General features: G+C 35.6%; 2 protein-coding genes across 2 annotated transcripts; one reads left to right on the top strand and one right to left on the bottom strand.

Moving 5' to 3' along the window:
• Positions 1-2,639: 2,639 nt before the first annotated feature.
• NdufA3 (NADH:ubiquinone oxidoreductase subunit A3) lies at positions 2,640-49,644 on the bottom strand. The gene is made up of 4 exons (XM_090398398.1): positions 49,569-49,644; positions 28,498-28,569; positions 14,241-14,318; positions 2,640-2,845 (listed from the first exon to the last, which is right to left on the bottom strand). The coding sequence occupies exons 1-4, from the start codon at positions 49,576-49,578 to the stop codon at positions 2,778-2,780; spliced, it is 228 nt and encodes a 75-aa protein (XP_090254524.1). The 5' UTR covers positions 49,579-49,644; the 3' UTR covers positions 2,640-2,777.
• A 16,398-nt stretch (positions 49,645-66,042) lies between these two features.
• Positions 66,043-113,867, top strand: Alr (Evr1_Alr domain-containing protein Alr). The gene is made up of 3 exons (XM_090398065.1): positions 66,043-66,186; positions 104,230-104,426; positions 113,664-113,867. The coding sequence occupies exons 1-3, from the start codon at positions 66,043-66,045 to the stop codon at positions 113,824-113,826; spliced, it is 504 nt and encodes a 167-aa protein (XP_090254191.1). The 3' UTR covers positions 113,827-113,867.
• The last annotated feature ends 712 nt before the right edge of the window (positions 113,868-114,579 follow it).

Below are 114,579 nucleotides of genomic sequence, written 5' to 3'. Positions count from 1 at the left end.
GTCTGAATATAACATCCTATACTTATTATTTAATAAGATTTTGCCTATTTTTGTTTTCTTTGTCTCAGTAATGCAATTACGTCCTTGTGGTAATTTTCCAGTATACAAGTTTGAATTCCTTTCCATTAATACTCCTGATATTGATCGTTACTCTCTTGAATTCTTCTGATGTTGAGTGCGAGTTTATTCCAGAAGTTATTTACAAAATTATTAGCTTTGTTCCTTTCTTCATGTTTTTCCCAAAACTTTATATATCTGGGATTTGTTTCCTACAATGGAATCATTTAGGCCTCCAACAGAAACCAGTTTTTCCTATTTCCTTAAGTTTCCCTCTCAAATGAATCAACAAATTCCTATATTTGAAACTTCTGTGGGATACAAATGTCTTATAAGATTGTAATTTCCCCATTTGGAAATCTGAGATGGAAATTAACTGAAGTGGAAATTAACTAAGAAAATCAAGGATTTGATTTATGAGATTTATCTTTCTTCAAATATAATCTATTTCTCATTACATGACTTTTCATAGTGTTCAAAACTGAGTTATAACTGGAAAAAAAGGTATAGAATATACATAGCAATTAATTCTTTACCCATACACATTGAAGACTTCTCCTAATTTCCCTGCAAAATCTGGCTCCAGTAGTGATCCCTATATACCACTACTTCGACTCCCTCTGACACTTGAGCAAAACAGAGCTCAACTGGAAGCAATCTCAAACATTACAATTAGGTTTAGTTCAGGCATGTGAAATATCATTTTAAAGATGCATCCTCAAAAAATAACTTTTAAAGGGTGAAACCATCTATGATGAATAATGAAAACATCACTCATGCTACATTCTGGAAGAAATAGGAAAAAGTGAACTTGGTCTTTAATGATCTAAACTGAAACATGGCTTTTGTCTACTTCAATTTTCCAGTAAGTAAAGTTGTGGTATTTTACCAGAAAAAAACGTGCCTACCCCAGTGATGGTTTCTGAGGAGTGTGGGATGCCATATATCACATTATGCCTATGTTAGGCTCATGACCAAATAGTTCCCTCTGAGATTTTATGCCTGTTGATTGAGGATATACAAGGGTAGTCTGAAAAGTTCTCAGCCAAACAATGAAAAAACGGATTTATAATTTAAAAATTATTTTTATTTTTCAACATAATCTCCCTGAAGACACATTTATTCCAGCGATGCTCCAGCACCATTATCCTGTACCTGTAGTGGTTCTCAGTAAGATCTGTAAAATACCCCTCTACAGCTGCAATCACATCTTGATTCGAAGAAAAACACTGACCAGCGAAGAAGAGTTTTAGTTTTGAGAAGAGATAGAAATCAGAGGGAGTCAAATCTGGAGAATAGGGTGGATGTTCCAACAATTTATAGTGCAGATCCCTTAACTGCCAAAACACCTTTGTGGGCAGGTGGACTGTCCTGATGAAAGATGATTTTTCTCTTCTGCAAACCAGGTCTTTTCACACGAATATTTTCATCTAGTCTGGTTTAAAGATCGGAATAATACTCCCCAGTTATTGTTATTGTTTTACCCTTTTCAAGATAATATATACAAAATGCCTTTAGCATCCCAAAACACTGATGCCATGACCTTTCCTGCTGACGGAACCGACTTCATCTTCTTTGGTGCTGAACAACCGGCTTCCGTCCAATGTTTTGACTGCTGTTTGGATTCTAGTGTGTAATGGCGAATCCAAGTCTCATCCATGGTAATAAATCGATGCACAAAATCAGTTTAATTCTTGTTTAAATACTCCTGGCACATTTCAGAGATTTTCATGCGAGTGTGTTTTTGATCTACTGTGAGCAAGTGCAGCACCCATCTTGAGAAAAGCTTTTTCATTTGCAATTCATGCAAAATATATTCTACATTCTTTTGAAATGCCTATAGTCTCAGCAATTTCACGCACTTTGACTCGCCGGTCATCCAATACCATATTGTGCACTTGATCGATGATTTCTGGTGTTGTTACACTTTTTGGATGTCCTTCACGTGGATCTTCTTCAAGGCTGGTACAGCCAGGTTTAAACTTGGCAGTCGATTTCTTAATTGTTGAAAACGAAGGAGAAGAGTGCCCATAAATTTTTATGAACTTCGAATGAATTTCTTTTGGTGTTAAACCTTCTTTTATAAAGAATTTTATAACCGCATGATACTCAATTTTATCCATTTCAAGGGATACAAACACTTTTGCTTCAGACAGCTATATAAAACAAACTATTTGATAGAATGACTTGCAATTTCACATGGATGTTTATGACAGATGTACCAACTTAGAAAATAAAAATCTTGCAGACAATGTTGCCATCTGTGGTCAACGCCAACAGCTTTTCAGACCACCCTCGTATCTAGACCAACCAACATGAAGTTTAGCCAGTATTTGGTTGCTGTGGAGCAATCAGACATTTAAAGAGTTTGGAGCATATACATAATATTGTAACCAATGTTCAGACCATTGTTCATGGCCTGAAAACACAGCTACAATCTTAGCAACAGCTCTTGTTAAATTGCAATTATGCATTCTTCCTCTTGGATATCTCAAGAAGAATGTTTGCAACTATCTTTGGCCCAATAATAAGTAGAATTTTATATTATTATATAAATCAACAGAGAATAAGCATTCAAAAAGTAACATCTAACATCTTTAATAATAGCTGTACAATACATGTTAGTGAATTATTAATTTACAAGTGATAATACAAGGCAGGCCACACTATCAAAATCTACAAGTACTGGTAACAATAATCAGGAGTACTTTCCCGTTGCATCAAGATTCAAAATAATATTTATCCTTAGCTGCAATTTCGGCTGCTACTGGATCATCATCTCTATAAACTGCAAGAAAAATACAGAGCATTAATAAATATGCAGGTTATTAATTCATATTTATTAATTTTGTATAATGCAGGTAGTTCAAAGCTACTATTTATGCTAGAAGAAAATACAGTCAACTCTTGCGATAGTAAACACTGAAACACGGTCATATTCGTTTATTAAAACCAACTCAAGTTATTCCAAAAAACAATGCTTACAGAAAATTCTATACAGACAGGAAATTTTAAAGAAAATTCTCTATCGCAATAGCTATTCTTTGATTACTGAGAGCTGACAATATTTATTTTTGCATTATGGATTAAAAGAGCATTTCAGAGCGTAATAATTTAAGTAACTAACTAAAGTCTCTCCTACATAAAACAGGAACAGATTCTAAACAATGAAAAATATCAAATATATATACTTAAGCTAAGATATTTTTCCCTCCTGTATAACATATTTTCAGAATAAATAATAAATGGAACATTAAGTGAAAGCAAAGAACACTGTATATAACTTTACTGTAGAAATCATTAATAACTTGAAATATGTAAATAACGATGCATTTTGTAGGGTTCAAAAGATCTTCAGAAACTAAACCAAAAAGAAGATATTCATAGTTAAAAAGGCTTTCAATTAAAAGTATGAAAAATTACAACTACATCTGTTTGCTGAAACTGGAGAGAACAGCTATGATGGGTGATGTAGAGACATAGCCAGATGATCTACATAAACTAGAATTACGAAAGCAGTCGCTAATTCAATTTATCAAATTATAATATCATAACATTATAATTTACATTATAATTCATATGCACTTCATGATTCAAAAATTAATAACCATGTTCTAACGTATATATGCATATAAATTTATGTGGAGAGAACATACAAAACGAGAAAAGTATTTTTTTACATAATCCAGAAACCTGCTGTAGATCCAAACAATGAATATTTTCAAAACAAGCCACAAAATTCAACTCTCACCTAAAGACATTTACAAACATCCATAACAATGGCTAGATTCCAACCTGCAACCTTATTGATTGGAGAGCAAATACACTGACCACTCAGCCAACCAGGATAGCAAGATTTAACAAGAATTTTACTTCTCAAAAACTGAGAGTATGACAATCATTCTTATTTAAGTTATGCTAATAAACAACATACTCTCTTTTATACAATATTTCTAATATATATAAAAAAAAAAAAAAAAAAAAAAAAAAATAGCTTTTATGTCACACTTTGTTCTTTTTCTAATGGTTCCTGTGTCTAAGAGATAAAGTGCACTCTGCAAGATATGATTTGCCAACTTGGAGAATTAAATCCAATTCCCTGAACAAAAATGACAGTTATTATTGTTCAAGTTTGATATGTGTGCGTAGAACGGCTTCATAGATCTCTGAACAATCTTGCAAAATTTATAGGAACCAAATGCTTTTTAATGGTTTTTTTTTTTTTTTTTGTAACATAGTGATCATTTTTATGGCACTCCCATTCAGGAAACCTATGGTACATTAATATTAGGTGAGCTGTTGTTTTTTTTTTATCATTATTATTTTACTAATTTATACACATACTGTCAGACCACAGATGCAAGACCCTTGGCTGACAATGTGCCAAGAAGAGTCAATTCATGTTGAAGGAGAGAAAGGAATAAGGCAATGCCCAAATTCATTACAACAAATTATCTGCTTTATATGTAAATTTTCCAACTGTGGTATAAACAAAATAGTTACCACTTTAAAAACTACAATTTTCATAAAAGAAAAGCTAATTTTCCAACGTATTGTAATATCAGTAATAAACACTCATCCCACGAAATGCACTGATTACCCTATTATTGGAATGGATTTGCCTTCTGTAGTGTCGAGGGGTCTTGCATCTGTGGTCACACAGTATATATTATGTTATTTTTTATTTATTTTATATGATCTGGAAACTCTGCTGGAGATTAAACATAAAACTTTTACAAGCCTACCAAGCTTCTAATTAATATTGGAGCAATGGTCTAACACAGTGATGGAGATTCTTATCCCACCTGAAGACAAACATCCATGCCCATGGTGGGATTTGAATCTACAACCTACAGGCTGGAAATAAAGTACGCCAACAAGTCATGGCAACCATTTGGCCAACAAATCATGGTCAGTTAGTCCTAGCATTTCATAGACCTCAATGTCTCACTTCAGCAAACTAACTAGCTTGTCTATGGTAATTAAGATTACATGAGCAAGTAATTCTTTACATATCAGGATAAAACCAGGAACATACTTTGTTTTCAGTCAAAGAAAAAGTCTAGTTTAAATAGAGAGAAGGAAGTGAAACAACTGAATTTCTTCAAGATAAAAAAGAATTTTTTCCCCTTTCAAAGAATGCATTTCATATGGAATGCATATTCACCATCTCTAGTTTCAGTAGTTGCTGATTTTTTACCCAGTATCATCAGAGTGAAATAGCTGTCACTAGCACACAGCATTGAACTAAGTAATTGTGGAAAACAAGTCAAATTGTAACTGAAAACAGAAATAATATGTCCTTATATGGTGCCGTATATGGGTTGGATAACCATTAATTTAGAAAAAGGTTATCAGGTCTTAAAATGATAGTCTCTGAGATCTATAGTAAATTAATGCAACCATACCTGTCAAGATTGGGAGAGTGCTTCATAGCTGATGATTCTAAAATCATTCTCTTAGACTTCTGACTTCTATATGAAGACTTCTGACCCTATATGAAAGCCAGAGCACGGTCTGTCAATCTTCTGACTTACCATACAGATGACTGCAGATGTTAACTGATCTACCAGTCTGACCATAGTAGGCTAAACTGCAGGCAGCACAAGGAACTATACACACTCCAGTATGTTCAACAGGACATGGTTGATCTTCAAGAAAATGCATAAAAACAGCTAGTTGGATGAAAGGTTTGTAAGTGGCATGGAAATTATATTTGCAGACAATTTTAGTTATTTTTTCTGATGCACCCTTAACTCATGGAATGGTTTTGATGTGATCTTGTGTGTTCAGTATAGAAGGGATGGGGGGGGGGACTTGCAGTATTTTATTTTATCCATTTTATATGGGCTGTCACCCACAAGCTAAACAGACAGCTCGGTTTCAAGGGCTGTGTGATTTGAACAAATGGCACTGGCTAAGCGACTAAGTGTTTTGAGGATACTATACTGTGGAGAAGAGTAGTAGTGTGATAGTTTGTGCAAATACCTTCCTGTATAAGGGAGTTTTCTGAAAATGGAGAAAGATAATGAAACATTAAGAAATTGTGTCCCTAGTGTATCTTGAAAGGGAAGCCAACATCCTAAAATAAACTTTGCCATAGAAAAATTGTGAAGTTTATTTTAGACTGTTATGTTGGTTGTTAAGATGTACCAAAAATGTATATAATAACGTGACAGCATCCAGCATTGCTCAAACTTAGCATTGCACTGAATCTACATTCTGATATTCAATTTAATGAACAGGTAGATGGCCACAACTGCATAGAATGACCAATTTTGAGTAATTTCTCATTTCTTGTGTTTAAACTTTTAGTTACCTTTGACCCCTTAAAAATGCAAGTTGTTTCACTTATGAAACTTGTAGGGTTTGTTTTTTATTTTCATTTATCTTAATAAACATGTGGTCCAATTATCGGAATCTTTCTTATGAACTGCTAAACCACAGAAACCTTCACATACAACGTATATAATGTCTAGACGATGAGGAGAAACATCAAAACACATCATCAACAACATAGCATAGCAAACTGATTGTTTAAACATGGCTGTGTTGAGTGCTTGGTTTTCAAAATATTCCATATAGAGAAGTTCCCCAGGTGTGGGGGGGAGAAGAGGGGGAACCCACATCAATCCCATCCATAAGAAATAACTGCATATAATGGTGAATCTGAATAATTCAATTATGTCAAGAGGCAAAATTTGGCTTAATGAGGTCAAGGGTCTCTGTCAAAGATATATTACTGAATAGTGAAATAATATCCAAACAGACCATGATTTATTAATGTTTAATAATATTAATGTTAATAATATATTAATACCATTATTAATAAAAATTAAAAATATATTAATAATATTAATGTTTAAAAGTGGAGAGAGTTTTTAATAGATGAGGGAGAGTTGCCTATAAGAGATTAAAGTGATTTGCATAAATGTTTGGTCAGTTTCTAGGTCGGGGTGTCTACTTGGAAGAAGGGAGCATTAGGTTTGTGAATTTTAGGAACCCCATATAACTGGGATGGTCTGACATGATAGGGTTTAAGCATTATAGTAATATCTTTGGGACAAGATGCAACTTTTTTTAATAATTTATACACTTTTTTCCTTTTAGGAATTTTGTAGGATCTAAATCTATGATCTGATAAGTAGAGAAGTCTTTAAGAATATGATTCGTTTTTCTGCTTGATAACAGTAATAATAACAGTAGTATTTCCCCTTATTTGTATTTGTTACAATAATTTGTTTATTCCTATGTAACTTTTTAAGTGCTGATATTTCTTTAGGCGGAATGTTATCTAATTGGATTCCGTTAGAACATTAGCGACATCCAAATGAATGTTATGAGCCACTATGGAGGTAAGTTCATAGATAGCCACGTTCTATTCTAGTCATAATTTACAAAACTGATACTTTGTTGGAGCAATGGCAAAATTATGCCCACAACTAAGTTCACCAACTGTGCCTTCTTTCTAACATTCTGTTAATGTAAGATGTATATTTCCACGAGAAGAACTCTGCATTCAACATGTCAGCCAATGAATGGAGATTTTTAAATATTATCCTTCATAGCACCCTATAGTCACATTCAGTGAGTGTGATGGGTCATTCACTGCAGGTAGCACTTGTAGCTGACTCCCTATGCTTCCATCTCATTAAGGTATCACTGATTTTTGACCTGGAATGGCCCAATTTGTCAACAATTTGCCAAACAGATAGGTCTGAAACATAGTATGACAATGCCACTTTCAAACTCCATTAATTCCATCTTGCAGCCATTTCACCCAGACAAAATTGCACTGACTTGGGAGAATCATATTCCTCCAATTTATACTGCCTACAAATGTGACTAGTTACATGGTACAATGCAACTTGCCCATGGCTGTCTGTTGACTTCTTTCCAAGCAGTGTATGTTTAAAACCAAATATTTTTTAAGATCAATCATATAAAAATTTGATAAATTTGGAGATATAAGGAAATTCATTGGTGTTCTTTCAAACTTGATAAATCTTTTTTCAGTAAGAGTACAGTCATAAATAAGGAACCTCACAATAAAGTTCACCATTGTCATTTTAATAAAATCTGAAGTATTTTTAATGTGTGAAATATAAAAATGAAGGATTTTATCTACATATGGATTCCCATCATTTCTCAAGTCAGCAAACTTATTATAAAAGGACAAGGATATAAATACATAAAGACATATGAATATATATTCTTGCCCACATGCAGCACTGATAAACTATAGGTCTTGCAACCTTTCTTGTGTGGGTCCTATATTAAAAAAATACTGGTAACAGAACATTAAAAAATATCTGCTGAGACAAAAATCAAAGAGCTATTTTTTCTCACTTCTTTCTCTCTCCAATTAAGAAACTAGCTTCCTTTTGCTACCCAGAATGCAAAATATGCCCTTAGTCTATTTTTAGTGTTTATAGGATAACCTGCTCATAGAATCACTTGCCAAAGACAATCTGGTTGGTCTGCTGAAGCTAGACATGAACATACAGATTAAATATGATTTCAAGAATGTCAGTACTAGATGTCATGGCTTAAACACTAATAGTGAGCAATATCATTAAAAAGTCTAATTTCTTAGCTATATCGATTTCTAAACATCTGAAGGATGAATGAATTTAGGCAGAGAGCCTTTATCTCAGCAGATAACTGTGCCGATCATATATTCATTCTTTTCTCTCTTCTCTCTGACTCCCAAAGCCAACTTCAGCCTCTCATGATAGAGTCGAATTCCCTTACTATCACATTGGGCTCCAAATCAATGTCCATCCCATCAATTAGGGATGTACCAAGGGGGCCCCCAATTTTCTACAACCATGTTATTGATGAGTTTTCTTCGCTCTCTGCCAAGCCATATTGGCTACTCTCTTGACACCATCATCATCTTCAAATTCCTGATATATGTACCCTCAAGGGAGGGTACAGGATATGATAGTACTACATGAAAAATTACATCATTACTAACTCCTTATCTACAATTTTCCTCCAAATCAGTCTGTTACCTGTCAAAACTCCAACATTATCAGTCCACCTATATCTTGGTCTATCTCTCGGTCTTTTTTTCCCTGCCAACCTGGCAGAGAACAGTTGTTTTGCTAATCTTTTCTTCTCATGTTCTGTTCATGTGACCATACCACCTGAGATTAGCTCTGCTAATGCATTCCTGGATGCTGACAATGTCAAGTTCTTTCCTAATATCCTCGTTTTTAATATGATATTGCCATTGATGCCATCTGTTCATGCCCCTAATCTTTCTCAGGACTCATATCTGTGATCTCTAGTCTTTGGTCAAGTGTTTTACTTCTGAACCAGCTCTCAGATCCATAAGTTAAAATTGGCTTGAATACTGTCATGTATATAGCTACTTTAGTGTTTTGGTTAATTTCTCTATTTCTCTCTTATTCCATATAAATTTATTCAGTTGACTTCCTACCATACCAGCTTTGATGATTCTGTTGTCTATTCCATATTTAATTTATCATCTTCAATAAAAATCGTGCCTGGGTAGCTGAAATGTTTTACTTGTTTTATAGTTTCTCCATTCACAATGCAGTTGATATTTTCAATGTTACTACCTATTTTCATTGTCTTTGTAATGCTGACTTTCATAAGAATATCTATTACAACAGTTATTCACTTTAGTCAGGAAATCTTGAAGACTTGTAGTGGATTTATTTAGAAGTATAACATCATCTGCATAAAGCAAAGAGCTGACATTAACATCTCCAATTTTGATATCATGTTTAATACCACTTTTCTTCATAATGTGATCGATATAGATAATGAATAACAGAGGGGATAAAGTACACCATTGTCTGACATGAGATTTAGCATTAAACCACATTCCTGAACTGACTTCAATTCTAACTGCTGACTTACAACTCGAATAAAGACTAAGTATTGCTTGATACAATGCCCCATCGACACCATATAACTGTAGCATTTCAAATAGCTTCTCTCTTGGCACCTTGTCATATGCCTTTTCCAGATCTACAAAACATAAATACAGATATTTGTTATATTCCCATGATTTCTCAGCTATCTGTCATAAAGTGAAAATCTGATCCTGACAGCCTCTATTTAGCCTGAATCCTGTTTGTTCTTCACCAAGCTTCTCTTCCACAATCCACTGTTTCTCAAGTATACTTGCATATATTTTCCCAGGAGCACTGAGTAGAGAAATACCTCTAATTCTCACATTCAGTTTTATTTCCCTTTTTGTATAGGAGTACTATGAGAGCTCTACTCCAATCATCTGGAATTCGTCCCTCTGTCCAGGCATTCTGAACTATGTAGTGCAGCCACTGTAAGACTTTTATACTTCAATACTTGAGCATTTCTGGTCGAATTTTGTCTACTCCTGCTGCCTTTCCACATTTCAGGCTTTTGATCGCTTTTTCTAGTTCAAGTATGGATATGCATTCCTGACTCAGTCAGTGTTTTTTACCACTGTGCTATCATCACTGTTTGTTTCATTTAGCAATTCTTCGAAGTAATTACTCCATACTTCAAGGATATCTTTTTCTCCTGTTTTCATGTCACCCTTATCAACTCTAATTCCTTTTATAGCACTCTTTCCTCCATTTCTGAGCTTATTCAACAACCTCCAGAATATCTTGCCACCTTCTTGATATTTATTTTGTATGTTCTTACCAACGTCCTCCCATGACTTTTGTTTAACCAGTTTTATAAAGTGTTTAGCTTTCTTACATTTGTCACTGTATTCTCTAAGAGCACAAGCTGACTTATTTGCCAGGAACTTTTTTTATATGCTTTCTTCCTTTCTTTCACTGCCTCTTTAACTTCCTGTGTCCACCATGGAGTTCTGATTTTTCTATCCTTACAGACAACCTCACTACATGCCTCTCTTGAATCGATCAGTGTTTTCTTCAGGACTTGCCACTGAATCTGTGAAGTTTGGTTGCTGTTCTCATTTTTTTTTTTATGTTCTCATTCATTTTTTCTTCAATCATGTTTGTGTATTTTAGTCTACAATTTGCATGTGAGAGCTGCTCAACTTTTATTCGCTTTAAAACTTTCTTACATGTTCTTCTTTTCAACATGAAATGCAATTTTATCCTGCTCAAGACTAAATGGTGATCACTTCCAATTTCAAATCCTCTGTACACTCTGGTGTTCTGCACCAGGGAGAAAACATTACTATCAACAATAACATAGTCAATGAGACTTTTCTTATTCCTTGTCTCTTCTCTCTGTGTAAATTTGTGCACATTTTTATGTTGGAGCATTGTGTCAGTAATAACCAGTCCATGTCCTGAGCAGAAATCCAACAGGTATTTGCCATTATTATTAGCTTTGCTCTTTTCTCCAAATTTTCCCAAAATATTTTTGTATGTCTGACAATCATTTCCTACTCTGCTATTTAGATCCCCAACAAAGACCAACTTTTCCTTTTTCATTGTGTCAGTTGCTTTCTCTAAAGCCTCAAAAAATTCCTCCACTTCTACTTTAGTAGAAACTTCTGTGGGACCATAGGCACAAATAAGTCTCATTGTCCAGTTCCCCATTCTGATATCTTCCCACATCATTCTACTTGAGACTGCCTGCCATTCAAGAAGATTAGCCTCGTATTTAGTGGTGAATACTATGGCTACTCCTTTTCCTTGATTGTCATTTACTGAATATAACATTTTGTATTTATTGCTTAGACAGATCTCACCAGTTTTTGCCTTTTTTTGTTTCAGTCACCCCTATTATGTCGATCTGGTACTTATCCAATTCCTCAGCTAGCTCCATTTCTTTGCCATTCAGGCTTCTTATGTTGAAAGTACCGATCTTGAACTCTGATGATGTTGAGTTGGAGTGAGTTTTAGGATTTGTTCCAGAAGCTGACTTTTTGCTGTTTGCCCTGGTTCCCTGGCAAAAACAATGGGGGCCTTGCTTAACCGGGCGATGCCCCAGCCGGCATGAAAGCCGCTCTCTTGACACACCGACTGTTAATGCTATAGCATTCTCTGATGAATTCATACTCACAGCCTCTAATAGAGAAATTTGATAATGGTGCTGAAAAACAATATTAAATTGAAATAACATAAAAGTATAGGACCAATGAGTAAACTGAAATGGTAAAAACAAAGACTCAAATAAATGAGAATGAGAAACGACAATACTTAAAAATATGGATATAAAAATGAAATGGGTAAATAAATTAAAAAGCCAGTGGCATGATAGTGTACTGGTCATTTTGGAGAAATCATCGTAACAGTGCAGAATGTGAAAACTAGCTATGAGCTTGTGATGTGGTCAAAACTTGACTTAACTGTTTAAAATGTAGCCTAACACTTTGATATAAAACGGGAGCTTCACTCCAGTTAAATAAGTTTTGTTATATTCATCTTAATTATATTCTTTATTCTAGAAACATAATGTATCATTACAGAATTTTTTATATACAATATATATTTTTAATGTACTTTTTTATGTCAAAAACTACTTAGTTATTCTATAGATATCTAGGTAGTTCATAAATCATGTGGATAAAGTATGAAATAAAATTTTTATTTCCTACTCTAACTTAAAAATGGCTCAATATTCTACAGAACTGAACTATGTACTTTGATGGTAACATATATACTGACTGGAAAAGCCTGTTGTTCAAATCACACCAAAATATGGTATGAATGTAAATGTAAGACAGCCTGTGAGATTCTTATCAATCACTCTAATCTTAACAATAATGATGGTCTAAAAATCCCAAGCATATAGAAGGCACATATTCTATCCACTTAACCTTTCTCCCCTAAGAGTTAATTATAAATAGGACCATAGGTAATCCAGGATTCTAAATCTAATATAACAATTGTCATGGTAAATTAGGACATCATTTTTACTGTAACACAACTATCTATATGAAAGAATGTTTCTCTGATGTCTTAAACAGAACATAGCTTTGATGTAGTTAATTTATTTTATTCATTTATTTATTGTAATTTTATTTTATTTTCACTAGAGGTCAGGCCAGTAAAATAACTGTTGATCAAATCATTCTCTTCAGCACACTAGGTGAAATGTAATTTAGCTTGTCTCTCTCTCTCTCTGTGTGTATATACAGGGTGTTCGGGATAAATTTGACATATTTATAATTAATTATATTTTTCCGTAAGTTACATGTATTAACACACACTTCTCTTCATTTAAAAGTTTGGACCCTTCTTCATTCATATACAAGATGTCAGAAAGGATGGATAGCTGGAACCCACCTGAATCATGGAAGAGAATAACTTGTATCATGATGATTCGTGCCCGCCATCAAAATAAGGATATTACGACTGCTGCCCAATGCTCCCTGAATACAGTAAAAACAATCAGGCATGAACTAGAGACTTGCAATGGTGACTACGAGGATGTAGCAAGAAGAAAGATCCCTAGCAGACGATCTGATTGCGTTCGTACAGCAGAATTCCTCGCAAATCTGCAGGAACAGGTGTTGAAGAACCCTGGCATTGGAATTCGGGCTTTGTTCGTGGAGTTGCTAACTGTAGTCAAGCCCTGGATAACAAGGGTAGCCAATGGTAGGCCGTATGTATGGCAGCAGGATTCGGCCCCTTGCCACACCTCTGGGAAAAGTCAAAAATGGTTGTCTGAAAATTTCTACGACTTCACCAGTCCAAATGTTTGGCCTCCAAACTCCCCAGACCTTAACCCCATGGATTATTTTGTATGGGGCGCAGTTGAAAAAGACACCAATCGCACTTCCAGTAATACAAAAGCCCAGTTAATGGATAAAATTAAAACAGTTTTTGCGGCCCTTCCCAGGGAGACTGTAGCATCAGTTTGTTCGAGGTTCCGAAGCAGAATTGAAGCTGTGATCGATGCTAATGGTGGTTATTTTGAGTAAATCTTGTTGACAGTATTGTAATTAACTCTGCCTGTAATGTTTTTTTGTCAATTCATTAAATTTAATAGATACAAAGAAGATTTTCTTTTTCCTTACGAAACTGTCAAATTTATCCCGAACACCCTGTATGTGTGCTCCAGATGATCACCTTAATATGAAGTTCAAAACATCAGAAAATTAAAATAATTATTTATAACACAGTTGTAGAATCCATAATTTGTGTAAAATGAATGCTGTTTTCACTAAAGGAAGGACACACACACACACACATATATATATATATATATACACATATAAAACATAATCTTACCAACATAGGTTCGTTTATAGGGATACTTAATCTGAAGCCCATCATTTTTCCAATAGAAATACACACAACCACCCAATCCTAGGAAAAAGAGGCATGCAATTACCAACTGTATAAGTTAATAGCAACTAAATCTTTGGCAAAAACTGTAATAAACCTTTAAATCATTAATAATAACTCAAAATTCATTATTAAAAATCAGCATCGTAGAATGTCATCCACGTGATATTATTGTGCAGAATGTTAGTTACTTAGACCACATTAGAATGATTAATTTCATCTGATAAATGGTCATTTATAAATAACAGGTGCAAAAATTAAATTCTTAAAATGCACGTGTAAAAATGATGTTTGCTTACCTGCAGACTAGTGCAGACTAGTGACAGTAGCCACTAGTCTGCAGACTAGTGGCTACTGTCACTCTTCAAAGTAACCCCCTTGTGCAGCAATGAACATGGTTAGATGATGGCCAATGTTCAAAACATTTCTGAACTTGTCTTTGAGAATGTTTTTAATTACTCTGACCATGACAGCAGATGTCAGAAAATCTGCATCCTTTCAACACATTCTTTGGTTATGGGAACAGCTGAATGATGCAGTGGACTAAGTTTGGTGAATATGGAGGATGGTCTAATTCTGTGATGGATTTTTTTTAGACAAATTTACAGACAGCTATTGCATCATGTGCAATTAGTCAGTGATGGATGATCCAATTATTTAGCTAAAGTTCAGGTCTCTTCTTACCTTTGTAAGAAGAAATCTGAAACTTGCAACCTTGCCAATACTTCTAAATAACAATGCTGGTTCATTGTTTGTCCTTGTTTATTGAATTCAAAATGACTATGCTCTTACAACTGGAAAAACAAACAAGCATTGTCTTGAGCTTTGTTTATGACATTTGTGCCTCCTTTGAACTTGGTAAAGATAATGTTTTCCATTGCAAGCTTTGGTATTTTATTTCAGGGTCATACAGAAAGCACCAAGTTTCATCACTAGTAATAACTATCAAAAATAGCTAACCATGAAAAAGATCAGGACAAAGATCAAGTCACTGCTACTTTTGATCTTCATTTTGATTTCTGCAAAGCTGGTCCTGCAAATTTTGATAAATTTGCAGGACCATCTTTGCAGAAATTTTTCTTATTCTCAAATCATCCATCAAAATATTCCTCATCATTTATCTAAATTTAATTCTTCTGACTAACTGTATATTTAATCATCTTTAACTGCTGCGCTCTTTCATATTTTCGCATGTTCAATGAGTTTGTGGTCGCCTGTTTCTTGATGCTCTCATCTTCCTCTCCCTCTTTAAACCTTTTATGCCACTCAAACATACTTTATGATATTATCACCAAAAACTACTCTTAACAAGTCTAGAATTGATGCTATCTATTCACTCCTCCAATTTTTCCCAAAACTCATCTCTGTGGCTTCTAGTCTTTGATCAACTATTTTTAACCACTTGGATCCATAAGTCAGGATTGGTTTGAACACTGCCTTATGTACTGCAGTTTAGTGGGGGTTTTTTTAGATTCACAGTCAAGATCAATCAGGTCTGCAGGAAATCTTACATAAGGCTCTATCAAATAAATGAAGTATTCAAAAAAAAAGTGAATTAGCTTATTAATTTTTAGTCACTAAATCATGTTGACATTCATCATTACTTATTTTGATCATCTAAACTTGATGTTATAAAAGGTGTTGCAAGCTAGCAAAATCTTCCTTATGTAAAACATTCCTGATAGCAGATAGTAAATTTTGATACTGTACTGTGTTTAGCCTTTGCATAAATACCCAATATAATTTTTAAACAATGTCTTTGGCATTTAGTAAAGGCAAATTCATTTATTTATTTAAAGTTAGCCTTTCATTATTATGAAAGAATAACTTTAATGAATGTAGACAGTAGGAAGATGACAAACAGAAAAAATAGTTGATTACTGAGTCATCCCTGAGTGATCATTTTGAAAGAGCATGTGAGCCAGGTGGGCATAATACAGTGAGTGACATGTGAGAACAGTGAGTAGATGAACTGAATGTTATGAAATAATATTTATAATGTTCTGGATATTATAAAATCACAATGTGAATATGGCACTTGTATTATGAGAAAGTGAGAGTGCCTCCAACCAGACTGTTTAAATTGCAGTACGGGCAGGCAAGATAAGAAGACAAGTTCTCTCACAGAAAGGAAGAATCAAGACAAACATAGCAAATTATCAATCTCTGTCAAGAAATGTCAAGTTATGCATTTTGGGATAAAGAGATTACTAATCATGTATCACTTGATGGTACTGTATTTCAGTAAATAAATGAAGCTAGAGATTTAGGGGTGATGGTAGACAGAGTTAAAGTTTAGAGGGTATATTGCTAAGGTAGCCTGTAAGATTATTTGGCTATTGAAGAACACGTTAACAAGTAGAGATAAGGAAGCTGTTATTCCTCTTTATAAGGTTGCTGTGCTCAAGTCTGGTCCCCTGGGTTTCTTGGGGTATGAGGAAGGCAGTGGAGAGGATTCAGAGGCAAGTGATCAAGATGGCAAGTGGCCTGTTCCCTATGAGAATAGATTGAGGGTGTGTGGATAGCAGAGGTTAGTTGATAGCAGAAAAAGAGGGGATATGATAGAAACATTTAAGTTGCTTAAAGCGTTTTACAGGATAGATGCAGAGAAAATGTTTCAACACTTGGCTAGAGGGACCAGAACAAGGAGTCATCCCTGGAAGTTGAATAAAGGTGTGGTTAGTAGGGACGCGAGGACTAGATTTTTTGCTTGGAGAGTTGTGAATGAGTTGTCAGAGTCGGTTGTGAGTGCTACGTTAGAATGTGTGGATAGTTTAGGTTTCCCACAATGAGCTTCGGACCCTATGGAGGTGCCCACACAATAATTTTTTTTTAATGTAAAATAATACTTTATTATCTGTCAATTAAATTACTTACATATACACAAAAATTCATATAATACACATATTTATATAATGCATACAATTTAATATAATTGCATACAATTTAAGAGATAATACTACAATTTTTCACATGTGGTTCAGTTGAGATTCCGATTTATCTCATACTTTGTTACAGTGCACAAGTCATACAGTACAACAATTCATGTGTTATTAGTAGTAATAACGATTTTAGTAATAGTTTACAATCAATTATAGTTCAGTTACACAGAACAGATTACATGATTATCTATATACAGTATATATTTTTTTTTTTCAGTACAGAATGCTAGGAAAATATCTTATTTAAATTGCATAAATAATGATATTAACAATGTGTTTTACATTTTTTTTCACATACATTTTTACAATGATTCACTTTTTCTTAAATCGATTATAATATTTACTTGTTTCTTTAGGTGGCATTTCTGATTTCTTCCTCGAAGCTTTGCAGAGCTTATCTGAGGAAGATAACAGATAGCTGCGGTTTCGTGGTTTTGTTTCTATACCCATTGCAAGCCAGGTGTTGATTTTACAGTTTGTAGGTACGTGCTTGGAAGACTACTACTGCTTGTGCATGGTTTAATTTTTTTTTACAAGTGGGTTGGATTTGGATATGGTGTGTTTGTGTCCTTGTAAGGGTGTTTTTTAAAGGGGATTTGTTATAGGTTTTGTCTGTGTGTGTGAGAGAAAGAGAGAGAGGAATTTCTCTAGTTTTCATTCTCATTATAATATTTATGTAGCACCTTTTTCAGCTCTCTGTAGGTTCCTAGGTTTCTGTTGTCGAACAGTAGCTTGTTTATCATGTCAGGTATGTAGAAGTTTTGGGTGGCTTTGGTATAGTGATTATTGTACTTATATGTTATGTAGTTTGTTGACTGTGGTCTTGTTATCTGATACGCTGTTCGGGTTACTCTATAGGTTGGACTGAAGTAATGTTTTAACATGACTATGTAGTGGCGTAAGTGTTTCATCTTAAATATTTTGTGTTCTATCCATGCTGCTAGCATAAGTGTCGGTTGTTACCAGAATATCAGTTTTATCATTTTATTTTGCAATCGCTTTAACCTGTTAAGTTTGTAGTCTGCATAGAATGCGTATGATGTGATTGCGTATCTTAAATTATTTTCACATGCTTTATAGATCAGTATTTTTGTGTGTGTGTGTGTGTGTGTGTGTGTGTGTCGGGGCAATGTCTTTTAATCTATATAGTTTATATGGCTATTCCACCTTTGATCAGCATCAAAGTGAAGTCCGAGACAGCATGTTGTTTTCACCTGTGCAATGGTTGTGGTTTTAGGATTAGAGCTTTGTGTATAGGAGAATGGATGTCGGATAGCGAGATATTTAATTTCTAGGGGTAGTTTGGGGGTTTTTGAATATCATTAGCTTTGTTTTTCCAGGGTTTATATATATATATGCTGTTTTCGGTTAACCAGTTAGTGATCAGATTGATGTGGTGTTGCATATTTGTGTAAGCAATATTTGCATTGTTGTAAATGGATACTACTGTCGTCTGCGTATTGGAAGATTTTATTTTTTAATGGAAGATGGCTTATGTTGTGCGTGTATATATTAAACAGAATGGGAGATAGAACAGCTCCTTGTGGTACTTCACAGGTTACCAGTACCTCTTTACTGTATGCCGATCCTATATGTGTGATGTGCTTCTGTTTTTCATGTATGCTTTAAACCACTGGAATAGACAACCTCCAATTCTGATATGCGTTAGTTTTGTTGACAAAATTTGTATTAGTGTGTCAAATGCTTTTGTTAGGTCAATGAAAATGACTAATACTATTCTGTTTTTATCCAATGCAGTGTTTATTAGGTCTGTGAAATCTTCCAGGAGTGTTGCTGTTCCTTTATTTTTTTTAAAACCATATTGTGTTTGTGGGTATGATTTGAAATTTTTTCAACATATATGGAGAGTTTGCAATGCATGATGCGCTCCATGATTTGGCTGATTACAGACAATGTGGCGATGGGTCTATAATTACTTATGTTTCTTTTTCCATGTTTATGTATGGGTGTGATTAATGCAGTCTTTAGTTCTTAGTTCACGAAGTGCTGATTAAAGTTGTTTGCCAACTGTTTGACATATTTGGGATTGCAAGTAAAGCTGTGTTTTATTGTTTCTGAGGCAGTGGTTCTGTGTGTATTGTTCAGCATTTCATTAATCAGGTATCAGGTTTCCTTCATGTCATTCTGAGCTGTTGTTAATTTGTTTCTGTAGCAGTTTCTTTTTGTCATTCTAATCTGTGCTGTTAAGAGATTCCGTTTTCTTTTGTATTCAGCTTGTAAAACAATACTGTTTGGCGACTTCTTAAGTTGTTTCCATAGGGCATCTTTTCTTTGTATTTCTATTAATATGTTGTCTGTTATACATGGATTGTTTAGTTTGGGAACATATGTAACATTGTCAGCATCCAGGAATGTGTTAGCAGAGCTCATCTCAGGTGGTATGGTCAGTTAAACAGAATGGGAGAGGAACGATTAGCAAAACAAGTATTCTCTGCCAGGTTGGCAGCAAAAAGACCCAGAGGAAGACCAAGATATAGGTGGATTGATACAGTAAAAAGTGCTTTAGAAAATAGAAATATAAGATCTGATAATGTTGGAGTCTTGACAGGTAACAGATTGATTTGAAGGAACATTGTAGATTGGAAGTTAGTAATGACTTAAATTTTTCATATAGTACTATCATATCCTGTACACTCCTTGAGGGTACATATCAGGAATTTGATGATGCTGTTATATATTTTATTAAATATAAATTTAAAATTATTATATACAGCATCAGCAGTCTAGAGATGCTATCTGTTTTTCTGATTTCGTCGTTTACTATAATTACTTTCGTTTAGGATGCTATTATACTGTTTTGTAGTCTCAGTGAGTTTTATGGGTTCTGGTTCTATGTGTAACTGTAATGCTGTGAAATAATGGTCTGTCAGTTTGCACGTTATGACAGTTGCTGAGTGGCTGTCCCAAATATTTATATGGTCAATGCAGGATGAGGTGATTATATATCCAACTATCTCTTCTTGTGTACATGACTGTTGGATGGGGTTATGTTATATGCTGATAAGAGGTCTAGGTATTGTGCTGTGTTGTTATTTATGTTCCTAATGTTTATATTCATGTCACCTATTATTATCAAGTATTCTGAGATGCCTTCTTCTGTGGTTGAATCTGTTTAATTCATCTAGAAATTTTGTAGTGCTTAAGTTGGGTGGTCTGCATATTGCATTTAATATCAAGGAGTTTTCTTGTTTGATGTTTTTAATTTCGATGCATATGTTTTCTGCAAATTCTAATTTGTTTATTTCTGTTACTTTTAGTTTATGTTTGGTAAATATTAGTATACTACCACCTCATTTAGTGTTTGTCTGCAGTGTTTGTGTTGTTGGAAGTTTGGTATTTGGTAGCCTCTTTGTTTGTTGTAGATACTTCAGTCAGCATTAAGATAACTATGTTGTCTATATCTTCCTTCAGATAAGCTTTTAAGGTCAGCCAGTATTTTTGAATGCATCTGATGTTGATGTGGAGAATAGATAGTCCTTTTTTTGGGGTAGTCACTTGTTTCCATTCTGTTATCGATTTCAGAATGTGGCAGTTGTCATGTTCCGGGGTGATTACATCTGTTTGGTGGTCTGCATTAGGTTGGTATGCTGTTCCCTTCTTTACGCGTTGTCAATGTTCCTTTTAATGTTGTAGCCTGTTGAGGTCATCTACGGATTTTATTTGGATTGGTTTTGCGTCTTGTGTCTTTTTAAGGAATATTTTGGTCATTTATCCATATAAATTGTAATTTTTTTCTGTTTTTACTTTCCTGGTTTGGTAGAATAGTTTCTGATAATATGGCATTAAGTATTAGGACAAGTATATTGGGGTATTGTTGTAGGCTCCATTCAGATCCTTGACTACTGGTTTTTTAATCCTGCTAGCTTCTTTATAAGTGTAATTTTTGTTGGGCTGTTAGTGAGTTGCACCACGATGGGAGGAGAATGGGGATTACTTTCTCTTTTCCTTTTTTGTGGTAATTAATGTACCGACTGGATATCTTTTGATTCTATGGAAGCACCAATTTTCTGGCTTAGTTGTATTACTGTGTCTTTTAAATGTTCCATAGCAATTTCTGGGAGACCATCTATGAGTAGATCATTTTTATACTGCTGCTGGTTTAAGAGTTCGTAGTGTTGTTTTAAATATTTTAGTTCACACACAAACAAATGTCAGTTCAACAAACAAATATCATAGTTCTGTTGTCTCTTTAATTAAGTTATGCTGTTTTTCCATTAGCTCTTTAATGCTGATTTTAATTTCTCTAACGGTCTGTAATATATCTTCTACCAAGCTATTATTAAATTTAATAAATTCCTCATATTGATTGAATTTTTCAGTAATTTGTATGGTATGTTTTTCAAATAGTTCTCCAACAAAATTGATTAAACAGTCTTTTAGGTTTTGTAATCTATTTTCTAGTAATGCAATCAAAGTTGGCTCACCTGGGTTTCTGTTTTTGTATTCTTTGTTTTTCATTTCCTCTACTATTGATTGCCACGTTTATAATAATAATAATATTAAAAAAGTTGGTTAAGGCGAGAATTCGGGAATGGGTGAGTAGAAATATGATATTCTGGGACAGCACAGCTTTGTGAATGGTAGGTCTTCACTTTATTTCACCTTCCCAGAAACTTGGGTTTTTAATTGTGCAGAAGGAAGAGATTGGTCAGAAGAACAAATGCAATTCAATGGGCTTGTAACCTTAATTGATTTGGCTGTAATTTCAAACATATAATTCTGCATATATAACTTTAATGTCTATTTACTAGCTAATCTGTTGCTGTATTAACCTGTCAGAGGGTGTGGAATCAAGGTGCATGAAGGTGACTAGTGGAGCACCCCAGGGCTCTGTACTAGGACTATCAGTCATTAATTTGTACATTAATAATATAGTAGAAGATTTGAAGGGGGACATTCAGTTGTTTGTTGATGATGCAAAACCAGGTTGGGCAATAGTTGATAAAGGTGATGTAGATATCTTACAACATGATTTAAATAAACTGATGAATGCACTTCAGGATGAAAAGATTACACACTTAGTTGGGCTGTTGAGTAGAGTAGAGTGCCGAACTAGTACTATCATATTGATGGTACTAGTTTACAGGAAGCTGATGAGGCTAGGAATCTTGGGGTGATGGTGGATAGAGATTTGAAATTCAGAGGACATATTACAGGAGTCAGCAAAATAGCTCAGAGGACTGCTTGGATGCTGAAGAGCACATTGACAAGTAAAGACAGAGAGGTTATTATTCCTCTTTCTAAAGCTATGATTCAGCCACATGTTGACTTCTGTGCAGAGATATGGTCACCTGTGTTTCCTGGAGATCAAGAGATGGTGAAGAAGATGGTGAGTAATCTGTGGAATGTCAGATTGAGGACAGATTGAGAGTGTGTAAGTTTCAGAGTTTAGCTGACAGGCAGAGGAAAAGGGATATGATAGAAACTTATAAGTTACTAAAGGATTACTATAAGACTGATACAGAAGACATATTTCAATACATGAAGAGTAGGGGGGAAACAAGGGGTTACGCTTGGGAGCTGCCCAAGAGTGTGGCTAAGTTAGTAAGGTGTATGGATTAGGTTCTTTTCTTGCAAAGTGGTGAATAAATGGAATGGATTGCCAGAGGTAGTTGTGAGCACTAACAGTGAATAGGTGTAAGGAGACGTATAATGGGTATTGTGCTGATGGACAGAGTGGGTCTCCCACGATGAATCTTTTGACTCCATGGAGTGCCGATATAAATATAATAATTTACTTGGCACACAAAATGTAGTTTGTCTTGCTAGAGCAGATGCAAATAATTTGAGCAAGCATGAAAATGCAAATAATGTGGCTCCTATTCACTTTAAATCAAGTGTGATACAATTGGAACCTTCCAAGAAATGGATAAAAAGGAAGAAAATCTAGAAGTGGATTAGGAAATTTACACCTAAGAAGGATAAAACTGGTGTTAAATCAGTTTAGAAGAGAAAGAAAGGTAGAAGTAGGTGACCTGGTATTACTTCAAGACAGAAGTGATCAGAAAAGGAAAGGTAAACCAGGAGTCAGAGAATCTGGAACATAGTTTTAGAAAAGATATCTCTCCCATGATATATAAAATTGTGTTGGAAGTCTATTTTGCACTTGGTTAGACTATAATAAATTTAGTTTAATCCTTTATCCAAATGTAAGCAAACAAAGTTTGCACCTGAAAATATCTTCAGAACAAGAGTGGTACTCTTGGTCCACCTTTGCTACGAGTTGCCAAGGGATGTACCACCTTACCTCAGTTCTAAAGATATTTTCAGGCACAAACTTGGTTTGCTTACATTTGGATAAAGGATTAAACTAAATTTATTATAGTCTAACCAAGTGCAAAATAAACTTCCAACACAATTTTATATATCATGGGAGAGATATCTTTTCTAAAACTATAGGATTAAATTAAATTTATTATATAAAATTGTGGATGTTAAGTATCCAAATAGGTTTATTATAGCACAATTTGACAGGCTCAAGAAATATTATTACGATAAGGGCACTGCATTAAAAGGAAATAGTTTAAAAAAATTCATGAATAAACAAGTAACAGAAAATTCTAAAATTTCAGCTAAGTCTAAATGTAATGGTCTGAACATTTTTATAAATACAGAGCTAGATTCAGTAATTCTCAAAGACCATCTTCCACTCATAAGGGAACTTGTAAATTTTGTTAGTAATATTTTTTATTTTAATTCTTAGGGTGGGCCATTATAGGACATCTGTATTAAAATTCAGATATCCCACAAGTTAAAAATATAAAAAGGACTTAAAGTTAAGAAATTCATACTGCTTGGTTTTGTTGCTAGTTAAACATGTCTGTTTATTTATACAGGAATACCTCGTATAGCGCGGTTAATTGGTTCCAAAAAGAGTCCGCGCTATGCAAAACGGCGTTATTCGAGGTCTGTTTGTAATCATCATCCTCATCGAATTCCTGCCATGTACCCTGAAGGGGTATACTGTTTATAAAGGTTTTCAATTTAATATGTTTATTACAAAAATTTAGGATAATAAAAATCTTTAAAATTGAAAAAAAAAATGTTCTTTTTTATTAACTGAATAACAAATAAAGCCTTTTAATCTGATATAAAAGTTGTAGAAAACAAAACAAATATTGCTTCAATTTTAGCATACTGTAATTTACTTTTTACTAAAGTAGTCTTTTAGTGTTCATTGAACCATCCTTGTCTTCTTTGTCTCTTCAAGTACTAGATCTCTGTAGCATTTGATGGCATTATTGAGACTTTGTCTCACTTTGATGCTTTTTTCCAAATTCGGGTCGGGATTTATGAGAAAGTCAGAAGCTTCGTTGATTTTTCTCACAAAAGTTGAAAGGCCAGCAAAGGAAAATTCTTCAACCATGACATCAATTGGAGTCATCTTTGTCTTCTGCTTCATAGGCTCGTTGTTGTTCCAACTCCAAAAGGGTTTTATCATTCAGATCATTTGAATGAGAATCAATACATTCATTCACATTGTTACAATTGAAACTTGTAAAACCAAGATCTTTGCCCATCTGCATAATTTCTGTGTTACAAAAGCAAGAAAGTCCTTTGAACAATGTGACAAGATATTATGCCATACGGCTCTCATGTTGCTTTGAGTCACCTCTTGCTAAGATACATAAATATTTTGAATGGCATCTTTTATGTTAAATTTCTTCCAAAATTCACTCAAAGTCCAAGAATCTTCTTCTGCTGCAGCTTTAATAGCTTGAGCAAAAGTTCGTCTTAAATAATAAGCCTTGAAAGTGGAGATAACGTCTTGATCCATCAGCTGCAGAATTGATGGTGTGTTTGGAGGGAAAAAATGAATCTTGACATTTTCATCTAAGTCAGTCAATAGAGTTGGGTGGTCTGGCGCATTGTCTAATCAAAGAAAAATTTTAAAAGGAATTATTTTTACAATAGCTTTTTAACTTCAGGGCAAAAACAAGTTTTAAATCAGTCTTCAAAAACTGAACGAGTCACTCGCTTTTTTATTCGAACGCCAATGAACAGGTAAATTGTTCTTTGTAAAGCCCTTAAGAGCTCTTGGGTTTTCCACTCTGTACACTAGCAGCGGCTTAAATTTTAAATCACCTGATGCATTACCTCCTAGTAAAAGTGTTAATCGGTCTTTTGAAAATTTTTCCCAGCTTGTGTTTTTTCCTCCTCTGCTAGAAATGTTCGCAATGGCATTCTTTTCCAGAACAAGCCAGTCTCGTCGGTGTTAAAAATTTGATCATCTGTGTAGCCTTCCTTCTCAATAAGTTCCTTCAATTCATTGGGAAATAATTCTGCAGTTTTAGTGTCAGGACTTGCAATTTCACCTTGGATTCGTACGTTATGGAGGCCCATACGCTTTTTGAAATTGTAGAACCACCCATGACTCGTTATAAACGTTTCACTGGTTGTACCTCCTTCATTTTCGCTTTCATTTTCTTTTATTTTGTCATATAGACTTGTTGCTTTTGCCTGGATTATCATTTGACTCAAAGGAATCTTTTTCTAATTACAATCTTCAATCCAGATCATTAGAAGGCGTTCTATATTTTCCATTGTAGAAGATCGATTTCTCGTGATCACTTTTGACATATAAGAAGTGGTGCTCATTCCATGTCGTTTAATCTTTTCTTTGCTCTGAATAATTGTTCATTCGTACAGATGACTCATTCATTGAATTCTCACGTGCTATTTTAGCAAACGAAGCGCCATTCTCGTGACATTTTATGATTTCAAGTTTCTTCTCTAATGTCAACCACTTGCGTTTTGTCTTCTTTGTTTTGTCTCTTTTCACTCATACTTAAATAATAAAAAAATATTAAATACTAATATTATCGTAAATAATAAAATGCCACGGGGAAAGAACGTGTCTACGTGAGATTCAATCGAATAACTACTGCATAAACGTGGCTCTCGACTGTCACTTGCGGTGCCTGGGAGTCGGCGGTCAGGGTTGACAATGTTAGTGTATATAATAATAAAAACCGCGTTAGACCAAAACCCGCGTTGTTCAAAACCGCACTATACAAGGTATTCCTATATATGTTTTAAGATGTTATTCTTTTTTTATTTCTGGCTACTAAAGTCTTACTGAGATGTGAAATAAATTTGTTTATATTAGATATTAGCAAGTAGTTATAATTTCGTATGAGCTGTCAGTTTTGTAATGTTGGTACTATTTGTATGCAGACAAATATTACTTACAAAATGTCAATTATGACAGAAGTGAAAGTCGCTGCTGTATTATTGGAAGTAATTAAATGAGCTTACCTCAGTGTGAGAAGATTTTGAAATGAAGAAATGTTTTTTCTGGCTGTTTCATAATGAAGTTATAATTAAATAAATGTTCCTACACTGTGAAGAAGGAACTCTGTCGTTTCAAGCCCAATGTTAGAAAGCAGTAATGGTGGCACACAATGGCAGACTTGAGTAGAAGTTTCTCAGTTGCATTTCCGAAGAAAGCAAAAAGAACATTACCGAAGGCTGATAAGAGTTTGGCTGTTCAGGGAGTAGACAAAGAATAGAGTAAGACCGAAACTCGAGTTTCTGTATCTTCAATATATGATGACTGGACAGAAATTAGAAGAAAAGTTAGAAATAGAACACCGAGAGAGGATATCCTTGTATAAAGAGATCAGTGTGAAGTTTACTGCAGTCATTAATCCATATAGGATTTTTTTCATTTTATAACTGAAAGGAATATTATTGCTTTACAATTCATATAGAATGGTTCCAGTAAAGTTTGTTTTAGTTAGGATTCTAAGTCTGATAAATGATTTCTAACAGCTGATATGGTTTCAGTTATTTCTTCAGAAGATTTCATATAGAATACAAAGTTGTTGTTCTAAAGTGTTAAAACTGCTGATAAAAGTTTAAGAAGAATGTTGAGACTTTCACATAGAAAGTTAATTCATTCTACTGTGGTGATATTATTTTGAGTAGTTTATTCAGTGGAGCTTGCTGCTACTTTCATATATAAAGTGAAGTTACACAAATGTCTTGGATGAAGACAATATATATTTTCTTCAGTGTTATGTGATTTTAAGATGCAAGAAGTGTCTTCACTTATGTTGTTGTTGTCATGTAGAGAGCACTTGTTTGTGTTAGTCTTTTTCATTGTGAATTCAAGAAAGAATAGAAGTTCTGTAAGAGACTAAGGGTTCAGGTTTTGTCCAGATAGGATAATAACTATTTACTTATGTAACTGAAGGAAGGCTGTATAGCAAATGTATTTTTTAATGTTGTTTGAAGAAGTTGTAGCTTGAAGAATACATTGGGGAATTTTTGTAGATAGTTACGTTGATTTGATGTATATATTTGTGTTATTTGTAAATTAAAGATTTTAATTTTGGTTATAAAGTGTTTTAAGGCTCACTCTCTTAATGGGGTATTAAGGTTATTTAAGAAGTTAAGTTACATATAAGATACCCTCAAATACAAACCTGTGTGCAAAGTTTACTAAGTTTAGTTTGTGTTTTCTTTTTATTCTGAATTTAAGAGTTTTAACCACTCAGAATGTGTGAGGGAGAAAGTAAAAATACATACAATACATAAAATATAAATCCACCCACTTATACCTGGTTACCATAAGTAGGTAACCAGGTATCACAAGTTGTAGCAAACTTTGCTCTAAAGACAAAACATAAAACTTATTTGAAGCCTGACAGAAGTAGCAAAAAATGTGAATCAGAACTTTTGTCATTTACTCTTCTAGAGTACAACAGCTTATTGTAAAGTCAACTGAGTTTTAGTCCTTTTTTTTTTTTTTTTGACAGGAGTCAAAAAAAATTATATAATCTAGAAATTCTGCTGTACAGACTAAACAAAGAACTTTTTAAGCCACTAAAGACTTCCAAATAAGCAGAGAGAGAGAGAGAGAGAGAGAGAGAGATGGTCTTATAAAAGGCAATGAATTCATCTCCAACATAAAGACAATTACAAACATCCATGATCGTATATGATTCAAACCTGGAGCCAGTTGGTTGGAGATAGTAACCACTCAGTCAATCACACTGGTAATATCTGCTGTAAATTATCACTATACCAAGCAAAAACTCTCACAATAATATAATAAAAATAATAATTAAATCTGCTAATGCCTTTTATTCCCCAAAAGGGTAGACAATGCAATTTTAGCCCCATCTAACCTTTGGAGACTAAAGGAGCATCCAATCTCACTATAATAATATGCTCAATAATTATTATCAATATTAATTAAAAATATATAGATAAATCAATGCTATAATAACCTAAAAGTCCCATAACTCCTGATCCAAGAACCTCTGGGTAATAATGCCATGCCCATTTCAATCCCCTAACAGCTTTGAAAAAAAAAAAAAAAAAAAAAATTAATAACTTTATAAAATAATTAATACTTTACTCTTATAAAGTAATAACAATGTTAAAATTATTATTAATTACAAAAATTCAACTCTGGTTTAACTTTAAAATTTTCATTTTAGATAATTTAAAACTATTATGAAAAACTCAGTTTCAATTTCATTTTCAATCTTTAATTTGAAATATACATATTTTCAGGGAATATTAATTAATATAATGAATTCTGTGACATTTAATCCTGCAAGTCCTCAAGAATGACTGAGCTGATGTGTTTGAATTAAAAAGAGAAATAAACTATACTCATTCTAATATCAGAATGAAAATTTAAGTTCCCTGAGAGTGAATGAGTTTAAGGAGAAGTATGATAGGTTTAGTGTATATAATAATTAGCGAGGGGTCTCCCACGATGAGTCTCCAGGCTCCATGGGGGAATACTGTATAATAATATGGAATGCAGAATCTGTTCAGATCATTTAGTTCAAAATGCTCTATCTTCCAGACTAAAGCAGATAACTGGAAGGGACGTTTAATGTAACTCACATTGGTCACTAACAACAAATCATTGTAAAATTATTATACTCATAAAGCAAAGACAAAAATCATATAATGTGCACACAATGAGTGAACTGTTTGCAATCTTAGGTATATAAACACTGATTTAAGTAATGTATAAATATTTTCAAATTAACACATTTTTAGTTATCATTATGAGACTTCCATGAACTCAAAAGATCCATATGAGAGGTACTACTGTCAATACATAGCTTATCAAATGTACCTTCACTGGAAACTCAACTGTTTCCACAATCACCACACTCTCAGGCAATACATGGTGTATAAAAATTCTGCAAAGGAAAGAAATTTATTTATAAACAATGTTAGTTACATTTTCAAATATGCTCATTATGTTTTTCTTAAACCTTCAGAGACATTTGCAGGAAAAAAAGTGTTTCTCCGTATTCAACTAACCATATATATCAGGATTAACATTGTGAATTTTTTCCCCTTTGTTGCTAGATTTATCAGATACACTGATCACTCTCTCCATACGAAAAACCTCACTTTATATATATGGCTTCCATGGATGTCCCCTTGTTGTACTCCTGTGCCCTTCCATTCTGCGAAAAACCTAAAGTAACCAACCCCTTACCAACTTGGAAAAGACTGCAAATTGGAAAAGATTAACAAACTTGGGGGGGAGTAATGAAATATGCTACATGGAACATTAGAAGCATAGCACATAAAGAAGAATTAGATAAAATTTTAGATGAAGAATATATAGAAATTGCAGTTCTTACAGAAACAAAAAAAGAAACTTATATAGGAACAAAAGAAACAACTAATCATATAATATTGAGCAGAGTAGACAAACAAATATGTGCAAAAGCTGGTGTAATGATGTGGATCCATAAATGAATTAAAGCAACAATAACTCATTATACATACTGGAATGAAAGAATATTCGAACAGAAGTATGATTAAAATTAAATAAAGCAAATCTAACAGTTGTTGAAATGTATGCCCTTGAAGAAGAAAAAGAAAATGGTAACTTTTACAAACAAGTACAAGAATACATGAAAAATTAAATTAGACAATATAATTATAGCTGGAAATCTTAATGCCAGAATAAGAATGAAAAAAATTAATAATATAGAAAAATTTAGAGAAACAACAGGAAACAAAAATGACTCATTGATTATATAATGTACAGTATAATAATTTTAAAATACTGAATACATTCTACAAACATTAAAATATGCATAAATATACATGGTATGCAAAAGGACAAAAATCAATAATAGCCAATTTTATAGCAAAAAGTCAGGAGAGGGCTATAAATATAGACAGATCATTACTTAGTGGAGAAAAAATTAAGGTTTCCACAAATTAGTTACAAAAAATAAACTAGAGAAACAAAATCTTATTACAAAATAAGAGTACTAAACAATTTAAGTATAAGAAATTTATAACAACAGAGGTTTAATAATTATTTAGAAAAAATACAACAAAATGAAGATATCGAGAAAGAATGGAATAACAGAGAAGAAATTATTACATCAGCAGCATATTATTATTTCGTGACATCTCCAAGGAATCCGAAGACTCATCGGGTCTTCGGTCATCACTATATAAAACCTCTACTAGCATCATCATCGACATCAACACCATCTACTGCTCACCATCACACCACTAGTATTTTTTGTCTGTAAATTGCTAGAAGTTTTTTCACTTGGTTAGACTATAAATTATATATTTTGTTTAATCCTTTATCCAAGTGTAATTGCGCCTGAAGTATCATCAGGAATGGGACAACTTGTAGTAAAGGTGGTATAACTTCTCATCACTTGTCTTAGTATCCCCTAATGCAAAGCACATCTCCTTGCGGACATGTATAATGCTATGCATTATGGGAAGGGTCACTACTCAGACCAGTTTCGACCTTTATTCAGGTCTCTTCAGTGGGAGGTGATATCAAGGTTGAAGCAATGCAGAATGCATAGTATTATACATGTCTGCAAGGAGATGTGTTTTGCATTAGGGGATACTAAGGCAAGTGATGAGAAGTTAGTCCACCTTTGCACCGAGTTGCCCCAGTCCTGAAGATACTTCAGATGCAAACTTTGTTTGCTTAAACTTGGATAAAGGATTAAACTAAATATATAATCTGAAAATTGCATGTGTTCTGAAAGGCTGATTTGTCTGTACGCAGGATGAAAAACCTGAAGTTCCAGGAGAAAAAACCCTGCTACCTACGTATGAGATAAGCTAACACTCATCTTCAAATTAAAAAATCCATATAAAGATTCCTCCCACCATGATGAGAATTGAACTTAGGCCTTTTCCAATTCAAGGGCACAACATACTGTCGTTCTTCCAATTGCACTATGGAGGTACTAGTCTAGAAAAAATATCATAAAAATAAAAAAATTATGTATATGTTACATTTAAATAAAAACAATAATTGAAAATAAGCTTTTAAAATGGTTAAATAGCAATTAAAAACAAGAAGATAAAATTGAATTTAAAAAAAAAAAAGCATTAGCCAAAAGAGAAACCAGAAAGAACCACGAAGAAAGCTGGGAAAAATTTATATCATACTAGAAAATATATACAAAACAAGACCGAATGCATATAAAATACTAAAGCATATGAATGTAGATATAAAAGAAAATGCAAATATAAATTGTGAAATACATTTAAAAGAATTCTTGGTTACTTTGCAGATCTTTGGAGAGATAATGACAACATAAAAAAAAATTAAACCAAAAATTTACAATATGCTTTAAATTATATCAGGGCTGTCCAACCTTAGGTAATGTCCAACCAAGGGCTGCATTAAAAAAAAATTATTTGAGGGCCACATCCAGAATAATAAATAACAGTAGATGTATTAAATTAGTTGAAGAGTCTGCTTCAAAGAAGAATGCTTCTTTGACACATTTAATATTTGAAAAACACGTGGGTGTATAGTGATGTAAAAACACCAAATAAAATTACCAACATTGAGATTATCAATTAGTGATAGAATTAAAATATCCAATGCACATCCGATTCAAATTGTTATTTTTTCACTTATGAAAATCAAAAACTTGTGAAAAACATAGGAAAAGACTGCAAATTGAAAAAGATTAACAAACTTTGGGGGGGGGGGGGGGTAGTAAAATATGCTACATGGAACATTAGAAGCATAGAACATAAAGAAGAATTAGATAAAATTTTAGATGAGAATATGTAGAAATTGCAGTTCTTACAGAAACAAAAAAAGAAACTTATAAAGGAACAAAAGAAACAACTAATCATATAATATCGAGTAGAGTAGACAAACAAATATGTGCAAAAGCTGGTGTAATGATTTGGATCCATAAATGAATTAAAGCAAAAATATCTCATTATACATACTGGAATGAAAGAATATTCGAACAGAAGTATGATTAAAATTAAATAAAGCAAATCTAACAGTTGTTGGATTTGCTTTATAAAACCCACAAGCGAGCCACACAAAATTGCACTGCAGACCAGAAGCGGCCCGTGTTTCGGACAGCCCTGAATTATATAATAAGAATTAGAGGCATATAATATAATGAAAAAATCAGATAACAACTAAGTAAAATAAAAAATAATAAATCAGAAAAGATGGGATAAACTCCAAACTGTATAAATTTGCAGGAAAGAAATTTTATCAGAGATTATTAAAATTTTTAAAATAAAATATATACAAATGGACAAATACGAACAGAATGGAATACAAGTTTAGTAATACCTATATGTAAAGAAGGGGGGATAAAACTCATCATCATCAAATTCCTGCCATGTACCCTCAGGGGGTATATGAGATATATTACTACATGAAAAATTTACATCATTACTAACTTCCTATCTACAATTTTCCTCCAAATCAGTTTGTTACCTGTCAAATCCTAAAACACACCTCAACTCAATATCACCAGAGTTCAAGATCGGTACTATCAACATAAAAAGCCTGAATGGCAAAGAAATGGGGATAAAACTAAACTTGCCAATTACAGAGGTATTAGTATATTGAATATATGCTAGAATATATTTAGAATATTTAATGAAATAGTGAAAATATAAAGTGAAAAAATATTATTATTATTACATGACAACTCCAGGAAGTCCAAGGACTCATCGTGGGAGGGCACTCCATTCTGCCTCGCTAAATACACCTCACCCTCTCCACTACTACTACTTAATTCTCCTACTACAACAATTGCCATCTACCACCCATCACAGTGGCGTAGCTTGGAGGGGGAAGTCCGCCCCGGGCAGCACTTTTCACGTGAGACATAATTTTATTTTTCGATGATTCTTCTATTTATGTTAACTTAGTAATTTTATTATTTAATTAATGATTAGTTTTCAACAACTATACTTACAACTAAAATAAACAGTGTTTTAATTTCTTTTCCTACGTCCTGACTTTTTGTAATATTTTTGGTGTGTATTGAGAGGAGCAGCAAAAGCTCTAGCTACACAACTGACCCATCATCACCAACATCAGCATTTTTTATCTGTAAATTGCATGTGTTCTGAAGGCTGATTTGTTTGTATGCAGGATAAAATAACCCAAGGTACCAGGAGGGAAAAATCCTGCTACCTCTGTATGAGATCGGCTAACTCACCTTGAATTGAAAAAGCCCATATAAGGATTCCTCTCGTCACTACAAGAATCAAACCCAGGTCTTTTCCAATAGAATTGTGCAATGTTCCATTGTTTTTCCAAATGAATTACACAAGCACCATTACTACGTAGGCATTATTAGAATGTCAAAATAGATTTAGAAAATGACACTCTACAATGGATGCAGCATTTTTTAAAAAACTACTTACAGAGAAAAGAAGAGAATTTAATTTAGAAACTCATCTTTTGTTTACATATTATGAAAAGGCATATGACAAAGTAAAAAGATATATACTGTTTGATATATGGAAACCTCAGTCTTATCAACCTGCTAAGTTCAGCAATTTTGTACTCCTTTCACTTCTTTGGAACTAGCCTCATTGCAAGATTTGTTAAACAAGTATGTGAATGATTTGTAGTTAACTCACTGGCACATTCTCATTAAATACATGGTGATGTTATCAAGTTCTAGGTCCTTATTAATAGCACTTATGCTTGAGTTCTGCTAAGAATGAAAGAGGAGACTGAAAACTATTGTTTATTAAGTTTGAAGCTTAAGGTGTATCGATGTTTTCCAGCTATAAATTAAAGATGCCAAGAAATTATATTCTTGGCTTCATCCTTTATCCAAGTGTGAGCAAACAAAGTTGCATGCATAAAATAACTTCATGACTGGGCTACTTGTAGGTTAATGACTTCACATCAATTGCCTTTATCCCATAATGCAATGCACATATCCTTATGGACATGTATAATGCCATGCACGATGGGAAGGGCCACTACCCAAATTAGTTTCAACCTAAGTAAAGGTGAAGTCTCCAAAAGCTTGGACGATTCCTAAGATCATCCAACAATGAGTGACCCACAGGATTATTTAACTCAGTAACAGGCCCACCCTGCTACGGAGAACAAACCTCAAGCGACGGCTCTGCTCGATGGCAGGCTCACCCCACCACAGAGCAGAGCCACTCATAAACCAGGGAAAAGCATCCACCAGGAAAGCCACAAGACCACTTCAGAAAACTCCATGCATCAACATCAGTGTGTGCCAGACCCAGAGGTGATATCAAATTGACATTTATGACTTTAGGGATGAAGCAAGATGCTTTTCATATTCCCCGCTATCTGTTGTGGTTACAGTGAAGGTAAAATTTATGAGCAGATTGCTCGCCCTGAAAGGGCATGGAGATTATGCATAACTAAAGGAGGCTAATATAGCTTTTGGTCTTCTGTATTTGAATATGTCCGTTGGATCGTATGCTGCAGCTTGCTGAACCAAATCGTTAGGATGTGTGGACATCTTTAGGAAAAACTTGGATGCTAAGGATTGCAGAACAGAGAAAATATAGGGAATATTTGTGTCTCTATGGAGTTGATTGTTTCTGACATACCATGGGGCGTTCAGAATCATTCTCAAGCACTTGTTCTGCACTCGCTGTATTTTGATAATGTTAGCATTAGAGGTGTGGCTCCAGGCCGGAGAGATATCAAAGTTGAAGTAATACAAAAGTCATATTTCCATATACAAGTAGTCAAAAGGTGTCAGACATAATTATTAAAATACTCTGGATTAGTGATAGATGTTGAAAGTTTTTTCACTTGGTTATACTACAAATTAAACAGGCCAAAAAATTATATTCTTGATTTCATCCTTTCTCCAAGTGTGAAAGTGTGAGCAAATAAAGTTTGCACATATAGTAAATTCACGACTGGGATACTTGTATATAGAGGCTAATGACCTCACATCAATTGTCTTTGTTTCTCATAATGCAAAACACATATCCTTATGGGTGTATAATGCTATGCTTTATAGGAAGGGCCGCTACTCAGATCGGTTTCAACCATTATTGAGGTCTCATCAGTGGGAGCCAGATCCAGAAGTGACACCATAAAGCATAGTATTATACATGTCTGTAAGGATGTGTACCGTGCATTATTAAATAATAAAGTAACACATAAAAACCACAGTGAAATCTTTAATTAGTAAAAAGACATTTCGTACTAAAATTAATAGCACATCTTCAGTGTCTGTAACAGTAATAGGAATGGAATACAGGCAAACGTTCGGTGGATCACCTGTTAAAATACAATTGTTACTGCGTCCTAGGAAATAATAGAAATAACAAATTTAATCTATTAAGATAAATGATTTTTTACATAAGATAAAAGTCTCCCAGATCTTTGAGAGAGACATAGTCATTTCTATTTAAATTCGGTCAGTGTAAGACAGTTTCACAACATTCTTTGAATAAGCGTTCATATTTGAATCTGCATCTATTGAGCAGAACTGCTTTATCCCACTGGATACTGAGCAGAGTCAGTACTGTACTGTGCTGCGCCAGACCAGACTTCAGAGGTTTGTTATAATCAATATAATATTGATGTTCTTTTATTCTTTTTTCCAAAAAACAGCCAGTTTGTCCAAAATAAGAGACATCGCACTCGCCATTTACTATTTGGTAAACGCCAGCCAAAGATAGAGAAGACAGTTTATCCTTTGTAGAAGGTAATAAGGAAGAAATTTTGTTGATAGGAATATATGTTGGAATCAGTTGATACTTTTTCAGAATTCTACCTATAGGTTCTGAGATTCCTGGAACGTACAGAATAGGAACTCTGCGGACTGTTGAAGAAACTGTAGGTATTGCAACATAAGAGTCAAGTATCTGTTGGATTTGATTGGAGTTGTAATCATTTGATTCCATTAACTTTTTAATGATGGAAAGTTCTTGTTGTAAGATTATTGGGGAAGAGCAAACTTTATGTGCTCTATGAATTAGAGATTTAAGAATGCCAAATTTTTGAGACATGTGGTGCGCAGACGTTTTGTGAATGTATCTGCCAGTAAAAGTGGGTTTTCGAAAGACGCTTGTAGATAAGGTACCAGAAAACGTTCTACTAAGGATGTCCAAAAATGGTAAAGTACCAGAGTTTTCTTTTTCCATAGTGAATTGGATACGTGGGTGAAGGTTATTTATCCATTGTAGAAAAGTGGAAAGTTTATCTTCAGTGTGTGGCCAAACAACAAAAACATCATCGATGTAACGGTACCAAAGAGATGGTCGAGGATGAATGGATGAGAGCATAGTATCTTCAAATTGTTTCAAATAGTAGTTTGCCAAAGGTAGAGACAGAGGGCTACTCATGGCAGTACCTTTAATTTGTTTGTAGATTTTGTTTTTCTAACTGAAATAACCTGAGTGGATGACATATTCGAATATCCTTGCGATATCTGGAGGGTTAATGGGTATTGGTGAACAGAGAAATTATGTCAAACTGACTAATATTTCAGAATCTGTAATTTTTATATCCTTGATTTTTTCAAGAAAATCTGTATATAGGATCTGGAATGACCAGTGAGAGCACTTAAGGAAAGTGATAATACTTTTGCAATCCGTTGGATTGCAAAGTTGGAGAGTCATTGCAATTTACGATAATTATACGGGGACAGCCTTCTTTATGGATTTTTTGGGAGTCCATAAAGACGGGGAGTTCTTCCAAAGTAGGTGCGTATTTTATCCATGTAGTTCGGATCCCAACTTATAACCTCATCATGTAATTTATTTAGCTGTTTAATTTGTGAATTAGTAGGATTACGTGTGATCTCTTGGTAGGTCGTGGTGTCTTCTAATAGGCTGGATACTTTTGTCTCATAGTCAGTCATAATTACAATAGTTTTCCTTTATCGGCCTTAGAAATTGATATTGTATTATCTTTTCTTAAAGAAATTAGACCTTTAATTTCAGCATTTGATAAATTGCATGGAGGTAATTTGCTTTTGAATAACGAAGTCCTAATAAACAATCCTTATCCTGGTCTTATGAGAGAAATCTTCAAAATTTTATGCAAAAATGCAACTCTTTATATAACATGCAAAAGAAAAACCTTACCTCTGACAGTACGTCTACAAATAAATGGATTGTAAAAATTTCTGATTGCCCATTATCCACAGCTGAAACCAGTGATTTAGCAAAGGGCCTTGATTTTGCTGTTATTCCTTCACGCATTCCTTATCTTGATTTCTTACATAATATAGAATGCACTTTGTCAGGACTTCCTAGCAAAGATGCCAACAAACTACATTTTGAAATTGCGACTTTGTTATTCATTTTTATTACGATAATTATACGGGGACAGCCTTCTTTATGGATTTTTTGGGAGTCCATAAAGACGGGGAGTTCTTCTAAAGTAGGTGCGAATTTTATCCATGTAGTTCGGATCCCAACTTATAACCTCATCAAGTAATTTATTTAGCTGTTTAATTTGTGAATTAGTAAGACGTGTTCTCTTGGTAGGTCGTGGTGTCTTCTAATAGGCTGGATATTTTTTGTCTCATAGTTAGTCTTATTCATAATTACAATAGCTTTTCCTTTAATAACAAATATGTCAAAATAATCATAATTAAAATTTTGAATATTTTTACGTATTGTTTATGTTAGTATGTTTATTAGTTTTGTTTTCATAACATGCATTGTTGGTACTTGCGATGTGCCTGTTATGGAAATTGTTTTGTTAAAAGTGATATGTAAAGCAGTTAAAAATTTATGCACTTACCAGATTTGAATAGTTGTGTTACTTTAAACAAATTTTATTGTAATTTAAAATTATCAAAAGTTATGTTTTACGAGGACATTCTCTTGTCGCTAACAGAGAAAAAAAGTGTCAGCCATTATACAGTACTTAATTTCTTGCTTGCCACGGAGTGCGCATGCTCGTCGAGAAGTTTGATGAGTGATTGACAGCTGACAAGAAAGCGTTCGGTATCTGAGTAACACCTGTAAACAAGAGAGCGTTCGGAAGGAATTTAGAACACAAGCCAGCAGATATTTAGATTCAGAGGACTGAAGTTTTTTAAGTGACAGTCGGAAGAGAATTAATAGTATATTCCGAAAAAGGAATCATGGAACTATTAAGTTTCAAAGTGGAATAAGTACTGATGAATAAAAGGGAAATATTGCTATATGCATTTTAAACGGAATATTGGAGAAAACACTAACTGAAAGATTTATAGTACATTCCGAAAATGGAATCGTAGAACTGTAAGTTTTTTTTTTTTAATTGGAAGAGTTAAGACTGTCAATAAGCATTTAGTGAATAAAAGAAGACTTTGATATTAACGTTCTAAAGGAATGTTCGAGAAAACTCTGATTAGGAAGTTTCATCTGTATTAAGGACGCTGGATCTGACTATTATTTCTACTGAAGAAAAGAGACAGAATTAAGTTCGGAAGAATTAATGTGTGCTACATAAGTGATGAGAAAGGATCCTGTAAAAACGAAGAATAAGGTCATATGTCTTTGGAGAAGGGCCTTGACAGAGAGAGAAACTGGCTATGAACATTTTGTGATTGTGCAAACAAAGTATTTAGTCTTAAGTGTAAGTTTAATTTAAAAAGGCCTTGGATCCAATTAATTTGTAGTTAGTTATGTAATATTTGTCTGAAGTGTATATATATTGTTTTTGTTTTATTAAATGTGTTTATTTTGTATTTTGGTCTTGAGTCAGTGATTATTTGGATTCTGAAAGAAAGAGTTAAGATCATTGCACCAATTGGAGTGAACCCTTGTGCATATAATAACATATAGGTGCACCCAGAATTAAAAAAATAATTGTTAGAAAGAGAGATCATTCTCTATGGTAGGATTAATATTAAGATATAATATCTATGAATATTCTTATCTATATAAAAATCCGGGGCGCTTAAGGGTCAAAGCTGTATAACCGAGAGGAGACCTCCACATAGCCTTTAAAGGAATGCGGAGAACCAACCAGGGCTTCTGACCTAATGTCCAATCCTCTCGTGGTGCACCCTGTTCGGTATCTACATGGATACTGAACGAACGAGGATGGGCTGGCAATTTGGGATTTAGCCGACCAAATCGTATTCTTATTGGTTAAACAAAAATAAAAAATGATGGTACAACATGACAAAATTTCATGTCGGCTGGGGCGTCGCCCGGTTAAACAAGGCCCCCGTTGTTTTCGCCAGGGAACCAGGGCGAACAGCGAAAAGTCAGCTACTGGAACAAATCTGAAAACAAACCCCAACTCAATATCACCAGAGTTAAAGATCGGTACTATCAACGTAAGAAGCCTGAATGGCAAAGAAATGGAGCTAGCTGAGGAATTAGATAAGTACCAGATCGACATAATAGGGGTGACTGAAACAAAAAAAGACCAAAACTCGTAAGATCTTTCTGAGCAATAAATACAAAATGTTGTATTCAGGCAATGACAATCAAGGAAAAGAAGAAGTAGCCATAGTATTCAACACAAAATACGAGGCTAATCTTCTTGAATGGCAGTCAGTCTCAAGTAGAGTAATGTGGGCAAATATGAGAATGGGGAACTGGACAATGAGACTTATTTGTGCCTATGGTCCCACAGAAGGTTCTACTAAGGTAGAAGTGGAGGAATTTTTTGATGCTTTAGAGAAAGCAACTGACACAATGAAAAAGGAAAAGTTGGTCCTTCTTGAGGATCTAAATAGCAGAGTAGGAAATGATTGTGAGACATACAAAAATATTATTATTATTATTAAACAAGACCTCATGGAGTCAAAGACTCATCTAGGAGGTCCTTTTATCTCACACACACATCTCATCATACCGGGTCTTAAACACATTCAAACTCCTTGCAGACACCACACTCTCAGGCAAGGCATTCCAATCATTCACAACTCTGCACAAAAAAAACCTGCCTCTCACTCCCCTACTCATACCTTCTTTATACAGTTACCAGGGATGACCTCTGGTTCTCCCCTGATCTCCCACTATTCTCTGTAGAACTTCTCCACCATTGATCCTATAACAACCCCTTACCAACTTGTAGGTCTCTATCATATCTCCCCTCTTCCTTCTCTCCACTAGACTCTGCAAATTACATCTTTTCAATCTTTCCTCATACTCGACATTCCAGAGTTCAGAAACTACCTTAGTCAGTCGCCTTTGGACCCTTTCCAACATCTCTTCATCCTTCTGAAAACCAGGTGACCAAATCTGGGCACAATAGTCCATGTGTGGCCTAATCAAAGCCTTATACAATGGAACAAGAATCTCCCTACTTCTACACGTCAGTGTCCTCCTCATCATTCCCAGAAATCTTTGTGTTGTCTTCACAATTTTGGCGATATGTCCCCTAAATTTTAGATCCTTATCCACTATCACTCCCAGATCTCTTATTTCCTCTACTTCCAACAATATATTCTCACCAAGCATAAATTCTGCATCCCATCTTTGTTTTCCAAATTTTAAAACCTTACATTTTGCAACATTGAACTCACATCCCCATTTGCTTGCCCAATCACTCAATTTATTCAAGTCTTCTTGCAAGGCCACAACATCTTCACTACTCTTCATGGTTCGTCCCTAATTTGCATCATCTGCAAACAACTCTTCGCCAATATCATTAATATACAAGGTAAATAGTAATAGCCCTAAAACAGATCCCTGAGGCACTCCACTAGTGACTTTCCTTTTCCTGGATATTGCACCCCCAAACACAACTTGTTGATACCTATCAGATAGCCAGTCTCCAATCCAATGCACTAATCTAATATCCAACCCCATCTGCTCTAGTTTGACTGTCAACTTATCATGAGGTACTCTATCAAAAGCTTTTACAAAATCCAAGTATATTACTGTGTATCCTTCTCCTCTGTTCAAGGAAGCAGTCACTTTATTGTAATAAGTAAGTAGATTACTAAAACACGACCTCCCTTTAGCAAATCCATGCTGTCCATCAAAGATTATACCATTGTTGTCAACCCAACTCTGGATCCTAGTTCTCACAAGCTTCTCCAACAAATTAACCACAACACCTGACACACAGATAGGCCTATAGTTTGATGCTTGAGTTCGATCACCTCCTTTATGAAGTGGCACAATCTTGCCCCCCTCCTTCCACTCTTTAGGGACTTGACCAAGTGCAAGACTCGTATTAAAAAAATATGTCAAGGCAGGTGTCAACTCTCTGGCACATTCCTTCAGAATACGCGGTGATATATTATCAAGTCCCACAGCCTCAAGAGTCAAGTCTCCAACAAATTAACCACAACACCTGACACACAGATAGGCCTATAGTTTGATGCTTGAGTTCGATCACCTCCTTTATCAAGTGGCACAATCTTGCCCTCCTTCCACTCTTTAGGGACTTGACCAAGTGCAAGACTCGTATTAAAAAAATATGTCAAGGCAGGTGTCAACTCTCTGGCACATTCCTTCAGAATACGCGGTGATATATTATCAAGTCCCACAGCCTTATTTACATCTAGTTTACTCAACTCCCCAAACACCTCTTGCTCACTTACAGTGTCTCTCCTATTTTTGGGAAAATTTGGAGAAAAGAGCAAAGCTAATAATAATGGCGAATATCTGTTGGATTTCTGCTCAGGACATGGACTGGTTATTACTAACACCATGTTCCAACATAAAAATGTGCACAAATTCACATGGAGAGAAGAGGCTAGGAATAAGAAAAGTCTCATTGACTATGTTATTGTTGATAGTGATGTTTTCTCCCCTGGTGCAGGACACCAGAGTGTACAGAGGATTTGAAATTGGAGGTGATCACTATTTAGTCTTGAGCATGATAAAATTGAATTTCATATTGAAAAGAATAACATGTAAGAAAGTTTTAAAGCGAATCAAAGTTGAGAAGCTCTCAGATGTGAACTGTAGACTAAAATACAGAAAGATTATTGGTAAAAAAATGACAGAGTTTGAGAACAGGAATCAAACCTTGGAGATTCAGTGGCAAACTCTGAAGAAAATATTAACTGATTCTGCCAGAGAGGCATGTGGTGAGGTTGTCTGCAAGGATAAAAAAATCAAACTCCCTGGTGGACACAGGAAGTTAAAGAGGAGTGAAGGAAAGAAGAAAGCATATCAAAAGTTCCTGTCAAATAAGTTAGCTTGTGCTCTTAGAGAATATAGAAACAAATGCAAGAATGCTAAACACTGTGTAAAACTAGCTAAACAAAAGTCATGGGAGGACTTGAGCAGGAATATAAAAAATAAATATCAAGAAGGTGGCAAAATATTCTGGAGGTTATTGAAGAAGCTTAGAAATGGAGGAAAGAGTGCTATAAAAGGAGTTAGAGATAATAAAGGTGACATGAAAACAGATGAAAAAAGATATCCTTGAAGTATGGAGTAATCTTTGAAAAACTGCTAAATGAAACAAGCAGTGATGACAGCACTGTGGTAAAAAACACTGACCAGGCATGCAGTCAGGAATACATATCCATATTTGAAGTAGAAAAAGCCATCAAAGGCTTGAAATGTGGAAAGGCAGCAGGACTAGATGATATTCGGATAGAAATGCTGAAGTATGGTGGTATAAAAGTCTTACAGTGGCTGCACTGCATAGTTCAGAAAGCCTGGACAGATGGACGAATTCTCAATGATTGGAGTAGAGCTCTCATAGTACCCATATGTAAAACGGGAAATAAAACTGAATGTGAGAATTACAGAGGTATTTCCCTACTGAGTGTTCCTGGCAAGATCTATGCAAGTATACTTGAGAAACGGTTGAGAAGAATTGTGGAAGAAAAGCTGGGTGAAGAACCAGCTGGATTCAGGCCAAATAGAGGCTGTCAGGATCAGATCTTCACTTTACGACAAATAGTCGAGAAAGCATGGGAATATAACAAAGATCTGTATTTAAGTTTTGTCGATTTGGAAAAGGCATATGACAAGGTGCCAAGAGAGAAGCTATTCAATACGCTACAGTTATATGGTGTCAGTGGGGCATTATATCAAGCAATACTTAGTCTTTATTTGAGAAGTAAGTCAGCAGTTAGAATTGAAGGAAGTAGAGGAAGATGGTTTAATGTTAAATCTGGTGTGAGACAAGGTTGTACATTATCCCCTCTGTTATTCATTATCTATATGGATCACATTATGAAGGAAAGTGGTATTAAACATGATATCAAAATTGGAGATGTTAATGTCAGCTCTTTGCTTTATGCAGATGATGTTATACTTCTAAATAATCTGCTACAAGTCTGCAAGATTCTCTGACTAAACTGAATAGCTGTTGTAATAGATATGGTATGAAGGTCAGCAATAAAAAGACAAAGACAATGAAAATAGGCAGAATCATTGAAAATGTCAACTGTGTTGTCAATGGAGACCTGTGGAACAAGTAAAACATTTCAGCTACTTAGTCATGATTTTTAGTGAAGATGGGAAATTAAATATAGAAATAGATAACAGAATCAGCAAAGCTGGTATGGTGGGAAGTCAACTGAATAAGAGAGAAATTAGTCGGAACACTAAATTAGCCGTATACAAAACAGTGTTCAAACCAGTTTTAACTTATGGGTCTGAAAGCTGGGTCAGAAGTAAAACACTTGACCAAAGACTAGAGACCGCAGATATGAGAGTCCTGAGAAAGATTAGAGGCATGAACAGATGGCATCAATGGCAATATCATATTAAAAATGAGGATATTAGGAAAGAACTTGATATTGTCGGCATCCAGGAATGCGTTAGCAGAACTAATCTCAGCTGGTATGGTCACTTAAATAGAATGGGAGAGAAAAGATTAGCAAAACAAGTGTTCTCTGCTAGGTTGGCAGCAAAACGACCCAGAGGAAGACCAAGATATAGGTGGATTGATACGGTACAAAGTGCCTTAGACGATAGAAATATAAGATCTGATAATGTCGGAGTCTTGACAAGTAACAGACTGATTTGGAGGAAAATTGCAGATAGGAAGTTAGTAATGATGTCATTTTTTCATGTAGTACTATCATATCCTATACACCCCTTGAGGGTACATGGCAGGAATTTGATGATGATGATGATATAAAAATCCACCAATTATTAACAATGGTGCAGTCGACGACAGGATTGGTTATGACGTAACTTATTTTTAGAATCCAGAAAGTAAATCTTGACTCAAGTAAAATGGCTACAGAAGATAGTAATATTAGTAGTGAAGTTCCTTCAGTTAAAGATGAGGAATTTTTTAGGTTAATTAATCCAACTTTAGTAATACCTTCTTTCTCAGGTGATAGTCATGAAAGTGTAGAAACATTTTTCAGATATGCAGAAAAAATTAGAGATTTAGGAAAATGGTCAGATTTTCATTTGTTGATTATACTTTGGAATAAATTGTTGGGCAAAGCCAAAACATTCTTAAACACATCTGCTTTACTAAGAGACACTGACAGTTATGCAACTTTCAAAAGTTTGCTAATATCAGAATTTTCAAGTGTAAGAGAATTAGGGCCTTACATTTGGGAAATTCAATAGTGCATTCAAGGTAATAGGGAGTCTGTTTCAGAATATTATCACAGACTTTGGAGCATTCTCATGGATTTAATGTTTCATCTGAAGAGAGATCCTCTTTGGAATAGTTGCTGTTTAATCAATTTAGGCTTGGCCTTAAAGATAATTTGAAAGAAACAGCATACAAGAAAAAGGTTAAAAATCTTGAACAATGTTTTGAACTTGTTAAAGAAAAGGAAGAGAGACTTATAGATATATTTCATTCCTCAAACAATAAACAGGTGAACTCTTTTCAGTATAATGAAACTCATTCTCCTAGCATTGTGGCTGCAGATAAAGTGAGAGAAGGAAAGTTTCATAAATTAAAAGGTGCTAATAAAAAGAAACAGTCTAAGGAAACTAATGTGAATTTCACTGAAGATATTCCAGAATCTGAGTTCAAGGTACAATTACATGATTGGGGAAAATTAGAGGAACTGAAAACATTTCTTAGTGAAGAAATAGAAAGACAACAGAGATCAATTGACTCTCCAACTTATCGGATTGCAAAAGTATTATCACTTTCCTTAAGTGCTCTCACTGGTCATTCCAGATGCTATATAAAAAACAGATTTTCTTGAAAAAATCAAGGATATAAAAATTACAGATTCTGAAATATTAGTCAGTTTTGACATAATTTCTCTGTTCACCAATATCCCATTAACCGACACAGTCAATTCATTATACGAAGACTACCCTCCGGATATCGCAAGGATATTCGAATATGTCATCCACTCAAGCTATTTCAGTTGGAAAAACAAAATCTACAAACAAATTGAAGGTACTGCCATGAGTAGCCCTCTGTCTCCACCTTTGACAAACTACTATTTGAAACAATTTGAAGATACTATGTTCTCATACATTCATCCTCGATCATCTGTTTGGTACCGTTACGTCGATGATGTTTTTGTTGTTTGGCCACACACTGAAGATGAACTTTCCACTTTTCTACAATGGATAAATAACCTTCACCCACGCATCCAATTCACTATGGAAAAAGAAAACAGCAAAAAAACAAGAGGATATCCATTTTTGGACATCCTCCTTACTAGAACGTCTTCTGGTACCTTATCTACAAACGTGTTTTGAAAACCCACTTTTACTGCCAGATACATTCACAAAACGTCTGCGCACCACAGGTCTCAAAAATTTGGCATTCTTAAATCTCTAATTCATAGAGCACATAAAGTTTGCTCTTCCCCAATAATCTTACAACAAGAACTTTCCATCATTAAAAAGTTAATGAATCAAATGATTACAACTCCAATCAAATCCAACAGATATTTGACTCTTATGTTTCAATACCTACAGTTTCTTCAACAGTCCGCAGAGTTCCTATTCAGTATATTCCAAGAATCTCAGAACTTATAGGTAGAATTCTGAAAAAGTATCAACTGATTCCAACATATATTCCTATCAACAAAATTTCTTCCTTATTACCTTCTATAAAGGATAAAATGTCTTCTCTATCTTTGGCTGGTGTTTGCCAAATATCTTGCGAATGCGATGTCTCTTATTTTGGACAAACTGGCCATTCTTTGGAAAAAAGAATAAAAGAACATCAATATTATATTGATTATAACAAACCTCTGAAGTCTGGTCTGGCGCAGCACAGTACAGTACTGACTCTGCTCAGTATCCAGTGGGATAAAGCAGTTCTGCTCAATAGATGCAGATTCAAATATGAATGCTTATTCAAAGAAAGTTGTGAAACTATCTTACACCGACCAAATTTAAATAGAAATGACTGCATGTCTCTCTCAAAGATCTGGGAGACTTATCTTATTTAAAAAGCCATTTATCTTAATAGATTAAATTTGTTATTTCTATTATTTCCTAGCACGCGGGTAACAATTGTATTTTAACAAGTGATCCACCGAGCGTTTGCCTGAATTCCATTCCTATTACAGTTACAGACACTGAAGATGTACTATTAATTTTAGTACGAAATATCTGTCTTTTTACTAATTAAAGATTTCAATGTGGTTTTTACGTGTTACTTTATTATTTAATTACTATGCCACAGGTTCCACTAAAAATAAAAAAACAGTGCATTATGGGATACTAAGGCAATTGATATTAAGTCATTAGCCTGATAAGTGGCCCATTCATGAAAATACTTCACGTGCATAAAATATGTTTGCTTACACTTGGATAAAGGATTAATTAATATAATTTCTTGGCAAGTTTAATCTAGGAGTATGATTTTTGTTGGTATAAGGTAATGTGAAAAAAAGTAAGCAAGCAAGCATTAAATTATAAATTTTTTTTAGGATTTTTCAAATTGGTTCAGATATTCCAGCAATCTATAGGATTGGCATTCGTCATTCTGTGTACAAGGTAAGAGTTGTTAGGAGGAGGTTTGCATGTATCACTGATATGCCAGATGTGTGATATCTTCTTTGGGATAAAGCCATTCTGCTGCATGATTTTCTGGATAGCATCAAGCTCTAATTTAAGATAAGGGTTCAAATAGACCACATGCTCTACCAAAGTTTTTGAGACAGATGATGTGCATAGCATGTATGTATTTTATGTATGTATTGGCCTGTTAAGTGAGTTTACAATATGTGATATAAGTATGTGAGATGAAGAATTGAAGAGGAGGATGACAGGGAAAGCTAATTTTTTATTTTCTTTTTCAGTTCAGAATGTTGGCCATATTTAAAATATGTGAAAGATGGCATAAGCAGTGGTGAGCTATGGAAATTTTAACAATGAGCTCGCATTGTCGAGCAAAAAGAAAAAAAAAAGCCATATTTCACACAAAAACTTTTATTGATTGGCTACCAGAAGGGAGAAGGGTAAAGATAGCGCATGCACTTATTTTATTTTCAAACTTGGGAGCATTCGTTATAGAATAGTTGAAACAATAATTCCAAATAATCTCTACACTGCCGAATAGACTCATTTTTGTTAGGTTACCATATGAGTTTGTCGCTTAATATGTTTCAATAAAAAAAAAATTTTTTTTTCAAAAAAATAAAAAAGTAAACATGAAGAACAAGGGGCTCACAAATTTGAGAAAAATTTAACAAAGGGTTCACACGAACCACTTATAGCTCACCACTGGGTATAAGTAATAAGGTCTAGTCACCTTTTATAATAGAGTAACAAGAGCAGTAGATGAGGGTATGCATACACTGTCATTATTATTATTATTATTATTATTTTTTTTTTTTTTTTTTTTGAATTTTGAAAAGGCCACATTACATATTGGTTAATTCGCAACATATGGGTTTGGTTATCAGGTCAGTGGACCGAATTGGTAACCCACAATAAAAGTTTTTAATAAAAAAATTAAAAATGAAAGCCAAACCAGAAAGCCTTCACTTTCCAAATCATGAAGTGTGTTTTTTGTAATTTAAACCTCCAGATGCATTATCATCAGGTATGGTTTTGTGTACTATCTAGTGGCCAGCCCATAAAAACTGTACCCTGTTTCTGAAGCTGCAGTCCATAGAAACTGCAAACTGTACCTATAACCCTCAAACAGAGGTGATGCCAGAATCCCAATGGTGGTTACTGTAATAATACTAATGCATCTAGAGAATTCCTGATCAGCAGCAAATATTATTATTATTTTGGTTACCTCCATGGAGTCAAAGGACTCATCATGGGAGGCCCACTCAACTTACATGCCGATCATATAAAAGATTCAGTGTCTTAGCTGCATAATTTAGAAGGTCAAATCCTATTGATGTGAATAAAGCTCTCATACTGCCTATCTATAAAAAGGGGGAGGGGGAATACTGAGAAATACAGAGAAATTTTTCTAAGAGTGCTTCAGGTAAGTCTTATATAAGCATACATGAAAAGGAACTAAGAAAAATTGTGGAAGAGAAATTTAGTGAACAAGCTGGGCTCACACTAAATAGGGGTAGGCAGTCATGATGACATTTTCACTTTAAGACAAACAGTTGCAAAATCACTGGATCTGTATTTAAGTTTTGGAGATCTGAAATATGCATATGACAAAGTGCCAAGAAAAGCTATCAACTCCACAGTTAAACCCATGGTTTAAATAGGATGTTATATGGTCAATTGAACAAATCGATATGGAATAAGAGAGAAGTTAGTTTCAGTGCAACTAGCTGAATACAAGATAGTGTTCGAAACAATTTTAACTTATGGATCTAAGAGGGCTGCATTAGAAATTAAATGGTTGATCAAAAGACTAGACCAGCTATAAGAATTCTGAACCAAATGTGGGTGAGAGGATGGCAGAATCATTAAAAATGAATATAGCGTTTATCACTTAAACAGATTTGGGGGTTTGGTTAAAAAAACAGGTATTATTTGATGCCAGGCAGAAGAAAAAAAAAACTTTCTTTTCACGTTTAGTGAGAAGCAGCTAAATTAAGCCATGATGATAAAAATAATAATATACGGTACATCAATATGATAATACGGATAGTATTTAAACTAGGGAGAACGTTTACAGCGAAGGCCAAGAAATTAATTTACTTCATAATAAGTTTCATCATAATAGGTTCAAAAAATCATTTCAAACTGATAATCAAATATAAATAATGAAAATAACACACATTCACTCCAATTCTACCTGAAGACATGCTTATTTTCCAGCTAAGTTTTCGCGCACGTCGCACACAGATACGATAACCAGCACCTGAACATGATCCCTTCATGTATACTTCGAAATATCCCCATATCGTAATAACTTCAAAAATTGAAGGGTGTAAAGAAATTGATAAAAAATGTTGGCCAAGATTTATTTCACAAAAAAAAAAAAAAAATTGATGCACTGATAGAATAATTCTTCCAAAACTCAAATGCTCCTAAAAATACTTAAAAAAAAAATCTGTGACACATTTCTTCGTTAATTGCTTCTTATATATCTCAAGAACACTCCTGCAGAACCTCAGAGAGTTCATGACGCTTAATTGAAGAAATATTTTATAGGGTCTTCGTTATAATTACAGATTAAAGGGATTTTATTATTATTATTATTATTATTATTATTATTATTATTATTATTATTATTATTATTAAGTAACACCTCCAGGGAGTCCAAATACTCGTCGAGGGAGGGCACCTACTCTATAGTTCTCTCTCAGCCTCCACTAACTACAACGAACCGCAACTACACGAACGCTATCTACCGCCCACCACCACCACTAGTATTTTCACAGACAATCACAAACATCCATGCTCACGGCGGGATTCGAACGCGCAGCGTTTTGGCTGAAGGGCGGATAACCACTCGGCCAACCAGGATAGGATTTTTCTACGCCATTTTTGAGGACGTCCCCGAATTAGATGATTTTGGTGCACCAAATAGGATTTCTTCTTCCAGAAGAAAATCTAGAGTTTAACCTAGAAATTCAGAAAAACCGATGGTAAACGCATACTGTTACATTACTTAAAACTGGGAACACGACATGGCAGCCATTATCTGCTGTATTCTTTCATCCACCATGACAGCTAAACATACTTATCTACGATGTTTAAGTGCAAGCCATTCCCAAAATTTTAAGGCTAAAGATTTTTTCCTACTTCGCGAAATAAAAAGTAAAAATGTAAAATTTCTTTATTTTATTACTTATCTACAGACACAGACTAAGAAAATGACTAACAAAAATATTGGTCAATGCCCAATCATGAACAACATACAGTATACTATAAGGAGAGAATTGAGATTGTTATTGTTATCGATAAGCATTCGGTAAAGGACAGGGGAATCTGGGACAACTATTAAAAATAAATCTGCATGCAGAAATAAGTCATAAAGATGTTTGAGGTAAATTCATTCATAATTTAATTTTTTTTCCCTTATGAGTGATTTGACTTTTTAAAACACTTACTATCCCTTTGTAATTTCTTCTCCTTCTTCTTCATCTTATTCTCCTTCTTCATCTTCTTCTTCTTCTTCTCCCTCTTCTTCTCCTTCTTCTTCTCCTTCTTCTTCTTCTCCTCCTTCTTCTTCTCCTTCTTCTTCTTCTCCTTCTTCTTCTCCTCCTCCTTCTCCTCCTTCTTCTTCTTCTCCTCCTTCTTCTTCTTCTTCTTCTTCTTCTTCTTCTTCTTCTTATTATTATTATTATTATTATTATTATTATTATTATTATTATTATTATCTGAGAATACAAAGGAGACAAGGACATTTCAGGGGAGGCTATACTTCAACTAAACCAGCTGCTTTCCCATAAACTTATTCATGCTAGATAAACACACTACTTGAATAGAACACTGTTCCCCAAACTCATTGATCTGTAAGAGAAAAATCTAGCCCTTAACTCTCTCTCTCTCTTAACTAGGAGCAAGCTTTACTTCCATGGTTAACAGAAGATAATATACTTAGTGGGACATAATGGGAAAAGTATAGTGTGTTTAGGGAGAATAGACAGAAAAGAATGGGAGAGAGGTATTGAAGATAGCCGATCAAGTGAAACCAAAGAGAACAAAAGTTCAACTGGAGTACAGTGACAATAGCACATTCGAGGCTATCTGTTGTGAGATAGAAGCCAGCACAATAAAATATAGAGTTGGATGCTGCTATGGACCAGGGGATGGAAAACATGATGAAGATGGTATAAATCGGCAAATAGACTCATTGATGTGAAGGACATGTAATTATTATGGGGGATTTCAACTATGAGAACATTGACTGGAAGAGGGGAGGACATATGGATGGAAGGAAATAGAATTTATACAGTTATTGAGGAATAAGGTATGTCATGGAATATACCAGGGGTTCGAACAACATCGATCTAGTAATTGGATCTGAGAATTTGTCAAGAACGAATATGACCACGTTGCTACCAATTGGTAAAAGTAATCACATGCTCTTGATCTGGGAGGTGGGTAATTGTGTGGAATTTTCGGTTAAGACGGGATATATGTGGAATTACAGGGTGGATAAGTATAATAAGCTTAGGAATTGTTTAGATTGGTGCAATGGTATGTAAAACTGCAAGGGTTGCATCTTGTTAGTGCATGGGAAGTGGCAAAGGAGTGTTTGAGGGAGGTAATGGAAGACTGCATACCAAGAGTTAGAAGGTAAATTAAGTGGTAGTTAAATGGATGTTAATATCATCATTAATCTGGAGCGGGAAAAAAAATTGTGGAGGGAATTTAAGGAAACAGGTGACAGCAGGCACATTAACAGTACAAAGCACAGGCCAGAAGGGTAACTTGTGATAAGAATAGCAAAAGGCAGGGTATGAAAGGTAGTTAGCAATGAAGTCTAAAGATAATTCCAAACAGTTCTTTCAATATGCTGCAAGTAAAGGAATATACATGGTAGAATTATTTTCATAAATTCAGATGGTAGGGAGGTAACTGAATCAGTCAAAATAGTAGAATTATGAAGTAAGCACTTTGCAAGAGTATATCATCCAGTTGGTGATATTGCAGGAACGAGAGATCCAAATGCGTATATGGGAGCTGGAGTAATTGAAATGAAGGTGCATAGCATATTACAGAACTTTAATGTAAATACAGCTGTCGGATAGGACTGTCTGACAGCTCAAGCTTTACGTGAATCAGCGAGTGAATTGTAAGTGTCCTTGATCATATTGTTAAATTTCCGTCTAAGTTCTGGGCGAACCCCAAGAAGATAAAAAAGGGGGAAATAGTTCCATTGCATAAAGGAGGCTCCAAGACTGATGTAGCAAATTACCGACGGATCAGCATATCACGAGTTGTTGTCAAAGTATTGGAGAAGTTGGTAAAAATCAAAATACTGGCAGGGGTAGACGGAAAGGGGACACCGTTTGGGGACAGCATGGTTATGAAGGGTAGGTCATGCCTCATTAACTTGCTCACATTTTATATCAGTGACAGCTGGGTTGGATAAAAGTAATGGATTTACAGTGACTTTGTAAATGCATTTGATAGGATACCACATGGAATTCTAATCAGTAAACTGCAGCACATGGGGATGGCCATAGGACTGGTGAGATGAATAGGAGGATGGTTGATAGAGAGATATCGGAGAATAGTTTATTCCGGAGTAGTGTTTGAAAGAAGGCCTATGGCTAGTGGCGTGCTGCAGGGTTTTGTTCTAGGACCGCTACTGTGTAATTTGTTCATTAACTATATTGGAACGGATTTGAGAGAAACTGTTCAGTTATTTGCCGATGACGCAAAGTTTGGTAGATCAAGAGTTAAAAGACATGATGTCGAAATTTTACTTGATGATTTGAATTGATTGGCAGACTGGACAAAGAATAGTAGATGTCAGTTTAATGTGACAAAGTGTAAGGTTATGCATTTTGAAAAGATTACAGTACCACATTGGTGGAACTGTACTCCAGGAAATTGACGAAGCCAGAGACATTGGAGTGATAGTGGATAAGAAGTTAGAGTTTAGGGGAGAACATAGTAAAAGAGACTAAACCAGCTCATCAGATTACTTGGTTACTGAAGAATATTTTCAGGAGCAGAGTCAACTATGTTGCTGCTCCTTTATCGAGCCTTGATAATACCCCACCTTGACTACGCCAGGCGGCTCATGGCGCCAGTGTTTCTTAATGATGAAGAGGAGGGAAGAAAACCGAGAGGCAAGTGACCGAGATGGTAACAGGTCTATGGAAGGAATATTATGAGAACAGGTTGAAGATTTGTGGGTTACAGAAACTGGTTGATAGGCGGAAAGGGGATAATCGGATTCAAACATCAATTACTGAGAGATTTTTAATTGAGAGGTAATTTATTGAACACATCTGGTGGTGGTGGTGGTGGTAGAACTAGGGGCCATCCATGGAAAATTATTAAGAGTGTAGTTAGCATGAATGTTAGAACTAGGTTTTTTGTTTGGAGAGTGGTGAATGAGCGTAATAGGTTTCCGAATCTGTTGTGGATGCCATGACTGTGAATGTGCTCAAAGCAAAGCAAAGCATGATTTATCATAAGCAAATGTTAGATAGTTCTTGACATGATGTTTAGGGTCTCAGTCGATGAGTCTGAATCCTTGGAGCACCGCAATAATAATAATAATAATAATAATAATAATAATAATAATAATATTCTCTTGTCCTCTCTTCACCTTCCATATAATGAACAATTTCATCAGGTGATATCCTATATTCCCATTAAGAAGTTTGTAGACGTCTATCGTATCACACTTTTTCTCAGGTCAACCAGTCTGTAGGCCACATAATCTCAATTAGTGGTCATTACATAAATTCCATAATCCAGATATAATCTCTCTATCTGTTCTTTACACCCTTTCCACAGATTCTTTATCCCCTTGAAACCCAGAACAAATCTACGCAAAGTAGTCCAGGTGCGATCTCATCAAGGCCATAACCAGAGGCAGAGTGAATTCATTTTCCTTATATGTTAAGTTCCGCTTCAACTTCACAATTATCTTCTGAGTTGTGTTTGCAGTTTTCTACATTCCCCTATAATTGGCTGACCATACGTACCTTTTTGAACTGGACAGTACCGTTTTTTTCATATTTCCCGGCCGTTCCGTCGTTTTAATGAAAATGTCAATTTTGTCCCTTTTTAATAAAAACTATAAATATACTTTAATATTGGTGAATCATAAATTATTATTCATAACCTATAATCGTATATCAATATCATAATACCAGTAATTTGTATAACCATGGTGTCGAACTGTTCGATACTAAATATCGATATCTACAGTAATTTATTCAGATAAAATACAAAATAAAATAAAAAATTCAGTAGGCTGGAAATTTGGAAATATAGCAGGAATATAGCTGGAAATATAGCAGAACAGAGCCCACTGCTGTTCTGCTATAGGGTTAGTTTTCGTTTTGCTTGTTTGCTAACCGGTGGTTTAAATTTCATATTTTTTTAAACTTTTAAATCTTATTTTTTAAAGATTTAAGTCTATCCTTGCAATGTCAAAGAGGCGAAACTGCAGTTTTAATGACGATCTTCAGAAAGAATTCAAATTTATAAACTGGACAAGCTGTGTAGTGATGGAAGAAAAGTGCTATGCCAAAATTATTATTATCATTACATCACACCTCCAGGGAGTCCTAAGACTCATCGAGGGAGAGGATCTACTCTACAGCTCTTCATCTCGCTATTCCACCAACCTTCATCATCTAACACCAACGCCATCTATTGCCGAATACCATCACTTTCAAGGACAATCACAACATCCATGCCCACGGCGGGATTCGAACCTGCGGCCTTTTGGCTGGAGGGCGGATATGCTAGCCACTCGGCCAACCAGGCTGGCAATCATTATAATATCTATTTCTCTGTTGATCATGGAGGCAGAAACGACATCAACCAACATCTACGTAGCCAGAAATATAAGGATGCTGAAAACACTCTGACTTTAGTTAAAAACATCAGTTTATGGTGAGACGTGATGATGATAGCGAAAGTGATAAAATTGCAGCAGGAGAAACTCTTGCTAATCATACTATGGGTCACAGCCAAAGTTTTAGCGCAAATGACTGCTTGTCGACATTGATCAACAAAATTTATGAAACAAAATTTTCTTCAGCACGTACCAAATCAGAAGAAATAATTACCTACGTTTTATCACCATACATATTGGGCAAAGTAAAACTTTTTTTTTATCATCTTACTTTTTCATGAATACAGAATATTACATAATCCCCGTCCCGTTTTTGCCATCTCAATGTCCCGTTTTTGTCTCAAGGAAATATGCTCAGCCTACCTATAACTTAATATTTCTATCCATCATTACGCCAAGATCCCCTGACTCATCAGATTCTTGCAGCGAACCTCGATAATATTATATGCGGTTGGAAAACTCATAGCGCCAAAATGCAAAACTTTGGCGCGATGAGTTTAATAGCTACATTTTTCTCTTAATTTAAGAACATTTACTAACATTAAAAGGAGAGCCATTTTCATTTGCCCAAATTTCCAGCCTACTGAAATCATTCAGTTAACGCTGGACATCAGTATCATTCCTGATTGCACTGCCTATCATCTTGTCATCACAAACAATAGCACATATCCTGTTAAACCCATAGTAATGTCACAAATATGTAGATTGAACACAGATGGCTTAAGAACTGAACCCTGGAATACACCACTGAGCTTACGTCAGGAATTAGTGTGAATCGCTCAGAATTAAATCTGAAAAGATTCACGCCCGCCTTATACTTTTTGATATCTGTCTGTTAACTATTCACTTATCCAAATCAAGAGTCTATATTGCAAACTCCAGTTTATGCGACAGCTTTTCATCTGGTATGAAAAGCATCAGAAAATTCCAAATCTCTCATAGTGTTTCCGTTCCCTTTATCCAAATGGCCGCAACATTGTTATAAAATATAAGCAAATTGTTAAAAACATGACTTCCTTTAGTAAATTCATGCTGTTTCTTGCAGAGTATAACTTCTCTGTTAACACATTTCTGTATGCGAATTCTTATCAACTTCTCTAAAATCTTCACCACCACAATAGAGATGCTGATAGGATGGAAATTAGATACATCTGTTTAGGCAACTTTCTTCCACAACGGGACTATGATATTTATTATTTATTATTTTGTGATACCTCCAAGGAATACGAAGACTCATCAAGGTAGGACACACCTACTCTACAACTTTCCGTCACCACCACTAGTTTAAATCTCTACTACCATCATCTACTGCTCACTAACACCACCACCACTAGTATTCTTTGTCTGTAAATTGCGTTTGTTCTGAAGGACCGATTTGTCTGTATTTCGGATGAAAAACCCTAGTTTCCGCTGCCACTATTTATTCCTTCCATTCCTCTGGTAACATTCCTGAGCTGACTAAAATTATACGCATGTCAAAACCTAACTAATTCGGCTGAACACGCCTTTAACGTTCTGCTGTTATACCATCTGTCCCCCTGTTTCTGAATTCTTAGCCAGGTTAAGCAGCAACTCTTCACCCTCATTCTCATGCACCTCTAACTGTTCATCTAATGCAGTAGTAATACTGTGCACCATGTCACATACACCTGGTTGATTTTTTTATTTCGTGTGCGAACTACAGAAAATGTAAGATCATACATATAAATGATTTAAAAGTATTTAAAGAAATATACATTATATTAAAAGAATATGAATTAAAAACATACATTAAAAGACAAAAATGCCACTTGCATGAAATATTAAGTAAAAATATAAAATGTCAAATTTCAACTCATCAAGTGACTAATATACTTTAAATCTGTTTCATTACCCTGCATTAAATCTTCTCAGGTACATTATTATTAATTTCTATTAGGCAGCATTTCAGAAGATGGTCCATGGTTTGTGTTTCACCAATGAGTAACTCTCATTATGTGTATAACCCCATCTGGCCATATTCTGCTTTGATCTGCCCATTTTGAAACGAAATCTATTCGATGTCTTCCATCTTTGCCAGTCAAGATGTCAGTCGGAAGGAAGAGATTCGTTTAAGTTCAGAGCCCTTGGAGATTGTTCTTGTCGCATTATTGACCTTGTAGCCTTTATGGAATCAACCACTGAGTGAATAAAACTTTTCCTTGATCTTAGACTCTTATGTACCGAAACATGTCCATACAAAGGATGTCGTTCATTATTTAGTCGTTGTTTCCGTTCATATCTACTCTGTTTAGTCCTGATGTGAGGAGGTGCAATACCAGCAGTGAGTATAGATGGTCAATTTTTGCAGGCTTAAGGCAGTCGGTAATGTACCGACATGTTTCATATTTATTTCCTATGTTGTACCCATGATTTTTCTTTAGCTAGTTTTACAGTGTTTAGCTTTCTTACTTTTGCCTCTGTATTCTCTAAAAGCACACAAGCTGACTTCGGTTAACCCAGATGTAGCTAACCAACCTGGGTATCAGACAACTTTGCGCGTTTTAGTTTCAATTGGTCTTTTCGTGCTCAGTAATTTTGACATGTCTTTCCCAACACAGGGCTAGCATACTCGGCTGTCGAAAAGCAGAGTGCCAGTGTAGAGGTGTGCAGTACTTGTGTATTTACACCCCACAGAAATGATGTTAATCGGTGCAGAATATTATTACGTGTTTGAGTTTTAGCGGCTGTCTTCTCTATGTGTCGCTTATAATTTAGGATCCTAAGTAGTGTAACACCTAGGTAAGTTGGAATTGGACAATTCACCAGTTTTACACCATTTCATTCTGTATTCAACTCTCTCCTCGCCTCCCTATTATTGAGATGGAAAAGACACATTTGGGTTTTACTGGGATTTGGTTTCAGTTGGTTTTCCTTATAGTAAACTGTAAGGGTTTCTAGCTCTTGTGTGAGCTACTTCTCAATGTCATCAAAGGAGATTTTGCTTGATAAGATATTTCCCGGTTACCTGCATATAAGAAGGTTCTTGACGTGGGTTTATAGGTTGATCATTAGTATATATATTGAAGACGAGTTCTGGACACACCATTTGCCCTTTTTTCCTTGAAAATCAACAAAGAATCTCCTCTGAACAGCAGCAACCTAAATATTTCCACTAACGGATAGCTGTTTGTAATGCTGCAAATTTTGACTAGAAGCTTTCTAAGATTTGGTGTGTCATATGCTGCTGTAAAATCTATAAATACAGCTCCTGTTGCTAACCCCCCCCCTTTCAAAGCCGTCCTCAATAAATTGTGTTAAGATTAATACTTGTCCAGTGCATGATCTTCCTGGTCTAAATCCTGCCTGTTCTTTTATCAGCACTCTCTATTTATGGACTCTGTTCAGGACTTAGTCTATTCAAGATTAACCTCTTGTACAGCTTTAGTGTTGTGCATAAGAGAGCTATAGGCTTGTAGCTCTTCGGATCCTCAGCAGGTTAGCTCGGTTTCAGGATAGGTATTACTTTTGTTTGCCTCCATATGCTGGGTATTTTAGCAAAGTTCCAACGAAAGTTGAAAAATTCTAACAACAACTCTGTTGCCTTTTCTCTCAGATTCCTCAGTATCTCGTTTCCTATATCATCTATACCTGCATCTTTTCCTGGTTTTAAGATATTTAGGGCATTTTGTAGTTCCTATTTAGTAAATGGTGCTTTGAAGAGATTATTTTCTGAATCCCTAATTTTGTAATATAATCTTTAGGTATTTTTCCTTCAGTACTTGCTTTACCTTTCAGATATACCTGAGCTGCATTTTGGTTTGCATTTATATTAACTTCGTTTGCTGCTGTTGTGGGGATCACTAGATATTTTTTTGAGTAAGAGCCAGGCTTTCATGCTACTGTGTTTCATATCATATCTAAGCTTTTAATTTTCTAAGTTCACTTCTTTTTTCAGACAGTGCTGCTATACGTTCCTCTTCTGCATCAATTGTTTCTGATAAAAACGAATCTTTATCATATAGGTCACAATATATTTCATATATTTCAACTTGGTGCTCTGTAAAACCTGGAATGTAACATGTTCTACAACCTCTTGCGATGTGCCTGGTAGCAGACCGTCTAATAGCGTTGATGAGCTTTCCACAATTATCTGGTCTGGATGAAATATTTGTCAGGTTTATGTCTAATTCTCTTGAGAACTTTTCCCAGTTAGCTTTTTTTAAATTAACACGTCTTCTAAGTAGTGGCGGCTCGTGGCTTGAAATCGTGGGGTTGCTGCAACTTTCGAAATATACACATTGCAAGTACAGTCTAAGGCTCTAAATAGTATGCTAACACGCGCCATCTCGGCTGTTATTGTCGTATCATTTATCCGTAAAAAGAAGTAGCTATATAACGTTCATAAGCATTCATTTTTCATGGAATTAGTAAAGAAAAGACTTCCATGTTTTTTACTATTGGTTGCACTGCTTTATATGCATATTTTTTCATTACACAATTAAGTATTAGCGATTTTGATAAAATACTGTTATTAATTTTAGAAATTTATGTTATTAATTTTAAAGTTCGGAACTGAGATTAGATGATGGATACTTGAACAATTTAAAACAACCTCTACTAAGAAATAAACTTTTAAAGAAAAAAGAAAATACTGTATATCTGAAAAATACGAATAATTTATGAGATAGTACGTATAGTTCCTCTGGTAACGGAATATCTATTTTATGAGGCGGATTCTGTGTGGTCTGTCGCATATCCCCGCATACAACCATACGAGATAAGAACCGCTAAAAGCTATCGTCGGACAGTTATCGTTAAGGCTCTAAATCAGTGGTCGCCAAAGAGGTCGATATGACATTGTTAGGGGTCGATATGGGTTCAGGGGTCGATAGAAAAATATAAGACATCATTGTATGCGTAATATTTAATTCGGTTAACTTGGATTACCGCCATGACAAAAGACATGGAGGTAATAACAACGCAATTAAGAGTGAATCGTGGGATCAGTACCTCCATCCTACAGGTCCATGAATAGGCCCTGTAAGATGGAGTAAAGTCATGAAAATAGTTACTGAGGCCAATCAAATAGGCCAAAATGACGTATTTACCAATAAACGGATGTTTTTGGTTCCTGCCGGCTAGCGCAGTGAGAGGGAGATTGCAACACGTGCGTGGTTCTTATTTACTGATACTTACAAGTATTCGATTCCAGTCTCATTTTTGCGCATCGACATACAAATGAGCGTCAATATTCTAAAATTCATCAACATACATATTATAATTCAATCATTATTCATTCACGAACTAAACTTCTGTATGTTGAAGAGTTGAGCAGCGCTGGTAGTAATACCAGTGATATTAATACCAGTAGTTTATTAATATCACTAGTAATACCAGTGATATTACTAGTGATAGTAATTGTAGTAGTAATAGTAATATAATAATATATACTATATTGTACATAGTCCGCGCTGTTAGCCTAGTGGCTTTGCGCTTCGCAACCATATGCCTGGGGAAGGAGTGTCCTAGGTTCGATTCCCGTCGGAGACGTGAGGAGCTGAAGGATCTTCCTCAGCCATAGCCAAGTTAGCCGGTCTTGGGCGCGAGCAGTAGGGTTTTTTCCGCCAGTTTATCTGGTGTTTTTCATCCCGCAAGCAGGCAAACCGGCCCCTTGAACACACAGGGATACAGCCAAGAATACCTTGAGGCATAGGAGTGACCATTCTATCGTCGTATTTCGGTTACGAAATCCAAGCATGCTTGGAAGGTTGTGGGCCTTAAAGGCCTATTAAAGCCATTGGGATAGATAGATATTGTACATACAATAAACACTGTAACTATAATATACACAATCTAAAAACTCACATAAGCATCTTTTTTGCTTGTCCTATTATAATTACGTAATAGTAAACTATAGGGGGCCGATAAAAAGTCAAGAAACGCTTGAAGGGGTGACGGACAAATGACTTTGGCGACCCCTGCTCTAAATAGATGTAAACCATTGGTAAAATTGAAGTTATTTTTTATTTAACAGTATTAATAATTCTCTATTGCTGGCTAAATTTTCATCGATAGAGACTGAATCCTTTAGAATGTCTGTTTGTACAATTTCGAGCAGAATAACCTCCCATTTCGTTATAAAGTCGAAAAAAATCAAGAGCTCAAACTATGCGACACTGTACACAAAATGGCGGCCAGTTGGCGTACCTGCTATTTAGAGCTTTAGTACAGTTTATACGTGTTTATTTGGATAAAATATCAAAATTATGGTAAAAATTAAAAAAAAAAATTGACATGAAAAAATATTGTTTATTATCAATAAAATTATACGTTTGGTATAATTCAAAATTACTTAAAAATAAAATATATTCTTCTTGTTTTGTTTCATGAAAAAATATTGATTTTTTATCGATAAAATTATACAGTTTAGTATAACTCAAAATTACTTTCAAATAAAATCCATTATCATATCCTCAATAATGTTCTAAAATAAAAACTATCACAAATGTTATGTTTTTAATTGTAATGTCGAAATATTGAAAGAGATGGAGTAAACACGATAAGCACTACGAATACTCTACTACTTGCGCAAACTGCATATAAACAACAGTGAACTGCACGACGGACATTGCCGCATTACGCTAATAGCTCGCATCTCACTATGATGTGCATATGCTTGCGCGCGTAGCGAATACTAGCAATATGACACTGTGGTAAACACAGCGCTGCTAGCGTCCTTCGCCCTCCTAAGTGCTACAAGATGGATTTTTATAATTTTTTATAGAAAACAGGAGAATCGTATAGGATTGCTGATGATAAAATTAAATATTACAAGCAAATATAAATAAATTAATAAATATATTTATATATCGAGAAAAATTGGGGGTGCTGCAGTTTCATAGCACCTATGTATGAGCCGCCCTTGCTTCTAAGTGGGATCTCCTTAAGTGGGACTGGTGGAAAAACTTGCAGCATTATTGGTCTATGTTATGAACTTGGGATTGGTGCAAGTAACTGTTTAGTGCACAGATTAGCTATTCTATTGCTAACAAATCAATGGTCTGGGTTATAACCTCTTTTCCATCTTCCGCTGTTAAATGATGATGGCTGTTTAGGATCGTGTATAAGATTCATTTGATTACTTTCAGCCCACTGTTCAACTAACCCTCCATCCTCATTTGTTTCACTATAACCCCACTGTGTGCTATGACTGTTCACCTTAGTCACCTATAATAATAGCAGATTTCATTTGTGTCAAGTAGTGGGACAATTCAAAAGCAAAGGTTATACTAGGTGATTTATATACTGAGAAAACACTGATGTTATCCAGGTCAATTCCAAGAATTTCTATATTATTTTAGTTTGTGATTAGGCATCCTGTAACCTAGAGCTCCTGCCGAGTGAAATAGCACTTCCATACTTTTCATGTGGTATTTCTTTTGAGCTTCATTCCAGCAATTTGATTAGTCTGAGATGTTGAGATTCTTTGTGTGTCTCCTGTAGACATAAAACATCACATTTTTGTTCATTACACATTTTTGCAATAAGGTCTTATTTTACAGATGAGAGGCCCTCTGTATTGTGTGAGATGATTAGCAGTGTTGGTTCCCATAAGGGCCATTGAGTTTTAATCATCGTGTGTCTGTGTCTTCGCTAAAATACCTGATTGATATATCCAAGCAAAGCCAGCACTCATTAACTGAATAATCTCATCAGTGTTCAACACAATAGTGCCATATATTCATTCGAGTATTTACCAACATCCATTTTTTTTTACTTGCAACATAACCATAAAATTATTTTAGTTTGCTTTTAGCTTGCATAGCCAATTTTGTTTCGTACTCTGATTTAGTATTCTGCACAGCACTCGTTACTCTTCTGATTTGCACTTTATATATTAGATAACTCCTCTAACTTTAAACTCACGATATTTCTTCCAGATTGTCTCTTTCATGGTTTCCTTGCTGAATAAGCACATTCATTTCACCCACTCTTTTTATACGTCAAACTCTAAGGATGCATACAGATACTTTCTCATTTAAGCACTTTGTTCAAATATTCCCACGCTTTTCTCATATCTTTCCCATCGAGTATCTGATACCATAGAAAAAAAGCAAAGTGGGTACTGTTCTAAGATGGTCATAATTTCTAGTTTGTGGCCATGTCCAGCAACTCAATAAATTCTGCTGCATATTGATCACGAGATTTCTCTTCTACCCAATCAACATTTAGGTAATGAAAGTTACTTTAATTTGTTTTCATTTGTTTAGTACCGATCAGAGTAATTTAGCGATGCATTTCGTCGTCCCCCTGCAATTGAAAACCGCGAACACTGCAGCAACACGAAACCATAAATGTTCTCTGATTTGGCTCCGCTTCACACCAGTTAGCCTTATACTCACTACTAGATGAATCCCAAAAATAAAAATTACAAAAATCAGCTAACGCATTTTATTTTCCAGTAACGAGTAGGCCAGGCAGTTATAGCTCTATCTACTTTTGGAGACTATTTTCAATTTCAATTGAAATTGATAACGAGATTTCAATTTCCACTGGCAACCAATCAGAGAGATCTGGACCAAAACTCTCACTCTTTATACAAAGCATCCGACAGTGGTGTAGCTAGAGCTTTTGCCGCCCAGGGAGGTCCCTGAGTTTGTCGCCCCTCTCAATACACACCAAAAATACTAGAAAAAGTCAAAACGACGTATAGAGAAATAAATTAAAAACACTATATTTATTTTTGAAGTAAAACTTAAATTCCAAAATTCTAAAATATTATTTTTCTTCCTTTTCCTTTAGCAAAATCGTCGATGACATTTTCTCGAAGTCTCTCAGTTGCTGTTCTATAGACAGTATGGCAAGATTTCTTAAATGCAAAGTGCAGCCCGGTGCGGACCTCCCCCTCCTCCCGCCCCCTTGGCTACGCCACTGGCATCCGGTAAATTGGGGCGGTTGACAAGTGCTTCCATCTCATGGTACCTAATCCTAATGATACATTTACTATCTGAAAATAGTGCTGGTTCAACGGTCGATTGTTCATTTTTCGGGACGAAAACCCAAGTGTCCGGGATACAAAATCCGACTTCCCGTGAAAGCGATCGACTTACTCATTAATTCGTCGAAAAAAAAAAGATAGATGTTCCATTACTCGGTCACTAGAATTGAAATAACGACACTCATTTTCGGGCTGTATGGCGCCGTTATCGGCATACGCCACATTCGGAGCTTCATAGACATTGCATGGAACATTATTATTTCCCTCCGTTTCTGTCCTAACCGGATTCAAGTCCACTGATATCATTAGTATTACTCCCTCCCCCCTCCTTTTCTATCTCTTGTGTCATTCCTAAAAGCACAGCAGCCTTTACACTCGATCCAGTTACGTATGTGATTCTGATAGCTGGATTTACTAATGTTAGCAATCTTATGCTGCAACATATTAAATAAAGCAACGAACTCATCTCCTTTGTTTCGGATGCTCCTGGCATTTTCATATAGACTTAGGAGATTACATTCAGGCCTTTTCTTGTAATTAGATATTCGATCTGTTCGCCTTGCTGTAAAACTTGCTCTTTGCCTTTCACGGACACACTAGAAATGTTCGAACCCTAATCGCACATTTCATACTCTTGATGCATAACCACGTTCAAATCAAGTCATACCTTTACACGTTTGCACACTATAAATAAACTTTATCACACATTTTCACTGACTCTCTGATATTATTCGTTACGTATATTTTACTAGTTATATACCAAACAATTCAAAACTATAATGCATTGCGTTGATTATGATAAGAATAAACAAATGTTGTTTAGATTTCTTGTATTGAAGTTATGTTTTAAAATACTGAGTGATTGATTTGAGTAAGATCAAAATATGATTGATATCCCCTCCCTACATCAAAAAAATACGACCTTACTGTTGCAAGAAAGCTTTCATCCTGCATAATGTTAGAGCTATGCTAGCATTAACCTAGCGAACAGAAGGACCACCCAAGTCGCGCTCGTCGTGACTAAGAAGCAAGCTATTAATGATTCAACCTATCCTTGCTGAACAATAAAAATGAAGCCAAAAAAGCGACTGGTGGAAAAGTCCACCTAGATGACATACCCTTGCAAAGTGATGCCTTATTAACTGAACTATTTTTTTTCTGTTTCTGTCATTTTCCTACCACTAGCAGTGAGTAAATTTATCTTTCCATAATCATTCTTTCTCTTACTTGCTACGTAACGAAAAAACTCTTTTGGATTTACTTTGGCCTGCTTAGCTAACTTTCTCTCGATATTTGATTTGGCCTTCATTAGCATACCATTTTACTTTTTTTTGCTTGTAGTTTATACTGCTCATGGGCATGCTTAGAATACTTTCATTTTTTGCAGCTCCTGATTTGTATCGTTGTCATCCACTTAATCTCCATTCAGTTAATCGTCCCGACCCTGGGTATGCACGCTGATATTGCCTCCTCAAATAATCCTTGACCATTTCCCATCCTAATGACATTCATTCCATCTAGTTATCTAGTTTCTCATGTTATGGCACTGCTCCAAGTCGACTTCATAATAGCCAGCTTTGTAGTCCGCATAAACCCTTTCTTGACTGAAATTTCCAGGAGAAGACTGTATGTTCAACTTCCCAAATCGGAGGTAGTGTTGCTATTTCAGTTATAGATAGATAGATCTTCTGATGCTATTACCAGATCGAACTCTCATAACTTGATATAACTTTATTGAATGAGGTACTTTGGATAAATTTCATGAATATCAGCACGACTTTTCAAAATATAGAGGACGCAAAATTCAATATGTCTGCCTCCAATGAAGAGGAGGATGTGTATGCTACAGGCAGCAGAAAGCGCCCTTGTAGAGCCTGCACAGATTTTAAAACATGGGCTAATCGTCAGGGAATTCAGATAGCGCAGTTAGGAGACTTGAAAAAGGAAAGCAAGGTAAAATGCGGGTGATTTTTTTTTTTTTTTTTTTAAATGAAAGGTTTCTGATGCAGTTACCATACCGTTGCATCAGTAAGTTGCGCGTCTGAAAGTTGTAGGGTATTGATGCCAATTAATGTAATAAACTAGGATCAGCGAACAACGAATGTTTGTATTTTGAAGGTATTCATAAATATCTATGATTTTCTGGTATAGCTTTACCTATACGATTGTCGGCTGATATTAGCACTTTTATGATACGACTTATTCAGTTAATTGCAATTTTATAAGTTTCAAAGGTATTTGAAAGTAGATGACCAAAGCCCGAGAACAATTCCTCGGGCTTTTCATAGTAATTTCAACATTTTAGTTCTTATTCACCAAGAAGGTAGCTTAATGTTGAATAAATAAGCTAAAACTGTTACTACAAATCATAAGGACTTTGTATTAAGGACAAGAATTAAAATTGAAGAAGGCTGGATTAAAAACCTGAATTAGATATAAAATAACGTAAGAATCTAGGGGAAAAGTGGAAAAATTAAGTAAAATCAAGGACTTTGAATATTATTATTATTATCCCAAGACCCCATGGAGCCGTAGGCTCATCTAGGAGGCCATTTTGTCATACCCACACACACAGCTCATCATACCACACCTTAAACACGTTGATATTCTCTGTGGACACCACACTCTCAGACAATGCATTCCAGTCATTCAACTCTCCATTAAAAAAAACCTACTTCTCACTCCCTCCTTATGTGGCTTCCAGGGATGACCTTATGTTTCCACCCCCACCACCAATCTTCCACCATTCTCTTCAACATTAATTCTATAACAGTCCCTTTTTAAATATGCCAAGAAATTATATCTTGATTTAATCCTTTAAGTGTAAGCAAACAAAGTTTCTGTGTGAAATCACTTCATTACTAGGGTACTTATATATAGAGGCTATTGACTTCACATCAATTGCCTTAGTATCTTATAATGCACATATCCTTACGGACATGTATAATGCAATGCATTATGGAATATAATAATTAAAAAAAGCATATCTTAAATGGCTTTCTTAAGAAAATTAGAAGATGAGAGAGAATGTAAGATGGAATTGCAATACCAAAGAACACAACCCAAAGAAGCCATAGGCATTTGAAAGGTAATGCCAGTAGTGGATAATTATTATTATAAACCATGATAAAAATAAATTACTAGAATATCTTTTAAAATTATTTAAAGGGTATTGAAATCTTTTTTTTTTGCCCCAGCTAAATAAAATTAATACAATAAAGTTTCAAAAATGAACAGAAAATGTAACTGATAATATTCTCTCCCCAATTTAACATTACAAAACTTAAATGAAGTGAGAAATGGAATATATCATGCAAAGATAAAATTCCAGTGGAATTAATAAAATATACAGGAAATACTTGAACCAAACTTTTCTTACATTGATATAAATATATATACACTAGTAGAATGAAAGTAAAGTGCTTCTGTACTGAATGTGAAAGAATGATGGGACATGCACAGTACTAATTATGCACGTTACTAATGTACTATAGTTTGATCTACCAACCTCTCATGTATGGGCCCAATGCACCTTTAAAAGACTGAGAAGAGGCCTGTAGTTTATTCTTCAACATGAGAGGAATGTTTGCAGGTCCTTTTTAAATTGGACGTGAGTGAGCCAGTCTCATGTTAAGTTAGAAGGGTTTCTTCCTGTAAAAGAAGCACACTGCATACAATTACTAGAAGTGTCCGATAGTGTGTAGTAGATGACCATGCAGATAGTGGATCGTGTATTATAAATTTAGTTTAATCCTTTATCCAAGTGTGAGCAAACAAAGTTTGCGCCTGAAAGTATCTTCAGGACTGGGATAAGGTGGTTCAACACCAGGGCCCTCCTTGCAAAGGTGGAGCAAGCTACCAACACTCCTATCTCAGTATCTCCTATAATACAAAACACATATCCTTGCAGATATGTCTAATGTTATGCATTAAGGGAAGTGCCACAACCCAGACTAGTTTCGACCTTTATTGAGGTCTCTTCAGTGGGAGCCAGACCCAAGTGGAGATACCAGGCAGAAACATTAGCAGGTCATCTCTACCTATAGGAGTTGCCAAATGGTGTGTCACCCTTTTTTAATAAATTATTCTGGATTTAGAGAAAGATGTTGAAAGTTTATTTTTCACTTGGTTAGAGTATAATAAATTTAGTTTAATCCTTTATCCAAGTGTGAGCAAACAAAGTTTGCGCCTGAAAGTATCTTCAGGACTTGGATAAGGTGGTACAACACCAGTGCCCTCCTTGCAAAGGTGGAGCAAGCTACCAACACTCCTATCTCAGTATCTCCCATAATGTAAAACACATCTCCTTGCGGATATGTCTAATGTTATGCATTAAGGGAAAGGCCACAACCCAGACTAGTTTCGACCTTTATTGAGGTCTCTTCAGTGGGAGCCAGGCCCAAGTGGAGATACCAGGCAGAAGCATTAGCAGGTCATCTCTACCCTTAATGCATAGCATTAGACATATCTGCAAGGAGATGTGTTTTGCATTATGGGAGATACTGAGATAGGAGTGTTGGTAGCTTGCTCCACCTTTGCAAGGAGGGTCCTGGTGTTGTACCACCTTATCCCAGTCCTGAAGATACTTTCAGGTGCAAACTTTGTTTGCTCACACTTGGATAAAGGATTAAACTAAATTTATTATACTCTAACCAAGTGAAAAATAAACTTTCAACTTGGATCATGTATTGTAGTAGTGGCCTCTTGCTGTAAGTCCTGGGACCCCAGGGATATTTCATGTGTTAATAATAATAAAAATACCCCACTGTTGAACTCATGCAATTCTGATTCACATTTTAAAAATAGATAATAAAAATAACCTCCAAAACTGTAGAAGAATAAGTTTATTAAGGAATGAATTTCAGAATAGTAGATGGTTCCTGCTTCATCTGTTATCCACCATCTTAATGTCATTATTTATGAGTTGAACATTTGTGGAATGTTTCAGAATGATAATACTACAATCAGAGATTGATTGAATGCGGTTTGGAGAATGATTTTTAATTTTTACATTTTTTATATTAAATCCATAGTAGGTATTTCTCTGTAATGAAACCTTTTTTAGATATGTAAACAAAAATGCATGTATATTTCCATCTGGTATATCAGTTTGCAATGTTGATCTATCATGAAAATTTCCATTGCTTCTCCATATGTCTTTGGGAAGATTATGTGTATATGTTTGAAATCTGAAACATTCCACAAATGTTCAACTCATAAATAATGACATTAAGATGGTGTATAACAGATGAAGCAGGAACCATCTGCTATTCTGAAATTCTTTCTTTAATAAACTTATTCTTCTACAGTTTTTGAGGTTATTTTTATTATCTATTTTTAAAATGTGAATTAGAATTGCATGAGTTCAACAGTGGGGTATTTTTATTAGTATTTTATGGAATGTTTCAGAATGATAATACTACAATCTGAGATTGAATGAATGCAGTTTGGAGAATGATTTTTAATTTTTACATTTTTTATATTAAATCCACAGTAGGTATTTCTCTGTAATGAAACCTTTTTTAGATATGCAAACAAAAATGCATGTATATTTCCATCTGGTATATCAGTTTGCAATGTTGATCTAACATGAAAATTTCCATTGCTTCTCCATATGTCTTTGGGAAAATTATGCGTATATGTTTGAAATCTAAATTTTGACCTCTTGGTGAAATTTGCGAATGCTATGCATTGTTTTCTTTTTTTTTTTTGTAGCAAAAGCGGTGTCCCCCCCCCACATTTCTATCTTCTGCTGAATTTTTTTTCTCCCCATTCAAGAATGGATTGCAATTTTGGCCTAGTAAGAAAAGAAAATATATATCTCATTTTGCTTTAAAGCTACAAAAATCTGAATATTTTTTGCTTAAATATATAATTTTTGTAACATGAGAAAAAAAAAGGAATATGTTTCTATTCTATACAGTAACTGCAATACATATTTCATATGTTCTTAATAATAAACAGTAAGCTGGATGTTTACAGCGGTTTGCTATCAAGACCATATGAAAGAAATTTATTGTAGTTGCTGATTAGAACCTTTTCTAAGTCTTTCTTTGACTTCTTCCCAAGTTGATTTCTGAGGCAAGCAAGTAGGTTTTTCCTTGAAGCTCAGGTTTTTTATCCCACAACTTTAAGAAAATCAACTATAGAACTTGCACTATATCAGAAAATAATATAAAGTATTAAGGATTACAAGATGGTGACAGTTGGCTCTACTTGCTTCGCTGTTGCCTAAAATTACTGATAGTCCTAGACCAGCTATCAGAAAATAATACAAAAGGTAGGATTAAAATGGCCTCACCTACTCCTTTTGGGGAATAAAAGGCATTAGCAGATTTATTTGTTTTGTGGAATCTTTAATTTAACAAAGCTTTAATAAATTGATCATCATGCAAATATACTTGTGTGTGTGTGTGTACGTGCTTGCATGGATGGGTATATATGTTTGTATGTAGATAAATCAGTAGTAAAAAATTACTGCAGTGTTTCCATATACGGGGGGGGGGGTGTTACATGTTACCAAATCATTTTTGTACCACCATAACTATATATATAAATTTTTGTAGCAGTTAAAGAAGAAAACCCAAACTTACATTGAAATAATTCTAACCATCATCATCATCATCATCAAATTCCTGCCATGTACCCTCAAGGGGTGTACAGGATATGACAGTACTACATGAAAAATTTACATCATTACTAACTTCCTATCTACAATTTTCCTCCAAATCAGTCTGTTACTTGTCAAGACTCCAACATTATCAGATCTTATATTTCTATCGTCTAACACACTTTGTACCGTATCAATCCACCTATATCTTGGTCTTCCTCTGGGTCGTTTTCCTGCCAACCTGGCAGAGAACACTTGTTTTGCTAATCTTTTCTCTCCCATTCTATTTAAGTGACCATACCACCTGAGATTAGCTCTGCTAATGCATTCCTGGATGCTGACAATGTCAAGTTCTTTCCTAATATCCTCATTTTTAATATGATATTGCCATTGATGCCATCTATTCACGCCTCTAATCTTTCTCAGGACTCTCATATCTGCGGTCTCTAGTCTTTGGTCAAGTGTTTTACTTCTGACCCAGCTCTCAGATCCATAAGTTAAAACTGGTTTGAACACTGTCTTGTATACAGCTAATTTAGTGTTCCGACTAATTTCTCTCTTATTCCATATGAATTTATTCAGTTGACTTCCCACCATACCAGCTTTGCTGATTCTGTTGTCTATTTCTATATTTAATTTACCATCTTCAGTTAAAATCGTGCCTAAGTAACTGAAATGTTTTACTTGTTCCACAGGTTCTCCATTCACAACACAGTTGACATTTTCAATGATTCTGCCTATTTTCATTGTCTTTGTCTTTTTATTGCTGACCTTCATACCATATCTATTACAACAGCTATTCAATTTAGTCAGAGAATCTTGCAGACTTGTAGCAGATTATTTAGAAGTATAACATCATCTGCATAAAGCAAAGAGCTGACATTAACATCTCCAATTTTGATATCATGTTTAATACCACTTTCCTTCATAATGTGATCCATATAGATAATGAATAACAGAGGGGATAATGTACAACCTTGTCTCACACCAGATTTAACATTAAACCATCTTCCTCTACTTCCTTCAATTCTAACTGCTGACTTACAACTCAAATAAAGACTAAGTATTGCTTGATATAATGCCCCATTGACACCATATAACTGCAGCGTATTGAATAGCTTCTCTCTTGGCACCTTGTCATATGCCTTTTCCAAATCGACAAAACTTAAATACAGATCTTTGTTATATTCCCATGCTTTCTCGACTATTTGTCGTAAAGTGAAGATCTGATCCTGACAGCCTCTACTTGGCCTGAATCCAGCTTGTTCTTCACCAAGCTTTTCTTCCACAATTCTTCTCAACCGTTTCTCAAGTATACTTGCATAGATCTTGCCAGGAACACTCAGTAGGGAAATACCTCTGTAATTTTCACATTCAGTTTTATTTCCCTTTTTATATATGGGTACTATGAGAGCTCTACTCCAATCATCGGGAATTTGTCCCTCAGTCCAGGCTTTCTGAACTATGCAGTGCAGCCACTGTAAGACTTTTATACCACCATACTTCAGCATTTCTGCTCGAATATCATCTACTCCTGCTGCCTTTCCACATTTCAAGCCTTTGATGGCTTTTTCTACTTCAAGTATGGATATGTATTCCTGACTGCATGCCTGGTCAGTGTTTTTTATCACTGTGCTGTCATCACTGCTTGTTTCATTTAGCAGTTTTTCAAAGTAATTACTCCATACTTCAAGGATATCTTTTTCTCCTGTTTTCATGTCACCTTTATCATCTCTAACTCCTTTTACAGCACTCTTTCCTCCATTCCTAAGCTTCTTCAACAACCTCCAGAATATTTTGCCACCTTCTTGATATTTATTTTCTATATTCTTGCCAAAGTCCTCCCATGACTTTTGTTTAGCTAGTTTTACACACTGTTTAGCTTTCTTACATTTGTCTCTGTATTCTGTAAGAGTAAAAGCTGACTTATTTGCCAGGAACTTTTGATATGCTTTCTTCTTTTCCTTCACTGCCTCTTTAACTTCCTGTGTCCACCAGGGAGTTCTGATTTTTTTATCCTTGCACACAACCTCACCACATGCCTCTCTGGCAGAAATAATCAATGTTTTCTTCAGTTTGCCACTGAATCTCCAAGGTTTGATTCCTGTTCTCAAACTCTTTCATTCTCTTTTCAATAATCTTTCTGTATTTTAGTCTACAGTTCACATCTGAGAGCTGCTCAACTTTTATTTGCTTTAAAACTTTCTTACATGTTATTCTTTTCAATATGAAATTCAATTTTATCCTACTCAAGACTAAATAGTGATCGCTTCCAATTTCAAATCCTCTGTACACTCTGGTGTCCTGCACCAGGGAGAAAACATCACTATCAACAATAACATAGTCAATGAGACTTTTCTTATTCCTAGCCTCTTCTCTCCATGTGAATTTGTGCACATTTTTATGTTGGAACATGGTGTTAGTAATAACCAGTCCATGTCCTGAGCAGAAATCCAACAGATATTTGCCATTATTATTTGCTTTGCTCTGTTCTCCAAATTTTCCCAAAATATTTTTGTATGTCTCACAATCATTTCCTACTCTGCTATTTAGATCCCCAACAAGGACTAACCTTTCCTTTTTTATTGTGTCAGTTGCTTTTTCTAAAGCGTCAAAAAATTCCTCCACTTCTATCTTAGTAGAACCTTCTGTAGGACCATAGGCACAAATAAGTCTCATTGTCCAGTTCCCCATTCTCATATTTGCCCACATTACTCTATTTGAGACTGACTGCCATTCAAGAAGATTAGCCTCGTATTTTGTGTTGATTACTATGGCTACTCCTTCTTTTCCTTGATTGTCATTGCCTGAATATAACATTTTGTATTTATTGTTCAGAAAGATCTCACCAGTTTTGGTCTTTTTTGTTTCAGTCACCCCTATTATGTTGATCTGGTACTTATCTAATTCCTCTGCTAGGTCCATTTCTTTGCCATTCAGGCTTCTTACGTTGATAGTGCCGATCTTTAACTCTGGTGATGTTGAGTTGGGTTTTTTTTTTTCAGATTTGTTCCAGTAGCTGACTTTTCGCTGTTCGCCCTGGTTCCCTGGCGAAAACAACGGGGGCCTTGTTTAACCGGGCGACGCCCCAGCCGGCATGAAATTTTGTCATGTTGTACCATCATTTTTTATTTTGGTTTAACCAATAAGAATACAGTTTGGTCGGCTAAATCCCAAATTGCCAGCCCATCCTCGTTCGTTCAGTATCAAAGTAGATACCCAACAGGGTGCACCACGAGAAGGTGAGGATTGGACATTAGGTCAGAAGCCCTGGTCGGTTCTCCGCATTCCTTTAAAGGCTATGTGGAGGTCTCCTCTCAGTTATACAGCTTTGACCCTTAAGCACCCCTAATTCTAAACAGTATATATCAATTAAAATTATTTTTGTCTAAGGTTGAGTTTCATCTTTAATTTCTACATGACAGCTTACACTAATTTAAAACAGATTTTAATGCTATTGTTGGAAGTTTTTCCACTTGGTTATACTATAAATTAAAGATGCCAGGAAATTATATTCTTGGGTTAATCCTTTATCTAAGTGTAAGCAAACAAAATTTGCACCTGAAGTATTTTCAGTACTGGGCAACTTGTATGTAGAAGCTAATGACTTCACATCACTTGCCTTAGTATCCTATAATGCAAAGCACATCTCCTTACGGACATGTATAATGCCATGCATTATGGTAAGGGTCATTACCCAGACAGGTTTCAACCTTTATTGAGGTCTCATTCAGAGGAGCCATACCCAGAGGTGATACCAAGGTTGAAGTAATGCAGAAGTCATATTTCCATATATGAGAAGGTGTCACACTTTATTATTAAAATACTCTGGATTAGAGAAAGTTGTTGGAATCTTGGCATCTTTAATTTATAGTATAACTAAGTGGAAAAACTTCCAGCTGTGTCTAATCCAGAGTGTTTTAATCCTGTGATAAAAACCAAGGTTGTTATCACAGGAAACTCTCTGAGTAGTTACCCTTCCTATAATGCATAGCATTATACATGTCTGTAAGGAGATGTGCTTTACATTATAAGATACTAAGGCAAGTAATGTGAAGTCATCAGCTTCTATATACGAGTTGAGCCAGTCTTGAAAAGACTTCAGACACAAAATCTTTGTTTGCTTACACTTGGATAAAGGATTAAACCAAAAATCTAATTTCTTGGCATCTTTAATTTATAGATTGTAATGCTAATTTGTTCAGAGGATAATGCTATAATGGTTCATTTAATATTCACTTATTTTTTAACGGTCCTGTCACGGATGTCTGTGAATTTCTCTATGGCCAGCCTGGCTGGCTGAGTGGTTAGTTTGTCTGCTCTTCGGTCAAGAGGCCGCAGGTTTGAATCCCACCATGGGCATGGATGTTTGTGATCGTCTGTGGAAATACTAGTGGTGGCTGGCAGTAGGTGGTGTTGGTGTAGTTGCAGTCAATTGGTGGATTGTGAGTGGTGGAAGCAGAGCTGTAGAGTAGATGCCCTCCCTCAATGAGTCTTTGGACTCCCTGGAGGTGACAAACCCTCGATGAGTCTTTAGACTCCTTGGAGGTGTTACATAATAAAAATAACATAATAATAATTAACAACACCTAACAAACTATTTTATCAAAGGATATTTTATTAACTGCTTATATTTCTCTGAATTTCAAATCAGCATCATCAGAGCACAACACAGCTTGTATACGTGAACAGTAAGTAAGTGAAATAATACAATTATAATAGACGAGATCTAGAGTCCTATTTTGGCACCCTCTAATGTTGTAAAAAAAAATACACCTATGTGGGGGTTGCTCTTAAGATAGCACTCCCACATTTTTGGCAAATTAATGCAACCATATTTGTTCGGGTTTGGAGAATTCTTCATAGCCATCGCTGACTCAAAAAATGATCTTTTGGATCTGTAACAACTGAATAGTACATTCATTTTCTTCCATCTGTCTTCCATTTGTTTTTAACAACATTAGAGGCTGCGAAAATAGGATTCTGGATCTTTTGTCTATTACAATTGTATTGTTTCACTTACTCACTGTCTCGTATACATGCTGTGCTCTGATGATGCTGATTTGAAATTCAGTGAAATATAAGCAGTTAACAAAACATCCTTTAATAAAAGAGTTTGTTTGGTATTGTTAATACCGTTAAAAATAAGTCATGAATAATCATCAACACCTAAGCTTATCTGTTAGATGGTTCATTTAAGTTAAAAATTTCACACTTGAGATCGAAACATGATTTGCAACATCTTTTCCCATGTTCATTTTTTCTATATTTTTTGATGAAGTGGAGGTACTTAAGATATTGCAGAATCTGAAAGCAAATACAACTGTGGGATTTTATTATTATTGTTATTACGAGCAACTCCAAGGAGTCCTTAGACTCATTGAGAGAGGCCCTAAAATCATATCAAGAACAATTATTTGGCATTCGCACAGTATCTATCATACTTTTGCCTTGAATTCGTTTGTAGTCATGGCACCTATCTGGCAGCTTATTCCACTCATTCACCACTCTCCAAGTATAAAACCTAGTTCTAATACCTTTGCTAACTACACTCTTGCTTGTTTCCATGGATGGTCCCTAGTTCTCCCATCACCAGACCTGTTCTGAAAAATTTCCTCTAAATTAATCTTGTAAAAACCCTTCAGTAATTTGAATGTCTCAATCATATCACTCCTTTTCTGCCTATCAACCAATTTCTGTAACCCACAGATATCCAACCTGTTCTCGTAAGGTTCATTCCATAGACCAGCTATCATCTTGGTCACTCGCCTCTGGATCCTCTCTCTACCTCCTCCCCATCAAGATTGTATGGGATATCGGCTCGTGTTTTAAGGGAATGTGTAGAGGAACTGGCAGTACCTCTGACTAGGCTTGGTTTTGGTAGAGTTCCAATGGAGTGGAAAGAGGGCAGAATAATTCCTTTGCATAACAGAGATTCTAAGACCGCAGCAGCAAATTACCAGTCAATATCTCAGAAGTGGTCAGAAAGAGAATTAAAGAATGGGTGGATAAGAATATGATACCCTATGACAGGCAGCATGGCTTTGTGAAGGGTTGGTCGGTCATGCCTTAGTAATCTAACTTTTTACAATAGAGTGACATCTGAGTTGGATACATGAAATAGCTACATGATGATCTTGCTGAATTTTGAAAGGTGGTTGTTAGAATGAATACAACATGGTATGCTGTTAGGCACACTTCAACAAATGAGGATAGATATGAAACTGGTGATATGGATAAAAGGGTGGGAAGGGTGGCTACATGATGATCAAATATCAAATTTTGGACAAATATAAAAGGTAGTATGTGGAGGAGCAGAATCAAGGAGAAGGCAAGTGGTGTGCTGCAAGGCTCTGTTCTTGGACCATTACTGTTTAGTTTGTATATAAATGATACAGGAAATAACTTGAAAGGAAATATTCAGTTGTTTGCTGATGGTGCAAAGTTGGGCAGTGTAATAGTTAATCCAAGTGATGTAGAGAGCCTGCAGAATGATTTAAATAGGCTGAAAATATGGGCAAAACATAATGATGTCAATTTAATGTGCAGAAGTGTAAAGTTATGAATTTTGGTATCCAATATTACAAGCTGTATACATTGAAACAACTGTACTCCAGAAAATTGGTGAAGTCAGGGATTTGGAGGTAGTAGTAGATACAGAGTTGAAGTTTAGAGGTCATATTGCTAAAGCAGCCAGGAGCTCATAGGATTACTTGGTTATTGAAGAATACACAAACCAGCAGAGATAAGGGAGTTATCACTCCTCTTTATTAAGTCTTGATACAACCATATTTAAATTATTTACTGTGTTCACTTTTGGTTCACCTGGTTTTCATTGGGAATGAGGAAGTGGTGGAGAGGGCAAGTGACCAAGATGGTGAGTGTTCTGTGGAATGTTCCATATGAGGGCACATTGATGGTTTGTGAATTCCAAAAGTTGATTGATAGGCAAAAAAAAAAAGGGGAGGGGTTATGATACAAACATTTAAATTACTTAAAGGATTTTATAGGATTGATGTAGGGGAAATATTTCTTCACTTGGTTAGAGGGGGAAGAACAAGAGGTCATTCCTGGAAGTTGGGTAAGCATGTAGCCAGCAAGATTGTGAGGACTAGATTTTTTTGCTCAGAGTGGTGAATGAGTGGAATGGGTTGCCCGAGTTAGTTGTAGGTTCTTTGTTTGTTAATGGTTTCAAGGAGAGGTATGATAGATATCGTGTTGATAGTTTGGGTCTCCCAGAATGATTCTTAGGACTTCGTAGAGGTGCCTATGGCAAAATAATATATTTTTCAAAATAACCAAGTTCTTCAGTGGAACTGGACTTATGGGATATGCTATATAACGATATTATCATCATCATGTCAATACATTGCTATTAGCCACACTGAAACAATAAAAACTAAAAGACTGGGATTAATTAATTGTTAACTCAATCTCAGTTCCAGGTATCTTGTAGTCTACTTTTCAAGAGAAATATAGGACCACCATACCAAAGTCACTAGCAGTGCAACAGTTTAGTTGTAAAAATCTGATTTGGAGTCCATTGTAGGATGTATAGACCCTTATAAAAGATACTTTTCAACTGAAAGTGAGTTTGTTGGTCTGATATAAAAGTAGCAGGGATTTTCTTCTTAGAAACTCGCAGTTTCTAAGAAGAAAAGTTTTTATCATACAAAACAGGAAATTACAAGCATTAACAGACATAATGTACTGGCCTAATAATTCTAGTTACTTTTGGCTTTGCCCTCAGCACTAAAATGCCAAGTGGAGTGATCCTGAGGACTTTCCCATGGGCACACTGTGCCACTCTCCAGATCCATACACTTGCTCTGATTGAGTTACAAAAGTTATCCTTGTTAAAATATACATGCTCATTCCCTGGTCCATTCAAAAATTCCCACAAATATCCAAGCTTGGTTTCACACGTTGGGAAATACCAGCATAATGGAAGTTGGTGTACAATATCTCCAGCTTCATTCTCAATTGCCATATAACCATCAACAAATCCAAATTGTACTTTGAAATAGCTAAATGCAGAAACTCACCTCTTGTACAAATGGTACTTGTATTTTCTGGTCCATTGTAGAGATTAAAATTTGTCCTTTTCTATTCACAGAAAAATCCACACAAACAGAAAGGTATTTACATAAGCAATCACACTACCACCACCACCCATCCCAGCAGTATGGCATCTTCAAAATACTTACAAAGTCAGGGCTGTTTGTTCACAACAAAACTGTTCCCATCCCATATGTTAAGGGTACATCAGAAAAAATATCCAAAGTTCTCTGCAAATATGATGTCCATGCTACTTTCAAACATTTCATTTAGCTATCTACCATCATATTCTCCTACAGATCAACTGCATCCTCTTGAACATCCTTTCAAGATGTTCAAGAAGATGCAGTTTCTACAATAAAGTTTAGTAGTAATAATATATATAATAATAATATATAATAATAGTGATTTTAAGAGGAACCTGTGGCATAGTAAATTAATTAATAAAGAAACATGTAAAAAACCACAGTAATATCTTTAATTAGTAAAAGGACAAATATTTCATACTAAAATTAATAGTACATCTTCAGTGTCTGTTACAGTAATAGGAATGGAACACAAGCAAAACGTTCAGTGGATCACCTATTAAAATACAATTATTACCATGTGCTAGGAAATAATATAAATTAATAAATTTAATCTATTAAGATAAAAGTCTCCCAGATCTTTGAGAGAGGGACAGACTGTCATTTCTATTTAAATTCGGTTGGTGTAAGATAGTTTCACAACTTTCTTTGAATAAGCATTCATATTTGAATCTGCATCTATGGAGGAGAACAGCTTTATCCCACTGGACACTATGAGTAGAGTCAATACTGTGCTGCGCCAGACCAGACTTCAGAGGTTTGTTATAATCAATATAATATTAATGTTCTTTTATTCTTTTTTCCAAAGAATGGCCAGTTTGTCCAAAATAAGAGACATCGCATTCGCAAGGTATTTGGTAAATGCCAGCCAAAGATAGAGAAGACAGTTTATCCTTTGTAGAAGATAATAAACAAGAAATTTTGTTGATAGGAATATATGTTGGAATCAACTGCCTGTCTCTCTCAAAGATCTGGGAGACTTTTATCTTATGTAAAAAACCATTTATCTTAATAGATTAAATTTGTTAATTTCTATTATTTCTTAGCACATGGTAACAATTGTATTTTAATAGATGATCCACCGATCGTTTTGCTTGTGTTCCATTCCTATTACTGTAACATACACTGAAGATGTACTATTAATTTTAGTACGAAATATTTGTCCTTTTACTAATTAAAGATATTACTGTGGTTTTTTACATGTTTCTTTATTAATTAATATAATGATAGTTATAATAATTATCGTAGTAATAATAATATATGGGTACACTGGTCTGGCAATTCTTAGTAGGGGTATGTGTGAGTTCGGTTCACTTAAACCTTGGTATTCCAGGTCAACCTACTCACTGATGAGACCTCAATAAAGGTCGAAACCAGTCTGGGTAGCGACCTCACCTCATAATGTAAAACAGTAATACATCTCCTAGGAGCTGCATTTTACATTATGAGAAAATATTAAGGATAGTGATGGAGCTTGCTCCGAGTTGCCCTAGTGTTGTACTACCCAGGTGTTGACTTACGCTTGGACTTGCTGATAGTTCTTCGGCATGAAACTCTTAGATTTCGATAGATTTCGATCTCCGAGTTTCGTATCCGGCTTTAAAATAATGAGGGATTTACTATCCCCTTAACTTAAGATGCAGTTTGCGTACTTTGGCTAGACTGGTAGATCAGTTAACATCTGCCTTTAAGAACATTAAAATTAAATCCATGATCATCTATATGGCAATTTGGGACTAGCAGACCATTCTCTGGAGATTCCTTCACATAGGATTAAATGGAAGAAGACAACCATATTTGTTAAGGTTCGGGTAGCACATAGAAGTAGCTATAAGTCTGAAAGAATATTTTTAGAATCAGCATCTGCTATGAAGTGCTACCCAAATCTTAACAAATATGGCATAAATTTACTAAAGATCTGGGAACTGGCCCATAGAGGGGGCCATGTTATCACATTAGTTCCATTTCTTACAGTTTGAATTGTTTCTAATGATTTAATTAAGTGCCTCTGTGCATGCTATAATTTGTGCTCTGAAGATGCTGGGTAGAAAACCAGAGAATTAGTAAGTTCAGTAAATTAATTTATTTTTTCCTTTCTCTTGATATACTTTATACCTTGAAGCTCTATAATTGTGTCATGGTAATTGGCTTTCTCTCTTTAAATCTCTCTGCCATTGCAAGAGTACTTTGGGTTGCATGATGCATTTTGCCTATACAAATGACCTCTCACTGACCTCAAATACTATCCAAAGTTCTCCCAGTGTGATATATGCTTCATTTTTCTGATTTGTGACTGAACCATCCTCATTTGACAAACTCCTGATTTACATCCCAAGTCTCAAGATTTTCAACAGTTCTCATCAATTGTAAAGCATTGATTTCCATGGCATTCTTCTTACAGTGTGATGACAACTTGGTTGTTATTAGTGCTACCAAAGTTTTGTCCTATTTCTTTCAGGAGAAAAAATTATAAAAAATAAAAAATCTTAATTTGCCTCCCATTATCTATGATAATATATACCCAGCTTTTCCAGGCAGGCCTAGACTGGACATTACTTTTCACCTGTTCTAGCTTTGACACACTATACAAAATCCAAATTCACTTAACTTTAGAATAGTCTTCTTTCATATAGGATGCTATACCAAAAAAATCTCTGATTGATGCTGTCTAAAAGGATGGTGTTGTTACTTAATTCACTGAATTTGGGTAGGTGGCATTTAGCTCATGTCATATTTTTCAGTTCTCATGTTTATATTATTAGTTTGTTGAGAATTGAATTATATTAATAGTCTATGTGATCAGCATGTCTTAGTATAAATGAAGTCATTAATATGGTGAATAAAGTCAGTAATCTGATGCAATTCTTTCATTCATTGCAGTTTTGTGTGCAGAGTTAAGCTTAATTTACATGTCCATGACAATTAACATTGCATTACCAGTAAAGACATGACAATCTATTACTGAGGAGCTAGTTTACGTTACAGTTTGGTATTAGTTAACTTAAAAAAAAAAAAAAAAAAAAAAAAAGATTGTCCTTAAATTGAAAGCTCAGTAAATCTGTTTAAAAAGGAAAAATCACCATATCAGTATATTAACTGCTTTTAATGAATTACTTTCTAGTGAAACTTTTGTGGATATAACTTCAGTGTATGAAGGTAAGAACCTAAAGGCACACAAATTAGTGCTGTATGCATGCAGGTCTTTCTTTTATAGCATATTTCTTTAAAATTCCTGTAAATATCCACTTGTTATTCTCAAGGATATGAAATGGTGAAGTGAACATTTTGGGACAAGCTTTCTAAACCATTTAGTGTTGCTGAAAGTCTGAATGTGCAGATTTTTACAGAAGTTGCACATTGGGACCTTCAGAAGTGTGAACATGATTTGAGTAACCAAGCCTTGTTATTCGCTGGGGTGCATCAAACAGTTCTAACAGTAAAGGCATAAAGACTAAAGTATTATTAAAGCTGCCTTCACGCAATTGGAAGAATAGTGGAACATTGCGCCCTTCGATTGGAAAAGACCTAGGTTCGATTCTCATCGTGACGAGGGGAATCTTTATATGGACTTTTTCAATTGAAGATGAGTTAGCCAATCTCAGATGGTGGCAGTAGGGTTTTTTCCTCCCAGAAACTCAGGTTTTTCATTACGCGTACAGATAAATCGGTCTTCAAACACATACAATTTACAGACAAAGAATACTATTGTTGGTGATGGTGGGCGATAGATGGCATTGATGGTAGTAGTGTCATAGTTGGAGAATTAAGTAGTAGTGGAGAGGATGAGATGTATTTAGCGAAGTAGAGTAGTGTGCCCTTCCCATGATGGGTCCTTGGACACCCTGGAGGTGTCACATAATAATAATAATGAATGAACTAGACACACCAGAGGATATTATTATTAAGAGAGACATCAGGGAGTCAGCAACTCATTGAAGGAGGTAATATGATTCACACCAGCTGTCATACCTATTCATGAATTCATTCACACTACTGCACACACAACATCAAACAGCAGTCCATTCCAGTGATGTATCACACTATGTGAACAATCTATTCCTTGCTCTCCCCCTTGACATTCATTCTCAACTTCTAAGGATGTCCTTGAATACTTTCCCCACCCTCCATAAAATGAAAAATTCCATCTACTGAAATTCTGTATAACTCTTTCAGAAGTGTAAGTCTAGTCAATATCACCCTTGTTTGCTAGTATCTGCAGCTTACAAATTCTCAATCTGTCTTTCTAATCAATATCACAATCCTGATATCATATTTGATACACTCCTCACTCTCTCTCCACTATCAGAAATCACCAGGAGACCAGACTTGCACTTAATAATCCAAGTGAGGTCTTATTAAGGCTTTGTAAAGAGGTAAAATGACTTATCTTTACATGTCAAGGTTTATTTCAGTATTGCAATTATTCTTTGATTTGTGTTTATAATCTTTGTTATATGACCCTTGAACTTCAACTTCATATCTATTTAAACTCCAAGATCTCTAGGCTGATCAGTTTCTTCTACCATAATCCTACTAATATAATATGACATTGGATATGTAATCACACAAAGTGCATGTTGCACCTTACAGTTATTAACATTGAACTGGTATCCATTTTAACATGTCCACATTTCCAATCTATTCGAATCATTCTGCAAGTACTTTATATCAGTAGTACTCCTGATTACCTTACCTATCTTTGCATCATCAGCAAATAGCTCTATGTGATATGTGATTTCCTTCCCAATGTCATTAATGTACAGATTGAATAACAATGGACCAAGGACTGATTCTTGAGGCACATCACTGGTTACCTTGAATCTTGCAGATTCACACCCGCATCTACGAATTTTTAATATCTGTCAGTCAGCCATTCTCTTATCCATGCCAATAGTTTTATAACCCTCTATATTCTACAGTTTATGCAATAGTCTTCCATGCTGTATTCTCTCAAATGCATTAGCAAAATCCAAAAATATCATGGTGCATCTATTCAATGTGTCTAACTCAGTGGTAACATTATTATATAATGTGAGCAAATTGCTAAAAAATGACCCAATGAAAGAAGGTCAGAGCTGTCAGGAACTAACTATCCACTGAGTCAAGTTTCTGTTTCTAACTCAAGTATATACCCTGGTACAGCTCAGAACTTACTTTCATCTGTGCACAGTGTTGATAGAAAGATCATAACAAAGTGAAGATACAGTAATAGAAATGGATAAACCACAGCCAGTGAGACATCTTTTGACAATCTGTACCAGTTACTATAAGATGCCTGGTCTTACTACTGTTGAGTTGAAATTAACCCACATCACATAGAATCAAAGCCATGCAGAAATAGTCTTATAGTTCCTTGTTCTTTATTACCTGAATTATCTACTTCTTGTCAGGTTGCACAAAGTGTGATACAAGATATTGGACCTGGCATCTTGCTCTTATTAGAAGGAACTGTTGTTTTGCCTTTTACCAGTCTTTTACATCAAGGTAGTGGTTCCATGATGATGATGATGCTTTGGAATACATCCAGAGTGCTTACTGCTGTTGTACCAGGCAATCATGAAGCACATGATCCACTCAGGAGCATATGCACGAGTCAGTTCATTATCCTTGGAGATCCTTATCACAACATGAGTGTGGTTTCTGCTGCAGATGCTGCATTACCAAATCTAACCAGAAGCATCATAAAAAACTGTATTAAAATATCAGAGATGAATCTTCGTGTTGCCATATATCAAATCTAGACATGAAAACAGAGTTGGTGAAGAAGAGGCAAGAAATAACGTGCATGTGAAATGAAAAGAATTACAGGCACACATGGATGAGTGAAAAAGAGGGGAAGAAAAGATGGCCATGCCAAAGGGGTGACTAATGATTTGAGAGTGGCTCTCTGTGGAGCCACTTATAAACCAGAAATGCTTCTGCTCATTCTAGAGGTAGAATGATCAGAGTGATTGAAATTTTGGAGATGTGGAATAAGCAAGCAAAATAGTTGATGGTAGTAGTAGTAGGAATGAATGATTTGGATGGGAACAACAAAAATGTTAGATTGGATATTAGGAAGTTGTTAAGGAGAGTAAAATATAAGTTTCTCCTTACATAGCTGTTAGCACAGCTATGTAAGGGGAAAGAGTGCATTTTGTGAATCTGTGGGATGAATTTGAGTAATGTGTGGTGATGTATAAAGAAGATGGGCTTCATTTAAATGGTTTTGGTGTAAATCAGCTGGAGAAATTGTTGCTGGATGGAAAGATAATGACCGTAATGAATAGATCTGAGATGGTGCAAGGTGATATTAAAGAGCAAGAAAGCAGGGCAGGTAAACTTGTGAACGAAGAGGTAAGTATTATGAGTAAAGTAAATGAGAGGATGGAAACACAACACAAACAAGGAAATGGGAAGAGTCAGGGAAGCACTCGATTAAAAGTTTGGATGCTTCATTCACAAGTGAACGTGTGAGTGGGCAAAATAGGATCAGGGTGGTATGGGATGGTAGGAAAGAGTTTGGATGTGAGGAATGTTGTAGAATCAGTGGTAATATAGAGGAAGGGGTTGGGGAATGTATTGAGGAGTCACATCTGAGAAGTGATGTTCATAGGACTTGTAGAACCAGAAATGATTCATTATTGATTTGTTTACTAATGTCAGAAGGATTTGAAATAAGGGGAATAAAATTGTTGCATTGATTGAGTTTATTGCCCAAAATTGTTGTATAAGTGAAACATGGTTAGATGAGGATGCCATCCTGTTTCATGAAGATGGACAGGGAAGAAAGAGAGGAGTACTGTTGATGCTAGCAGATGAGACCATCTAAGGTGGATTTGAAAGGACAATTAGTGGCAGTGGTTTTGAGGCAGTATGGTGTGAGGTAGAGGTGAACAGAATGAAATATTTAGTTGGCTGTTGCTATAGGCCTGGTGATGTGGTGAGAAGGAAATGTATAGGCAAATTAGCCTGGTTAGCAAGAAATTAGTGATTATTATAGCTGAATTTAATTATGGTAATATAGATTGGAATGATGGGACTGCATCTGGGGGCAAAGAGAATGAATTTCTGGAGTTTTTGAGATAATTATCTTAAGCTGTACTTAACAGAGGGTAAATGAGGATCAAGAGCCTGTGTGTTGAGGCTTAAGTGCAGTGAAGAATTCATGTTGGAAGCTTAATGGAATATTATCAGCACTGAGAAAGGATTAAAACTAATTTTAATGCTTCCAATATTTCGTCTCAGTCACAGAGACATCTTCAGGGATTACAAAAAAACGTTTTGTAACAACACACACACAAATACAATACAACAGTAAGTGAAACTAAAGTCCCATCTAGGTGGTGCGCCCTCTAAGGGCATTTGCAGGTGGCCTAGGATATAAAGAGAGATCTCTGATAATTAATGTTTCCCAAATTTTGGGAAGTTTTATGCAACTGTATTTGTTTAAATTAGGTTGATTCCTGAGTGCAGATGCAGATTCAAAGAACAGTCTTTCTTTTTTGAATTTACTATGGTGTTTTTTCCCATAGAGATCCTGTGGGTTGTATCCAAAACATTGTCTGCAAGGCCAGATTGACCATAATCGTGATTGCAGATGTATGACTTGTGTTCTTCTAATCGGATGGTTGCTGATCTGATTGTCTATCTGAAGTAAGCCAGTTTACAGGAACAAGGCACAGAGAGGAGGGAGCTGATCTTTGGTGGAACGGATAAGGATAGCAAGTTTTTACTCGTAGACGCCATAATGATGGAATCTACTAGTAAAAAGCATAAATCAGGTGATTCTTGTCGAGTTTTTAATGAAAAGTGGAACAATTTGTACTTTTCTGTGCCGATTGAAGATAAGCCAGTGTGTTTAATTTGTCTTGACAGTGTCAATATCAAAAGAATACAATATAAAACGATACTATGAGACAAAGCATGCATCCAATTTCGATCACCTTCAAGGGAAGCTTCGTGTGGACAAAGTGAACAGTCTCCAAATTGATTTAAAATGCCAGCAGGGTGCGTTTAAAAGGCAGAGGGAAGAGAGCAAAGCGTGTGTCAAAGTAAGTTATGTAATAGCTGAAAATTTGCTAAAAAAATCAAAAGCATGCTTCGATGGCGAGTTTGTGAAAGAGTCACAAACTCATTCTTCTGTCACAATTCAATGTGACAGAAGAACTACTAGCGCTTGTACCTATGAAGGGAACGATGAAAGGCACTGATATTTTTGAAGCCACCAAGAAAACACTCCACCATTTCGACCTCAGCTTAACCAACCTCAAGGGTGTGGTAACCGATGGTGCCCTCTGCTATGGTGGGAAAGACCGAAGGGTTTGTTGCGCTGCTACGGAAAGAACCGGAACTAGAAGGAAATGATTTTGTCCATTACCACTGTTTAATCCACCAGGAGAATTTTTGTGCAAAAACTATTGGATTTGAGAATGTCATGAAAGTTATTGTGACTGTTGTCAACATTATTAGGGCAAGAGGATTGAATCATTGCCAATTTGAAGAGTTTTTGACCCAAGAGTGCGAAGCAGATCACGGCAATGTGGCTTATTATAGTGATGTGGGTTGGTTGAGCAGAGGGAAGGTTCTTAAAAGAGTCTTTTACTTAAGGAGCGAAATACACGAAAAACAGCAGTTCATGCAAAGCAAGGGGAATCCGATTGTGGAATTTAACGATCCGAAGTGGATGACAGACTTTGTGACCGACATCTTGTTGCATATGAATGACCTAAATATGCGGCTACAATCCAAAGATCAACTGGTGCACACTGTTTGAGCACATCAAAGCTTTTGGGGCGAAGCTCAAACTTTGGGAGGCACAACTTGCAAAAAAAGACTAACTGATTTTCAGCTTCTCGCTGAGTCCAACTGTTCATCTCTTGATGAATATGCTACAAAATTAGCTGTGTTGCGAAGTGAGTACGAATAGAGATTTAGTGATTTTCGTAACCAACAGTCTTCTTTAGATTTATTTTCAATGCCATTCAGTGTCAATGCTGCCAAAATGCCAGGCTCAGTAAAAATGGAGCTGCTTAAACTCCAAAACAACTCTTCTTTGATAGAAAAAATTATTCAATGTGCTCTTGCTTACATTTTACAAAGACTACATTTCTGAGGATGCATTCCCTAATCTTCGCTGGCATGCTTTGATGATGTGCACTTTGTTAGGAAGCACATACTTATGTGAGCAGTTCTTCTCCAGAATGAAGCATGTGAAGTCCAAGACAAGAACTCAGTTTACGAACCAACATCTTGTGAATACTCTGCGCATAGCGACTTCCAACATTGATGCCAACATCGACAAGCTGGTCAAGGAAAAACATTGCCAAGTTGCCCATTAGCATTGTAAAAAATGAATGTTTTCCTTATTAATTTATCTTTTTTCAAGTAGCGATTGTATTTACTTATCATGAACCCGACTCCTTCCTACGCTCTTAAAGCTGAATTTGTTTATTTTTATAGGATTTTATGTAAAGCATCAAATGCATAGCGTTCCTTGTGAATCTGATAAGCATCTTACAATTCTAAATATTGCAGTGTAGCTTAGTGGCCTGTGGGCTTCAATGAAATTTTTAATGCGGCCCGCACTGTCTGAAAGGTTGAAGACCCCTAATTTAGAGGGTGGACAGCCTTATGAAGACTTCTGTTAAAAAGGGATATACGTGGAATTATAAGGCTGGTGATTATGAAAAGCTTAGGAGACAGCTTGCAGAATAACTTGCAATGAGGAAGTGGATGTACTTGGGCCCTAATCAACAATTATCTAATGGAGTCAATCAGAATGTATTTCAAAGGTTAAGATATTAAATAGAGGAGGTGCAAAATGGATGAATCAAGAGATGAAGTATCCAATTTGGTAGAAGAAGGTATTATGGAAGATGCACAAGATGAGTGGTAATAATCAGTTGCATGAAGAGTACAAAGAGCTGGCAAGGAAGGTGAACTCACTTGGTAAGGGTAGCAAAAGTGCAGTTCGAGCAGCTCTTAGTTAATGAGGCTAAAAAAATCCTAGCAATTTTTTTTTGATATGTGGCCACTAAAAGAATGAATGATTATGGAAGGATGGCATTGATTAGTGAAAATGGTACAATGATAACTGTTGTCGGGCAATTCATATTAATCATATTAATGAAGATATTTCTTGTGAATGTGACATCATGCAGAACTTGAATGCAGTGAGAAGGGAGGAGAAGGAATTGTTAGTGAGTAGACGTTATAATGCCAGCTTGGTTGGCCACATAGTTAGCATATTCACTCTCCAACCAACAGGGCAAGGGTTCAAATCCTGCCATGGACATGGATGTTTGTGATTGTCTTTAGGTGGGAAATGAATTTCATTGCCTGGTGTGAGACCACTACCTATTATAACCAGGTGAGAAATGCATTGAATAAATGTGATGCATACACAGTGGTATATTTAAATTGTGCAAATGCCTTTGATAAATTGCCACTTGACAAGCTGGTAATTAGTGGGATGGGGCTAGACCAGTGGTTCTTAACCTGGGCTCTAGTGCCCCCCCCCCCCCCAGGGGTGCTGTGAATGCTGAGGATGGTGTTAAGCATTATAATATTACTAATATTATAATGCTTAATATTACTAATAATAAACTTAAAAAAATTATTAAAAAAAAACTCAAGACTTCTTTTGTCGAACATTGAACCTGATATCGAAAAGTTAGCAGGATCTCATCAAGCTCAGGGTAGCCATTAATGATTGGCTTATACAGTAACTTTGCATCTTTTTTGAGTAAAAATTAATTTATATCAAAGTCACTAATTTTTAATTAACTATCAGTTCAAATATGTTGATGGTAATTTAGGTTTTTCCTAATAATTTCCTGTGATTGTCTGTGAAAATATTAGTGATGGTGGTCGGCAGTAGATGGTGTGGGTGTAGATGATGAAGGTAGTTGTGATTAGTGGAGACAGTTGTAGAGTAGGCGCCCTCCCTCAATGAGTCTTTGGATTCCATGGAGGTGTTATGTAATAATAATAATAATAATTATTATAATAATTATCTTATTTTGAGTCATTAATCTAGTGAAAAACATGAGCAGGAGGTGCCAGGCCATACAAATAGTTGAAAGGGGGTGCCGGGCAAAAGAAGGTTAAGAACCACTGGGCTAGACAATAGATTAGTGCTCTGCATTGGGGAGTGGCTATCCAATAGGTATCAACAAGTTGTCTATGGTGAAGCGATATCCCAGAAGAGAAATTACTTGTGGCATACCTACTCCAGGGGTCTATTTTGGGTCCAGTGCTGTTGTATTTGTATGCAAATGATATTGGGAGAAGTCTGAATAGCGATTTGCAGTTATCAGGAACAGAGCAGATGCTGTGGCTTTGCAAGAGGACTTGAATGTATCCGGTAATGAAAAAAAGTTTATGCAGTTTTCAGTAGAGTTCACTGCAATGACTTGTTTTATTTTGTACAGTTTGCAGAGTTTAATTTTTTATGTGCATCATAAGGCACAGATATGCATCAGCCAATTTGTGCACTAACTTGGTGTGTACTCTTTTATGTGACTTTGAACTCTTAAAATGTTAGTTAAACCTAGTGTAATTCAAGCTTGTTTGCTTTACAAATTTAAACTCAGTTCAAAGGCTTCAGAAGCAACCCGTATGTTACTTGTGACATTTGGAAAAGATGTGGTAGCAGAACGTACTGCACAAAAATGGTTTAAAAAATTTGTTTCTAGTGATGAACCACTTGAAGATGTACCATGTTCAGGAAGACCCTACACTATTGATAATGAAAAATTATGTGCTGCTGTTGAAAATAATTCAAGATTAACATTTCTAGAACGTCACAAATGTTTAATGTGAGTAGTGAAACAATTCGTTTACACTTGCATCAACTGGAAAAATCATGGAAGCTAAGCAAATAGGTCCTACATGCATTATCAGATGACAGTATACTCTGAAGCTATCAGTTTGTTCTTCACTTTCACTTCATAAAAACGAGCCATTTTTAGATTATTTACTGACTTGTAATTAAAAATGGATCTTTTGTATTCTAATAAGAAGTGAACTTATCATTGGTTGCCACTAAATGATCCAATACTGCACACTTTAAAGGCATCGTTTCATCCCCAGAAGACTATACTTTGTGTGTGGTGGACTGGATTCAGTATTGTCCACTATGAGTTTCTGACTGCAGACCAAACAATTATAGCTGAGATCTACTCAGTGCAACTCAAACATGTGCAGGATGCATTACTTCAGAAACAGCCAGGACTAGCTAATCGGAAGAAAGTGCTATTCTTACAGGACAACACAAAACCTCATACTGCAAAACTTACCCGTGAAAAGATTTGTGCTTTAGGATGGGAGATACTCCCTCATCCTCCATATTCTCCTGACATTTCTACAAGCGATTACACCTTTTTTGGGGGGGAGGGGTACTAGGCAATCACATGCAGAATAGACAGTTCCGTAATAAAACAGATTGAAGCCTAGGTTGCTAGGTTTATTACTTCTAAAGACAAAATGTTTTATAAAAGCAAAATTTACAAACTTATATCTCATTGGGAAAGAGTTGTAGATTGTGAAGAAGGTGCTTATTTTAATGAATAAAACATTTATGAAAATTTCTGAAGTTGTTTAATTTTTATTATGAAAAACCAAAGTATCAGGTAACTAAACTTTTTTTAGTTACCTGATACTAGCTGAATAGGAAAATGAGTGGGTTGTCAGTTCAATGTTATGAAGTTTAAGGTTTTGAAGTTTGGGATGCAAAAGTAGAATGTACACAGTTGGTAGAAATGTCTTGGAGGAGGTAGAGGAGATGAGAGATCTGAGAGTGATTGTGGAGAAAGACCTAAAACTTCAGAAGCATATTGCTAAAATTGTGAGGACAGCACAGTTGATGGGAATGATATGGAGGGCACTAACTTGTGGAGGTAAGAATGTTATGGGTCCATTGTATAAGGCTTTGATCTGGCCCCATATGGATTATTGTGCACAGAGTTGGTCACTTGGTTTTCAAAGATGAAGATATATTGGAAAGGGTCCACAGATGATTGACTAAGGTGGTTCCTGGTCTGTGGAATGTTGAGTATGAGAACTGATTGAAAAAAATGCATTTGCAGAAGCTGGTGGATAGGAGGAGGAGCAAAATGATTGAGACATATAAGTTGTTAAGGAGAGAGAGAGAGAGAACAAGAGGTTATCTCTGGAAGCTGTATAAGGAGAGTGTGAGCAAGAGGATGAAGAGCAGTTTTTTTTTTATGGAGATTGGTTAGCAATTGGAATGCATTATCTGAGAGTGTGGTGAGTGCAGAGATGGTGAACATATTTAAGGTGTGGTATGATAAACTGTGAGATAATGTGACCTCTCACAATGAGTCTTTTGACTCCATGGAGATTTGATGATAATAATAGTAATTAATTAAAATCAATTAAAAATGAATATTTTCTCCGATTTATTACACTTACTGTCTTGCAGATGTCTGTTTCTGCTTTATGCTTTCTATCAATGGACAGTGTTCCACTGAACTTGAAGCCATTTCTTCATCCTTTTTCCACTAAACTGAATGGCAGTTCCCAACATCAGTTTTCATTTCAGCTGATAAAACTTAGAACATGCCTCTCATATTCCTGTTACATTCCATTGAGTTCTGTTTTTATTATTATTATTATTATTGTTCGGGCGCCTCCATGAAGTCAGAAGACTCACTGTAAGAGATCCAAACTATTCACACACTCTAGCATACCTCTCCTTCAACTCATTAACAGGCAGAGTGCTAACAATTGACTCTGGCAACCCATTCCATTCATTTACAACTTTACTTTCCAAGCAAAAAGTTTAGTCCTCACGTCCCTACTAACTGCACTTTTACTCGGCTTCAAGGGATAACCTCCAAGTTTTGCCCCCTGTCAAGTGTTGAAACTTTTCCCAAGCATCAATCCTATACAACTCTTTAAGTAACTTAAGTGTTTCTGTCACATCCCTTCTTCTATGTCTATCAACCAACTTCTGCATTCCACATCCTCAATCTATCCTCATAGGAAATGTTCCACAGACAACCCACCATCTTGCTAGCTCGCCTCTGAATCCTTTCCACAACTTCTTCATCCCCCAAAAACACAGAGGACCATACTTGGATGCATCATGATGATGTATGATGTGGATGTATCAAGGCCTTATAAAGAGGAATAACAACTTCCTTACTTCCACTTGTGCCCTCTAAACTCTGTTTACCCCCACCACTTGTAAATCCCTAGCCTCATCTTTATCCTGGAGTATTCCATCATTGTAGTACACAGCTTGTAATATGCTTTTCCCAACATGCATGACTTTACATTTCTCCACATTAAATTGACACCCATTATCTTTTACACACACTACAACTCTGTCTCCACTCATTCTGCCGACTACAATAATCGCAACTACATCAACGACATCTACCGCCCACCACCACTAGTATTTCCACAGACAATCACAAACATCCGTGCCCATGGTGGGATACGAACCCGCAGCCTTTTGGCTGGAGAGTGGATACGCTAACCACTTGGCCAACCAAACCAACATTTTAATATTCTTAAAAAAAAAAAGAATATTAGTCGATTCCTTCCAACTCCCAGCAGAAATTTGTTATAGGTTCTGAACATTTCCTGTATGTGTGTGATTGATATAAAAAATTATAATTTAGTTACGGACTCTTGAAGTCTTGTAGTACATTTACTTAAGAGGATAACATTACATTAATTTTGCAGAATAAAGACAGCTTGATATCTCCCATCCATTTGAATGTCAATTTCAATATCACTTTCCTTAATGATGTGATCCACTTGAAACTATTTTTCTGTGCATTGTTTAATGTTAACTGCCATTTATTAATATTATTATTATTATTCCTGACACCTCCAAGGAGTCCAAAGACTCATCGCGGAAGGACACCTACAACTGTCTCAACCACTACACCGAACTTCTACTACGAATCCTATGAATCATCTCCATCAACGCCATCTACAGCCCACCACAACTAGTATTTTTTGTCTGTAAATTGCATGTGTTCTGAAGGGCTGATTTGTCTGTATGCGGGATAAAAAACCCGAGTTTCCGGGAGAAAAAACCCTGCTACCTCCATATGAGATTGGCTAACTCACCTTCGATTGAAATCATCCAGATAAAGATTCCTCCCGTCGCGACGAGAATCGAACTTGGGCCTATTCCAGTTGATGGGCGCAATGTATTGTCGTTCTTCCATTTGCGCTACAGAGGTGCTTATGCAACTTAAGATATATGCAGTATGTTGCAGTTCTGTATAAAGTTCCTTTTTTTTTTTTTTGTTTTGCTTGTTACTACTCCTACCCACAAAAGGCTGTAAATATATAATAGATTTTTTCTGTTTTTAATTTTATATAACTTTTTGTATGTTTATTTTTTACGTAATCCAGAAACCCTACTCTAGAGAATAAGCATCAAACTTTTTCAAGACTGAAGTTACTCTGGCCTTTAGTGAGTGGAGTAGTGAATATATACCACATATCAAAATTTCTCTCTCACCAAATAACAAACAGGTCTCAACAAATATGCTCACCTTCTCACCTGTTGCAAGTAGATTTTGCTAGCTGGTAAGTGGCTGCAAACTGAAAAAAAAGTAGAATATTTTTATTTAATAAAAAAAAAAAAACTTTTCTGCCTGTTATGCACTATTATTAATAGTACGGTACAGCAGTTGGAAAAATTTTGTGGAACTCCTATTGACTTATTGAGACATATCATGAATAATATAAGATCTTGGCCAAGTAAATTTTTTTCATTCTAAGTAGGGTTTGCATACATTGTTGAGCTGCGATCACAAACATCCATGCCCATGTTGGGATTCAAACTACTGCATGTTGTTGATCGGAGAATAGATAAGCTAAAGAACCTGACAGTTCCATTTATACCATATGGTTTTATTGTTGGCATTATCAGAGTCACCAAGAGCTTAAACAGAGATCCTTATGATGCATCCATTATTTTGCAATATTATTTTGGCATAAACCCAACTTGTTCTTCAATTTCTCTCTCTCTCTCTCTTTTTTTTTTTCAAGTATGCTTCCATAAATCTTTCCAGAACAACAGTAGGAAATTTTCTCTGTAATTTTAGATTTAGTTTATTTCCCATTTTATAAATTGGTATGATGAAACTTTTTATTATCTGAAATGCTGATGTAATGTTTTACAGCTCCTATATTATGCTAACATAACTGCATATCAGCAGATTAGATAAAATGTCACTTATTTTAGACTTTTCCCCATTTTGAATTTCTAATGACTAATAAACCACAGATATCCATATCTTTATTTCTAGCTTATATGCTCTGTGATTCCATTTGTGACTTTTTTTTTCATTTCTTAGCTTTCTTTTAAAATCTTTCAAAACATTTTGCCACCTTCATGATGTTTATCTTTTGTATTCTTCCTGAAATCTTCCCAGAATAGACTCATTATTAACCTTCCCCTTCTTACCCTCCCACAACTTTCATTTCTTAGCTTTTCAACAAGTTCAAGTTCTTTCTTGTGATCTGATGATTCAAAAATATTCTCAATTTCTCAGCTAGAATTTTCTGTGGGACCATGCATACAAATGAAGCATTTTTGGCTAATTTTCCGTTGAAATTTGTCCACATCACTATGTGAAATGAACTCTTGTTGAAGTTTATCTTCATGTTTTAGTATTGAAAACTATTATTGCTGAAAGTTTTTCCACTTGGTTATACTATAAATTAAAGATGCCAAGAAATTATATTCTTGATTTAATCCTTTATCCAGGTGTGTAAGCAAACAAAGTTTGCACGTGAAATAGCCTCACGACTGGGCAACTCATATATACAGGCTAATGACTTCACATCACTTGCATTAGTATCCTGTAATGCAAAGCTCATATCCTTATAGACATGTATTATACTATGCATTATGAGAATAATTATGGGAACATATCCCCAAGGATATGTGCTTTGCATTATGGGATACTATGGCAAGTGATGTGAAGTCATTAACCTCTGTATGCAAGTTGCTCAGTCGTGAAGTTAAATCACAAGCAAACTTTGTTTGCTTACACTTGGATAAAAGATTAAACCAAGAATATAATTTCTTGGCATCTTTAATTTATATTATTATTACTATTACGGTATCTCCATGGAGTCCGGAGAGTCATCGCAGGAGACCCAAATCAGCCATCATACACACAAATCCTATCATACTCCTCCTTGAATCCATTCACTCCCAGGAAACATACAACCAATTCTGGCAATTTGTTCCACTCACTCACCACTCTCCATGTAAAAAATCTGGTTTGCACACCCCTACTAACCACACTCATACACAACTTTCACCGATGGTCCTTAGTTCTCTATTTGTCATACATTGAAAATTTTCACTTTTATGAATTTTATAAAACCTCTTTAATATCTTAAAAGTTTCTATCATGTCTTCTCTTTTCTTATCATCTAAACTTTGTAACCCTTCGACTTATCCTCGTGGGGAGTATTCCACAGACTTCACAGACTTGTCACCATCTCCGTCACTTGTCTCTGATATTTTCGACCACCTCCTGGTCCCCAAGAAACCCAGGTGATCAAATCTTTGCGCAGTAGTCAAGGTGTGGCTGAATCAAAGCCTTATAAAGAGGGATGTAATAACTTCCTTATCTTTACTTGTTATCATGTTTTTCAATATTCAAGTAATTCATTGACTATTTTACCAACTTTTGTGATATGCCCTCTGAACGTTAACTCTTTGTTCACCACTGTCCCCAAGTCCCTAGCCTCATCAATATGATACATCATATGCTACCTTTCAACCAGAAGTGCATATCTTTACATTTTGCAAAATTAAATTGACAGCCATTATCTTTTGCCCACAATGCCAATTTTATTTAAATCATCCTGTAGGATATCTACATTACCTTTATCATCTATTGCTCTCTCCAGTTTTGCATCATCAGCAAACACTGAATCCCCCCCCTTAAATCTTTCCATATGTCATTAATATACAAATTAAAGAGTAGTGGCCCTAGTACCAAACCCTGAGGTACTCCACGATAACTAGCATTCTTCTAGACACCACTCCACCATATACAACTCTCTGGTGTCCATCTGTCAGCCCCCCCCCCCATTCATACTACTAGCCTCATATCCATTCTCATCCTCTCCAGTTTTTGTAATAGTTTTCCATGTGGTATTCTCTTAAATGCCTTGTCAAAGTCGAGCAGTATTATGGTGTAGCCATTGCCTTTATCCAAGTCTGCTGTCACTTTATCATAAAACGTGAATAAGTTATTAAGATAGGACCTACCCTTTACAGAGCCATGTTGCTCACTATAGAGTATCGCATCCCTATTTACCCACTATTATATTTTACTTTTCACAAACTTTTCTAATACTTTAAATTCTTCTAATAACAAACAACCATTCCCAATATATTAATTGGTCTGTAGTTTGCTGCCTCTGTCTTGTGGCCACCTTTATTCAATGGTACTATCTTACCCTTTTTCCACTCCCTTGGAACCCTGCCAGAGATCAGACCTAGATTGAACAACTTCGTCAGAGGCAATGCTAATTCTCTTGCACGTTCACGTAGCACATGGACTGATATGCCTTCCAGTCCTACTGCTGCATTCACATTCATATTTTGTAATATGCTGAACACCTCCTATTCAACCACCTCAATGTTGATCTCTGTAACATCAGCAACCGTAAAATCACTTTGCAAATTGATCAATCAGTAGATCAACTATTTCCTTTGGTTCACCCACCTTCCTACCATGAGCATGGTTTTTAGTCATTCTACCATAGTCGTTTTTCCTCTTACTTGCTACATAACAAAAAAACTTTTGGGTTTACTTTGGCCTGTTTCGCTAATTCTCTCTCATATTCTGATTTAGCCTTCTTTATTATTAGTCACACTTCCATATTAGTCCATGTGCTAGTTTTCTTTTTATTTTTCTTTATATTTCGTCCACAATGTTTTTTTTGCTGCAGCCTTTTCATTATATTCCTACTCATCCACTTAATTCCATCTTGGTTTATCCTCCTGACCTTTGGGTATGCAGTCTGATACTGCTACTCTAAACCAATCTCTGACCACTTGTCATTCACTACTGACATTCTTTCCTTGTAACTTCTTAAACACTGTTTCCAGATAACTCTTGAGTCTCTCATCTATAGCTACTCCCCCTTTCATGTACATGAAAGTTTTTTTTTTAAGTATAATTCCACAAATGAAAAGTTGGAAATAGGGCATTTGTATTGTAGAGTGGTGAATTCTTTAATCCCCCTCCCCACCCTCAGAAATATATATATATGTTGATGATAAGAAGGATAGTGGTCTCAAACAGGTCAATGAAATCATCCACTAATGGTAATATTAGTGGTTAGGATGAGGCAAGAGATGAAATGGATGCGGAATGAAGTTAAGAAAATTTGGGAAATGCATGGGAAAGCGAAATGATGAAAACAAATAATGTTGGTATAAAAGAGATAACGAAAAACCCGCGAGCAGCGTTATATTGTGATTCAATTATTAAAGGTGTACTGGACAAGAGGATGCACAAGGTTTATTTTACTGGAGGTAGAATGAGTAGAGTGATTGAGGCATTGGAAATGAGAAGTAACCTATTAAAACTACCAAAAGATTGGTAGTTTTAATAGGTACAAATGACTTGACTGTGAACAAAGAACACATCAGATTGGATATCAGGAGGTTGCTTAGACAGATAAAAGAGAGTAGGGTGATAGGAAAGGTAGTAAGCGTGTTGCCTAGGTATGACAGTGGTGAGATTAGGTGGAGAGCAAGGATTATGAAATGATATGTTAGCAGAAATGTGTGAGGAGAAAGGAGTGCAGTTTGTTAATGTGTGGAATGAGTTTGAAGGACGAAGTGAACTGTATAAGAGTGATGGATTGCATTTGAGTGATTTTGGTGTGAGTCGCTTGGAGAGACTGCTGCTCGAAGGTAGAGAAGTGAGTACAGAGAATGAATCTGATCAAGTGGGAAGTGATGGGGAAGAGCAGAAAAGTAAGACAGGAGAGATTGAAGAGGTGGTTATGAATGAAGAAGTGAGTGGCATGAGTATAGAGAATGAGAGAGCAAGACAGACAAGGAAACTGGGAGACTCAGGATGGATGGGAAACACGATGCAAGAAAGGTGGATGCTCCAAGAGGATGTGAATGCATATGTAGACAGGAAAGGAAGGGGGATGACCTGGGATCAAGAGGAAACAGTTGAGCATGGAGAAATCACGTCGATGAGTGGTATCAGTGGGATTAATTATAGATCCAAGCTGCTGTGTTTGTATACAAATGCTACAAGTGTAAGAAACAAGGCAGATGAAATGATTGCATTAATTGAGTCTGTTCACCCAAAAATTATTGGAATAAATGAGACATGGCTGGATGAGGACGACATCCTGACAGGAATAGAGATGGAAGGGTATGATGTGTTTCATTAGGATAGAAAGGGTAAAAAAGGGAGGGGGGGTGGTTGCTATGGATAGAGAAAGAGTTATGTCCATATAAAGTAGAGATGCAAGAGGGGAAATAGTGCCAGTGACTTTGAGGCAGTATGGTGTGAGATAGAGGTGAATAGAATGAAATACTTGGTTGGATGTTATAGACCTGGTAATGTGGATGGTAGTGACTATGAAATCTATAATCAAATTAGCCAAGCAAATAAGAAAAGGCTGATCATTATGGGTGATTTTAATTATGGCAATATAGATGGGATGATGAGATAGCAACTGGAAGTAAAGAAAATGAGTTTCTTGAGTTTTTGAGGGACAACTACCTCTGACAGTATGTAACAGAGGGAACGTGAGGATTGAGGGTTTTGAATTTAATCATCTCATCAGAGGATGTAATTATAAATGAGGTGTCCAATCACTCTTCAATTGGTGAGAGTGACTATGAAGTGATTACCTGGGTGGTTGCCAGCAGTGTGAGGGCCTCTGTGAGAAAAGGGTATATGTGGAACTACAAGGGTGGTGATTATGAAGAGAGCTAAGGAGATGGCTTGCTGTGTAGCATGGAATAAGGAGTTAGCTGGAAAAGAGATCAATGCAGCTTGGGGGATATTCAAGAACTATCTAGTAGAAGCAATGTCTAAATGTATTCCAAGAGTCAGAAGGTTAAATAATGTAGGTGTGAAATGGATGAATGAAGAGATTAAGCATGCGATACAGAGAAAAAAGGCATTATGGAGGCAGCATAAGAGAAGTGGTAATAACCAATTCCATGAGGATTACAAAAACCAGGCAAGGCAGGTGACTTGGTGGTGAGGGTAGCAAAAGTGAGGTATGAGCAGAAGTTAGTTAATGAAGCCAAAAAGAATCCTAGGAAGTTCTTTTGATATGTAGCCAGCAAAAAAAAAAAAGATTATGGGAGGATGACACTGGTGGGAGAAAATGGTATAAGGAGCTGTTGCGGAAGATATAGTGGAGATACTTAATGAACAGTTCATAAAGGTCTTTCATTCTTGTGAATGTGACTTCATGGAGAGATTGAGAGCAGTTGATGATGGGGAGGAGAGACTGACTGTAAATGAGCAAGAGGTGTATGGGGGATTGAGCAAACTTGATGTTAATAAGGCTGTGGGACTTGATAATATATCACCACATATTCTGAAGGAATGTGCCGGGGAGTTGACATCTGCCTTGACATATTTTTTTAATGAGTCTTACACTTGGTCAAGTACCTAAGGAGTGAATGGAGAACAAGATTGTGCCACTTCATATAAGGGAGGTGATAGAACTCAAGCATCAAATTATAGGCCTGTGTGTGTGAGAGAGAGAGTGAGTGAGTGAGGTGTTGTGGTTAAGTTATTGGAGAAGCTTGTGAGAACTAGGATCCAAAACTGGGTTGACAACAATGGTATTATCTTTGATGGACAGCTTCATTGTTATGTGTATCAAGGATTTAGACCTAGCATGGCCTGTTCCTGCCTTTGAAGTCATCGTTTAAGAGGACGTCCTGGTTTTCTCTTTCCTGATGGCTTGTACTTTAAGGCTTGTTTTGGTAATCTTTCTGTTTTCATTCTTTGAATGTGTTCCATCCATTTATGTTTATATTTTTACTAAAACATGACCTCCCTTTAGCAAATCCATGCTGTCCATCAAAGATCAAAGGTATTATCTTTGATGGACAGCATGGATTTGCTAAACGGAGGTCATGTTTTAGTAATCTACTTATTACAATAAGGTGACAGCTTCCTTGGACAGAGGAGAGGGATACACAGTTATATACTTAGATTTTGCGAAGGCTTTTGATAGATTACTGCATGATAAGTTGATAATCAAACTAGAGCAGATGGGGTTAGATATTAGATTAGTGCATTGGATCGGAGACTAGCTATCTGATAGGTATCAGCAAGCTGTGTATTGGGGAGCAATATCCAGGAAGAGGAAAGTCACTAGTGGTGTACCTCAGGGATCTGTTTTAGGGCCATTGCTGTTTAACTTGTATGTTAATGATATTGGCAAAGATTTGGATGGTGATATTCGGTTGTTTGCAGATGATGCAAAGTTGGGACAAACTATGAAGAGTAGAGAAGATGTTGTGGTCTTACAAGAAGACTTGAATAAATTGAGTGATTGGGGGATGTGAGTTCAATATTGCAAAATGTTAGGTTTTAAATTTGGGAAACAAAGATAGGATGTAGAATTTATGCTTGTTGGGATATATTGTTGGAGGTAGAGGAAATAAGAGATGTTTGGGTGATAGTGGATAAGTATCTGAAATTTAGGACACACATTACTGAAATTGTGAAGACAATGCAAAGACTTCTGGGAAAGATGCAGAGGACACTGACTTGTAGAAGTAGGGAAATTCTTGTTGCATTGTATAATGCTTTGATTAAGCCACACATGGACTATTGTTCCCAGATTTGGTCACCTGGTTTTTAAAAGGATGAAGAGATATTGGAAAGGGTCCAGAGGCAGCGACTAAGATGGTTTCTGACCTCTGTAATGTCGAATATGAGGAAAGATTGAGAAGATGCAATTTACATAGCCTAGTGCAGCGCTTCCCAAACTGTGGGCCGTGGCCCCCTTGGGAGCCATAGGTTTTGTTGAGGGGCCATGAAATAATGAAAACAAATTTAAAATGTTTAAGACTATGTAGATATTTTTAATCTTAAAAGAAACGTATTTAGTTTTTATTATTTATTATTTCTTTTTTGTTATTTTTTATATTTTAATGGAAAAAATCACAGATTTGTTCTCAAATCTTGCTTCATGCATATTTGGGCGCTTAATGAATATTAGTAAATATGTGCTTATTCATATGTTTCATTTCAAAGGTAAGAAGCACAAAAAAGCTCACAAATGCAAAATCTTGTGCTCATTTAAGACTGCCAAGTTTTTCGCACTTTAAATTAATGTTTCATTGCTAGTGTACACAGGTGCGGCAATGTGCGGGAAAGAATTACGCTTGGTGTGTATCTTTTGTATTGAATATAAATACAATAAATATTATAATAATATATGTCTGTATTAGGATTTTTTTTTTTTGATGGGGGCTGTGAAACTTTTAATTTTCCCAAGGGGGGGCCTTGACATCCATTGGTTTGGGAAGCACTGGCCTAGTGGATAGGAGGAATAGTGGGAGATATGATAGAAACCTACAAGTTAGTAAGGGGGGTTGTTATAGGATCAATGTTGGAGAGGTTCTACAGAAAACAGTGGGAGATCAGGGGAGAACCAGAGGTCATCCATGGAAACTGTACAAAGAGGGTGTGAGCAGGGGAGTGAGAAGCAGGTTTTTTGCATGCAGAGTTATGAATGACTGGAATGTCTTGCCCGAGAGTGTGGTGTCTGCAGAGAATTTGAGTGTGTTTAACGCATCATATGATGATCGGTGTGTATGATAAAAGGATCTCCTAGATGAGTCTTTGACTTCTTGGGGTAATAATAATAATAATATTAGCAGTTAGGGCAGCCTTTGTCACACAAATTACTGAGTAGCATCTAAAATATTTCAGTTCGAAGTGTTTTTCCATTAACGTTGTTTACTCTTCAATGCTATTCTGTTGAAAAAATATTCTTTAATATTTTAATTCTTATATTAAACAACAGTTACTAGTCTGTTTATCATTCTTTTTATGAGTAATAATAGCATATGCTGACAACAGTATTACTGATACAGAGACAGTTACAGACTTTTATACATTTTTATACTTTTATCTAGTGACATCCATATGATTTTTTAAGAGTTCAGTAGTTTTGAAGTACAGTTTAAAGCACTCAGTTTAAAATATAATTCTCTAGAAAAAACTTATGTGAAGAAACTGGCCTCTTTTTGATAGTAGATTAAAACAGATCAATTCAGAATGATTTAGATTATAAGAACAGTCACTTATACCATATATTTTTTTCAAAAAAAAAACTAATAGCCAATAGACCTCTAAGTTTTTTTAATATGGTATAATAGGGACATAATCAAGAAATTGTTTCCATGGGGGAAGAGAAGCTTGAAAATTAATTACTTATTTATGTCCCTCAAGTGGTGGTGGTTTATCCCTTTCATTTGTTTCCGACCCTAGGTGACTTTGTAGGCATTGTCCACAAAGTGTTCCCAGTGAGATTTTCAAAGGTGGTTCGGCATTGCTCCCCCACCCCCACCCCACAAAAAAAAATTGTCTGGGACTTCAGAACAAATAATCTTCAGAACCCTTATTTTTTGTTTCTTTAAAAGAAATTACTCAGACTTTGATGAAAAGAACATTGGAGTTCAGTAAAGCTTTATCATGTATTTTATTTTCATATATAAGTTTTCTGCATGACAGTTTAATTAATTTATAAAATGTAATAAATATAATTTACTTGGGATGTAGCAATTCTAGAGTTTCTTATCTGTTTGGAGTTTTAGTTGCTATTATGAAGAGAATTTTGTCTTTATATATCTAATTATTTTACAGATCAGAAAGGAATAGAAAATATTCTTCAGTGTAATAGTGTGTACATACTATGATTTAAAATTTTTGTATTCTAAAAATAACTAATGTTTTCAGAAATTCACTAATTTCTGGGAAATTAATTTGAATGGTTTGAAAGATGAAACTTAATGTATTATGGATATAGCATAAGTTCAATTCCTGTATTAGATTAGGAACACTAAAAATTTGCTGCATAAAAGTTACTTTTCTTAGCAGAATGTAACATTGATATTAATATTTCTTCTGCAATTATTTTAATTATTTTTTGTAAGTAAAGTAGTATTGTGAAAAATTGAAATGCTTCTTCCTTACTCATTTTTCTTTTTGATATATATTATAGAAATCTGAGCAAACTGATGTACAATGTCCTCTAAATAGAGAAGAATTAGGAAGAAATACGTGGTCATTTCTGCATACGATGGCAGCATATTATCCAGAGAAACCATCATCAACACAAGAAGAAAACATGAAACAATTTATTAACCTCTTTTCAAGATTTTATCCTTGTGATGACTGTGCATCTGATTTGAGAGAAAGGTATATGATTTATCTATGTTTTATTCATTCAGTAACAATCATGATTACAACTGATTATTCATGTTGTTTCAGAAATTATTTCACTCTGGATAAATGCAGTAGTAAATATATATATATTTTTAAAATATTTGATCCACATATGAAGGACCACAAGACCTATAGCACGTTAGTGGTGTTCGTGGGCAAGAAGGATAGAAGAAGAGAGGAATCTGTTCGCATTTTGCTTGAACAGCTGAGGGTTGTAATCTTTGGGGAACGCAGAGTCAGAGAGACTGTTCCAAAGGACAGAAGTAGATGGAATAAAAGAGGCGAATTTCAAGATGGACTGTAAAATGGTGTTGATTAGCTCTCGTTTTAATGATTTTGGAGGAGAGTAGAGGAATAATAGTGGCCAATTCAGCAGAGTACTATCCATGAAAGTATTTGTAGAAGAGGTACAAGGCAGAACTGAACATCAGTGAGAGAAAGATCGTTATTTAACCAGATTGCCCTCTTCTGGATAGAACTGAGCAATCTTAGAGAGAATTTTGGTGCACCATTCCAAACATGGGATCAATATTCCATGACTGGGCAGATTTGCCTTTGTATAGAGTTAGCAACTGTGAAGGTGTGAAGTATTGTCTTATGCAAAAAAAGTACACCAAGTTTTTTAGTGGGCTGAAGCTATAGTTGAAATGTGGTTGTGCCAGTAAAGATTAGAGGTGCAGATCAGTCCAAGAAGAGAAATCTCATTGTGTTTTGATATCTCAGTATTACTGATGGTAAGGGGTGGGGGAAGGGATATGAGCTCTTTCTTGTGAGAGATCAGACAGAACTGAGTTTTGGTGGCATTGAAGTTTACAAGATTGTCCTTGCCTCACTTGGATATAGCTTGGAAATCTGAGTTCAGGTAGATCTTGAGGATTCTAATACTTGTGCACTACAAGGTTTGTCGAATAAAAGGAGGAATGGCATGTACTGTCATCAGCAAAGCTATGGATAGGTTGGAGGTCTGTGAGAGTAGGATATTTATATACAAAGAGGAAGAGAGTGGGTGAAAGAACAGAATCCTGGGATACTCCTGCATTGGTGAGGAAATCTGAGGAGAGTAACTGTCCACCATGACATGTAGTGAGTGACCAGTGAGAAAGTTGGCGATCCAGTTGCAGAGTGAGGAATACAGATCATAGGATGGCAGTTTGTTAAGTAGACCCCAGTGCCAAACCTGATCATATGCCTTTGAAATGTCAAGGGCAACCACCTGAGTTTCTCCAAATTTCTCCATGACCTGAGCCCAGAGGTGGATGGCGAAAGCAGGATCATCTGTAGATCACAAGTGGCAGAATCCATACTGCTAGTCACTGATTAGTTAATATGTCTAGGTGGTACAAGAGTGGTTGCTGATGACCTTCTTCATAATTTTGGAGAGAACAGAAGTGAGAGCAATTGGACAGTACTTTGTTGGTTGACTTTTATCACCTTTCTTTAAGATGGACTAGAATGTGGATCTGCTTCTATGTTATAGGGTAGATGCCAGTTGAATAGGATAGATTGACAAGGCAATACAGGATAGGTGTTAGTTTTGGAGCACAATTTTTTAACACAGATGTAATACCATCAAGACCAGGTGCCTTGTATGTGTTCAAGTTATTAAGATTCTTCGGATTTCTTTTTTGTTGGAAGACTATAGGAGATATGAAGGGAACTGTTTTTGATGGAGTGGAGGGAACTTTGCCCAGATCATCAGTGCAGGAATTGAAAGAGAAGAGTGATGCCAGTAAGTTGGCCTTGTCTTTTCATGAGGTAACTACAGTACCATCAGGATGCGAGAATGGTGGAAACCTGGATGGGCAGGAGATGAGTTTGCAGCATTTAGTCTTTTCAAAGTTTGACTTGGATTTGATGATTCTTTTGTAACTGTTCCAGGCTGCAGTATAGGCAGAGAGGGCAGCTAGAGTTTTGGTCTTCACCCCTTTGTGGTAAGCAGAGGTTTTTTCCTTTTACAGCATGGGCACACTTTTTTGAGAACCAAGGCTTGGGTGGTGGCTGGGAATTTGGAATGGAATAAGGAGTAAAAGACTTCATTCCTCTCAGGATGATTTCTGTTATTTGTTCTGAGCAAGTGTTTGGATTAGAAGAACTGAAGCAGTAGTCAGACCATGAGGAGGGGGAGGAATGAAAGTCATGGAGGTACTCCCAGTTGGCACCCTTGTAGTGCCAAAGGACATAAGACTGTGAACTGGTGAGTGAAGGTTGTTCTGTGGCAAAAGAGACATATGTGGTTGTGCGAGTTACCAAGGGGAGAACCAACAACCACAGTATACCTGGAAGGGAAGCTTGCTAGGAAGAGGTCAAGTGTGTTGGCAAATTGAAGGGGGTTGTCAGGTATTTTGGTAGGAAGATTGATGATATGAGATAGGTCATTGCTGATGGCAAACACCTCAGCATTCCTGCCTGCTTGATAGGTGAAACTGAAGAATTGGGAGCCAATGTGAGTTGTGGACATTGAACTCCCCAAGAAGGATGATCTCCCTATTGGTGTATTTTGACTGCAGTGAGAGAGAGAGAGAGTTGAAGAAGTCAGAGTGGTTGACGGAGTGCAGATTCAAGGATTTTCAGTCTTGGCATGGTATGTAGGTTCTGATGAATTCATAAGTGCCGCTCTTGTGGTGGAAAGAGCTGTGTAATGTGTAGTTTGAGCAGTTGAGATTGCCAGTTGGGATACTGACAGGAATAGAGTTCTGGTTAAGATGACCGTAGGTGGTGTACATCATTTATATTGCTGTTTAGGCCATGGATGTTGGTGAATTGGATGTGAAATTTTTTTTTTTTTTAATAAGAATTAGTGTTATTTTTTGGTTGGATTTCTGTTGTTTTTTATTATTTTTGGTTGGATTTCGTTGTTTTTTTATGATTTTTTATTGGATTTTTGATGTCTTTTTTGTTTTTTATGATTTTTTTAAACTATTTTGTGTGTGAGAATTTTTGAGATCTGCAGTAAAATCACATTTCTTTGGGTTGCGGTTCATTATGTTTGGTGAGGAAAAGAGGAAGTGGGGCATGCAATAAGAGGTGACAGACTTGCAAACATACTGCTCACACAGAGGGGACTCTGTCTCCTGTTACTACTTGGCCTCGACAATTCCCCCTGCAGCCACAGGTATATGGTCTCCCTCCAGTCCCAAATTGGCAAAATATGTAGTTGGATTTGACACTAGCTGTTGGGAAGCCACCAGATTTGTTACTAACTGGTTTGATCCCTTGTACTAACCACCGGCTTGCCTGCAAAACTGTTTTACCACTCTACCCTTGATTTGGGGAGAGTCCAGGACCCCTACAGTGAGATTGGTATATCATTAAGAATATCATTCCCACTGCATGTGGAAAGAGTGAGGAACAGAATTCGGAACCCGTTGCTGTAGCGACCAAACATGGCTGCGGCCATTTCAGGTCTCTAAAAAGCATGGTGGTATTTCACCACGTGATGAAACATATCTATCACCTTGGTTACAGAGTATATTATACTTCTCAAGAAATTATATTCTTGTTTTTAATCTTTTACCCAAGCATAAGCAAACAAAGTTTGTACATTATTTTGCTCATGGCATTTTTGCATTATGGAATACAGAAGCAAATATAAAGTCGGCAGCCTCAATATACAAGTAGACTAGTCATGATGATACTTCACATGCAAAGTTTGTTTGCTTATGCTTGTGTACAGTATTGAAACAGTAATATAATTTCTTTGATAAGAAATTATATAAGATAAGTATATTTGATAATATACTTTATAACCAAACAAAAACCTTTCTACTTGCTAGCTGTATAAATTGCCTTTCCAACTTGTGATATTTTCTTTATAGTATTGTAGGTTTATTTTCTTTATGGACAGGAAGATTTTTGAATATCTGTGCTGAAGAACATAAGAAATACTTACCTTACCATATATTTTAGAAAGTCAGGACTAACAAACCACTCGTTGGTCACAGAATACAATACCACAGAAACCATAACAGCTTGACTAATTTTAGAGTCAGTGCCAGAATGAAATACTTCCTAAATCACCACAAGTATGGTTTGCATTAATTTATGGAAAATTTGGGAGGCAGTCATTTTAAGACTTCAGACTACCTTCAGCTCAACAGATGTAATCAACATTAAATCCAGCCATAGAAAACACAATAATAAGATGGTTCTTTTGTCTGCCACAATTTTGAATGAATTCTTTCACGATTACTTGATTGTTGTATGCTTTTTAATGTATTAAAATTCCAATTAATACTGATATTTATTATTATTATATGACACCTCCAGGGTCCAAAGACTCATCGAGGGAGGGCACCTACTTCACAACTACGCCAATAGCATTTACTGCCATTGGTGTAGATGCCTTTCAGACTCCTCATAGCCTTAGTTTCTTCTGCTGTAATTAAAATCTCTCAAACCTAGCCTTTATACAGTGACACAACCACTTCCTTATCCCAACATGTTAGAGTACTTCTAATCATAGCAGCACTAAGATGTGCAACACTTGCAATATGCCTTCTTAAACTTCAGTTTACTGTCTACCATCACTCCCATATCTCAAATCTCATCTACTTCCTGCAGTACAGCACTCTCAATATAGTACATAGCCTTATATTTATTAACTCAAATGCAACACCTTACACTTATTAATATTAAAACTACAATCCCACTCCTTTTTCCAAGTCAAAAGTCTATTCAAATCTTCCTGAAAGGAAACATCAGCAGTGCTACTTATAATTCTCCCTAACTTTGCATCATCAGCAAACAACTGAAAATTCCCAGTCAGTCACAAATTAACAAAATTTACAACCAAGTTAAACAGCACGGACCTGAGAACAAAACTCTGGGGCACGCCACTGGTTATCCTTCTTTTTTGAGACAACTTGCTGGTATCGTTCAGAGAGCCAATCTCTGATCCATCTAACCAATATACTATCTATTACCATCCTCCTCAGCCTGTACCAACTTATCGTGGGTTAATCTATCAAACGCTTTTGCAAATCCAAGAATATCACTGTATATGATTTTTCCTTTATCTAACACACTTGTTATCCTATTATAAAATGCTAAGACAGGATCTACCCTTTACAAATCCATTCTGACCATAATAAAGAATGCTGTGTCCATTAACTAATTCTGTATTCTATTCCTAAGCAATCTCTCCAACCTTGACCACAACTGCAGTTATACAGACTGGTCTATAATTGGAAACTTCTGTCTTAGAACCATGCTTGTAAAGTGGTATTATTTTTAGGAAATCTGCTCCTTAGGAAACTTTTACCCACTGTAAGACTTCCATTAAATAAACAGGTCAGTCAAGGCCACAGCCAACTGTTGTGCCCATTCCTTAAGAATACATGGTGATACATTATCCAGCCTTATTAACATCTAACCCAATCAACACCTGATACACTTCTGATTTTTTTTTTGCTTTCAATTCTCCTAATACAGTAAACTCTCAATTTAGCAGACTATTAGGCGCTAAAGGTTGTCCGTAAAATCGAAAGTCCATTAAATCGCAAATCTTAAGAATATTATTGAAAATAAAACACTTTCAGTGGTACATTATTAATATATTTTAATGAGAATATTTTAATGTAAATACCATTTTGCTGAGGATTGGGCTTGAAAAAAGCATCAAGTTTCAGTTGTTGCTTTACACTTTTATACTGTTTCTTAAAACGATCGAAATTGATGAAAACATTCATAATAAGCAATCATCTCTGGATCTGATACAGCTATGAATAAGATGATGTCGTCCGTGTGTTCTCTAACCACCGATAGTTTCGGACCAGTTGGAACCGCTTCTTCTTTCTTTCTCATTGTCAACCTCCTGATTGCCCCATAGAACATCTTCCGCAATCTCTTCCTGGCTGAGAATTTGGTAGCCTGGGTTGCCCTCTTTGATGTCTAGCATCATTCAATGTCATTCTCACTGACATTATCACCAGCTCGCATCAAAGTTTCATGGAAATCAGAGGTTTCAAAACCTCTGAAATCGTATTCTGGTTCACTCTCATTCAGTAATTTGATCTAGCCATTAGCCAATGTTGTAGTCTTTATCTCCTTCCAGGTAGAAGCAAAATTAAAGAAGGCAGACTTGATGTTGTATGCATGCAAATTTTGAAGTGTCCTGGCTCCTCTTGTATCTTCTTTGGGATCATTTTCCTTCTCCTAGAGACAACCATAACCTCTTCAGGAAACTTCTTATACAGCCTCATGCTTGCAGGCAACGATGACTCCCTGGTCTATAGGCTATATTACAGAAGCGATGTTTGGAGGAAGGAAGATACATTTTATTCTTCCATTCCTACTAACCAGCCTCTCAGCATTAGGATGGACTGATGCATTATCAAGAAATAAAACAGCTTTTATGCCTTCAGGAGAGATTTTCAGGACCTCTTCTTGGTAGTTTTGCACTTCAGGTATGAAGTGGTTGAAAAACCAGTCGGAAAAAATTGCTTGTAAACCAGACATTCCTTGAGCTGGAATAGATGACAGGCAACTGGTTCATAACATTCTTTAAAGTGCGAGGCTTTAGTTCTCTTCCAACTACCATTGGCTTGAGGCAGTGCATGATATCATCATTAGCACAAAGTAGGGCTGAAATGTGCTCCTTGTTTAATTTGCGGCCAGGTGTGCTAATTTCATGTTTGTTTGCGAGGGTAATTTCGGGAACAGCACGATAGAACAGGCCGATCTCATCCCCATTGTAAACTTTCGACAAAATAAGACCCTCAGATTCAATGAATTCATTGATGTATTTTCTGAAGGTCTCAACTTGTTCAATATTGGCACTCAGTGCTTCACCACATGTTTGCCTATGCGTAATGCCATGGCGTTTACGAAAGCGTCAAAGCCACCCATCACTCACCTGGAACTGTATGCCAATGTTTTGTGCCAGTTTTTCAGCAGTCGACCTTAGTTCAACAGCATGAAGAACAACTCCACTAGACTGCTGTTGAACGAACCACTTGTAAACCCCACTTGTAAAAAAACTTGTAAACTTCTAAATTTTTATGCTTGGCCAACTTCACGTTTCTTATCCGCCAGTGAAACCACTTTTGGAGCTTTCGATGCTATATTTTAGCGAAAACTGAGTAAATTTTCTTTGTTTTTGCGTATGTCCGAAACTGTTTGCTTTTTCACTCCGTAAAGTTCAACAGTGGTTCATCTGTTGCTCACACACATGAGCAACAGATGCACCACTTTCCAACTTGCTTGTTAACTAAGTTTCTGTGCTATCGTCAAGTTTACTCATTTTCTTTTAATCCCAGACATATGAACTGATATTAATAATAAGTAATAAAGGTTTAACTAAAAATTACTCCATCAACAGCCTAAACACCATGTGTTTTGCACTAGCAATGCTACTACTGATGCTATTATTATTATTATTATTATTATTATTATTATTTGACACCTCCAGGGAGTCCAAAGACTCATCGAGGGAGAGTGTGCCAACAGCATCAAACGATTCGTCCCCATCCAACTACTAACTGCGCTCAAACTTATTTAACTGAGCCATTAGTAGCAGAGGCTCTACCAATCGACCAACCTTTGCCGGCAATGTTATTTAACCAAAGCACATGCACATGTGCAAACTATTACGAGTATGCACGAAATATCATGAATATATGCAAATGTATCCAAAGACGCAATTTATAAACACTGCCGATCACTTCCGATTAATCATTATATTATTTTTTTTTAATAATTATTTCATTATCTGTATTTTATTTGTCAAATTATGTCCGTTAAATCTGAAGTCTGTTGAATTGGAGTCCGTTAAATCGATATTTTACTGTATTTGCCTCCCTTCTACATATTGCATCACATCATTTACACCAGTATGATACACACTAATAAAGTGTTCATTTAATAATTCCACTATATCCTTTGCAAAGGTTATTCTGCTGCCATGATTATCCTTTCTTTTACTTGCCATATAGTAGAAAAATTCTCTTGAGTTAACCTTGTCCTGATCAGCCAATCTCTTCTCATACTGCACCCCTTTTCTTTCTTTCTTTACCATGCTCGTCACCTTCCTAGCCTGCACTTTATACTTTTCATGGATCTGATCACACCAACTTGTACCTCCTCCATAGCATTTTCTTTTCCAACACAAGTTGCATGATGTCACTGTTCATCCATTTCACTCCTACTCTATTTACTTCCTTAACCATTTATATGCAATTATACATTACTCCTGTCAGATACTGCCTTGTGAATTTCCATGCACTGTCAACATCATTTCTGCTTGGCTCATCTACCCAACGTGATGCTGACTACAGAGCTTCCTATAATCACCTGCTTTATACTTCCACATATATCCATTTTTGGCAGTAACCTTTTTAGGTCAGTGTTCAATGCCTGATGGATTCAGATGTATTTCTTTAAGTTTTAATAATGGCAAACCAATTTTAGCACATCTCTCTTGGGCAATCAAAAATAGCTGATAATGTGACAGACAAATGAAGGACCAAGAGGATTATAAGCTCCTAGGATACTCTTACTAGATTATCTGGCTCGTGTTCAGTTTAACTTAGGTCATGCCCTTTACTTATTATCTCTCTTTTCTCTCTCTCTCACACACACACTTGAACATAGCATAGTGAGAAATTTCTCACAGCACATGAAATATGTTGTGAGACCTAACAGTATTGTATAAAATGAATTGCCTTTCAGAAAAACCATGATCAAGTAGATAAAGTAATAATTACAGCTAAGTTACCATAAAATGTTAAATCATGCCACTTTTGTTAGTGGGATGATCTTGATGCTGTGCAATGAAGTCAAAGTATTTCTAATGTAATAAATCAAAAATTAAACTTTTTTATATTTTCTAATTTAAAAAGTTAAAATATATTAAATATTTGCTTATTGCAAATATAAATTAGTTTTTGATGTATTTTATGATTTTAAAATGTAACTTTGTGTATTATTGTACTTAATTATTGAAGTCATGAAAGTAGAAATAAATTTATCTGAATTTAAGCAAGACTGATTTTTTCTTTTAATTTGAACATGTAACATTAGAGGGAGAATTCAAAGTCGTCTTAAAACAATTAACACAATTTAAGAATAATTTATTAGTCAAACTGTATGAAACACTTAATAATCTTTGCATAAAGAAAATTAATTTTAAATAAAAGTTATTTGTTAAAACTTTTGTGAAATATAACATTTATATTTAAACGTTTTATGATAACAGGTATATTTTTTATGCAGCTTGAAAAGTAATCCACCTGTTACTACAAACCGGCATCAATTTTCACAGTGGCTCTGCAACATTCACAATGAAGTGAACCATAAGCTTGGAAAGCCACAGTTTGATTGCAGTCGAGTTGATGAAAGGTGGTTATATGGATGGAAAGATGGATCCTGTGGTTGATTTACATTAATAATTTAGGAATAAAAATAGGTCTTTTTTAATTGTGCAGCCATACAGAAGATGGGTATTTTGCATCAAAATATTTAATAGTGTTTTCTTGAGAAGCCAGTATATTTTTCAATAATAAAAAAAAGCAAATTAGATAGTTTAATCAATAAAACTTACTATAGCATTATTAGACTTTAAGAAGATATAAACAGTTTTTATTGGATAAGAATATCTGTAGGCCCATGAGAAAAAGATATTATTAAGGAATTTAAAAAAAAATCGAAGTAACTGGAATGAAAATTTTTCATAATGTCTTTTATTCCCCTATAAAGAGCAGGTGAAGCTGTTTTAGCCCTATCTAACTTTTGAAGACTTGGGGGGGGGGGACAGTTCAATCTTCACTGGTAGCCAATCAGAGATAGCTGACCCAAGTCATCACTAATTATACACGGCATCGGAAATCCTGCCATCTTATCCCTAATACTAACACTATGTTTACCCTCTGAAAATAGTGTAGGTTCTACGATCGATTTTCTTGAGTTTATGGGATGAAAAAACCTGGGTTTCCAGGAGAAAAAAGCTTAGGAAAAGTTCCTCTAGTCGGTGATTAGAATTGAACTTACAACACTTTCTTCACCCAGTCTAGCTTCATGGCAGCACATGCCATTTTCCTGAGCTACACAGACTACTAAGCTAGACTAATAATCCTATTTTGTCCTAAATAGCTTACCCATGAAAGGTTGAAAATCAATCTTCATGTCATTA

This window comes from Typopeltis vanoorti, chromosome 9 (genome assembly GCF_054136105.1).
Source record: "Typopeltis vanoorti isolate ZY-2024b chromosome 9, IOZ_Tvanoo_1.0, whole genome shotgun sequence".
NCBI classification, from domain to species: domain Eukaryota; kingdom Metazoa; phylum Arthropoda; class Arachnida; order Uropygi; family Thelyphonidae; genus Typopeltis; species Typopeltis vanoorti.
Note: the sequence above shows the minus strand (reverse complement) of the source record. Positions and strands in the feature narration are given on the sequence as shown.

Coding starts and splice junctions, on each gene's coding strand:
- Alr (XM_090398065.1), top strand. CDS start 66,043: ATGTCTGCCTCCAATGAAGAGGAGGATGTGTATGCTACAGGCAGCAGA. Junction 66,187..104,229: donor ACTTGAAAAAGGAAAGCAAG/GTAAAATGCGGG, acceptor TATATATTATAG/AAATCTGAGCAAACTGATGT. Junction 104,427..113,663: donor GCATCTGATTTGAGAGAAAG/GTATATGATTTA, acceptor TTTTTTATGCAG/CTTGAAAAGTAATCCACCTG.
- NdufA3 (XM_090398398.1), bottom strand. Junction 14,319..28,497: donor AGGAGTTATGGGACTTTTAG/GTTATTATAGCA, acceptor TCTTTTTCCTAG/GATTGGGTGGTTGTGTGTAT. Junction 2,846..14,240: donor CTATAAACGAACCTATGTTG/GTAAGATTATGT, acceptor TTTTTCTTGCAG/TTTATAGAGATGATGATCCA.